Below are 110,130 nucleotides of genomic sequence, written 5' to 3' on the forward strand. Positions count from 1 at the left end.
AGACTGGGAAAACCATCCACCCCAAAAAAATATATATTTTTTTTCTAAACTTGACCGTCTAAACACACCTATAGGCTCTGGTTCCCACATAGGCATGCAGCATTGGGCCATTTGAATGAGAATAGGCCTGATGAGAGCACTGGGCAGTAACGCTTGAGTACTTAATGGAATCCAGTCATCACAGTGACATGTTGCATTATCCTTTGGATCTCCCATTGTGAAGACCCAGCAAGGTAGCTAGTGGCCGGCTGGGGACAAAACGACACTCTACAGGTTGAAGAAAAGCCATTCATTCCAACAGAGACCACTTGTCTTCAGGCCCTGGCTGCCACAGCCAGCACCCACACAGTTCAAATTAATCCTTTCCAACGTTCTCATCACTTATAGTTCCATGAGAATAAAATATAAATGACATTTCTCAACGGGTATTAGAAGTTCTGACGATTACAGAACAATTAAAACTACGGATGCTGTAATAAATCTCCTTATTCTCACTTTTCTCCCTCTTTCTAACTATTTCCAAATATCACAATAATTGTAGCAGTTATGCAGCAGTAACTTTTGGATGAGGGGCTGTTTGGGGTGTAATTGAGTCATCAAAATGTTTTCACTCTGCCCAACATGGGTACCATAGCAATATGTTAGTGTTGCAAGCCGAATGGAAGAGTTTAACCCAGGCCTTTATGGCAGAACAGGATGGAGTCAGTTGAACATGCCTGGACATGTCAGAGTGTAACCTGACCTGGAGCTGTATTCGATTGGTCATCTAATCCACTGTAATAGTACTGTAATCAATTAGATTAGCTGGAAATAAAGCACAAGCCGCCCACAACAACTGCAACTGGCAACCACACATGGCACCCACTGCCAACGCATGCAGAAAATGACTTCCAAAAATCTAGAAATATTCTGGCATGTCCAAAGAATTTAATGTATAAGTCAAACTTGTTTTAAAACAAAAATAATTCACATCTGCCTAATAGCCTGCATGCAAGTTTAAGTGTTGAACATTGGGAAAGTGGTAGATACACAATATATACAAAAGTTCAAATGAGTGGATTTGGCTATTTCAGCCACACCCGTTGCTGACAGGTGTATCAAATCGAGCAGACAGCCATGCAATCTCCATAGACAGACATTGGCAGTAGAATAGCCTTACTGAAGAGCTCAGAGACTTTCGACGTGGCACCGTCATAGGATGCCACCTTTCAAACAAGTCAGTTTGTCCAATTTCTGCCCTGCTAGAGCTGCCCCGGTCAAATGTAAGTGCTGTTATTGTGAAGTGGAAACATTTGGTCTGTCCTCAGTTGCAACACTCACTATCGAGTTCTAAACTGCCTCTGGAAGCAACATCAGCACAAGAGCTGTTCATCAGGAGCTACATAAAATGGGTTTCCATGGCCGAGCAGCCTAAGATACCAATGAGCAATACCAAGCGTTGGCTGGGGTGGTGTAAAACTCGCCACCATTGGATTCTGGATCAGTGGAAACGCGTTCTCTGGAGTGATGAATCATGCTTCACCATCTGGCTTTGGCAGATCCTAGGAGAACTTTGATTTGATTTGAACTGTAATGGTCTGGGGCTGTTTTTCATGGTTCGAGCTAGGCCCCTTAGTTCCAGTGAAGGGAAATCTTAACTCTACAGCATACAATGACATTCTAGATGATTCTGTGCTTCCAACTTTGTGGCAACAGTTTGGGGAAGGCCCTTTCATGTTTCAGCATGACAATGCCTCCGTCCACAAATCGAGGTCCATATAGAAATGGTTTGTCGAGATCGGTGTAGAAGAACTTGACTGGCCTGCACAGAGTCCTGATCTCAACCCCATCGAACACCTTTGGGAGGAATTGGAACGCCGACTGCGAGCCAGGCCTAATCACTCAACATCAGTGCCAGACCTCACTAATGCTCTTGTAGCTGAATGGAAGCAAGTCCTCGCAGCAATGTTCCAACATCTAGTGTGAAGTCTTCCCAGAAGAGTGGAAGCTGTTATAGCAGCAAAGGGGGGACCAACTCCATATTAATGTCCATGATTTTGGAATGAGATGATCAACGAGCAAGTGTCCGCATACTTTTGGTCATATAGTGTATCTTAGACTTATAACTGCAAAAAAGTTTATTTTTATTTTTTTCTATTGTGTTATTGACTGTATGCTTGTTTATTCCATGTGTTGTTTATTCCATTGAGTTAACATGTCCCAGCATCCCTGTGGAATGCTTTTGACACCTTGTAGTGTCCATGCCCCAACAAATTGAAGCTGTTCTGAGGGCAAAATGGGGAGCAATGCAATACTAGGAAAGTGTTCCTAATGTTTAGTACACTCAGTGTAGTATGCCTATAAAATATGTGACAGTGAATGTTTGTTTCTCTCTCTCAGAGAAGGCATGTGGGCCTGGGCCAGAGAACCAGTAAATGAGAAACGGGCAGCAGGAGAAGCCCCTGCCTCTGCTTATTCTCCCAGCATGGACACACTAGCACTGATAGGATTACAGGTCACACCAGAAGTGAGAGCCAGGGGACTGGTCGGCCCCTCAGAAGTGGGTTTCAATTTCCTTGGCCCCATGCAACATTAGAGGATGCTCTCCGCAGGATCATAAGAGGCAGAATGGCTCACTGCTTGACAGACAAATAAATAGAGCCTGTTTTTCTATATCGGTCCACAATACACAGATAGAGTTTCCATCAAGTTGAATAGAACCGCTCCAAAGAGACATACATGGGTAGATTTCTCTGTAAAGTAGGCCATAAGTCAGGTCTGGGTCTGGGACACTCCCTCTGTGGGATAGTAGTGTTTTCCTGATCACCCAGCAGAGAACAGAAAGACACTCTATCAGCAGGGTGTATGAGCAGGTCTATGTCAAGAAACAATGAATCAAAGGCAGGAAAATATGGCTTTTATCACTGCGGCTACTTGCAAAATATGTCGACTAATCCATTTTTCAAAGAGACCGAAAGAGAGAAGAAGACAAGAAGACAGAGGAGTGGTTTGAGAAGGTCTTCCTTTCAGACTCAGAGCTGTGGTCATTTCTGCTTATTGGTACCATATTCAGGAACAACAGCATGACCGTGACTCAAGGCTTACAGGAGGCTTAACATTTTCCAGACCTCACAGAGAATCCAGAGGTACAGAGAGCTCATAAAATACTTAAAATAAATACAGCACACAATTCATTCAATAAAAGGCAGGGATGCATTCAATTGTGGTCAACTAGAACACTGGTATAGTTATATTCACACAATTATACTTTCCAAGACATATTCAGTTTTCAGTTCTTTTTGAAGTGTGCAATTCCTTTGACAATAAGTCGAAGTCTATGGCCAAGTCTAAGCATGTGATTGATTGATGATCTCCTCAGAGACCTTGACTTTTTCCACATTTTGTTACGTCACAGCCTTATTCCAAAATGGATTAAATAAATAAGAATCCTCAGCAATCTACACACAATATCCCATAAAGACAAAGCAAAAACAGGTTGTTAGGATTTTTAGCAAATTTAAAAACAGAAATACCTTATTTACAGAAGTATTCTAACCCTTAGCTATGAGACTCGAAATTGAGCACAGGTGCATCCTGTTTCCATTGATCATCCTTGAGATGTTTCTACAACTTGATTGGATTCTATCTGTGGTAAATTCAATTGATTGGACATGATTTGGAAAGACACACCTGTCTATATAACATCCCACAGTTGACAGTGCATGTCAGAGTAAAAAACAAACAATAAGGTGGAAAGAATTGTCCATAGAGTTCTGAGAAAGGATTGTTTCGAGGCACAGATCTGGAGAAGGGTCCCTAAAAATGTATGCAGCATTGAAGGTCCCCAAGAACATAGTGGCCTCCATCATTATTAAATGGAAGAAGTTTGGAACCACCAAGACTCTTCCTAGATCTGTCCGCCCAGTCAAACTGAGCAATCGGGGGAGAAGGGCCTTGGTCAGGGAGGTGACCAAGAACCCAATGGTCACTTTGACAGAGCTCTAGAGGTCCTCTGTGGAGATGGGAGAACCTTCCAGAAGGACAACCATCTCTGCAGCACTCCACCAATCAGGCCTTTATGGTAGAGTGGTCAGACGGAAGCCACTCCTCAGTAAAAGGCACATGACAGCCTGCTTGGAATTTGCCAAAAGGCACCTAAAGACTCTCAGACCATGAGAAACAAGATTATCTGGTCTGATGAAACCAAGATTTAACTCTTTGGCCTGAATGCTAAGCGTCACGTCTGGAAGAAACCTGGCACCATCCCTACAGTGAAGCATGGTGGTTGTAGCATCATGCTGTGGGGATGTTTTTCAGCAGCAGGGACTGGGAGACTAGTCACGATCGAGGGAAATATGAACAGAGCAAAGTACAGAGAGATCCTTGATAAAAATCTGCTCCAGAGTGCTCAGACTGGGGTGAAGGTTTACCTTCCAACAGGACAATGACCCTAAGCACACAGCTGAGACAATGCCGGTGTGGCTTCGGGACAAGTCTCTGAATGTCCGTGAGTGGCCCAGCCAGAACCCAGACTTGAACCCAAATTAACATCTCTGGAGAGACCTGAAAATAGCTGTGCAGCAATGCTCCCCTTCCAACCTGACAGAGCTTGAGAGGATCTGCAGAGAAGAATGGGAGAAACTCCCCAAATACAGGTGTGCCAAGCTTGTAGCGTCATACCCAAGAAGACTCGATGCTGTAATCGCTGCCAAAGTTGCTTCAAGATAGTACTGAGTAAAGGGTCTGAATACTTACATAAATGTAATATTTCAGTTTTTTATTTTTATAAATTTGCAAAAATGTCTAAAACCCAGTTTTCGCTTTGTCGTTATGGGGTATTGTGTCTAGTTTGATGAGGAATTTAAAAAAAAATCTATTTTAGAATAAGGCTGTAATGTAACAAAGTGTGGGAAAAGTAAAGGGGTCTGAATACTTTTCGAAGGCACTGTACGTTTCTGTTTATAGTCAAGAGCATCACATTTTGTCAAATGCTGGAGGGGATGAGAAGCGAAGATGTAAATGAAATAAATAGAAAATATATGTGTACAGGATTTTCCCAGAGCGATATGCAACCTCTTTACCATGTACAGATGCTTCCTGTGGACGTACAGAGCAAGGTGAAACTGTATGTAGTCAGTCTCAACAGTGAGTGTGCAATCTTTCAGCCCTGAGTCGATGTGTTTTGTAAGTTTCAGTGATGAGAACAAGGCCTTAACAATAAGTGGTCTGACAGAGACATTTTTGTGGCTAGACACAAACAATAAAAAACAACAGTAATATTTCTCAAACTGACCTCAGAACTGACAGGAATGCTTTATCTCCCCTTTGTGCATAGATCCTACAGTGAATGAGGAATATAAATAGCACCCTTCTAATCATAACCACCCCACTCAGGCCCCCCAGGCCCTCTCTATTCAGATCCCCAGAGATGTTCAGAGAGAGAGATCAAGCGCTATTGTGTTTATTGGTGGGTCTGTGGGCACTCTTTGGTGGAAGTGGGATACTCTTTACAAAGGGGATTTCAATTCATTGAAATTCAGCGGTAACATCGTTAGAAGGGCTCAGGGTGGGATGGAATGGGGTACTGTATGGAGTGGTGGAGCCGTTTAAGGGGAAAAGAAGGTTTTATGTTTTTCTTGTTGCTGTCAGTGGAGGGAAGACAGGAGCAAAAAGGGGGGGTGGCTGGCATGAAGCTGGTATAGAAGCAGGACGTTCACTGAGTACATTTCACCCGCCATTTTAACAACTGTCATTGTCCCAGGAGTCTAAGGAGCTGTCTGACCAAAAGCCTTTTTAGAGGTGGGACGAATCTCTTGCAGAACCAGGAGAAAGAGCCTGTTGATCCAAGAAGAATGAGGGCCAGGGAGACAACCCCCCCTCCCTGGTTTCTTATACTTGTTTTTTAACTGCCTTTTTGTGAGAAGTTTTAAAAGATGCACAAAAGGACTTGTCGGCAGGAACAATTTGAAGTGAAAGGATTACTTCTCAGTAACATTTTGTGATTTTTGTTTGATTAAAAGCCCACATTTCAGTTTGTTTTAAAGGGACATTTAAGGAGAAAGGCTTACTGGTTTTTCTCCTCCATCTCACAGTGTGTTCTTTTAATGGTTCTTCTCCTCCATCTCACAATGTGTTCTCTTACTGGTTCTTCTCCTCCATCTCATACTGTGTTCTCTTACTGGTTCTTCTCCTCCATCTCACAGTGTGTTCTCTTACTGGTTCTTCTCCTCCATTTCACAGTGTTTTCTCTAACTGGTTATTCTCCTCCATCTCACAGTTGTGTTCTCTTACTGGTTCTTCTCCTCCATCTCACAGTGTGTTCTCTTACTGGTTCTTCTCCTCCATCTCACAGTTGTGTTCTCTTACTGGTTCTTCTCCTCCATCTCACAGTGTGTTCTCTTACTGGTTCTTCTCCTCCATTTCACAGTGTTTTCTCTAACTGGTTCTTCTCCTCCATCTCACAGTGTGTTCTCTTACTGGTTCTTCTCCTCCATCTCACAGTTGTGTTCTCTTACTGGTTCTTCTCCTCCATCTCACAGTGTGTTCTCTTACTGGTTCTTCTCCTCCATTTCACAGTGTTTTCTCTAACTGGTTCTTCTCCTCCATCTCACAGTGTGTTCTCTTACTGGTTCTTCTCTTCTATCTCACAGTGTGTTCCCTTACTGGTTCTTCTCCTCCATCTCACAGTGTGTCCTCTTACTGGTTCTTCTCCCCCATCTCACAGTGTGTTCTCTTACTGGTTCTTCTCCTCCATCTCACAATGTGTCCTCTTACTGGTTCTTCTCCTCCATCTCACAATGTGTCCTCTTTTAGCTCAACAAGTCCTTGGGATGTTGGTTAAAAAAGAGGACTAGAAGTATAAAGGTTGTATCCATACCAATTTACTCTTGTTTACTTAGCTCAACAATAGAAGGTGGTGGGGTAGGACTTTAGCTAGATGATGGCAAATAAGGATAGTCAGTGTTAGAATATTCTTAATATGACTTCAAAGCTATAACCCCTCTAACCAAAAGATGATTTCGCACGATTCACATGCTTTTTCACATCAAACAGTTTTTTAAATTGAGTAACATGAGATTATAATTTTCATCCAATAGTTTGCTTGATCCATTGGCCATTATCTGGTCTGAGACTGAGACTGGTGGGAGTGAGTGTGGGTATTCAGACCTGTCACTGCCAGCTGCATGGCAGTCGGTCTGCTGGAACTCATGTCAAGTCTAGGGGTCAGCCACCCCACTGGTTGAGAGACAGAATTTAAATAACAAGGGCTGAGGAATTGCCAACTGTTTAAAGCCCTTACAAGGTCAATGCAGAATAATTGCATTTGCTTGGCTGGCGAACAAGCTGTCCACACTTGGCAGAATTTGAACGAGTTCACAAAGAATTTCAATGAGGAGTCCAACTTTTTATATCTGAGAGACATTTGTAAGACGTTGAACGTAGCCAAATGTTACAGAATCCACCGATTCTAAATGGAAGTTTCCAATTGTAGGCCTAATCAATCATTGTAAACTCCTAATCCTGCTCTGTAACCAAACTAAAGAAATGTTTCATTCACAAGGATGTTTGTATAAGTGGCCTAAATATAGTCCAGATGTATTCAGTTAGGCACCATCTCTTGTAGATTGTGAGGCTCAGATGTTCTTCCCACAAATGGGCCAACTAAAGCCAGATAGGTTTGTTAATTATTCAAGCCTAGTTCAAAAATGCTTACTCTTCACCATCACCAGCTGCAGACAAGGTGCTAACTGAAAACATGAACAATGTCCACCTGCTGCTTTCTTAGAGTAAATATTTCCCTCTTATCTGTAACTGTCATTGGACTTCCCTGATAAGGAAAACCTTAGGATCTGATGCCATTTTTATTTTTTATTTGACCTTTATTTAACGAGGCAAGTCAGTTAAGAACCAATTCTTATTTTCAATGGCGGCCTAGGAACAGTGGGTTAACTGCCTGTTCAGGGTTCACTGTTTTTATTTATTTACTTTTCTGCTCTTTTGCACACCAATATCTCTACCTGTACATGACCATCTGATCATTTATCACTCCAGTGTTCATCTGCAAAATTGTAATTATTCGCCTACCTCCTCATGCCTTTTGCACACAATGTATATAGACTCCCCTTTTTTTTCTACTGTGTTATTGACTTGTTAATTGTATACTCCATGTGTAACTCCGTGTTGTCTGTTCACACTGCTATGCTTTATCTTGGCCAGGTCGCAGTTGCAAATGAGAACTTGTTCTCAACTAGCCTACCTGGTTAAATAAAGGTGTTCTCAACTAGCCTACCTGGTTAAATAAAGGTGAAATAAAAATAAATAATAAAAAGGGGCAGAAGGACAGATTTATAACTTGTCAGCTCGGGGATTTGAACTTGCAACCTTTTTATCCTCCAGATAATAATACTTCTTTATTCAAATGTATATGTCACATGCTCACACAGCATCATATTTGATGTTCTATTTACCAAATTACTATAAAGGCCAACTTATAGTAGATTCAAGAACAAGCAAAGTGCCTATAGAAAATAGCTGTAGGCTAAGCAGAATGTGAAAACGGGCAAAAATTCAAAAGTAACAAGGGGCTTAAAATAATTTATTTTTCTCACACACACACACACACACACACACACACACACACACACACACACACACACACACACACACACACACACACACACACACACACACACGCCTCATATCGTGGGCGTGTCTACGATTTAGATCTGCCTGGGGGAGAGTCTTTTCTCAGCGTCCCAACAATATAGTGCAATGGCACATTACAGACCGCCCATGAGGCGTGGCTAGCTTGAAGGGTAGGTTATAAAGTTGGGCTAGGACAAAATTGCTTTGTATTACAATAATGCAGTCGCACGGGACGGCCGTTTGATTTCTTTGTTCTATCTGGAGAGAATTACTATATGGACTTTCAATTTAGGTTATTCTCAGTATACAACTACATATTGTAGTTTTGAAATATATCAACATGTCGAAAAGTTATGGTAAGAAAACGATTGTTTCTATAACCAGTGGACTATTCACCTGTCTTATGGTGCTCTTGGTAGTCGCGCAGCATCAAAGAGTTCAGGTAGATGAGGTTCCAAACCAGAGAGAGATGGGGACGCGCTCACTCCAGAGCATGGACACCTTGGCTACGGACGGAGTGAAGGCTGTTCAGCAACAGGTCAACTCGGAGGCGCAGACGAAAAAAGGATTCTCTGCGTATTTTTCCAAGTTGACCCGGGGACGGAGAGAGGCGGACAAGCCTGCAGGGTCCGCTCAGTCAGCGACAAATGCGTCCCCCGCAGAGGACATCAGTGCAGATGACATCTTCATCGCTGTCAAGACCACAAAGAAGTTCCATCAGTCTCGACTGAATCTCCTTCTGGATACCTGGATCTCTAGAAACATGCAGCAGGTAAGCCAACAATACTACATTATTATCAGAAGAATATGGTTAATTTGAAATCTTCCATGGACATAACCTAGAATAAAACAATCACATATTTCCACTAGGTTTCTTTTAGTAGGCTTAGGCTAGGCAATTTACCACAATGCTTTTACAAAAAACCTAATATTCTCCCATAAAATATGCTTTACAACAAGCCACCAATGAGAGTTAAGTGTTACGGCTGACCCACTCAAACATATTTTCCACTCATGTCAGGTGAAATGGGTGATAACTGTTTGATCCTGAACTGTCCATGTTACCCTCTTAGTTGTGCAGAGTTCCTTAGGCTCTGTCACTTTTTATTCTGCCTTGAGTGATGCCCCTGAGAACATAGGGAGCAGTTTCAAGCCTTTGCACCCCCCTCATTTCCCTTCTCTTTCACCCCCTCTTTTGGGAGTCCCTGTGAATGCCCTGGTGCAATGTATGTCTCACAGCAGCAGCTCCAGTGCTGTCCCCTTTCCAGGGCTAACAAAGCGTCTTTCTGAAGGGGGGAAGAAAAGCTTTCCCAGCCCCCTTGTCTCAGCCGACCCCATGGAAACGTGGGAGCTGAGTCTGGGTCCAGCAGCCAAGGGATGGGAAAACTGGGGGGGCTTCGTTAGGGGATGTTTGGGACAATGGGGTTCATCTATAGGGAAGTTTGTGCTGGGAGTAGCACGCTGAGTATGAAAATGCAGCCCTGAGAACCAAGCTGTTTTCGACTGGTGCACAAAGGCACTCACAGCCATAGTCGAGAGGAAACAGAGGCTAGTCATAGTGATTTTATCCACTACCCAGAGTTGTCACGCAATCACACATTCTTTATCCACCTTCTTTTGAGAACTCTTCTCTCCATCCCAAGCCAAACCCCACTCTGTTTTGGGTGTTTTGAAGGTTAGTCATGGCAACACTGTCTCTCTTTGTATGCAGAGGAAGTGGGGTGAGAAAATGGAACTTTGAACACATAAGATGCATCACATGATCAAATACAGTAGCCCATTCAAAAAACTCCCTCCAAAAACTCCCTCCATTCCATAATGGTCTGTGGTGAGTTTACTACACCCGATATAGGGGAACGATACAGGGGAAGTCTGACATCTGTCCTAGCCCCCCCCCCCCCTACTTCAGGAGAGGTTTATGCTCAGTAAGATGGGCTGTCAATAGAGTTTGGGGAGTAGCAGTTTACATGGACATTGAGTGTTGTGCTTACTGTAGTGGATGATGTAAGTCAACTCTCTCTCTCTCTCTCTCTCTCTGAGATGGGTTAACTGCAGGGTTTAATTAGGCAGCTGGTGGGATCCAGAGCAGGCATAAAGGACAGCCTGGGCCCACAATACAAATGGGAGTTCCTGGAGGAAGCCTGACAGGTGGCCAGAAGTTAGAGAACAAAGGATGGTTCTAATGCCAGTCATAGGAATCAGGTCATTCCCAGCACATATGGACATCTGCACCCAGGCTATATGATAATGCTCAATTGATGAACACCTGTGGAGCTCAGCTGACTGAATCCAGTTGATCATGTCTGTAGCTGGTGTCTGTAGCTGGTAGAGATATCATGGCATTCTGCCAGCAGGTGAGGCCTGACTAGAACTGTAAACTGGGCAGATCAGAGCCCTGATTTGTATTTCCAGCACAGGAGATACACTTTTTCTGTTTGCTTAATTCCTTAAGCAAACAGACGTGCTTTCAGATAATGTTTACATGTAAATAGAGGGTAGATCCAATCTGTGATTACCATGATAGAATTGTGCCTGTGGCTTACTGTGTCTGGCAGAATAATATATCCAATTTAGTATTATGGTCAGAAGTTTGTTTTTTATTACATCAAATCAAATAAATTATTGGGGGGGGGGATGATTTGGTTCAAAGAATAGTTGGTGTAGTGAAAGGCCCATTTTTTTGTGAGTCATAAGTTAGTGAGTAAGCAAAAGTACTGTGACATAATATGATAAATACCTTTTTATTTTTTTATTTTTTATTTGTTATTATGCATGGGGTTGTTCAAATAGTAAGCCGTTGTTTCCGGTGTTTCAGCAGATTTCCCCCCTGGAACAATGCAGTTTCCCTCGTGAGTGAGCCTCACAACAATGAGAGAACAAACTGTGCAGCAACAGCGTTTTCTGGCTTGTAGTACTTTGGGCTCTGCAGTACATAACTAGCTACAAAACACAGGTCGAAATCTAGCTCTAAACTACACATTCATGGGCATTATAAGGGTATTGACTTTGGTTGTGTCTGGACAGAACAGCTGGTAGCCTGGCACTGGCAGTGACATCAAAGTGGTTTGATATGCATTCCATTTTTAATTGAAATTATACTAATTCGCCAGCACTCCCAAAACGAGCGTCTGTACGTCTGGCAGTTCTGAAGAAGACTTGGCTCCATTGTTGAGTTAATCAAATAGCCTTTCACAGTATGAAGGAATGAGTCTGAATATCCAGCTGGTCAGAGAGTGGGGAAGTGTCATTGTGTGTCTGTAGGTGGCCTGTTCTCTGTCCTGTACTGTAGTCCACACTCCAGTGACTTTAGTGCTGTGCTAAAGGCTAAAGGGAAGGGAGAACGCGACATGGTTGAGTGAGGGGGGTGGAGTACGTGGTTGTTGATGGAGGGAGATGTGTGGAGGGGAGTGCAGTCCGTGGCCCTTCCTTCCCGGGGATCTTGAGACAGCCAGCCAGGCACCATGCTCTGCTCAGACTGGGCTGTGCCAGGCCTTTCTTTGGTGGGGAGGAATGCAGTCGTCGTCGTCGCCCCCCCATCATAAAAAAAACAACGGGTTATTCTCCTCACAGGGCAGGACTTGTTATTTATGAAATTATGGGGGTGAATGAATTAGTATTCCAGTGACTTCTTTAATGTTTCAGTTAAGACAAAAGCCATTTAGCCCTTTGGAGACTTCTCTTTAGTTAACTGCTGCAGCTGTATGCAAATACCAGCAAACATAGTTAGAATTTACCCAGTGGAGGACTTTACCCAGCATGAAAACACCCGGCATTGTTCTATTGAAGAGGTACAGTGTATGGGGTGGTGAGAGAGGGGGTGAACGGGGGATGGGTAGAAGCTTGAAGTAGGGGTGAATGACCACACACAGATTTGGATTTACTAATCAGCAGTGAGACCCCCCCCCCCTCCATCATCCCCACTCGACCCCTGTCTGTCAGTACCCAGGTCGCGCTGGCAGCTGCCTCAGTGATTAGGCTGTCCATTCAGCGGGACTTAAAGCAAACAGCGCCAGCCTCTGATCCCTTTATCAGTGAAACCACCACCCTTCCTTAAACAAACACAGGCCCAGGGCCTTGCAGCATCCATCGCACAACATCTGCTCCCTGTTTGTTGTGCAAACCAATCAGATAAATCTTTGGCACCGATGGCAGATAGTACTGAACTGTAGAAATGGGAGGGGAGTTATTAGAAAAGTGAATGTCTTTGCCTTATTGCCCTCTGGCATGAACTTAGCCAGCCCCACTGTTAAGATACAGATCTCAGATGGCTGTTGCTGCTCAACAGTCAGTGGCAGAAAGCAATTAGTGGAAATGTGGGGTTGGTTCAGTTGTCATAAACTGTTGGGAGGTCGCGAGCAGCGAGAAAGGGAAGGAGGGAGTGGGGCTGAGTGGGCGCTGCTACCTGGCGTGTTGGGGCACGCTGCGGAGATAAGGCAGGTGCTGTCTCACAAGAGGGGAAGAGTAAACGGGCAACACACACACACACACACACACACACACACACACACACACACACACACACACACACACACACACACACACACACACACACACACACACACAGGCAACGGCAGACACAAACAGGCCATGGGGGCCCTTTCATCAGCCCTGTCTGACTGACTGAGGGCTGCCTGGCACCTGCTAAACCCTACCCACCATAAAACAACTCCTAATCCCTACCTGCTCTTTTAAGTGTGCCACTAAGGCTGCCTTTTGTTGTTAACTAAACACCAGCCTGCAGTATTCTAACCTTGACAGCATTATTCTTTGGCTGCTAAGACCTTACTGTGTGTCACACAGGTGGTGCAGAAATGATCATATCTGAATGATGGCCATCGATTTCTATTTCTAGTCAACATGTTGGAGCTAGGGAGTGGGTACAGATCCAGAATGGAATTGGGTCTTAATGGTGTTGGGGGTCAGTGGTGTCGAGATGGTTGCCTCCCTCTTTGTTCTATGTCTGGGATACTTTTGGGGGGGCTGCACAGTTGCCATGGAGAGAGGGAAACCTTGCATAAGAGGCCTTTATTAGAGTGGGGCTTGTTTAACTCCATGTGTTCTCCACATGCATAAACGACTGCTGATAGATGGTCATCACACTGAATTCGATGTATGGTGAACAAGGACAACTGTAGTTTGGACTCCAGTTGATTCTTGTGCCACCACATGTTCTGTAAGGGGCTTTGATTTCATGGATTTCCACTCCCACAACGTGATCTGATGTATTTTCCCTCCTTTTCAGACATACATCTTCACAGACGGAGACGATGAGGAGCTGAAGAAGAAAGTTGGTGAGTTTGGATTTTTTAGAAACATTTTAGTTCTCATTTTATATTTATCTTAACCTGAACAGTAGCTGGAATTAATTTATCATTAAACGTCCAGATTTGATAGTGAGAAACCAAGCCCCTATTTTAATCCCCATGGAATGTGTTGCTTTGAGCTCCTGGGGCATGTAGTCTTAGTGGCAGATGGCGTTAAGGCTCTAACAGTGCTATAGTTACAATTACTTGCATTAACTAGCTAGTAAGGTACTAGTTTGTAACTCACCATCTCCTCCCTCATTGTTCCTACAGGGAGTCACGTCATCAACACCAACTGTTCAGCAGCACACAGCCGCCAAGCTCTATCCTGCAAGATGGCTGTGGAGTACGACAAGTTCATTGAGTCTGGGAAAAAGTAAGTGATGAATTTACCCAGGCTGTATATCATTCTAGATTTGATAGTGATTATTGTTCTAATTGAAATATTGTAACGCTTTAACAATGTTTTCCCTTCTTAGGTGGTTTTGTCATGTGGATGATGATAACTACGTTAACATGAGGACTCTGGTGAAGCTGCTGTCCCACTACCCCCACACCCAGGACATGTACATTGGCAAGCCCAGCCTGGACCGGCCCATCGAGGCCACAGAGAGGCTAGGAGACAACAAGATGGTAGGTGCACTTAGCACTCCTGGCCTATGACAACTTTTCAATTGGTTATTAAAAGTTTGAGATGCTTCAGAAAGGTTGCATAACAACAACTTAACATGCTCGCTGTCTCTCTTATTTTCTTCTTCCAGAGACCAGTAAACTTCTGGTTTGCTACTGGGGGAGCCGGCTTCTGTGTGAGTCGAGGCCTGGCTTTGAAGATGAGCCCATGGGCCAGTGGCGGCCATTTTATGAACACGGCAGAGAAGATTCGTCTGCCTGACGACTGCACCATCGGCTACATCATTGAGTCGGTGCTGGGGGTGCCTCTGACCCGCAGTAACTTCTTCCACTCCCATCTGGAGAACCTGCAACAGGTGTCCAGATCTGAACTTCACAAACAGGTGAGGTGTGAACGTGTGTCCATCTGTCGTTTCACTGTGAGAATAGAGTTTCAGCATTTATCAGAACTTATTGGGCAGGGTTGCTTATTTCTTTCCCGTATTTGCTTATTCCAGATCACATTGAGTTATGGAATGTTTGAGAACAAGAGGAACATCATCAATATGAAAGGGGCTTTCCCTGTGGAGGAAGACCCATCAAGGTGAGACATTACATTCTGCATGACTACTAATACACAAATGGCGATCCTACTCTACTTGAACTATCTTGACTGTAAAGAGGGTATATCTTTTTTTTCTCTGTTAATCTAACCTCCATGTCTCTTTCTCTCTCTCCTTGTGTTCCAGGTTTAAGTCTGTGCACTGTTTGCTGTACCCAGACACCCCTTGGTGTCCGCTTCAGGTTGCCTACTAGGTGACCGGCTCCTTTGGTATCCTCGTCCCCGCCGTGCCTCGGTATCTGAAAGGCTGGTGGGGACCCGTGTTTGGTATCGGACTGTGATGTCACTGTATTTTTGTTTCAGTGGCACACAGACTGATAGTTTTACTGGGCTGCTGTGCGGCCCGCCTTGGGACATTTCCTTCCTGTGTGGTGTCTTGGTTCCTCCCCTGGCATAGGGGCAGAGGAGCCAGGCAGGCACTTAGTGGGAAGGAGCTTAAAGCATTATGGCTTTGCAGGCAATCAGTGCGTTGTGTTTTAAATGTTGCTTGTAATTGTATTTGCAATTCTTATAGAATGTACTACTTATATATCCAAGCCTTTTGCCAGCTTTACGTGATTAATTTGTTGAATTTCTGTTGAATTGTTTGCTTTATTGTTCAATTTCTTTTAGTTTCTTCTGGGTTTTGGAAGCCATTCAAGGTGATCCTTTTAGGTTCTATAGAAATAATCAGACGGTCAGAATGTCTGAGATTGTGGACGAAATGGTTTTCATTTTAGGATTTTTGGTTGTGGTTTATTTTTTTTGTTCATTTCAGAAGACTCCGGACAAAAACAATAATCTGAAGATATTTTGGTGCTTTTTGTTAATGATTTGTCAGTGTTATTACTAATATGATTTGAGCTGGCAGAAGGCAGTTTTCCAAATGTGCCGTCAGGTTATAAAATCTGAGGTATATCAGGAATAAGCACTTTTCCCCTTATTGATAGTTTTAAATGAATGAGTTGACAGAATTGACGTCCTTATGTTTCACAGCTGTGTCAAAACCAACGGATGTAATGACATAACCCCAAAAAGATCAATATCTCTAGATTTGATTGTATTTAATAACATTCCTTGCATGTGATAGAATCAGGGAAAATAATATATAGCAAAGATATTTTTTTCTTCTCTGTTACAATCAACTGTTGATTCGTTTGGAAGATGGTCTTGTTTAAAAATTGCACAGCTGGGTTTGAAATTAACTTTTGCTTGCTCTTGTGAAGTAGCTAAATGACCAACTCTTCCACTGAGAGTTTATATTGACCTTCTTTAGATGACCATCAACACATGTAATACTCTCTGATACGTTTTGCACAAAATGGATTGATGGAGAGCCATGTACACTACTGTAACTTATTCCTCAGTGAGTATGCGGGTTGGTTTTGTATTGAGCTTTGCAAGAGCAACACCAGTGTTTCCACACACAGAGGTGTTCTTCCTCTGTAAACAACCCATATTGGGTAGGATTGTACATGTTCATTATAAAGCAGTATTTGTGTACTGTGCCCTTTTTAGTTGAAATGCTAAATGTGTATATTGAGGATTAGAATGTAAATGATTTTGACGACCTGGACATGTTTTTTACTGCTTGTTGTAACTGCGCTAAAGGGCTGTTATTTATCCTCCAGTGTCTGGATGGTTCTGTTTGCTTCTCAGGGATTTTGATCAAATCCTGATGTTATTACCATAGGAACCCGTGTGGTGCCTGAACATGACGCTTTGAAATAAAGTTGGATAACCGCTGAGAAACAATCTTTGTTTTGTGGTTTTTTTTCTATTACATTCCATTCATAGCATGAGATTACAGATCTCCTTCTACATAAAGGCTAGAATGGAATAAACCATCCTTGTATTTTACAGATGGTGTTTGTGTGTGAGCGAAATATCAGCTTATTCAATCACGTCATTATTTAGAAGAGGGTGTCATAACTTGCCATGATTTGATATGTAACCATCAGAGGGCACACCCAGGCATGATGATTAAAAACTATCAATGTGAACTCTGTCATCTCTCACAACCATGCCAAAGAAAAGGGCGAACTGGTAATGCCCAAATGCTTATGTACTCTGTCTAAAGCTCTGTGCTTGTCTCACTAAAGCATTTAGGCAGACAACCTCTCCCAGTGAGTCTGAATGTTGGCCGAGGCCCAGGGTGTAAATTATAATGCTAATTGGAAGCACTTAAAAGCCACAACTCCGACTTTATTTATTAGTCTACAACACTGGGTATGGGAAAGGACATTGTTGCAATCGAAAGGATTGCGAGAAAATAAACAAACCGCAGTTCTATGTGTCACAATCCTAATTCCACTGAAGTTGTGATCAGATGTGACATTTCTGTGTGTCTGACAGACTGAGCCACTGCTTTTCTTCAGACATTAGAATTCTATGCCAAGATGGAGGAAATCATTCATCCTACAGTGACAGAGAGCCTTGGGAAAACAGTTTGGCAATGATGAATTGTGGGTAAAGCATTGTGTATCCCATATTGTACCCCTCTTACTGTAAATAAACAGTAGCCCTGCCTGATCTGAAGGATACTAGACCCAACAACGTCCATCACTCAACCAATACAGTCTCACCTGTAGCAAAGTGCAGAAAAGCTCAGAAGTTTTCATCCCTCTAGGTTTTGAAACGACTGACCAAGGTAACGTTTCTGTAACCCTGTGAGTCAGACCAGACTTTAGAGCCAAAGCTGTAGGAGATGACATTACACTTCAATTCAGGATTTGTTATTCATATAAAAAACCTTTGATCTTTCACTTCGAAAAACAAACGGCTCTCGGTGCCGAAGAAGACATGTTATTATGAGGACACATCCGCGACTTACCCCTTAATTGTACAAGAGTTTATGTACTTTAGCCATTGTTATGCTGTTCACATGGGTCCAGTGCCAGTCAAGAACCCCTTCCTTCCTCTGGGTTAGTCAGGATACAGTTTTACCCAACCAATAGCCACTGGTTAAATGGATATGGTTACTTGAGTGATGGCTTTAACACGCCTGTGTCATATAATACATTTCACCCTCAGTTCAAACCTCCATAAATATTGGAGGGTCAGTTATCATTTCATGTGTCACTGGAGAGGAGAGAACAGAGCGAGAGAGCTTGATGACAGATGTCTGCTTGAAACTGAGCTTCAGGCACATTAAGGGCCTGTAACTTTTCCCACTACATATCACCAAGCCAAGCTATGATTATGGCTTTGTGGTCTGGATGTTTTCTCTGGTAATTTGTCTCACATGCTCAGCTTCACTGACAGGTCCTTCATCCCTTCACATGAAATGTTTTCAAAATTGACAAATGACTGTAAATGTAAAGTGGGTGAGTCAAAAGATTAAAATATGCTTTGAGAGATAAGCTACAGTCCCACTGAATGGAAGTCCTGAGTGTATGAGACAGACAACCTTAGACGTGTAGTTACAGACACAACAGCAGGTGACAGATGACAAACAGAAAGACATGTAACTGGTGAGAGGGTTATCAGAGAGCAACAACAGGATGCTACAGCCCTGTAACATCTCTTCTGGTGACTAGACACAATGTTGAAACAGAACCGGGGGGGGTGATGTGCCTCATCCTGTTATCACTGATAAAGATTTTAGGAACCAAACCAGTCCACTATCCAAATTCCGTTTTTTAAATGATGAATTGTCTGCATAGTGTATGTTGTTTCTCCACACACTGATGCCAGTCGACACTCGATCTCCAGTCTTCCTTGTGTTAGCTTCTCCAGAATCATGTCAGTCAAACTGTCTGCCCTCAACCTCGCCGTACTTGTGGCTTTAACCCTGGGCGTCAGTCATCAGGAATAGCTGATGTATCTAGACTCTATCTGTCTGCTCTGCCACCCTTTTAATGACAGTTCTGAGAACTCCCATGTGGCAGTTGACATGAATTCAGAAGTACTTTAAACACACACGGACTTAAAGGTTTCTATTTGTTTTGACTGGTTCCCCTCCACTTCAGACGCTACAGACTGTCTGAGTTCCGCCTTTTCCCAGACGGTCCATTTAATGGGTGCTTCCTGTCTAAAAAAGCTCCCAACCTACTTGAGAACGTGTAGGCCAATAATAGAGCGAGTAGGATTCCAAACATTACAACTATAACTATATTTAAATCATGAAATGACCCCCAAAAAATGTGCAATGTAAACACCAGAACAACTGGTGCCTTGATAATGAAACATGAAAGCAAACCTGTTAAACACTCCTGAGGTAAGATAGTTGCATTGTGACTCACTCTGACTCATTTGGTGGACACATTCAACAGTTAATCCAACTATCATTTTATCTACAGAGAAGTGTCAGAGATGGCTATAGACGGTGATGATCTGGAACAGTCTGTATCCTGCTGATAAGACGCTTTAACACCTCGGAGAATCTATAGCCTCATAGGTGTTACATCTCGCACCTCACTGCTTGCTGTTAGTTCAGATGTGTCAAAGTACACACGAAAAGTCTGTTTTATTAGGGAGGTCTGCCTTGTTTTCATTCAGACCCACTGGGCACACACTGGTTGAGTCAATGCTGTTTCCACATTTCAATTCAATTGTTAAAATATTTGTTTTATTAAACCTTTATTTAACTAGGCAAGTCTGTTAAGAACAAATTCTTATTTACAATGACTGCCTACACTGTCCAAACCCGGACGACGCTGGGACAATGGTGCGCCGCCCTATGGGACTCCCAATCACGGCTGGTTGTGTTACAGCCTCGAAATTACATTGAACCAATGTGGAATAGACGATGAATTGACGTCTGTACCCAGTGGGTATTATCTACATTTATGTGTCAATTAATAAATGACTGTCTGACAATGGAATGGCATTGGGGCAGTGGTGGTGTGGATCAGGAAACTCCTGCAGTGATGTTCATGGTGAATCCTGGCATAAGGCTCAAATCTGGCGAGGTATGGAAGGCGTCGTTGGAACATCTGCCAGGAGACAAACATTCCACAGCGCGCCGGGGATTGCGGAGACGCTGGTGACTCGCACGCTGTCACCGTGGCTTTCCCCTGCAGATCACCCACCCAGACAGTCTCCAATTAACAGCCCACGGTGTCTGTAGGATTAGGAGTGGCTGGAGTGGCAGGACGGTTCTGTATAGCCCCACTGGGAGGGAGCACCCACAGCAACTGGCTGGGGGCTTAATCCGCTTTCTCAACATTTACTCAAAAGCTGGGAAGGCTGTCTTTACCATAATGCAGGTGTCACATATCTCTAGAAGTGAAGGCTCGCTTGAACTACAGAGTGGCTATTACTTGTGAAGACAGTGTCCTTGAACAGACTATAGTGAAGATCCAGCCTTAAGAGGAGTGCTGCAGACTCCACCCAGACCGATCCATCTATATACCGTAGCCTATTGAAAGGTAAGGGACCTTCTACAGTGTCCCACAGCAGGTAAAACAGTTCCTGTGTGTTCAGCCAATAGCTTGATCTCCCCCATCCATCCCACACCGACTCAGAAAGGCTGTGCCTGTAACTCATGATTATTGAATTATTTGATCTGAGTGCTGGGAAATTAATTCCTGCTGGCACAAGCTGTAATTGAATTATCCATCAACAGACTTATAGTGACAATGATAATGTACTCAAACACTTTCCATGACATTGAATCATTTGAATTATCTGAAAACATCCACTTATTTCAAGACATGAAAGGCTGTTCCGCCTATTCCTCACTCATATACCATTGCTGCCCTAGGCCCAAAGTACTTTCCTACACTTAAAGAAACATACACTGAGTATATAAAACATTAGGAACGTTTCCTCTTTCCATGACATAGACTGACCAGGTGAATCCAGATGAAAGCTACAATCCCTTATTGATGTCATTTGTTAAATCCACTTCAATCAGTGTAGATGAAGGGGAGGAGACAGGTTAAAGAAGGATTGTGCCATTCAGAGAGTGAAATTTCAAGACAAAAGATTTAAGTGCCTTAGAATGGGGAATGGTAGTAGGTGCCAGGCGCATCAGCTTGTGTCAAGAACTGCAACGCTGCTGGGTTTTTACCACACTCAACATGTGTATTTCCCGTGTGTGTCATGAATGGTCCCCCAACCAAAGGACATCCAGCAAAGTTGACACAACTGTGGGAAGCATTGGAGTCAACATGGGCCAGCATCCGAGGGAGAAACGAGGGAGAAACGCTAACTCCATTATACTTGGGGAACAAGGATTAGCTCATGAAGTCAGTACTTTATGCCCTGGGGTTTAACTCTTCCCACTCCAGTGTTCTACAGTGATAACATTGGCACCTGCAAGGCTGTTGAGTGACGCTTGGGCTCACACCCTCTGCATTAACATCATAACAGTAATAGCAGAGATCATCAGTATTTCAAACCATGCTACTCTCAGATATGCAAATATCACCGTCAGCTCTTACACCCCAGGTTGTGTCCCGTAAAAGACATGCTGGATGTTGGGGAGATGAAGACTGACCATCTTTACCAACTGAACACTAGGTTGACACGCATAGAATCATTTGACCCCCATTACAACACATTCTGAAATGTACACAAGGAAGGAGGCCTGTTCTTACTGTATAACACCAAAGAGATCTTCAGCAGAGATACGCAAGAAAGGTTGAGTTGATAGTGGAGGCAACAAAATGGAACATTTCCTTTCCACGTGTAGGGAAACAGTCCTAACTTAGGGACTCGAGCACACATTGAACTGAAGAAGTCTGGTTTCTTGTGTAAGTGTCTTAGGGGTGTGCGAGACACAAGCTTTTGCATGGAATGCAAATCTGGATGCAAATGAATTCTCTGGACAGACAGCACCTTCCCCAGGCTTCTCCCCTGGCAGACACTCAAGAGAGATATAGGACTCCAAGCTACGAGTGTTGACTGAAGCTTGATTACTGCCATGTATGCCTCATGAGATTTTCAGTTTAAATACAGTATATTACAGCTATTGCATAATGCTGTTTATTCATAACCTCAAATCAAATCAAATTTTATTTGTCACATACACATGGTTAGCAGATGTTAATGCGAGTGTAGCGAAATGCTTGTGCTTCTAGTTCCGACAATGCAGTAATAACGAACAAGTAATCTAACTAACAATTCCAAAAAAACTACTGTCTTATACACAGTGTAAGGGGATAAAGAATATGTACATAAGGATATATGAATGAATGAGTGATGGTACAGAGCAGCATAGGCAAGATACAGTAGATGATATCGAGTACAGTATATACATATGAGATAAGTATGTAAACCAAGTGGCATAGTTAAAGTGGCTAGTGATACATGTATTACATAAGGATGCAGTCGATGATATAGAGTACAGTATCAACGTATGCATATGAGATTAACAATGTAGGGTAAGTAACATTATATAAGGTAGCATTGTTTAAAGTGGCTAGTGATATATTTACATCATTTCCCATCAATTCCCATGATTAAAGTGGCTGGAGTGGAGTCAGTGTCATTGACAGTGTGTTGGCAGTAGCCACTCAATGTTAGTGGTGGCTGTTTAACAGTCTGATGGCCTTGAGATAGAAGCTGTTTTTCAGTCTCTCGGTCCCAGCTTTGATGCACCTGTACTGACCTCGCCTTCTGGATGATAGCAGGGTGAACAGGCAGTGGCTCGGGTGGTTGATGTCCTTGATGATCTTTATGGCCTTCCTGTAGCATCGGGTGGTGTAGGTGTCCTGGAGGGCAGGTAGTTTGCCCCCGGTGATGCGTTGTGCAGACCTCACTACCCTCTGGAGAGCCTTACGGTTGAGGGCGGTGCAGTTGCCATACCAGGCGGGGATACAGCCCGCCAGGATGCTCTCGATTGTGCATCTGTAGAAGTTTGTGAGTGCTTTTGGTGACAAGCCGAATTTCTTCAGCCTCCTGAGGTTGAAGAGGCGCTGCTGCGCCTTCCTCACGATGCTGTCTGTGTGAGTGGACCAATTCAGTTTGTCTGTGATGTGTATGCCGAGGAACTTAAAACTTGCTACCCTCTCCACTACTGTTCCATCGATGTGGATGGGGGTGTTCCCTCTGCTGTTTCCTGAAGTCCACAATCATCTCCTTAGTTTTGTTGACGTTGAGTGTGAGGTTATTTTCCTGACACCACACTCCGAGGGCCCTCACCTCCTCCCTGTAGGCCATCTCGTCGTTGTTGGTAATCAAGCCTACCACTGTTGTGTCGTCCGCAAACTTGATGATTGAGTTGGAGGCGTGCATGGCCACGCAGTCGTGGGTGAACAGGGAGTACAGGAGAGGGCTCAGAACGCACCCTTGTGGGGCCCCAGTGTTGAGGATCAGCGGGGAGGAGATGTTGTTGCCTACCCTCACCACCTGGGGGCGGCCCGTCAGGAAGTCCAGTACCCAGTTGCACAGGGCGGGGTCGAGACCCAGGGTCTCGAGCTTGATGACGAGCTTGGAGGGTACTATGGTGTTGAATGCCGAGCTGTAGTCGATGAACAGCATTCTCACATAGGTATTCCTCTTGTCCAGATGGGTTAGGGCAGTGTGCAGTGTGGTTGAGATTGCATCGTCTGTGGACCTATTTGGGCGGTAAGCAAATTGGAGTGGGTCAAGGGTGTCAGGTAGGGTGGAGGTGATATGGTCCTTGACTAGTCTCTCAAAGCACTTCATGATGACGGATGTGAGTGCTACGGGCGGTAGTCGTTTAGCTCAGTTACCTTAGCTTTCTTGGGAACAGGAACAATGGTGGCCCTCTTGAAGCATGTGGGAACAGCAGACTGGTATAGGGATTGATTGAATATGTCCGTAAACACACCGGCCAGCTGGTCTGCGCATGCTCTGAGGGCGCGGCTGGGGATGCCGTCTGGGCCTGCAGCCTTGCGAGGGTTAACACGTTTAAATGTCTTACTCACTTCGGCTGCAGTGAAGGAGAGACGGGCGGGGGCGTATGCCTTATGGCCAACGTGACATGGTGTGATGAAAGAAACATACAGGAACTCAAATCCTTCTGTTCACCTGATTTAGAATTCCTCACAATCAAATGTAGACCGCATTATCTACCAAGAGAATTCTCTTCGATTATAATCACAGCCGTATATATCCCCCCCCAAGCAGACACATCGATGGCTCTGAACGAACTTTATTTAACTCTCTGCAAACTGGAAACGATTTATCCGGAGGCTGCATTCATTGTAGCTGGGGATTTTAACAAGGCTAATCTGAAAACAAGACTCCCTAAATTTTATCAGCATATCGATTGCGCAACCAGGGGTGGAAAGACCCTGGATCATTGTTACTCTAACTTCCCGCGACGCATATAAGGCCCTGCCCCGCCCCCCTTTCGGAAAAGCTGACCACGACTCCATTTTGTTGATCCCTGCCTACAGACAGAAACTAAAACAAGAAGCTCCCAAGCTGAGGTCTGTCCAACGCTGGTCTGACCAAGCTGACTCCACACTCCAAGACTGCTTCCATCACGTGGACTGGGAGATGTTTCGTATTGCGTCAGACAACAACATTGACGAATACGCTGATACGGTGTGCGAGTTCATTAGAACGTGCGTTGAAGATGTCGTTCCCATAGCAACGATTAAAACATTCCCTAACCAGAAACCATGGATTGATGGCAGCATTCGTGTGAAACTGAAGGCACGAACCACTGCTTTTAATCAGGGCAAGGTGTCTGGTAACATGACTGAATACAAACAGTGCAGCTATTCCCTCCGCAAGGCTATCAAACAAGCTAAGCGCCAGTACAGAGACAAAGTAGAATCTCAATTCAACGGCTCAGACACAAGAGGCATGTGGCAGGGTCTACAGTCAATCACGGACTACAGGAAGAAACCCAGCCCAGTCACGGACCAGGATGTCTTGCTCCCAGGCAGACTAAATAACTTTTTTGCCCGCTTTGAGGACAATACAGTGCCACTGACACGGCCTGCAACGGAAACATGCGGTCTCTACCAAATCCCACTAATACATCTGTGATCTAGGATTACTGTTATAGGTGTGCCACACTTCAAATGGGGTTCAGTTCAATCATTCCATATATTAGGCCTAAGAGCCAACCAGCAACCAACCAGCAACAAGAGAATCGTCACCACAGAAGAAGACCTGTTCTTTGTAGCGATATAGAAGTCTCCCTGCTTTCTAACACAATAGCTCGTTCTGTAAATGCCATTTCCAGCTATTGTTACTTCTACAGGTGGAATGTGGCCACATTCACGGCAAGTGTGGCAAACTAATGTGAAAATGTACCTTGTTAAACCAGAGGTGGTGGAAAAACATTGGTTCAAGGCATTAGTTTTGCCCAGGAGGCAAGACGCCCCTCAAAGCCTAGGAATGAAAAGGGATACGGTTTAGATCAATGTTAAAAGTAGAAGAGGAGAGGGAGGGGATTTGCTCAAGAAGTTAACTACCCTGCACCAATACCAATGATTGCTTTTGAAATGACTGGGTTTCCACACAGCCATGGAATAAAAGGTTAGGGAGTGGGTAACAGAGTAGCTCCAGCGATCCCTCATTCCCCCCTCCTGGTGTGTGTGGGATGTGAGTAACACAGACACCCCCCCCCAGGATACAGCTGCCCCTCTCTTTTGAGTCCAGCCACAAAGGAGGGACAAGCAACACGCCCTGTCTCCTTGACTCCCAGGCCCTCCCATGACTCCAACTACAATGTGCCTGGTAGGACGTCCCTCCAGTCAAAGATGCCCAGAGACCTGCATTCACTGCTCTCTGCCTGGCTCATTCCCACAGGACACTACTGTACTTTGTGTTAAAAAAGGGTGGCTCAGAATACACTGAGACATCCTCTAGAATTAGACTTTTCTAATTCTAGCTAAAAGGGATGACAACTTAGAGAGGCATCTACACTAATAGTCTTCTTCCGTCTGGTCTGTCACGCAGCTGCTCGGAGTCCTAGAGAGATAGCTGGGGTTAGAATCCTCCAGAGAGAGAGCTGTGCTAGTGTAGGAGCATCTGGCTGTGCGCCCAGGCCCGACTCAGGAAGTGTCTGTTGGGGGTCAGAGGGCCCTGGCACCATCTCGCCCCGCTCCACTATTCAGCCCTCCACCTCAATGTATTAGCAATGCATTCCTCCAATCCAACAATGGGGAGTAATTCAATTTCCTCAAGAGTAAGACTGTGTGAAATTTCATTAGCGCGCCCCTTCTCGCTGAATACATTTCCGGTGCATTTGTGAAAAACTTGGCTGCCTCTTCAGGAGAAACGAGACTATTTAAACACCGTTCTGCTTAGTTTCTTTACTTCTCAGTCAAACTGAAACTTTGAGAAGCAGGGAAGGAAGGATCGTAGATGTGATTGCTATATATTCAGACAAGAATATTGAATTAGAAAAGTTTTTTTGTTTAATTCAGCGAATATCGTAAGCATCATAAACCATTTACATGTAAGATCAAATAATATCATCTGATAGGCTTTGTTGTCTCCATGCATACTTAATGTATATCCTAAAGGGTTACCAAAAAGTTCACGTCTGGTGTGAGATACTAAATGGACCTTCCAAACTGATGACAGTGCAGTGAGTGGCCAGAAGGAACGGACAGCTGCTGAGTTTCTCCTTCTCCAGCTGTTCACTTATCATCATCCTACGATCCAGGAAGAAGTGTTGACCAGTTCTCTTTGTTCACACTATGTTGGAAGAACACATGACAAAACCGATTTGAATTAAAAGGATTTGTTGGACATTTGTCATGTTTGTGAAATTCATGTATCGTAAAGGCTGAGTTCCTAACATTACATTTGGTTGTAAAATGGGATGAACAAAATACTAGGATTAAAGTACTTTGGCTTATGATCTTTCAGGATCGAGGGACCATTCACTCATCCATCCATGTTCCCATCCCTCCAACCCCCCTTAGACTAGACAGGACGCCAGTCTTGGAGAGACAGCAGCTGCCTGACGTTCTGCCCTACAGGAAGGAGACAATGCTGGACGTCTGTCCTGTTTGTGACACTGGCCTCTCGCCTGCCGTCGGCCCAGTGAGGTTACACAGACAACACAGCCTTTCTCCTCCAGTCCTATAGCCTTTCAATCTGCACACTATAGAGAACAATAGCACATCCCAGAAATACATTTGAGCTATATTACTGCCTGAAACAAAGCCTGATGTGTTGAATATCAAAATACTTGTACAACCATCACCTCAGGGTACTATAGCACAGATATATTTACTGAGACACTGTGTAGTTCTGCTGCTACCTAGTGCTACTAGTCACAATGTCAGCCAAGTGGAGCAAACAATCTGTTATCTTTGTTCACCATTGATAGCCTATAATATTTTACAGTGGACGCCTATGTGCAGCTAAGTTAAAATCAAACTCTCGTATAAATCATGCATTTCTGTCCATTTGAAAACAGTTATGATCAACATGGTCTAGTCCTTACTACATGTAAAGACAAGTCAGGGTTCAACAGTTAAGGTTGGTTTAATTTCAAAACACTGAGTTCAAGCTCAATAAAACCACAGGTTTAACGTGTACAATATTTTAGTAATTGCTTTAAAATAATATAAAAACAAATGAGTAAATCTACAGGGAAATGTTATCAAAACAAAGCAATGAAAGAAATTATATCGTATTCACATAAAAGAAACAAACATTTTCTGCTTGCTACACATCGTAATATATGCAATGAACACTAAAAAGAATCAATGGTAAATTACTTTTTTTTGTATGAAGCAAAAAGAGATTTCATCACAATGACAAAGGAAATGTCAACTTCACCAGCTCATTTAGCAAACATGTTTTAAAGGGATATTGTCAATTAAGGCCCGTTATCTACTTCTCCAGAGTCAGGTGAACTTGTGGATACCATTTTTATGTCTCTGCGTGCCGTTTGAAGGAAGTTGCTAACTAGCGTCAGCGCATTTGCTAGTATATACCACACACTTCCACTCATTCAGCTATCGCTAGTTAGCATTGGCTCGCAGATCTACCTCATACTGGATGCAGAGACGGTGGTCTATTAGACCATCAGACGCTGGGGAAGTAGATAAAGAGCTTAATAGCAAAAATCCTGAAGTATCCCTTTAAAGTCTGTACATTGGTCTAGCATTACAATATTAACAAAGAGAATATGACCACTCTAAAACGGTAAAAATGCATCGTTACTATAATAAATGGTCTTTCACACAGAGAATAAAAGAACAAGACATTTTCAGTTCAAAATGCAAAATGTAGGGCTCATTTTCCTAATTTGGTTGCTCAGGCAACCACAGTGCTGTGAACTGTACAAACAGGCCTACGTGAGACATTTAAAAAGATCCTAGTAAAGGTAAGGTGTTGTGTTTGGTTATTGGCACAGACTGAAGAAAGAACCACACCTCTCATATTGATTACAATGCAGAACGAAGAGGCGCCAAGAGAAGCGTCGGTAGCAACAACGTACAACAATATTTCACTCTACGTTTGAAGGGGCACCATGCTTTAGGAGTCCACAGAGAAGTAGGATGCTCTTGCTGAAAAGGTAAATGGTACAAATGAACCCGTGTCACTACAGCATTTCTTCAATTTACCCATTGTGAAACAACTCCTGCAGTTTCATTTTTTCTCTCCAAAATAGTTCTTCACGCCAAAACACATCTGTGTGACAATGAAATGCTGGCGCATTAGGACGTCCAGTTCTCTTGGCTATTGTAACATGCATAATTGTACACTAGAATACATGTATTCTACCCCTCTTTAGAAGAAATACATACTAATACATGTACACAGCCTCCAGACACTGGATGTAAGGTGATGTTACAGTCTGTGACTATATCCATAGGGTTCAGCAGAGGAGAACTGTGCGAGGCGGTCAGAGATCTGTTGGGAGGACAGGAGACTGGCAAGCAAACACACCGACCACTGTACGCAGACAAACACCAACACCAGCACAAGATACCTGGCTAACAGAAGAGCACTGCAAATGATCTATTAAATGAGTCTTATAATGGTGGAGGAAAACTCCTCTTTTGTTTGGTCTCTCAGCAACGTGGAACCAGTCCTCATATCTGTCTGTTGAAAAAAAAAGAAGCTTGTGCTTCTGTTAGTTTCGCACGGTCTCCTTTCCTCGTCTGAATAGTCTTCCGTTTGAGAACAAAACCTTACCATAGAAGTGTGAACATTTTGTTAAGCATATCCTCAATTGACCAAACTCTTCAATGTAATGAGAATTACAGTTCTGACAACAGCGGTCTGTGGTATTGATGAGAAGACAGCGGGTCCCACCGTTCACAGCTCCTCGTCTTCAGTGAGCTTCATCCGTCTTTTCAGTTCACATCATCCAAGAGCAGACGCTGGAATCGAAAATAGTCGTTTTTCACAGCAAAACTCTCCAGTTCAAAATCCATGTAGCTTCAGTCATTTTCCAGGAATAGTGGCATACTGTATCACTCCCCCTGGGGGAGGGGGACAACAGCCACAAACATGCAGGTCAGGACTAATGTAAGAGTTAAGAGATCCCAGTCTTTTCCAGTCATAGACCTACTACTATAAGACATGGTGAAATAAGATAACTGGTCCCACTCACAGTCTGTTTGTACAGACAAATGCAATAACAAGCTGATGGCTACGTAGATGAGTAATCAGTAGTCTCTCAGCTTGTTAGACAGTAGTAATGATATGTCAATGTGATCTCGTCAGACACATGGATTGAGAGACCGGATAATACAACTGATGTTAATGCCCTTTCTACTGGTCGTGTTGCAAGTCCTCCAGATAACAGGATTACATGAGGAACTGAGATGTTTCACTATTATGAAGAACACTCACACGGAATGCTTGAGAAACACTGGTGTTTGTCTTTCAGACATATCATGGCCATAGTATTGTTGAGGTACATCCAACCTTTGGAGGAACCGTGCATGGATCCCAACTTGCCATGACAGAGGCCTAGTTCTGTAAAAGGGTGTGAGGGAACAGCAGTTTCTAGGCCTTTCCACAGCTCTCTGTGTAAGGCATTGCTCAACATCTCCTCCAGCAATGAGAGAGAGAGTACAGTACATAGCAACATATTGAACAAAATCACTATCAATAGTTATCAGTGCTAGATATTCCCATAACTGTCTCAGTCCTCACCAAAGCAATGGCAGTTTAGTTTCATTATCTCGTCATGTGTTCTCTCCTTCACAGCACCATAACTAGTGGTTTTTGCAGTGGTTAACACAGAGACCATTTGATGGTGGATGTCTCCTTCATACAATATCAAATACAGGGAGACCCCAAAAGTGGCAGACAAATAAGACCAAAAGATGTTGTTTGAGCAACATATCCTCACATAAGACATTATCACTCCGTTCAAGATGATATTTGGTGGACTGAGCAGAGGAGGAGGAAAAGGAGCAGAGATCGTTTATGAAGAGCTGGAGGCCAGTTGACTCATTAGTCTGTAATGTCCCTGGGTCACGAGGATGGCCCAGCACTGAGGCGAGGCGGTGGTAGCAGGGGAACAAGGGCCACCAACTCAGTCAGTCCACTAGCAGCCCATGAAGCAGATGACAGCGATCCCACGATGCTGGAAATAACCTCCCACTGGCCCTCACCCTGCACTGGCTATCTGCTCTGCTGTGGCCCAGCTCAGACTGGCCATCTGGAAACATCATGAAAGGGCCTACGGAAAACATTGTAATGACGACAGAACTATTTACACGATGCGTCTGCCTTGCGCGTTCCTTTCTTTGCTCTGCCATCAAGCACACTTCAAAAGACATATTTGGCTCAGATGTTTGAAGTTGTTGCTGGGGAAGAGGGCTAGTAAGAGTGAAGAGGAAAGGACATCGAGACTGTAGCCTGGATGAGGATGGCGATGACGTCACAGAGATGTTGAGGGGCATTGGAGAAGAAGTTCCAGAGGCTAGGTGGTTCCACACTGGTGTGTCTGTTGGTGGGTCACGCCCCTGGTGTTGTCTAGAGCTGCGCCGCTGGGTGATGTGGTGGGCGGTGTGGAGTGTGCTGTCGTGAGTGGTGTGCAGAGTCGTGTTCTTGGTGCTGTGGAGGAACGGGGGTGGAGGTACTGGGACCCGGTCCGCTGTTGGCCAGGTACTTGGCCCTCATGCTTGAGGTGTACTGTTGAGAGAAAGAGAAAAGTAAGGCGTAACAAAACAGCATGGGATGACCCATGTATTCACAGATAAAACATTTTCATCCAATAAAGAACTGTAAAAAATGGAAAAGTCATGAAAGGGCCTCTGGAAAACAGTGTAATTAAGACTGTAGTCTTTACATGTTGCCTCTGCCTCAGGGGTGTATATTTGATATTTTCTATGTTTGAAAGTGCAGGTCTTTGCCCTGACATTGAAAAAGCATGACTAATGTAATAAGCTGAGAACAACAGGTCACCTTAACAAATCAATAGAGGGTTTGGTTTTGAGGGCTGGAGAATGAACAAGCTCCACACATCACAACACCAACAGAGAAAACATTCAGGGTCCCCCATTCTGACACTGCAAAACAAATGCATGTGGGATACAGCACTGGGGGAATGTCACCCTGGGAGTCATTTGGACAGCCTATTGTGAACACCTAGGATCAGCAGTATGTTCACAATATCTCAGATTCCCCTACCCTCAGATATGGCTCTGAACAGTCTGTGTGAGATCAGAAATGTAACTGCCTGGTGCATAAAATCAAGCTTCAGTCTGCATTTTGGTTGGAAATGGAAAGAATGAACTGCATGCTCAGTCTGTGATGTAAACCTGAAATATACATCATTTTGTCCCTTAACTGTTTTACCTGTATACCATTTGGAATTCTACCACAGAGTTAGAGATGTATGTAGTGAAGCCTATCTGCAGTATCTACCAATAGTATCTACCTGCAGTATCTACCTACAGTATCTCTCTACAGTAACTACAGTCCCTACAGTATCTACCTACAGTAACTACAGTCCCTACAGTATCTACCTACAGTCCCTGCGGTATCTACTTGCAGTATCTGCCCGCGGTATCTACTTGCAGTATCTGCCCGCGGTATCTACTTGCAGTATCTGCCCGCGGTATCTACTTGCAGTATCTGCCCGCGGTATCTACTTGCAGTATCTGCCCGCGGTATCTACTTGCAGTATCTGCCCGCGGTATCTACTTGCAGTATCTGCCCGCGGTATCTATCTATAGTACCTATTTATAGTTCTATCTGCAGTATCAACAGTATTTAGCTATAGTTTGTTTTAATGACTCCAACCTAAGTGTATGTAAAATTCCGACTTCAACTGTAGATACGATCGATACAGTATATATTTATCTATCGTATCTATTGTATCCATCTATCTATTGTATCCATCTATCTACTGTATCCATCTATCGTATCTACCGACCGTATCCATTGCATCTACCATATCAACAATATATATCCATCCATCCAGTGTATATATAGTATGTATCTACATGGGAAAGTAAGGGCTTATCATACTGTACTTAGAGATAATAAACCACACTAGAATTGGGTTGTCACATCGGTGTATATTACAATGTATTTATTGCAAAGGAAGGAGCAGACACAAAACCAGGTGCACTTGCAGTACATACTCTGTGAAAGGATGTGACAGGACTTATTCCACTTGCCTATAGCTCCTATATAATATACATGCCATTTAGTTTTTATCCAAAGTGACTTGCAGTCATGCGTGCACCCAGGATCATCAGCGTTGCCAGCGCCATGCTCGGCCAACTGGATAGAACCAGACGTTATATCCTGCACACGGTTGTACTGAAAAGTGGCCTTGCCAGATCAACGTGACTTTCAATGGGAGTCTCTTAGACTTAGAGGTAAAGTGAAGTGGAGATCATCCCACTTCACACTCAGGAGCTCACAGAAGAAGTCAAGACTTCCAAAATGAACCAGTACAAGTCCTGGCCAAGGGGAATCTCCTGGCAACAAACTGGATAAAGTTGGTCTCTTCTACAGTAATTAACTTGTTCATTTTTCAAAACCGTCAAACCTTAAAAAAGTCCACTCAGATGTCATTCACAGTGTCCACTCCTTTCCAGACCCTCCCTGGTTCCAGTGGAAAGTGGAATGCAACAGTCTGAAGGGCTCGGCAGACTGCAACGCAGTTACGTGAATGTCCTTTTCTGTCGGACGTAGGCTTAAATGTTCATGAAAGGCCATTATGAGCCTGAAGACAGGACAAGAACGTGACGTGTACCACCTAAAACAGCTGCAGTGCTGGTGGATAGGAAGGCATGCTGCCCAAGGCCACAGTCAGGGGACACGCGTTAGGTGAGGGGTCACACTAGCAAGACACAGGAGGGCAGTGGGGTGGCAGGTAACTCTGGTTACGGCGTGGGTGGTTGGGGTGGGAGACTTGGTTTGGGGGGGAACACAGGCCAGTCAGTGAAGGTGGGGGGGGCATTGTCTGTACCTGTTAGCATAGCGGAGGAGGTTACCAAAACGATCTCTCACTCGCCGAGGGCTTTAACTGCCAGCTGTTGCGGCGGTAACTGTCCATGTCGGCAGTCAAATACAACTGTGTGGGTTTGCAGGAAAGAAAACAACAGCGACAAGACAGTATAGAGAAGATACACAGCGCAGAGTCTAGGCCCAAGCAGACACACGGACACCAAGGAGGGGCTCAGCCTCCAGGAGAGGAGGGCGACCGGCCAGGGAGGACCAGGGACCACTGACGGAGGGATTCAGGTTGACTTACAACACACAACCTGTGAAGACTGGTAGCTAGGATCGTCATGTTGACTCTAGCCCTTACTGTGAGCTAAACTCACTTGAATATGTCAAAATAAGAGGCAAAAACAATGCACTTACTACACTGAGACATCATTTCCAAAGCCAGGCCCCGTTGGCAGACTGTTTACTTTAAAACAAGATCTCATCGGAAGATCTTTCATTATCATCATCATCATTATCGTGTCCTACACAACGGCTGCCAAATGACCCAGTCAGTGGAGGTGTTCTGCCAATCAGTGTATAACGTAGACATTGGGACACTTACCGAGGGAGGAGGGGACTCTCTCTCTATCAGTGGGGTGTTCTCACACCGCGGGTTCTGGAAGGCATTGGCATTCTGGGTCCTGTGTAACAGAACAAACACACACTCCAAGGTTAAACACAGGCGGAGATGGAACTACAGCTGCAGAACCTGCGTGCACACACACGCACAGAAACAGGTGCAAATAACGTACATGACTTACTGACCCTCAAAATATACTTTCCATGCCACAGAAGCACGTACACCCACATATACAAATAGTTCATGATACCATTTAAACCCCTACAGGCACCACAGACACAGAACCCCACAGTACATCCCAGGCAGTACTGTGCTGTACAATCCACCAAAACCAGAAGTATCAACAAATCCCCTCCCCCAGCCCCCATCCTAAGAGGTCCATTCATTAGGCTGTTGGCCTTGGGTTTCAAAGGGCCACAGCTGGAGAGCAACAGCTGCATCGCTCGTGGCCGCCAGAATGTGACCCTCTATGGGAGAGCAGAGCACCGCTCCTCTCGTTCTCTGTGCTAGCACAGCCCTGGGTCACATGGTATCTCACATTCCTCAACCCTCACCACCACAGCCTGCTTTGAACCTTTCAACACTGAGAAAGTGGAGGGGAAGTGCACCCACTGTTCCCCAGTGATTCTCTTTGAGACGAGTGTTCCACGGGACTGGTGTTACTGTACTCACATGTACTCTGTGACGGGGGCGTTGCTGACGGTGTGGGCTGCAGCAGGGATGCTGGTCTCGCTGCCGTAGCTGCTGCCACAGCTGTACAGGCTGGGCATGTGGACGCGGTACAGGTTGTCATGGTTCTGCAGTCTGCCTCCGTGGGCCATGGACTCCTCCTCGCTGTCCGCCTCGTTCCTATAGAGACAGAGAAAGAGAGAGAGAGACACTGCTGAGTCACAGGTCCACCAGGACACATACGACCAGGGTTGGAGTCAATTCCGTTTCAATTCAGGAAGAAAACAGAAATTACAATTCGACTTCCACACTTTCTCATAGAAAATCATTGAGGAAAAGGCAACAGAAAACATACCCTAAGAAGGATGCAGCGCCCCCTGCTTGGACCAAATTAGATATTACATGTGACTGACACATATCAGTTAATTACTATAGCTCCTGCCTTGGGCAAATCAATGTCATTTTGTAAATGTCGGATCTCTATGGAAAGACGCACCATTCACCCAAGTTTAGTCAAAATCGGGCCAGCGTTGTCTGAGGTATTGTGTGTGACAAACGTACAAGGACACATCCACAGTCCCATTCTCAATTTTATCATGGGGGACAAAAATTGGAATGACAGTTATTTCCAAACTGAAATGGAATTGACTACAACCCTGCAGAGTGACAAACGGCCACAAGAGGGAGCCCCTCTCCCACTGATGGGGAGAGCAGCAGCGGCACAAAAACAGGCACATTCACAGTCACGTTTTGCATTCATCCATGGCCACGTTTCTATTCAATTTCTTCACTGCCCAAGGGGAGACGAAAGAAGTCTTCTCTTTGAAAAAGGGAAAGCAGCAAATCCCCACTGAGCTTAAGGAATAAAACCACACTCCACTAAGATAAAAATGTATTCAGTTTCCACACGAATATTACAGATTGATCTGCTATAATACAGATTGGTTCACTTCGCCATTTCTGTTCAAACATGAGCTGTGATCGTGACTACCGCAAGGGCTCCACTGAAAGCCCACATTGTCACATTTTCAAAAAAATGAAAGACATTTCCCCCTGTAGCACAACGGTCAAGATATAAAACATGGACAACAAAAGAAGACAAAAACAGCCCTTGTGGCGCTGCAGTGAATAGCGCTGATGATGATGACATTGTCATGGTGACTTGTCTCCCTCTAGTGTTCAACACACCACCCACAGCGTTCTCCTCCACACAGCTAATTAATGACATCATCCCATTCAGGGCAGCACGCATTCACCCATATAGAACATTACGAAGACAGAGTATGTACTGAACTAATTTCCAACATTGCCATGTTCATATATAAAACATATCAATGCGATGGCTTGTGGCACTAAAAGCAGTAAAGCTTAATGTTGGGTTATTAAGAACTACATGCATCATTACAACAATGAGCTATTAAACAACTATGTCATTTAGAAGATGCATTCCTATAAAAATAAAAAACCTTTGCTGTGTAACAGGAACAGCAAGCTGAGCTAAAACTGCAGAACATAACATATCCACCAGTATCCTCAGAACTCTGCTAATTACATAGTGGAGTTAAACTGGAGGCGTGGCTTGGGACAGCTAACTCTCATCTCTCTTACAAGGCATTATGATTCATCCTATCCATCTGCTGCTGATAGGGGCACCCAGCGGAGGGAAATCAGATGGATTTCATAAAGTACAACGTCAACCTCCACAATTATACCACTCCATGCAATGGTTGCAATAGATTTAGGCAAAGCTTTGCACGATTAGGGAGAGGGGGATAACAGGAAGTGATATTTGGGGAAGCAGCTGGGCCCTCCTGGCCAGGTCCCATGGAACACGCTGCCAGTGTTCTACACACTAGCAACGGAAGACTAAAATCAGCTAACACATTTCGTCAGGGGTTTAGTCAGGGGTTTAGAAACTCTTCAGGAAAAAAAATGATTAAATTCTATAATAGTATTGTCTCTGTCTGTCCTACAGGCAAATCATTATCATTTGAGTCATTTCCGTGTAATGTAAAATGGGCCTCCGAGGCTACAGTCCATGATTCAGGCAAAAGCTCTATTAACTAATGTATTAGTTCTATTGGAAGCAATTCTAAATGGTTTCTCAAACCCTGAAATACCTAAAACATTGTTAATTTTCTGAACCATTTTGCTCATAGACATGGAGCACTAACATAGAAACAGAAATAGCATTGAGGTCCAATTGGACGGACTGTATGTGGTACTGGAGGATAGTAGTGTGTATGGGAGAAGGGTTCTGACCTCTTGTTGTTCCAGGTGTGAGGTAGGCTGCAGACGATGGAGCTGAACATGAGAGCCGTGACGAAGGAGAAGAACACCAGGTAGATCAGGCCCTCCAGTCCATCATAACACAACCCTGTTATACCCTGGACATAGTCCTGGAACACAACACAGTTAATAACACAACCCTGTTATACCCTGGACATAGTCCTGGAACACAACACAGTTAATAACACAACCCTGTTATACCCTGGACATAGTCCTGGAACACAACACAGTTAATAACACAACCCTGTTATACCCTGGACATAGTCCTGGAACACAACACAGTTAATAACACAACCCTGTTATACCCTGGACATAGTCCTGGAACACAACACAGTTAATAACACAACCCTGTTATACCCTGGACATAGTCCTGGAACACAACACAGTTAATAACACAACCCTGTTATACCCTGGACATAGTCCTGCAACACAACACAGTTAATAACACAACCCTGTTATACCCTGGACATAGTCCTGGAACACAACATAGTTAATGACATTAGATCATTAGTAGATGTCATCCATCCATCCATCCATCCACAGTAGGCCTGTACGACAGGACATTGATGCAATTGTGCAAGAGCAAATGTGAAGTTTTGCAATGCCTGGACACAATACCACTAACATGGTCACAGATCTGTCTGCACATAGTATACTCCACTGTCTAGTAGGGCGATACTTAGGTGCCAATACGATATGTATTGGGAACCTCACAATTGTAATCTGTACTGCGATTCGATACTGTGACTTTATTGCGAGGCGATCATTCAAAAACATTGCTGCTGCAGAGGGACAAGACAGAGCCATGAGAAAACAAGTTATCAGTCATGGAAATAGAAGTGCTGAAAACAAATGGGCTTCCTATTTAAAGCTATGAAGGACAAATAGTGGAGTTTTGGTGCAGGTACAGACAACTAGCACACAGATAATACTGCGATACTGTCAAAACTATGCGCTATCTTTTCAAAAATAATACCCCGATATGTAACTGCATGGATCTTTCCTCCCATCACTACTGTCTGGTTCGTTGCCATGTCATATACATGTATCTATGACAACTAGTGCACAGGATAGAGGTTCACATCACGTCATAGAAATACAACTAACCTACCAAACAGATGCTACATTTTGCCTGCCTGCTACACAGGGTTACTGTACACAGCGCCCTATCTGACACACATACTGGGGGGAGGGAGGTTAGACATGACTATTTAATGATACATGGCGTGGAGGAGTGAGAAAGCAGGCCAACACGGTGCTTTTCCAGCGCCTTGCTTCAGAGCCAAGCAAATTACAGTCATTATCGAGAGGAAGTAGCTCGACGACATGCGCAATACCCGGGAGTGCTATTCAACATGACCAAAGCAGAGTAAGTTGGGAATAATATTGTCCAGCTTTTAAAGAAAACATTTCATGACGACCGCTTCTGCTTCCTGCATTTGCACTGAGAGACGTCTTGGTTGTTCCCTCTAGGTACAGCATGTTTACATGTGATGTAGTGGCAGGCGCATTACCCCATCCTCCTGGGTCACGCTCAGCACAATGTTTAGAAAAAAATATACGATGCAGAACAAACATCCCTCTCTGTAGAAGAACAAACCACGTCAGCTCTATTCACGTCATGACATTCGATCTGCTACTGAAAGTGTCCTTGGTTTCATCTGAATGTGAGCTCCTGGGCTACTGCTTGATTGGCTCAGGTTCTCCTGCCCTCCGCTGTGAGGGCTGTGAGTGGTGGGGATGAGAGTGGGAGTGACAGTAGGAACAGTGAGACCCAGGCAGGGTTCTGACAGTGTGACAGTGGGCACCGGCCACATAGGGGTTAACAGAGGAGGACGTGAAGAGCAGTCAGGTAGGGCTGCTACTACAGATCAGAGAGATATGCAGCCAAGCGCAGGGCGGCGGATACACTGCAGGCAGAGAGGAGCAGGTCTGAATACAGGGTTGAACCAAGAGCAGTGGAGCAGAGTTAAGCTCAGCTAAGAGGAGCACAGACGCACGTGCACAGGAGTGTGAACTGTGAACGTGGTCCTCTCCATCACACAGGCAGAGGGAAAGCCAACTGCGGGTCACACAACGACTCACTGGACCGTTTAGACACAGCTTGCAAACACATCTGCCAACATCATCGGACTGGACATGCACCGTACATGCTAACAACCACATCCCAGAGAGGGATACGTACACATGTAGACCGTGACCACGCAACAGAGACCATACGACATCCCCTGTGGAGTAAGGATGTTAGCCATGGTCCCCCTGGTGTCCCAGGCAGGAACAGCTCACCATGTGCAGGCTTCGGCAGTCCACCAGGGCAGTGAGCTGATGCAGGCCGATCTCTGTGGTGTTCAGCACCCCCTGGATCTGTTCTAGATTCCCCTGCAAGACACAAACACACAAACACTTTAAAAACAGGGCCAGGTCTACATTTAACACAGCAAATTAGGCCAGACCACGGTCTCAGTGAGCGTGTGTGTGTGTGTGTGTGTGTGTGTATGAGAGAGATACTGGCAGTACTTAATTTTTCGTGTCCTACTTAAACTAGTAAAGAAGGTTGGTATGACGTCAACAAAAGTAGAGAGTCGGCGAAACTTTGAGAAAACTCCCAAACCAGAAGAGAGTCAGCAACCCTGACGCCTCGTGCAGACAGACTCCAGGATTTTAATGGTGCGCATCACATCCCATTGAAATGAAGGCACTTCCTCCCAAACCTCAAATTTAGGCTATACTGCCGTCTGTCTGCACGAGGTGTAATAACAAACCACGTCCGGATTCTCCTATGGGCTGTAACAGCCGGCAGAGAACAGCGTCTGTCCAGAGGTCTATTTTAAATGACTAATTGGGACATGAGGGCTGATGAGTGTTGATGGAGTTCTACGTCTCTGGTAGCCCAACAGAACGTGAAATGTTCCTGTGAACTCAGCATTTTCTCGCTCTTTTTTGTTGTTGTTGTTGAATTTTTACCCCCTTTTTCTCCCCAATTTCGTGGTGTCCAATTGTTGTAGTAGCTACTATCTTGTCTCATCGCTACAACTCCCGTACGGGCTCGGGAGAGACGAAGGCTGAAAGTCATGCGTCCTCCGATACACAACTCAACCAAGCGGCACTGCTTCTTAACACAGCGCACATCCAACCCGGAAGCCAGCCGCACCAATGTGTTGGAGGAAACACTGTGCACCTGGCAACCTTGGCTAGCGCGCACTGCGCCCGGCCCGCCACAGGAGTCGCTGGTGCGCGATGAGGCAAGGACATCCCTACCGACCAAGCCCTCCCTAACCCGGACAACGCTAGGCCAATTGTGCGTCGCCCCATGGACCTCCCGGTCGCGGCCGGTTACGACAGAGCCTGGGCGCGAACCCAGAGTTTCTGATGGCACAGCTGGCACTGCAGTACAGCGCCCTTAACCACCCGGGAGGCCCCAGCATTTTCTCTCTTCACTGTCCCACTGAAGTATGCTCTGTGCACACAGTGGAAAGAGTAGCGCTGGACAATACAACACAGGGCTGTACAGAGGAGGCCAGTGAAAGTAACAGGAGCATAACGCAAAGGTGACGTGGCAGCAGACTTTTGTGGCCAGGTGCACTCGTCTCCTCTCCCTCTGCCTCTTGGTCCTTTGGCTCCATTCAGTGGACTGTGCAACCCGTAGAATTGCTACAATAGTACAGCCGGTGTGTCCAGACCAGGGGGAAGGCAGGGTGTGTTTAGCATCAGTACTCTGGCAGGTGGCGTTCACAGCAGGAAGTAAAGTGACAGATGTCAGGAGTCAGGACGCTCACCTTAGTTTGGGGGTACTCTCTGGTGGCCGAGCGGAGCAGCTCAGACACGTCGTCCTGCATCTCCACTAAGGCTTTGTGGCTCCCGGACAACTTCTACAACACAAGAGGGGAAACACGACCGACTGTATCAGACATGGCACTGAGTACTGCACTACTTGTTCAATGTCTTCGTGACAAACCTCCTGACCCTAACACAGAATATATATATATATTTTAAACCATGCTAGCGAACTCTAGTCCTTTCTGATGGTCAAATATGTCCCTTTACACTCAACCCAATGTCGGCACATTGACACCTGGTACCTGTGAGATATATTACATATATATCAACCCTTTTTATTAACAGATGTTGCTGTGATAGCTAGCCTGGGCTTGCGCTGCACTGTGAAGAGGGGGGGAAATACTACAGTCCATTAAAAGCAAGTCACGGATAGGGTGTTATGGTAGGGTCTTCAAATCACATTAATACACTGGCAATGGCCTTAGTGGCCGTTTCGCAGTTCTACATTTACACCTCCGGGAAAAAGCTGACATTTGGCCTAAAAGATGAAAGGCACAGGGAGTGTGCACTCTGTTCTGTCTTACCCAGCAAGACCACTCCTCTCTAGGTGGACTGGTACAGAGTGTACGTCACAATGTGCTTTTTGTGACCCAAAAACAGTCTTGCAGCCTTGACCCGTATTCTTTGAACAAAAAGCTTTTCTGGGAGATATGTTTTGTCAGTAAACATCTACTGTACATCAATGTTTTGCGACACCTTAATTAGTCAATTAAAAGCTACAAAGTCTAAGTGAAAAGACGATATTGTCCCTCTGAAGTAGCTGTGGTTGACTAGTCTTACTCCTCTTAATAAGACTCAGGTTCTCTTGCCAGCAGGCAGAACGTGTTCTAACGACGTCATTTCCACCAACTTCACCCGCTGGGTTAAAGCTGCTGCTTTTAAGGCCGAGGCGTTGGTGTGAAATGCTCATCTGAGACGGCAGTCCACAGATGAATCTATAAAGGCCGCATATGATCATCATCGCCCTTCCTTTCGTCCAATGGGATCGTCTCATTCACACGCAGAGGTCATTCGGAGGTCATAGATGAGAGAAGATATGTGCATACTTTATACAGTATGCAAGGTAGCGAGACGCATTAGCTAGATGAGAGGCATCTCACTGTTCAGCCTCAACAGATCAGATAAATTATAACCCGCATCAAAGTTACACGTTAGCCTGATTCACGCATGTACACTGAAAAAGATATGAATACTAAACATGTTAGAACACATCCCTACTGCCTGTGAGGCCTGTATCAAAGCGCTTTGCTAAAATATGATGGCCAGTAAAAGTCTGTTTGAAGTAGCCTACCTGTTGGAATGGGTTGGTTTGGCCCACACTGCATGTCATGTAGTACTGCAAAATGTCTGTGGAAACACACACACAACAGGCCTGGATCAGATGATGTGAGCAGTACCGCAGACAACCTCAGTCTAGTTAGTTCTAGCAGTGTCACTGTACTACTAGAAGGTGAATTGCATTACCACATTCTCACAGAGGACATCATGTTTTCTCCAACCATTTCCACTGTGAAAGGAGGTCCTCTCATTCACCACCATGGTGACTTACTGGATGGTATTTCTATTCCCTGACCTTGATATCCCATAGCCTTTATATGCCACTGCCTGAAGCAGTGCCCAGCCTACTGAATGTCAGCTGGGAACTCCATAACCTACAGTGATGTGGTATCATCTCAGGTCAGCTTCCCCAGAGACAGAGAGTGACAGACTAAGGATATTTTTGGGGTTGCTTTTCTGAAGAGGGTGAATAATGATCTTTGGGAGGGCCTGCAGAGTAATCAATGGCTGCCGATTAGCTGGGGGCTTGTGAGGAGGGGAGACTGGGGTTGCGTCTCTAATTGGCACCCTACCTTACACCCTGGTCAATAGTAGTGCGTTATATAGGGAATAGGGTGCCATTTGGGACAGAACCTGGGTCGATGGGGACATTTCAGAGCTCCGTAAACAATGCTAATGGGTTAGCTAGCAGCACGGTCAGGCACACTGTACCAGTAGGATTAACAGTATCCTGCTTTAGGGAACTCAATCTGGGACGGTGTGAGAAGGAGACATGTATTCTCACCCACACTGTGTGGGCCACACACTCATGCAATTTAATAAATAATGATATTTGGGAGTTTGTGACTCAAACATAGCGCAGGTTTGAATCAGAGTGGCTCTACTTCTGGTCCCCAGTATTAATCATAGAGAATATCACCAGCACCACCAACATAACACATGGCATCCTATTTCTGATGTGACACTGGTCTGTGACGTTCACTGATTACCACACAGTCAAATGGGTTCCGGATATACCACACCGCACCCACGCACAGACACACACACACACACAGAGTGGTAGAGAGAAGAGCAAGTCTGCTCTGTTATGGATGGGCCAGTTCACATCTGCTGTAGCTCCTCTAAACTGAGCTCCCTCCCTGTGAGTCTCATAAACAGTGGAATTATGGCACTGACAAGGGAAATTAACTGCTCATTCAATGATATCCTTGGATGGCCAGATACAACAGGCTGAATAGAAGACCTATCATTTACTGCTTGTAATAGTGTTTAAAGCAGCCAGTCAGAGACAACAGACTCATAACTTATCTTTGTGGAAGATTCAATAATTCGGTTCAGGATTTTACTACCACAATGGCAGAGTGATGTAAAAGAGAAACAATGGCCGAAACATTAAGCAGAAAGCGGGAGAATAGAACGTTTTTTCTGTTGGGGCTCGGACAGGGCAGTAAAGATAGACATATTACAGCCAGCGAGGAACAACAGATAAGATGAAGAATGGAACCAGAGCTGTTGAAATGATTCCCAGAGACCTCAGTGCTGCAGAGTGAGGTAGGGGGGGGGAGAACAAGTATTTGATACACTGCCGATTTTGCAGGTTTTTCTACTTACAAAGCATGTAGAGGTCTGTAATTTTTATCATAGGTACACTTCAACTGTGAGAGACGGAATCTAAAACAAAAATCCAGAAAATCACATTGTATGATTTTTAAGTAATTAATTTGCATTTTATTGCATGACATAAGTATTTGATCACCTACCAACAAGTAAGAATTCCATCTCACAGACCAGTTAGTTTTTCTTTAAGAAGCCCTCCTGTTCTCCACTCATTACCTGTATTAACTGCACCTGTTTGAACTCGTTACCTGTATAAAAGCCACCTGTCCACACACTCAATCAAACAGACTCCAACCTCTCCACAATGGCCAAGACCAGAGAGCTGTGTAAGGACATCAGGGATAAAATTGTAGACCTGCACAAGGCTGGGATGGGCTACAGGACAATAGGCAAGCAGCTTGGTGAGAAGGCAACAACTGTTGGTGCAATTATTAGAAAATGGAACAAGTTCAAAATGACGGTCACCCTCGGTCTGGGGCTCCATGCAAGATCTCACCTCGTGGGGCATCAAAGATCATAAGGAAGGTGAGGGATCAGCCCAGAACTACACGGCAGGACCTGGTCAATAACCTGAGAGCTTGGGATCACAGTCTCAAAGAAAACCATTAGTAACACACTACACCGTCATGGATTAAAATCCTGCAGCGCACGCAAGTTCCCCTGCTCAAGCCAGCGCATGTCCAGGCCCGTCTGAAGTTTGCCAATGACCATCTGGATGATCCAGAGGAGGAATGGGAGGTCATGTGGTCTGATGAGACAAAAATAGAGCTTTTTGGTCTAAACTCCACTCGCCGTGTTTGGAGGAAGAAGAAGGATGAGTACAACCCCAAGAACACCACCCCAACCATGGAGGTGGAAACATCATTCTTTGGGAATGCTTTTCTGCAAAGGGGACAGGACGACTGCACCGTATTGAGGGAAGGATGGATGGGGCCATGTATCGCGAGATCTTGGCCAACAACCTCCTTCCCTCAGTAAGAGCATTGAAGATAGGTTGTGGCTGGGTCTTCCAGCATGACAACGACCCGAAACACACAGCCAGAGCAACTAAGGAGTGGCTCCGTAAGAAGCATCTCAATGTCCTGGAGTGGCCTAGCCAGTCTCCAGACCTGAACCCAATAGAACATTTTTGGAGGGAGCTGAAAGTCCGTATTGCCCAGCGACAGCCCCCGAAACCTGAAGGATCTGGAGAAGGTCTGTATGGAGGAGTGGGCCAAAATCCCTGCTGCAGTGTGTGCAAACCTGGTGAAGAACTACAGGAAACATATGATCTCTGTAATGGAAAAAAAAGTTAATATTAAGTTCTGCTTTTCTGATGTATCAAATACTTATGTCATGCAATAAAATGCAAATTAGAAATCATACAATGTGATTTTATGAATTTTTGTTTTAGATTCCGTCTCTCACAGTTGAAGTGTACATATGATAAAAAATTACAGACCTCTACATGCTTTGTAAGTAGGAAAACCTGCAAAATCGGCAGTGTATCAAATACTTGTTCTCCCCACTGTATAGCCTGTAGCGTTCGTTTACCAGGGCAAAATAAACAGGAAATCGTGTGCAGCAATAAAACCAACGGCTTATCCAGGGCGGCCATTTCTCCTGATGCCGAGTGACAGGTATGAAATAAGGATAGAACGGAATAAAGGTAATGAAAAGGGTGACCTTTTCAAAGGCTGCCTTTTGCAGATTGAGAACAACAACCTTGGGGGTGGAAGGCAAGGTCATTCTTAGGAGTCACAAACATGTACTGGACACCATGTTGAAGAGAAAGAGACTCTCGCAGTCTACCAATTTAAAATCAAGTCTTGCAATGCCACAATTGTTCAGCTCGCTTTGAAGTCTAAAACCACCTTACATTCGTTTGCAATAATTTCCAGTTCTGCTTTTAAACACACAGGCATGTTAACACGCAGGAAAAACAGAACACAGTAACACCCCTGAATGCCCGAGTCCAGCCTCAAGGCAGTGGGTGAAGATACTGTACTGAACAGAGATGAGGTGATGCACATACAGTTGAAGTCAGAAGTTTACATACACCTTAGCCAAATACATTTAAACTCAGTTTATGACAATTCCTGACATTTAATCCTCGTAAAAATTCCCCGTCTTAGGTCAGTTAGGATCACCACTTTATTTTAAGAATGTGAAATGTCAGAATAATAGTAGAGAGAATGATTTATTTCAGCTTTTATTTCTTTCATCACATTCCCAGTGGGTCAGAAGTTTACATACACTCAATTAGTGTTTGGTAGCACTGTCTTTAAATTGTTTAACTTGGGACAAACTTTTCAGGTAGCCTTCCACAAGCTTCCCACAATAAGTTGGGTGAATTTTGGCCCATTCCTCCTGACGGAGCTGGTGTAACTGAGTCAGGTTTTGTCGGGCTTTGTGACGGCCACTCTATTAGCTTGACTTTGTTGTCCTTAAGCCATTTTGAAAGTATGCTTGGGGTCATTGTCCATTTGGAAGACCCATTTGCAACCAAGCTTTAACATCCTGACTGATGTCTTGAGATATGATGGCTTCAATATATCCACATAAATTTTCCTCCCTCATGATGCCATCTATTTTGTGAAGTGCACCAGACCCTCCTGTAGGAAAGCACCCCTACAACATGATGCTGCCACCCCTTGTGCTTCACGGTTGGGATGGTGTTCTTCGGCTTGCAAGCCTCCCCCTTCTTCCTTCAAACATAACGAGGGTCATTATGGCCAAACAGTTCTATTTTTGTTTCATCAGACCAGAGGACATTTCCCCAAAAAGTACGATCTCTGTCCCCATGTGCAGTTGCAAACCGTAGTCTGGCTTTTTCATGGCGGTTTTGGAGCAGTGGCTTCTTCCTTGCTGAGAGGCCTTTTAAGGTTATGTCGATATAGGACTCGTATATAGGATACTTTTTTACCTGTTTCCTCCAGCATCTTCACAAGGTCCTTTGCTGTTGTTCTGGGATTGATTTGCACTTTTCGCTCCAAAGTACATTCATGTCTAGGAGACAGAACGCGTCTCCTTCCTGAGCATTATGACGGCTGTGTGGTCCCATGGTGTTTAGACTTGCATAATATTGTTTGTACAGATGAACGTGGTACCTTCAGGCGTTTGGAAATTACTCACAAGGAAGAACCAGACTTGTGGAAGTCTACAATTTTTTTTCTGAAGTCTTGGCTGATTTCTCTGGATTTCCCAGGATGTCAAGCAAAGAGGCACTGAGTTTGAAGGTAGGCCTTGAAATACATCCACAGGTACACCTCCAATTGACTCAAATGATGTCAATTAGCCTATCAGAAGCTTCTAAAGCCATGACATCCTTTTCTGCAATTTTCCAAGCTGTTTAAAGGCACAGTCAACTTACTGTATGCAAACATCTGACCCACCGGAATTGTGATACAGTGAATTATAAGTGAAATAATCTACAAAGTAGATGTCCTAACCGACTTGCCAAAACTATATTTTGTTAACAAGAAATTTGTGGAGTGGTTGAAAATCGAGTTTTAATGACTCCCGACCTAAGTGTTTGTAAACTTCCGACTTCAATTGTAGGTCTTAACAACAGTTCCACTAGCCAGGATCTACAGTTAATGTAGGCTTTCCTTACTGGAGCGCCTCCTCTAGTATTCCTAAGGAGAGTAGACAGAGAGGCATTCACAATGACAGGGTAGAGAGCTCTATTCTCTCCAGCAATGACTTGACAATGGAGAGGGAAAGCTGGAGTGGCGATTTAGAAAAAGGATGACACTAACTGGGCACTATTGATGGGGGAAAAATATTGTTAAATCGATACAGTTACATATTGTGTTATTTTTGACGATATATCGTATCGTTTTGACAATATTGCAATAATAGTATTTTTTACTTCATAGCTTATTTTGTGAAATATGGAGCCAATTTGTTTTCAGCACTTTTATTTCCATGACTGATCAAAACTTGTTTTCTCGTGGCTCCTTTGTGAGAATCGGAAGGCACCTAAGTATCGTGATTATATCGTCCCCGGCAATTCCCAGCCCTACTGGTGACTGTGTCAAATGATGCAGTACTTTCAACTTTAGTAGGAACAAACACACACCCACCCACCCACTCTGCCTGCTTCACCATAACATCTCTCCTCACCCCCCTCCTCCACTGGTCTTATCTGACACACACACACACACACACACACACACACACACACACTACTTCACACACCCCTGGCTCCATCTCTCTCCTCATCATGGGACCAGTTTGGCCAATTACGCCACAGGTCGCATTAGACACTTAAAATTCAGCGCAGCCCGTCACCCCTGGCTTGTCTGCCCGGCCACAGATGCTCTGGGGGTAATTTATTGAATCCTATTACAGGTTTGAGGAGGTAGCTCATGCACCCCAGCCCAGGTCCATAAATCTGAAAGCAAAACATTTCACCACTGGCCAGAGAAAAGAAAAAGGTTTATCTCTCTCCCCAGGGTGGGATGGGGAATTGATTGAGCATCAAAGTGATTGGCCTTGTCTGGCAAATATTAAAGCGCTTTTGGCATTTGTGTCATTGCTCTGTCATTATTTCTGCATCATATCCCAGCGTGCATGCTACTGAAGAGAATGAATCCAATCATTTGTCAGAGCTATCAAAAACATCCTCCAGATGAGTACCCGACGACAAAAGAAACACTTATTTTATCAAATAAACAGACTGTGTTAAAGCCACACTTTTCATTGGTGTTATGCATTTCCCCCTACAACGATTTTCGACAACTGTTGTAGTGTTCTGTCAAGTTGAAGAGAGAACGCAATTCATAGTCAGCAGACGGTTCTCCTCCAAAACAAACAGGATATGAAAGCTTACGTGACTAAGAAATCGAACAAAAACCTGCCTTTCGGCGTTCTTGCACAAAACAACTTAAAAGTAGAGTTAGATGTGAATCTCACAGAGAGTAGTGTCTGGATTTCACTTTTTGATCGATCTCTCAATAAACGTAACAAATCTAAGACCCTGACGATTCCTCTTAATGAATCTTCACCTTTATTGAGCACTCCATACTGTTCGGTCATTTGGGTGACGAACATGTCTGGAGCAACGCAGAAGTCACTGGAGGTCTGCAGAGAGGGAGTAAAACACAGTCACACGCTGGGAAAAAACAAACAGTCAGAAAGCATAACAGGACATTTCCCAACAACACAGTAGTTAGAATAATGAGAATGTTTAGTCTGCAGGATAATCAGTCTCACTAGAGCATTCCATCAGGAGATAATAAAGATCACATGCATCATCGTGTCACGGAAGGAAGACGAGGCAGGGGGGGGTCATCTCTGAATCATACGCAGGGGAGGGAATTATCCATTTGAAATGGTGTGGGAGGGGGATTTGCATAAAGACAGATCCCACTGGGTCCTAAATATTTGATAAAGGCATGCTGCGCACAATGAACGGCACACTGTACCAGCTATAAATTGTAGTAGCTAGTCTGCCTTGCAATTGTCCCTAGATAAACTTGGGAAGTGTTAACAACCCTAACTTCATGAATCATACTGATAATAGTACCTCATGCCAAACATTCTATTTTGTTCAGTGTCAGCTGGCCCACTGCAGTGATTCAGGTACAAGGTTGTACAGGTTCTAACTCCCACACTACTTGGACTGAGCTCTGGGTTCCAAGCCTCAACATAGAGATATAGAGCCATGTTCCCATGGAGACACTCACGGCAGACACAGCCAACTCCAGACCCAGGGAGGCCCAGCTAATAACCAGAGCCAGGATGCCCAGCAGACACACTCTGCGGAAGGAGAGAGAGAGAGAGAGCGAGAGAGAGAGAGAGAGAGCGAGGACAGAGGTTAGAACAGGACTGCCATCCAGAAGAAATATCAGCCCGCACAGAGACGCACGAGATTGAACTTCACTCAAGTTTACTATAGATTCACCCCATTAGTTTACAGTAGCAACGTTTCCCTCTACTGTGGGAATTGTGATCGAATCAACATAATTTGTCCCTTTCAAAGCAACATACCGGGGGAAAAGAAACGTCTGAGATTTTGTTATAGGCAGAGCGCATCGGAGGAGGATTCTATTGCATTGACAGGCACGAGTGACGGCGAGTAGATGCACTTGTTTTGAGATCAAAGTGAAGAACCGCATGTATCTGCGTGCACATTTTAGGGCTGACCCCATTTAGTAGACTGGTTGATTGTTTGGTCGACTGAGATTTCTTTAGATTTTTATTTATCATCATTGTTTACAAGACATCTGTCTGATTGGCACCTGTCTGAGTGGACTAATCCATTGTGGAGGCCGTGTGGATGGCACAGTCCATCACTAAGAAGTGCTACTGAAATTGTATATGGTTATATTACCTAAGAACAATGGTGCAACACTAATAAAAATAATATTACTTTATAACAAATGATCTTTCTCCTGAGTTGGATAGAGGTCGCTGTCCGTGGTTCTGAAATATCAGTACGCTATTGAATTGGTGCTTTTCCTAAACCATGTTGCTATGTGCATAATAGCAAAGTAAAGCAACATATGTGGGAGGCAGCAGCAGAGTTTGGAGACGAGAAAACAGCCCTTGCCTTAATTGTCTAAGAAAAGTGAGGAGAGAGGAAACGCCATCTTAATTAGGTCTGTAATCAATAGCCCTAAATGTTATACGGGATAGGCTTTATAAATCATCCATACATCTACAGAAATAAGACAGATCCTGCTTCTGTTGCCTGTTTGAGTGTTTGCTTAATAGCCTACTGATTCCGTGAGCACCAAGCCTCACGCAACCACAACAAGTCGGATAAACAATTTCACAAATTGGGCTGTTTTTAATCTACGCTACGCTGTAATTAAGTCTTTACATATTGTTTTTGTTAGAACAGCCTCTGGTATTATTATTATCATTTATTTAGTGTTTACACGGTTCCAAGTTGTCCGAAAAATTATATTTACAATAATAATAATGAAAAAAATAATAATAACCTTCCCTTTTCTTGATCTCATTGTTATTATTACTAGTATGATCATCATAATAATAATAATAATAATAAGTAATGTCATTATCATTAGTAGGCTTAGTATGGCACTATTGTATAACCACCTACGAGCTGTTGGCCTAAGAGCGCCTCCCGTTTGGTCTTAATACCGTAACTCACTGAGGACTAGATTTCAATAGTTATATAGGCTACAGCAGTGTATCAATCATTCAGCTGTTCATGTCATCATATAGCATACGAGTCATTAATGATTTTTTAGTTCAATAAAATAAGGCACTCAGTGCTTGCTCCTTACCTTCTTTTTCTTGATCTCCAGTATTTTCCACAACGACTGAAATTTATTCCACACGCTTGACTTCCCCTTTACCTCCTGAGCAACCAGTCAACATTCCGGTTTCAAGTTTATTTGTCACTCTGCATCCTCTGCATCCCTTTTGCTGCTATGTGTTACGGTGTTCAGAGTTTGTTATAACTAATTGATTGATGTAATTATGATATGCTATAGGTCAGGCCTTATTGGTCATGTGCATGCGATGCATACATGCGTCACGTTAAGAGCAAGGGTCAAGGGAATAGGGAATGTTTTTCCTAAACAAATGAGGGATTTAGGTAACAGAACTTTTTATTTTGTAAAGTGGCTTCAACACAATACAACAACAGTGCCAGTCACCTCCTTGTCTGAAGGACAAGTGGCTAAACAGGTTAATGTCAAGCCCTGCATGTTTTCAAAAGTCTCATGGGATGTAGGCCTGTATCATAGAACAGTTATTTCAATAGTTATTTCCATGCTAAAATGTTATGGGATGCATTTTCTCCATAGTTTTTTTTTTACGGTAGGCCACTCAGGTAGAACGACATTATGATCAAAATGGCCACAGCAGCCCACTTGGCCACTGTTAAAACTAACAAAAAAAACTGGGTACAGCCTCAGATCACACACTAAACACACACTGGAATTTTCATAACGTTCAAGTTTGCTCTGAGCAGACAAATGTTCTCAATGCCGCAAAAAAATGTAGGGAACATTGCCTTGGACTGGGAGTTGCTTAGCCTTAACACCAAACGATGGCTATTACACATTATGACTGATCTAAATAACATGCTGGAGGGTTTAATGTTGAGCTATGAAAAGGGAGACCTTGATTTCAACCCTAAACACCCACAGGGATAATGTTTCCCTCATCTCCCAAGGAGAGTTAGGGTTAATTATGTTAGAGGAAGTACCCCTTCATTGGTCTCTGGGCAGGGCTTGAGGATGACCTGGGTCTGATTCACTGAGGATGCGTGAGATGAAAGGACATAGGAGGGATAGGAGAGCGGGACCTGGGGGAACCATAAAGCCCAACACTCTGGAACTGACCAACATGATAATGAGCCTCCCAAACTGACCCTGCTGTATCCACAGTCACAGATCATTAAATTAAATAGAAGGGGAGGGACTGAAGAGGAGGACAGGCAGTGATGAGCCTGTGTCCTTGAAGCCTTTAAAAAAAGGATCTAACATACTTTCCTGCAGAGTTATCAAGAGTTGAGACAGAGGAATTTTCTGAGAGATTAGTTTTAATGCACGTGCCAAATGGACTGTGACTGGCTGACACTTTAGGAAGCGTGAATTCGTCTCACATAATCGCAATGACAAGGCTGTTCAGCGTACAGTCAAAAGTAATTTGCAATGGGCGAACAAAGTGATACTTGAGATAAAACTTCTGACACGTTGGAGGCTTTCATTTTGTTTAAATAATTCAATAGCATGACAATTGCTATAAATATATGGCCCAGCAGAATATGGTCCCCCTCCCCACAGTTCTTTTTGGTTCACTCCCTCACATGGTAGGACTTACCCAATAAGTGTTCCCTTGGAGTTGCGAATGAGGCCAAACAGCACCAGCAGGCAGATGAGGATGTTGAAAAGCAGCAGGCCTAAGTAGCCCAGCCACCTGAAGTGGAAAACAACAATAACAGTCACGAACAACCACAAACACAACAGAACTATAGACGAACTGACTGAAGAAACCCCAACACCTGCTGACAAACGCAGCACAGTACAGCAAGAAGGAGAAGTTATCTATGACCACTGTACAAATCACATTGGTACTGCTAAAGAAATCAAAAGGATACAAACATGGGGATGGCTTCAAACATACATAAAACAAGAAGGAGACGTGATTTGAAGTCCACTTCCCCTGCGAGATGCTGAGGGAGGAAGTGTTTGAGATGTCGAGAGGAAGTAGCAGGGAGGGTCGGCTGCTGAATCAGACTGATTCAACTGTAAAGGCCTTTCCACTGTTGACTGCAGTCATCTCTGTTAACGACTTTCACATTCATACAGAGCCAACTGAATATCACTGACTGGCTGGCTGGACGGTCTCACCAGGAGACCAACTATCCAACTGTGAAATGTACTGAGGATATATAAACTATCTTACACTGCAGGGTTGTTAACACGAGTTACAGGAGGGAGGACTGTGTTGTGTGTTTCATCCAGTGTCTCCTCCCACTAAAATGGGTCATTTGAAGGGTTTCCCCAGAAAAATCTGAGGTCTCTTGTGGTTCATATTAGCCTTTTCTGAGTATCAACTGAGATGACTCTCTCTAAAGGGCCTAGCAGTGGAATTCTGCAGCACGACACCAGCATAAACATCAATCTACGAGGAATGACGTACTGTTCATGTAAACTGCTAATCCTCTAGTGCAGGATTCCTCTCAGAGTGGAAGCTGTGTAGTTCTGTTCACACTCCATTAAACCCATGTTGCTGTGAGCTCCTGTATGTAAATGAGGCAGCAGCAAAAGTAGCTAATAATAAAAACTCCCTAATACCTAACTTGAAATACAAGCAATGTATCATACAACATGACAGGAAAACAAACTCCAACTACATTCACCTACAATAGCCAAACAATGTACTAAAACAAACAGGCCTCGGTTCTGGTAATGGTTTTGGTGAACAATAGAAATTGTATGTCATGAGATGTCATATATTGAGACTCCCAGTCTGCCCATCTCTCACCTGTACCAGTCGTAGAGCTCGATGTTGACGGCCAGCTGCTCCAGGGAGATGTCTCTGTTTCCCCAGAAGGGGATCTCCACCATCTGCCTCACCAGCTCGTCCAGCTGGCCCTGCAGCTTCTGGATGATAGACAGATAGTCTGTGTGCTTGGCGTACTGGCCCTCCAGCTGCCCCAGACTGCCATCCACCGTCTGCTTCAGGGAGCCCGTGCCATCTGATACCTAGGTAGTAGGCACAGGGAGGGACACCCAAAGTCACAAACAACCCACTCCTTATGGGGATAGACAAAATCAATAGTGTTAATTATATCGTATCTATTTGGGGTTAGCAGGGGAATCACTGCTCCTTATAGTGATCAACAGTATGATGACTGTGAACGGTGGGCCCAGCCCATGTTATGGCTGTGACAGTAGAGATTTTGCTGGGGTGTCATTGTTTCAATGGGAGTTCTGAGTATTACCAGTTTCTGCACTCCTGCCACCGTGCGGTTGGCGTGGCGCAGGGAGTACGTCAGCCTGTTCACGCCGTCACAGGTCTCGCCGTTCCCATAGAAACCAACAGCAATGCCGGCGCTGAAGGGAGACAAGGGGGAGGAGAGGAAGCTGTTAGGAGGAGGAAGAGGGGTCGGCACAGCACGGCAGACAGACAGACGTACGGGGTAGGCGTGTGAACCCTGCATCAACCCTGCCAGGGATAGATGCTACTAAACAGGCAGCATTGAGCTACAGCAGAAAGCCTCCCTATACAGAGTCCATAGCAACCAAGAGAAATGGGTCAGCAATGCCCAGAGCCCCACGCCAGAGCTAACAAAGACTGCACTGACACAGGAGATCAACCCTTGCCCATTCATGGAGGCCGGAGATTATAGGGGGAGCCGCCCTGGCAATCACAAAGACCTACTTCCTCCCAGCTAGTGATAGACCAGTAGCCCTGAGGGTACTTGGCCTATCCACAGGGGGTACTTGAGAAGACTCATGAGACCATAGGCCTACTGGTAAAATGCACATGAGGGGGTACTTCAGGGGTACTCCAGGCAGAGAAAAATTCAGATGGTTGTACAGTAACCAAAAAAGGTTGGGAACCACTGCGCTAGAGTAGTTCACAAGTGGAATCAAATGCATTCGAGGTGGCAACATACAACACCGAATTTCTGATGCATATATCATCTAATTATTTACATAAACATTCTGAATATTAGCTACCTATTAAAAACTGATACCAGTAGGCCTTTAGAAGTCTGAGTTGTCCTTTAGATTAGAATGCGATTGAATTTTGCTCAACAGTGAAACCCAAGAAACTCAGTAGGAACTGAAGACCTGGTGAGAGTGGGACTTTTGCTCAATACATGTGGGGGGTAACCAATTGAATCAACAATGAGAATGATATCAGGGGGTAGCCTTGTCTAAGGAGGAGTTGTCACTACTTTTAACCTATTTCCCCTTTGGGAAACAAATACCTCACCACCAGGGGTCACTACAGCATCTCTCTCTCTCTGTATTCAATTTGCTTATCGGCATGACGTAAAAATGTACATATTGCCAAAGCTTACTTTGGAGATTTACAATATTAACATAATTAAAATAATAAATATTCTCTCTCTAACTCCCTCCCATTGTGAGCAGTTCAATAGGCGCCACAATCACTGCCTCCCTGCTGACTGAGAGACTGCAGAGCCAGACAGCCAGCCCAAACAATAGCCTGGTGACCATATGGTCACTCTCAGTTGAACACATGCAAACTGGAGGAGCATTCCATGTGTACAGCAGCTTGTTGAAGGACAGTCCATTTACAGTTCACACACACACACACACGACATCAGATGGAGGACAGGCTCCATGCAGAGTCCTTCAGAGCTATAAACTAAAGTAAATAGGCCGATTACATGATGACATCATTATAAGGCAGTTGGAGGAACTGTACAAGCAAGATGGAAGGAGGCCCGAGGGCAGCGTATCAAAGGAGACGTTCTGGTCAAACAGACTGGCTTTTAACATTGTATTGCAGGATTTCAAAGCTTCACTGCCATTATCCTACAGTATGTTTAAAGCAGGTACGTTCAGTTGTGGTTCTCAGACAGACGCCATCTAAGGCTATGGTTACATGGTTTCCTGCAGCCGTAGCAGAGTTCCCATCATTCCTGCAAGTCAGTACATCTGCCAGGATGATCTGTATAGGGTGTGGGTCTGGGGTAAGGCCAAACAAAGGGTTCCTCTGACATTGATAAACATCTAGCTTGTTCAACACTAATGGAGCCAAGACCAGGCCATTCCAGTAGTAACCAAAAATTTGAACATTTCAAAAGAGAAGTTTGAGTGTCATGCATGTAAGGCTGCAGCAATAACTAGGCTACATCAACAGAAACTAGGCTTACTCAACATAATGTCTCAGTTGAAGTAGAGAATCTTCAAGGACAGATGAGGAGAATATCTCTGAACAAAGAGTCAAACTGAATTATACGATGCAGCCACAGCAAGTGATATCACATTTTGATGCACCATCAATGACTTATGAAATTGCCATGGCAACCACTTTTGAGCAAAGTTAAAGCAGTACAATACGACAATTACCTCAGGGAGGGGAGAAAGAAGCAGAGTCAATCATTATAGACATAAGACAAGTTAAACTACTTCAGAACAAACCTGGAGAAAGACATTCAATCATCTCCTGCGTAAAATCTATAGACAAAGTGTTCCACAGGGATGCTGGCCCATGTTGATTCCAATGCTTCCCACAGTTGTGTCAAGTTGGCTGGACACAAACCGTTCTTGACACAAACCGGTGCACCTGGCACCAAGTACCATACCCCGTTCAAAGGCACTTAAATCTTTTGTCTTGCCCATTCACCTTCAATGGCACACATACACAATCCACGTCTCAATTGTCTCCACGTTTAAAAATCGTCCTTTAACCTGTTGCCTCCCCTTCGTCTACACTGATTGAAGTGGATTTTATAAGTGACATCAATAAGGGATCATAGCTTTCACCTGGTCAGCCTGTCATGGAAAGTGCAGGTGTTCTTAATGTTTTGTACCCTCAGTGTATATTGTGAAGACTAAGCTGATCTAGCCCTCCTACGCAGTCTAGAACGAACCACCCTACCAGTAAGATACATAATATGAAATGTTCACCCCCCCATAAAACCAAGCAGTGAATTTGAAGCTCAGATCTTTCCTTTTTTTCTTTCTTTTTAAAGCAGGTCTGTTTAGGCTTAACTCTTCATGCCTGTGACATAACATCCCCAGTCCTTTACACAAGAGCGTCAGAGGGGATTAAATCAAATGTCATGTTGACAAGGGAAACACCTCCTGTTAAAATGGGAGCCAGTCCACTCCTCTTCACCCTGCAGCCAATGAGTGGATGGGATTGGCCATTTCCTGAACTGCTGCTAGCTAGGGCAATCTCTTCCTCTCATACTCTATGGGATGGAAAGGTGAGCTGGAACTATGGGTTTGTGTTCAGGGCAAACAAAGCACATCTCCCTCTGGGGACGGGTAAACTGTGGTGGAAACTTAGAACAGGAAACACAGCCAGAGATTAAATACACAACAACCCCACTAGTTTGTTGGTTTAGTGTTCTCTTCGACCACCTTGATAGTTTAGGAGTTTGTAATGTTTTCTAGACACATCCGGTTTGTGTCGTTCATATTACACCCCCGTGCCGTTTCACAGAAATGTACAGAGCGTTGTTGTTTCTCTCACTGTAAGGTCAGTGATTCAGGACTGACAAAGCAGCAAGACAACGTCTTAAGTGCTTTATATGTTTAGGTGTTCACAAAGAAAACGCCAGAAATGACATATCCGAGTTCCATCTCCCTGTCATCGACCAGCACAGTGAGTTTACAGCAGGCTGAAGACAAACCAGAAAGATGTTATCGCACACTCAATGTCAAGCCTAAAAACGGATTTACATGAAAGGCAGTTCTGCTTCCTAGGCTCTTGCCTGGGATTTCCATCATCTTTAATTATGCAAGCAGCAACAACTCCTTTGATCTCGACAACCTCAAGTTTCACAGCCAAAACGTAACAAAGTGACAGAAGATGGGTATGTGACTGCGAGGACTCCCTCAAATCATGAGCTTTGTGCAAGACTTCAGTAAAACAAAATTGCAGAGATTCTCTCAAGTTTCATGACAGTTAGACCATAAACTTACACTGCCTGTCATTCACGTGGCATTAAACTGAATTTAATATTCCACATGCGGCATTTTTACTCATTGCTCTAATCCCACTTTCCCCACGCTCTCACCACACAGACACACAGGGAGAGAGTAATTGTCATGCAGCCCACATGCTCATCAAGTCTCCATGCTTTTGTGAGCCGCTCTGCAGTGATTTCAGCTGAATCCAACAAGATGGCTCTGAGCTGATCCAACTCATGGGGAGTGAAAACAGGATTCAGCGAAGCCCAGTGTTAAAATGGATGTGACAAAAACAGGAAGATTCCACAATTGAGTCAGCAAAAAGCTCATGCTTGGATTTCACAAGCTCTCCCAAATAAATGAACTCTTTATTTGGGATATGGAAGCGTTTAATGTCTCTCTCTTGGGTGTCATCCATTCGTAAGACATTACTCAGTTTTCAGTACGTGTGGGAGTTCTTTGCTCTGCTCTCAGGTTGTTCTTCCCTTTCTCATGACTCCTCTGAGACTGTATGCTAATACAAGTATCTGGCCTAACAGTCAAATCCCAGAGGATTACTTACATAGTATTATTATACATTTTTTATTTAACCTTTATTTAACTAGGCAAATCAGTTAAGAACAAATTCTTATTTACTGTGATGGCCTCTCATCTATACATGAAAGAATAGGCTTTGTTTCCAGACAGATACAGAGTGGAATCTTTTTTTAGGCTGTGTTCTCACACCTCCACAATGCTGAACATAAACTGCACAAAGCAGATGGTTGGATTCTTAAAAAAGGTGTCCATTTATTTGGGTGGATCCATGAAGAGCCGAGGCCACTTTTTCCATGTGGTCTACAGGTGAACAGGAAAACATTGAAAAAGATGAGCAGAAGATATCGGCCCTTTTTAATGTCTATCTGTCTGTCCTTCCTTCTCCTGTCACTTGCCATGAGGCCATTTTGCTCTGCGTTTGTGGCTGCTTTCCCATTTCCGCTTTGATCATCTATGTACGAGCTACAGACAGTGACTGTCCACAGTTTGCTGTCTGTGTGTCCATCTGTCTGTCCCTAGATGAGCAGAACGACTTCCATTTCAGCGCCTTGAGACTCCTGGCTGGGCCTCTGTCTGTGTCGACAATGATGCCATGACCTGAGAAGTACTAAACAAAGAGAGGAAACAGACTAAACTGTTTACTTGTTTGGGTGGCCTGGGGGCTGAACCCACAACACAAAGGTCATGTTTTCTAAATTACAGCTGAAGGAGCCATTTCCTCATCCTCCCAAATCTTTATTGGCAGATTATTAAACACACAACACAAAGTGCATGACAGTTAAGATTCTCTGTTACAAAACCATCCACTACTTGGTTACTGTTTATCATTAAATGGCAGACCGGATTTATTTTCTCCCCCTCCAAAAAGGCTTCCATGCACACAGACTAGGGATGGGCATTTGAAATATTTTCACTATTCGAATAAATTAAAAAAAAAAACATTAAAAAAAAGAAGAAATATCCGGATAGTCGAAATACATGTGTTTTTTGTAAAACTAGGTTTGCTGCTGTAGCAGGGGGGGGGGTGTGTGTGTGTGAGCAGGGGTCAGTGTGTGAGAGACCATGTTCCCCTTCCTTGTCTACAAGGGAAATTATGTAAAATATATCACTAGCCACTTTAAACAATGCTACCTAATATAATGTTTACATACCCTACATTATTCATCTCATATGTATACGTATATACTGTACTCTATCATCTACTGCATCCTTATGTAATTACATGTATCACTAGCCACTTTAACTATGCCACTTTGTTTACATACTCATCTCATATGTATATACTGTACTCGATACCATCTACTGTATCTTGCCTATGCTGCTCTGTACCATCACTCATTCATATATCTCTATGTACATATTCTTATCCCCTTACACTGTGCATAAGACAGTAGTTTTGGAATTGTTAGATTACTTGTTGGTTATTACTGCATTGTCGGAACTAGAAGCACAAGCATTTCGCTACACTCGCATTAACATCTGCTAACCATGTATATGTGACAAATAAAATTTGATTTGATTTTGATTTGATTTGAAGTACAACAACTCCTAGCCCAGAGTGGAACTCAGGACTAAGCTTATAATGCATGATATAACCTTGAGAGTTATGTCCCACCCCGCTGTGGGGTGGTGGAAGGGGTGGTGGTGGCATCAAACTATTTGATTGAACACTTTCTTGGGCACTGCTGGGCCATGCACAAGGCAACCTTTCCATCAGAACCATCTACTGATTACAGATACAGTCCAACGCGGGACACGTGCTGCTATAACAGGCAGTCATTGGCAGAGTACTAATCTCTCACGCTTCTCCTATGTAATGCCCTACAATGGAACATTAACGGCGAGCTTCAGATTAAAAAACAGTCTAACTTCCGTCGTTTTCTATTCCTTTATGCATTGATTAGAAATGTCCCCACTCACCTGCTAGGCTACATATCTAGCCTCTGACTGTAGTGCCGCTTTGATTGGCTCACAATAAACCAAATCCAACTTTATTTGTCACACGCGCTGAATACAACAAGTGTAGACTTTACCGTGAAATGCTTACTTACAAGCCCTTAACCAACAGTGCAGTTCAAGACGAAGAAAATATTTACCAAGTAGACTAAAATAAAAAGTAACAATAAGAATAACAAGGCTGTATACACCAGTACCGAGTCAGTGTGCAGGGGTACAGGCTAGTTGAGGTAATCTGTACATGTAGGTGGGGGCGAAGTGACTATGCATAGATAACAAACAAACAGCGAGTAGCAGTGTACAAAAGGGGGGTCAATGTAAATAGTCCTGTGGCAATTTTATGAATTGATCAGCAGTCTTATGGCTTGGGGGTAGAAGCTGTTAAGGAGCCTTTTGGTCCTAGACTTGGCGCTTACCGCTTGCCGTGCGGTAGCACAGAAAACAGTCCATGACTTGTGCAAACTTAATGATGGTGTTGGAGTTGTGTTTGTACACGCAGTCGTGGGTGAACAGGGAATACAGGAGGGGACTAAGTACACACTCCTGAGGGGCCCCAGTGTTAAGGATCAGCGTGGCAGACGTTTTGTGGCCTACTCTTACCACCTGGGTGCAGCCCGTTAGAAAGTCGAGGATCCAGTTGCAGAGGGAGGTGTTTAGTCCCAGAGTCCTTAGCTTAGTGCTGAGCTTCGTGGGCACTATGGTGTTGAATGCTGAGCTGTAGTCAATGAACAGCATTTTCACATAGGTGTTCCTTTTGTCCAGGTGAGAAAGGGCAGTGTGGAGTGCGATTGAGATTGTCATCTGTGGATCTGTTGGGGTGGTAGGCAAATTGGAGTGGGTCTAGGGTGTCCGGGAGGATGTTGTTGATGTGAGCCATGACCAGCCTTTCAAAGCACTTCATGGCTACAGACGTGAGTGCCATGGGGCGGTAGTCATTTAGGCAGGTTACCTTCGCTTCCTTGCGCACAGGGACAATGGTTGTTTGCTTGAAACATGTAGGTATTACAGACTCAAGTCAGGGAGAGGTTGAAAATGTCAGTGACACTTGACAGTTGACCTGCCCATTACCATGTCCTGGTAATCCGTCTGGCCCAGCGGCTTTGTGAATGTTGACCTGTTTAAAGGTTTTGTTCACATCGCCTACCGATTTACACGTGTGAAGGCTACCAGTGTGTCTTTTTTAATATTAATGTGTCTTTTTTATATTAGAAAGTTTGTTGTTTTATTAAATGAAGAATGTCAAATGTCACGGTATTTACTTGTATGTAGTAATGTCACTTCATGGATCATTTTAGTTAATTCAGACAAAGCCTTTTCAATGTTAAAATAGGCCTAAACATGTACACTCGCAATAATCATGTACACTCGCGATAATCAAATACTAATACTAACGTCCGTTCGATAAACCGGGCCAATCCCTAGCACAGACCACATGAATTACACAATAGCATTAAGCACAGAGAGTAGTCTTGTTCAATTCATGATATCGTCGCTGCTTATTATGGGTTGTGCTCCTTCCCAATGGGGAGAGACCCTCTCATAGCCTGTGAAAGGAGGGTAGGGCGAAGAGAGTTTGATGAATCTCTTCTCTCTACAAGCATAGATGGGAGTCGATAAGACTCCCACAGCCGGGAAGAAATATTTTCAGCTGCCTGGGCTTGCAGAGACTTGCATCATGTGGATGGATTTGTTCTCACAGGAGGGGCAGGGCAGGAGAGGCGGGCAGAGAGACTCCAGAAGCTCACTGTTAAGACAGCGACAGGTGCAGATGGTCAATACTCACTGGGGTTCAGGGAGGACAGATATCCATCATTCAGATTCAACCAGAGATGCAATTACAGTTCAGGGAGAGGTACCACCTGGGTCACAGCGCCTTGAAAACAGAAGGCTGGGAAGTGCCTATCCCACAGACGGATGGAGGGAGACTGAGGTGAGAAGACGAAAAACCTTTCATCAGTCATAAATACTGGGCTGTGGCCCAGACACTACAGAGTGGCCATTCTGGCCAATAGCTTTGTCTTAAGAGATCACTCACAAAGGGGCTGCATAATTGAAAAGGAAGGTTTTTCTAGGAATTCTAGGTAGATTATTTTGACAGACAGCACTGTTCATTCACTTATCCGTCACTGCCACTCAGAACATGACCCTTTGTGAGACCCAGGGATTCAAAAGCTAGTCTGTGTAACTGTGGTGGACTAGCCTGTTGATATTCCAGACAGCTGTGTAAATTATTGGTTGGGAGGGACTCCAGAAGGAAGGACTCAGAAACAGACATATATACAGGACACCCCTTCATCCACTATATATACAGCAGTATGAGGATGAGGACACCCCTTCATCCACTATATATACAGCAGTATGGACACCCCTTCATCCACTATATATACAGCAGTATGAGGACACCCCTTCATCCACTATATATAGAGCAGTACCAACAGTTTGGTCTGGTTTCCCACTGTACTAGACACAGAGCTACTCTTTGATAGTGAAAGGGTATATCGTCCTTAGCATTTACCCCAATGTGATACTTTGCCATCCCATTGAAGTATACTGTACAAAAATATAAAACGCAACATGCAACATTTCAAAGATTTTACTGAGTTACAGTTCATAGAAGGAAAATGGTCAATTGAAATAAATAATCTATAGATTTCACATGACTGGGCAGGGGCGCAGTCATGGGAGCCATGCTCAGCCAATCAGAATGAGTTTTCCCCCTCAAAAGGGCTTTATTACATACAAATACAGCATGGCACTGACAAATTCTATAAAACGTTGTTGGAGGCGGCTTATGGTATAGAAATTAACATTCAATTCTCTGGCAACAGCTCTGTTGGACATTCCTGCAGTCAGCATGCCAATTGCACACTCCCTCAAAACTTGAAACATCTGTGGCATTGTGTTGTGTGACGAAACTGCACATTTTAGAGTGGCCTTATATTGTCTCCAGCACAAGGTGCACCTGTGTAATGACCATGTTATTTAAATCATCTTCTTGATATGATATGGCAAAGGAGAAATGCTCACTAACAGGGATGTATACAAATTTGTGCACAATATTTAAGATAAATAATCTTTGTGTGTATGGAAAATATCTGGGATCTTGTATTTCTGTACACTTTACATGTTGCGTTTACATTTTGTCCAGTATAGTATGCCATCTAGTGTGATTAGTTCCGCAAGATTGACACTTTGCAGAATTCTTGGGGTAGCCTAATTCCTGAAAATACACCACAATATTATTGTCATTCAAAGGGTTCTAAAGCTAAACCACCAGAGTCCTTGAGTATCCCTCTGCCTGCTCTGAGCCAGAGCCCTGCCTGCGCTGAGCCAGCCCCTCTGGGTCTTCTTCTGTGTCCTGAGTTGGCTTCTGAGAGGATGTTGCCATGGAAACTACAGTGTGAGCTCATTTGTCACATGATTTCAGTTTGAATGTGAGAAATCCTTTGTTTTCCTAACTTTTTCGTTACTTTCCAATACCTTGCTGGAGGACTTCCTGCAGAGACGAGGCCTCACGGTTATCACGTCTATCCCAGAGAATAGGGGCGTTGGCATGGTGTTTGGTAAGGAACCAACGTTTCAGACAGAGACGCTGAAAACTGGCATGATTCTACGGCAATGCTGACTGCAGTGCAGCGCAGGAACTTGCATATACCAATGATAAAATTAAAGCCTAAATATGGCTGGCCATTAAACCAGTTGTGGTTCAGCCTAGAGCTGTTCAACAGCTGACTTACCAGGTTAACTATTTCGATATAGGGGGCGCTCTTTTAATTTTTGGATAAAAAAACGTTCCCGTTTTAAACTAGATATTTTGTCACGAAAAGATGCTCGACTATGCATATAATTGACAGCTTTGGAAAGAAAACACTCTGACGTTTCCAAAACTGCAACGATATTATCTGTGAGTGCCACAGAACTGATGCTACAGGCGAAACCAAGATGAAATTTCAAACAGGAAGTGCCCCAGATTTTGAAGTCGCTGTGTTCCAATGTCTCCTTATATGGCTGTGAATGCGCCAGGAATGAGCTTACACTTTGTCGTTTCCCCAAGGTGTCTGCAGCATTGTGACGTATTTGTAGGCATATCATTGGAAGATTGACCATTTTACACTACATCTACCAGGTGCTCGCCTGGTGTCCTCCGTCGCAATTATTGCGTAATCTCCAGCTGCGTGTATTTTTCCATTTGCTTCCGAGGAGAAACCCAACTGCCACGAATGATTTATCATCGAATAGATATGTGCAAAACACCTTGAGGCTTGATTCTAAACAACGTTTGCCATGTTTCTGTCGATATTATGGAGTTCATTTGGAAAAAGGTTTGGCGTTGTAATGACTGAATTTTCGGGGTTTTTCCTTAGCCAAACGTGATGAACAAAACGGAGCGATTTCTCCTACACAAATTATCTTTTTGGAAAAAAATGAACATTTGCTATCTAACTGAGATTCTCCTCATTTGAAAACATCTGAAGTTCTTTAAAGGTAAATGATTTTATTTGAATGCTTTTCTTGTTTTTGTGAAAATGTTGCCTGCTGAATGCTAGGCTTAATGCTATGCTAGCTATCAATACTCTTACACAAATGCTTGTGTAGCTATGGTTGAAAAGCATATTTTGAAAATCTGAGATGACATTGTTGTTAACAAAAGGCTAAGCTTGTGAGTGAATATATTTCTTTCATTTCATTTGCGATTTTCATGAATAGTTAACGTTGCGTTATGGTAATGAGCTTGAGGCTATGATTACGCTCCCGGATACGGGATTGCTCAAAAAATGTCCCCGTTCCAGCTGCTGTGAAGGACTACAACAAGGGCATGCGAGGTAGGATATGATACTACAATGTTCTCCACAAGACCATGAAATGGTACAAGACATTTTTCTATAATTTCATTGACATTGCTGTGGTGAATTCCTTCATCCTGCAGAAGGAAATGGTCAAGAGCTGTGGACAGCCCCCCATCTTACAGCTAAGCCTTCAGGGAGCTTCTCATCCAGGAGCTTGCTAGCTACAGCAAGTCTACTGTAGCACCTTCTCTCCCCTCTACCTCTGTCCCTTCTGCTCCAACCAGTGGTGTTCACCTGACCAGATTCATCTCTGCAGGCATGAATGTGCCTCAGGGCAAAAAGGGCACAGTAGGGAGATGCCGTTGTGCCCTTTGAAACAGGAAATGCCCCATCACCTGCACCACCTGTTCAGTAAGCCTCTGCTTTACACCAAAAAGAGACTGCTATGGGCCATGGCACCAGCAGCACAATATTGTGTAGAGGACTGAGGGTCTTCACAATATTGTAAATAGAACATGTGTAAATAGTTACTTGTTATTTTTATTTATTTATTTATTTTTATTTATTATATTATATTATATTTATATTTTTATATATTATATATATATATATATATATTTTATTTTTTTTTTTTGGGGTGTGTGTTAGAATAGCATTTATGTATTTTGTATATCGTTCTTTCCTTCAAAATGAATCACTGTACCAATTCGGCCACTTGGGTACATTTGTGTGGGACACCTGGGTGACTTCATGCTCAATGTCATGTAGCTCGCTTATTTTAAGTTTTTTTCTTCTACCAGATCTATTGGTGTTATATTCCCCTACATTCAATTAACATTTCCACAAACTTCAGAATGTTTCCATTCAAATGATACCAAGAATATGCATATCCTTGCCTCTGGGGCTGAGCTACGGGCAGTTAGATTAGGGTATGTCTTCAGGAGGAAATTGAGAACAAGGAATGCAGCCATAACAGGTTAACTTGGGTCAAACGTTTCAGGTAGCCTTCCACAAGCTTCTCACTATAAGTTGGGTGAATTTTGGCCCATTTCTCCTGACAGAGCTGGTGTAACTGAGTCAGGTTTGTAGGTCTCCTTGCACCACAAGCTTTTTCAGTTCTGCCCAAAAATGTTCTATTGGATTGGGGTCAGGGCTGTGTGATGGCCACTCCAATACCTTGACTTTGTTGTCCTTAAGCCATTTTGCCACAACTTTGGAAGTATGCTTGGGGTCATTGTCCATTTGGAAGACCCATTTGCGACCAAGCTTTAACTTCCTGACTGATGTCTTGAGATGTTGCTTCAATATATACACATCATTTTCCTGAAGTGCACCAGTCCCTCCTGCAGAAAAGCATCCCCACAACATGATGCTGCCACCCCCTGCTTCATTGTCGGGATGGTGTTCTTCGGCTTGCAAGCATCCCCCTTTTTCCTCCAAACATAACGATGGTCATTATGGCCAAACAGTTGTATTTTTGTTTCATCAGACCAGAAGACATTTCTCCAAAAAGTACGATCTTTGTCTCCCATGTGCAGTTGCAAACCGTAGTCTGGCTCTTTTTTAAATTTTATTTTTTAAATGGGGGCTTTGGAGCAGTTGCATCTTCCTTGCTGAGCGGCCTTTCAGGTTATGTCGATATAGGACTCGTTTTACTGTGGATATATACTTTTGTACCCGTTTCCTCCAGCATCTTCACAAGGTCCTTTGCTTCTGGGATTGATTTTCACTTTTCGCACCAAAGTACGTTCATCTCTAGGAGACAGAACGCGTCTCCTTCCTGAGCGGTGTGACGGCTGCGTGGTCCCATGGTGTTTATACTGGCATACTATTGTTTGTACAGATTAACGTGGTACCTTCAGGTGTTTGGAAATTGCTCCCAAGGATGAACCAGACTCGTCTACAATTTGAGGTCTTGGCTGATTTCTTTGGATTTTCCCATGATGTCAAGCAAAGAGGCACTGAGTTTGAAGGTAGGCCTTGAAATACATCCACAGGTACACCTCCAATTGACTCAAATGATGTCAATTAGCATATCAGAAGCTTCTAAAGCCATTAAATACTTTTCTGGAATTTTCTAAGCTATTTAAAAGGCAGTCAACTTCGTGTATGTAAACTTCTGACCCACTGGAATTGTGATACAGTGAATTATAAGTGAAATAATCTGTCTGTAAACAATTGTTGGAAAAATGACTTGTGTCATGCACAAAGTAGATGTCATAACCGACTTGCGAAATCTATAGTTTGTTAACAAGAAATTTGTGGAGTGGTTGAAAAATAAGTTAATGACCTAAGTGTGTGTGTAAACTTCCAACTTCAACTGTAAGTAGTTAGATGACTAAGAAAGGAAAGCTAACAGCCTAGATACAAAAAAGTAGCCGTGATTGAGGATTATTTAATTTGAGGCAGACTGCAGAAAGTATCTAGTAGAGGGATTTGTGGTGTCAAGCCTTTTAACCCTGTGCACCTCTCATTCTCTGCTTGAGTAGATGCTAGATTGTTTAAAAAATGTGAACACCAGATGGGAAGGGGTTAACACCAAGCAGCAAGCGCCCAAGTAGCCTACCCTCCAATTGAGAGCTTCAATGAAGTAAGCAGAAGATTAGTTCTAAAAATACCACCATCTCACCACAGTAGTTAGACACTAAACCAGCAGCTTTCAGATGCTACAAGATACCAAACTACATCCCTTCCACTGCAGATAAATTGTTTGCCTACACAAAAACAGAATAATCTCTCAAAAGGATTAAATTTCCGGGTCAAAGTTTAGAAGAATTGTGGGGGTCCTGTCTGTCATCCCCAGACTACAGCATGTGCAACCCATGGTTTGTGAAGTCCAATGTCAAATGAAGATGTGCTCTTGTATCCTCAGTTCAGAAGGGGAGAGGTATAAACAACAATAAAAGTGGCATCTGACAGTGTGTGTGTCAAATACCTCCTGTGTCCATTATGAGTTTGGAGACAGGTCACAGTTCTGCTCTCCTTAGAGCACAGCCTCCAGCAGAGTAAACTATCCATCAATTCTAGGGGTGTAACGGTTCACCAAACCCACGGTTCGGTACGTGTTGCGGTTTTGGAGTCACGTTTCAGTTTGGTTTCGGTACAGTGGGAAAATTAAATGCTGTTCACCTGTTCAGCATTCATGTTCCTGGCATTGTCTGTTGTGACAGAACTGTTATGTTGGGCCTCTCAAGCTTCCACTCTGATGCTGCGTTTCGAACTATGTGAGAGGTGGGAATGTACCTGTTGGAGGGCCATTCAAGTGGATTTTTCCCAGTCCTATATAACACTGCTCAAAAAATTAAGGGAACACTTAAACAACACAATGTAACTCCAAGTCAATCACATTTCTGTGAAATCAAACTGTCCACTTAGGAGGCAACACTGATTGACAATAAATTTCACATGCTGTTGTGCAAATGGAATAGACAACAGGTGGAAATTATAGGCAATTAGCAAGACACCCCCAATAAAGGAGTGGTTCTGCAGGTGGTGACCACAGACCACTTCTCAGTTCCTATGCTTCCTGGCTGATGTTTTGGTCACTTTTGAATGCTGGCGGTGCTTTCACTCTAGTGGTAGCATGAGATAGAGTCTACAACCCACACAAGTGGCTCAGGTAGTGCATCTCATCCAGGATGGGACATCAATGCGAGCTGTGGCAGGAGACGTGGAGGAGGCCATAGGAGGGCAACAACCCAGCAGCAGGACCGCTACCTCCGCCTTTGTGCAAGGAGGAGCAGGAGGAGCACTGCCAGAGCCCTGCAAAATGACCTCCAGCAGGCTACAAATGTGCATGTGTCTGCTCAAACGGTCAGAAAGACTCCATGAGGGTGGTATGAGGGCCCGACGTCCACAGGTGGGGGTTGTGCTTACAGCCCAATACCGTGCAGGACGTTTGGCATTTGCCAGAGAACACCAAGATTGGCAAATTCGCCAATGGCGCCCTGTGCTCTTCACAGATGAAAGCAGGTTCACACTGAGCACGTGACAGTCTGGAGACGCCGTGGAGAACGTTCTGCTGCCTGCAACATCCTCCAGCATGACCAGTTTGGTGGTGGGTCAGTCATGGTGTGGGGTGGCATTTCTTTTGGGAGCCGCACAGCCCTCCATGTGCTCGCCAGAGGTAGCCTGACTGCCATTAGGTACCGAGATAGGATCCTTAGACCCCTTGTGAGACCATATGCTGGTGCGGTTGGCCCTGGGTTCCTCCTAATGCAAGACAATGCTAGACCTCATGTGGCTGGAGTGTGTCAGCAGTTCCTGCAAGAGGAAGGCATTGATGCTATGGACTGACCCGCCCGTTCCCCAGACATGAATCCAATTGAGCACATCTGGGACATCATGTCTCGCTCCATCCACCAACGCCACGTTGCACCAGACTGTCCAGGATTTGGCAGATGCTTTAGTCCAGGTCTGGGAGGAGATCCCTCAGGAGACCATCCGCCACCTCATCAGGGCATGCCCAGGCATTGTAGGGAGGTCATACAGGCACGTGGAGGCCACACACACTACTGAGCCTCATTTTGACTTGTTTTAAGGTCATTACATCAAAGTTGGATCAGCATGTAGTGTGGTTTTCCACTTTAATTTTGAGTGCGACTCCAAATCCAGACCTCCATGGGTTGATAAATTTGATTTCCGTTGATAATTTTTGTGTGATTTTGTTGTCAGCACATTCAACTATGTAAAGAAAAATTATTTAATAAGAATATTTCATTCACTCAGATCTAGGATGTGTTATATTAGTGTTCCCTTTATTTTTTTGAGCAGTGTATATAAAATGTACCCTTCCCTCTTGGTTATGAACGCACCATGATAGTAGCTCGAGCACTTTTATGAGTGGCTGAAACCCCCCATTCTCAACCACCATCAATGGTCGCATGTCCGCAGCTATAAACCGAAGACTGGTAGACTGTTTATTTTTTACAATCGCTCTTGTAATTTCTTTGGCCAGGTCAGAATCAGCTGCCAAAGAATGCTTGAATGCAGAGGGGAGACGATGTTGTTGTTATCATTTCTTAGCGTTTCTGTCTTGTTCCGGTATACTGGGGTGTAAACATGAGGTGTTGGCAGCTGCATAGGCTAATCTCCTTGAGCGGAACGACATACTGTTAAGCATTTATCCACAACTCTCTGTCCATCGGCGCTGTAATCTACTGGGAAGCCAAAATGTTCCCAGACTGGAGATTTAAACGATGAATGAAGACCCTCCAATTCTGGTTAATCAATCCCACCACTCACCATCATACAAAAATAATTTACTTCTGCACCTCACAAAAGTACAGTTTGATAAGCAGCAATTAAAATTAAAATGTTGCTAAAAAAATTATGCAAAGGAACTAGCTGTTTTAACAGAATAGCCTGAAATGTACTCAAGAGACATAGGTCGTGTTTTTATTTTGGACTGTAAATATCTTTTATGTAATTCATTCGGGTCCACATTATGGACCGAGCCTGTACCGAATGGTTCAGTACGAATACATGTACCGTTAAACCCCTAATAAATTCCCTCCGGCAGACTTGGCATGAGGTCTTAAAGCCAGTCACGTAAAACACCGTGGGTGGTGTTCACTCATCTCAGAGGAAGACTGCTGGCAATGTGTTAGATAACAAAGGTATCAAGGAGGAGATTAAAAAGGCACAAACTGCTCCATCATGCATGGAACGCACTTATGTCTGTGCACTACAAGGCCAATCGAGGATGTTAAGGGATGATGGCGAACATTGCTAATCCTTGCATTGTCATCTGCAGTCTCAGGCTTTACATGTTGAAATTAGAGATGGCCCAGCTCATTACAGCTAGGCCTGTATTTTGGGTAGTGAACCAAGGGTCTGTTGAGTGATCACAGGCATACGACTTTCCATGTGGGACTCACCTGCAGACGAGCGTGGCGATGATGACACACCAGGCGGTGCAGCAGCAGTCGGCGTTGGGCTGCTCCTCGCTCTTCTTCCGCCGGCAGCACAGCCAGAATGAGTAGAACAACAGGAAGAGGAGGTCCAGGGCCAAGCAGGCTAGAGCCACGCCTCCCAGCAGCAGGATGGACTGAGTGGGAACAAGAGGACGATGAGACGTCATCTCACACACATAATGAATAATAGCAACGGAAAGTTTTGCAGTTATTACACACACACACACCTGCTGGGGAAAGCTTTCAGAGAGACTTTGTAGGATGTAGAGATACAGGAGCCAAGCATCAATGATCCAATTTGTGGTCCTAGAAGAATAGTCTAATTTAGACCTTTAAAAAAAAATGTTTTACTGCATAGCTGTTGCCCGTTGGAGTGATATTGGGGGAAAGGGGATACCTAGTCAGTTGCACAACAATGCATTCAACCTAAATGTGTCTTCCGCATTTATGGCAACCCCTCTGAATCAGAGAGGTGTGGCGGGGGCTGCCTTGCTCAAGGGCAGAACGGCAGATTTTCCCACAATGCCGGCTTGGGGCTTCAAATCAGTAACCTTTTGGTTACTGGCCCAAAGCTCTAACCGCTAGGCTATCTTGCACATCCAGTCTGCAAGGAATGAGAAGCTATTAAAGCAGATATACACTCTTGACCACCCAGAGGAGTCACATGGCAATGAGATGGTCTCTCTGATTATTAGCTATGCCCTTTGGCTCGTCATAGCTCATTTACACCAGATCACAGTTAATTAAGGGTTATCGTCATAACTTTGAGAATAACGTAGAAGGCAGAGGAGAAAAACCTCAAGCCTCATTAAAACCCCCCATCATGAACAAGCACAAACACACCACCATAAGACGCATACTCTGAGAAAGCCTCCTGAAACACATAGAAACCATATAATCTTAGTCTCTAACATCCTCACACATGAATAATCTGTGTTTCCCTGGCCTCATTTTTGAAGTTTCACTTAAAGCCCGTTCTCATAATACAGGGGGAGGCCACAATTATTTCAAATCAAGCCCAAATTTCAAACAGGATATATCCATTACGATGAATCATAAAAACAGAAGATACTGTAAAGCATATAATGCTCCCAATCTGTCTGCTGTACAGTACCTTCAGTCTTATGATTCATCGTAATGGATATATCCTGTATGAAAGTTGGGCGTGGCTTAATATCAAATAACTTGAATTTTGTGGGCCCAGTGAACCCCTGTTTCCATGTGAGCACTTCAAAATGACTGGAATCTTTGGACGCTCACAAGCTGCCATCTTTCCCTTTCCAGAACACGGTGCTGGAGAGAGCATTGTGTTGGCTCAGGCCAGACCAGAGCTTGTGACATTATAGGAAGTGGGGTAAAGAGAGTCAGGGTTCGTGTGAGGCGACTTACTTCTCCAGCAGAGGGAAAAGAGAAGAATGACTGTCATTCCACTCCAGACAAAGTCTTAAGTGACCAGAGCCCTGGGGTGACTGAGGGGAAGGCCACTGTCGTTTGGGCTCAGCACCGCTCACCCGCTCTTTACTGCTGTCAGATGTACATTTGAAGTGATTTGCCCAGTGCAATACTGTATATTATTAAAATGCCCAGGTAGCAGTGGTAATTATTTGGCTTCACTACCTCATGGATATTAGGTTGAGAACAAACGTGCATAGGAAATGGTCTTTTGGATTATTGTTCTTCTCCACCTTCTCCTGTTGTTGTAACGCCTTAAATGAGAATGAATCCAGTATTACCGCACCCTTCCACAACAACAGCTGCTCTGAGCTCCTTTGAGATAGGAAATGATTTACAAAATGCAGGACAGCCCAGCTCCTTTGGGCAAATGCTAAATAAGGATCTAATTTTAGGCGCCACCTGGGCTCCAGTCTTCTGTTCATGCGTGCGGACTAGAGGTCGGCCGATTATGATTTTTCAACGCCGATACAGATTATTGGATGACCAGAAAGGCCGATACCGATTAATCGGTCAATTTTTATTTTATTTGTAATAATGACAATTACAACAATACTGAATGAACACTTATTTTAACTTAATATAATACATCAATAAAATCAATTTAGCCTCAAGTAAATAATGAAACATGTTCAATTTGGTTTAAATAATGCAAAAACAAAGTGTTGGAGAAGAAAGTAAAAGTGCAATGTGTGCTATGTAAGAAAGCTAAAGTTTCAGTTCCTTGCTCAGAACATGAGAACATATGAGAGCTGGTGGTTCCTTTTAACACGAGTCTTCAATATTCCCAGGTAAGAAGTTTTAGGTTGTAGTTATTGTAGGAATTATAGGACTATTTCCCTCTATACCATTTGTATTTCATTAACCTTTGACTATTGGATGTTATTATAGGCACTTTAGTATTGCCAGTGTAACAGTATAGCTTCCGTCCCTCTCCTCGCTCCTCCCTGGGCTCGAAGCAGCAACACAACAGCCACCATCGAAGCAGGGTTACCCATGCAGAGCAAGGGGAACAACTACTAGAAGGCTCAGAGCGAGTGACGTTTGAAACACTACTAGTGTGCGCTAACTAGCTAGCCATTTCACTTCGGTTACACCAGCCTCATCTCGGGAGTTGATAGGCTTGAAGTCAAACAGCGCAATGCTTGACGCTCAACGAAAAGCTGCTGGCAAAACGCACGAAAGTGCTGTTTGAATGAATGTTTACGCGCCTGCTTCTGCCTACCACCGCTCAGTCAGATACTTAGATATTTGTAGGCTCAGTCAGATTATATGCAACGCAGGACACGCTAGATAATATCTAGAATATCATCAACTAGTGATTATGATTGATTGTTTTTTTATAAGATAAGTTTAATGCTAGCTAGCAACTTATCTTGGCTTACTGCATTCGCGTAACAGACAGTCTCCTTGTGGAGTGCAACGAGAGAGAGGCAGGTCGTTATTGCGTTGGACTAGTTAACTGTAAGGTTGCAAGATTGGATCCCCCGAGCTGACAAGGTGAAAATCTGTCATTCTGCCCCTGAACGAGGCAGTTAACCCACCGTTCATAGGCCGTCATTGAAAATAAGAATGTGTTATTAACTGACATGCCTAGTTAAATATATATATAAAAAAATTGGCGCTCAAAAATACCGATTTCCGATTGTTATGAAAACTTGATCGGTCAATCGAGTGCGGACAGTGAAAAGCGAACAAAAAAACAAAGCATTCTCCCTAAAATGGAACAGTAGATAAAAGGAAATGAAGGCTCTCGAAGTAAATCCATTAAGACGTCTTGACTTTAATGATATTCAGATGCATTTACTTATTGAGCCCATCTCAGACAAAAGGTCATTAATTCTTGCACAGGAAAAACAAAATAGACTTTATACTGCCAACTGTATGCCAAGTAAAGATTGCTTAGAAAACAAATCATTCACATTCCTTAAATGAAAGAGGATATATGCAGAAGTTGGTAACTATCTGTTTTTATAAACTGGGTGGTTTGAGCCCTGAATGCTGATTGGCTGACAACTGATTGGCAGGTACTCTGCGTTGTGTCGTGCTTAAAGAACAGCCATTAGCCATGGTATATTGGTCATATACCACACCCCCCTGTGCCTTGTTGCTTAAATGAACAAATTATTTTGGTTGGTGTTAAATGAGTGTCTGGTAACTGTTAATTATCTATCCAGCTGCCTTGTCACTTTACCCATACGTAGATGTACATATCTACCTCAATTACATCGTACCCCTACACATTCATCCCGTGTATAGGGCCAAGTTTTTCTATAACGTTTATTTTTTCTTTCTCTGCATTGTTGACAAGGACCTGTATGTAAGCATTTCACCTTTGTTAACGAAGCATGTGACAAATAAAGTTAGATTTGATCATTGTAACCAAGGTAGAGCCCGTTATGAGCTTTATAAAGCATGATTCAATCATTAAGACATTATTTGGAGTGTGCTATAGTGGCAAATGAATCTCTCACATAGCCTCATTTCAGAACAGGGAAAAGAGAACAAGGGTCTATGTGGAAACTGCCAACTGGCTTAAAAGTAAGGCAAAAGTGAACAGGAAACAGAATGCTGCAACTGAGCAGGAATGCAGCTAAAACAAGCCAATCTGGGAGCACGGCCCGTATCAATGAGGATATGCCTGCTCCCCTGATTTAGCCTAATTTCCAAAGAATAGCAAGAGCTTGTCTTCTCTATTGGCAGTGTAGCCTTCTCAACTTGGAGTGTAAAATCATATCAGCAAGACAATTTATGTAGTAGTAGGATACTTTATTCACCTACGGGTAAAGGGGATCAAAATGATAAGAAAGTGGGTTCAATACTGACATAAAGTCCTGGCTAGGCTGCAAGGTAGATGTCATATGGTCTGGGATCAGATCTTACGATATAGAGCTTTGATGTGAAAGGGCACCCATCTGCTGAACCTTGGAAGTCTTAGGGTGAATGTGAGTGAGTACTTTTACCATTTGTACATCGTTACAACACATAGTATGACATTTGTAATGTCTTTATTCTTTTGGAACTTCGGTGAGTGTAATGTTTACTGTTCATTTTAATAGTTTGTTTCACTTTTGTATATTATCTACTTCACTTGCTATGGCAATGTTAACATATGTTTCCCGTGCCAATGAAGCCCCTTGAATTGAATTGAGAGAGAAAGAAAAAGAAAGAAAGAGAGAAAGAGGTGAAGAGAGCTCGAGCAAACAAAAATGCGAGTTTAGGCTAAATACACTGCTCAAAAAAATAAAGGGAACACTAATATAACACATCCTAGATCTGAATGAATGAAATATTCTTATTAAATACTTTTTTCTTTACATAGTTGAATGTGCTGACAAAATCACACAAAAATTATGAATGGAAATCAAATTTATCAACCCATGGAGGTCTGGATTTGGAGTCGCACTCAAAATTAAAGTGGAAACCACACTACAGGCTGATCCAACTTTGATGTAATGTCCGTAAAACAAGTCAAAATGAGGCTCAGTAGTGTGTGTGTGGCCTCCACGTGCCTGTATGACCTCCCTACAATGCCTGGGCATGCTCCTGATGAGGTGGCGGATGGTCTCCTGAGGGATCTCCTCCCAGACCTGGACTAAAGCATCCGCCAACTCATGGACAGTCTGTGGTACAACGTGGCGTTGGTGGATGGAGTGAGACATGATGTCCCAGATGTGCTCAATTGGATTCAGGTCTGGGGAACGGGCAGGCCAGTCCATAGCATCAATGCCTTCCTCTTGCAGGAACTGCTGACACACTCCAGCCACATGAGGTCTAGCATTGTCTTGCATTAGGAGGAACCCAGGGCCAACCGCACCAGCATATGGTCACACAAGGGGTCTGAGGATCTCATCTCGGTACCTAATGGCAGTCAGGCTACCTCTGGCGAGCACATGGAGGGCTGTGCGGCCCCCCAAAGAAATGCCACCCCACACCATGACTGACCCACCACCAAACCGGTCATACTGGAGGATGTTGCAGGCAGCAGAACGTTCTCCACGGCGTCTCCAGACTCTGTCACGTCTGTCACATGTGCTCAGTGTGAACCTGCTTTCATCTGTGAAGAGCACAGGGCGCCAGTGGCGAATTTGCCAATCTTGGTGTTCTCTGGCAAATGCCAAACGTCCTGCACGGTGTTGGACTGTAAGCACAACCCCCACCTGTGGACGCCGGGCCCTCATACCACCCTCATGGAGTCTGTTTCTGGCCGTTTGAGCAGACACATGCACATGTGTGGCCTGCTGGAGGTAATTTTGCAGGGCTCTGGCAGTGCTCCTCCTGCTCCTCCTTGCACAAAGGTGGAGGTAGCGGTCTTGCTGCTGGGTTGTTGCCCTCCTACAGCCTCCTCCACGTCTCCTGGTGTACTGGCCTGTCTCCTGGTAGCGCCTCCATGCTCTGGACACTACGCTGACAGACACAGCAAACCTTCTTGCCACAGCTCGCATTGATGTCCCATCCTGGATGAGATGCACTACCTGAGCCACTTGTGTGGGTTGTAGACTCCGTCTCATGCTACCACTAGAGTGAAAGCACCGGCAGCATTCAAAAGTGACCAAAACATCAGCCAGGAAGCATAGGAACTGAGAAGTGGTCTGTGGTCACCACCTGCAGAACCACTCCTTTATTGGGGGTGTCTTGCTAATTGCCTATAATTTCCACCTGTTGTCTATTCCATTTGCACAACAGCATGTGAAATTTATTGTCAATCAGCGTTGCTTTCTAAGTGGACAGTTTGATTTCACAGAAGTGTGATTGACTTGGAGTTACAGTGTGTTGTTTAAGTGTTCCCTTTATTTCTTTGAGCAGTGTATGATCAAACAGAAACAGCATAACACCTATTATCAAATGCATCTCACGGCCTGACGACATGTTAAGTATTGTGCTAGAGAAACGGGTCTATTGCTGAGTACTGTAGGTCCAGCACCAGTCCCATACTTCAGCCTGCAGCACATAGAGAGGGCAGGCACTTCATATGTAGTTCACACAGGCCTCTCGCTCATGTTTGTATTCCTGTGGGGGAATACAGGTTGGGAGTTCATTGTAATTACACAGATTTCGATCCAGACAGTTTCTCCTCCCTAGTAGTCGGATATATTAAACAGGAAAATACCGGCACCCTGGTTCTCTAAACAGATGCATTTTTCAGTAAGATCAGCCTAACGGGCTGCCCCTGGGCTCTTGGTGAATAGAGGCCTCTCCATTGAAGCGCTTTATTGAGATGGTTTCCCCACCCTGGAGAAACAAAATCTGAACTCAAATGACAGTATCTCACTGAGCTCCATCTCCTGGGCAGCCATCTGTGTTACCTAGTGATATTATACCAGTACTTCATGGATACACAGCGCAAACATTTTCAAATACTACATATGTTGAAATGCAAGTTGAGAAAATTCATACCTTGAGTGGTTAAATAAATGGAAAATAGTCATTGTCACTGTCTGACTAAGTGAAGTTCAAAGGGGCTGGAGAGGAGCCGTACCATCCTGTGAACAGGATGCTGGCATTGTTCCAACCCCTTCTCATCTTCCCAGCTTCTGATCCAAGATGATGGGAATTCAATGCTGACTAATAATGACCTTCAATTTAAAAGTCATTCTCTACCTTTTAGTCATGATTTCTTTCATTTTCACTCCCCATTGTCAAGAAAGGAAATGGTCCTTGTTTTATGTTGCGATTCAAGTTTCAGGGATGGGAGTTCTGTTTTTCACATACCAAAAAAGCAAATCGTGGTCCATATGTGTTCAATTAAAGGGCACTTAAGTATGGCTTTGAATTAGACACATTGCCATGAAAGAATAGCAGACCCAAATCACAAGACAAGGGAAGAGAGAAAATAACACGTGCTGACTCAACTGTCCACTTTGTCCATTACAATCAGGTTTCACTTCCAGGTCAAATTCCCCACATCTAAAATGAACTGCTTGATGAACATATGCAGACGGATGCAGTGACAAACAGCCTGTTTCCTGTAACAGCTAGGAGTCTTGTGTCACACCAGGTGAACAAGCTAACATAACAGATTATCTATCACCCTGTTGCCCTTCTCCACTTCCTGTGCATGAAGGCACATCATTAGATGACACTACGTAAAGACAAAGTAAATGGATAAATACAATTTCATTTTTGGCTAACACTCCACCACACCAGATACATAAAAATTGGTTCTCTCATACATCAATCTCACTGTGCTATTGGCAGTGTGGATGTCAACATACTTGCCCTAACCATAGTAGCCTACTTTAAAAAAAGGCATTTCTGGCCAAGTATGGCCTAAATCTAAAGAATATATATTTTCCCATTCCTCAGGCTAGCCTGGGCACTCTCCTGGTTCTCTAACCCAGGAAGGAGGCTGAAACCATGCTGGCCCTGTCTACTTTCCTCACCCCAGTCTGCCCACACCCAAACAAACCGAGCTCTAGTCCCACTCCCGTCCATCACAATGGCAATAGACTGAGACTGCCTCTCTTCTTCCACCTCGGAAAACCTTGGCTCTGGTCCACAATTCACAAAAGATGCCTCTTGACAACCCCCCTCCATGTTGTCCTTCTGACGCAAAGGATTTTGTCAGACATCTTCACTTGTTTCTCACTATTGCCAAAACGTTTCTAACTATAAACCACCAATGAAGAAAGTGGATGACTGTCTGTCATCATTAAGACATCATTAAATATCAGAATGAAAGGTGTGATGACTGTATGTATGCCTCAGGACAAATGTTGCATATATGCCTGGTTAGGCCTATAGATCTCCTTTGTGGGCCAAATCAGAGGTTAAGGGGAGAATTGGCGTACTTGGCAACATAGGCCTACTCAAAATTTGTGGACACTTGAAGGGGGGGTAAAACAAATCCTGGCTTTGGTCGTACCCTGTCTACAGACTGGCAATTATCTCTCATTTTGAAATCCACTTCAACACTAAATTCTTAGTACTTGCCGTTAAAGAGAAAAATGGGAAAAAGGTCACTGATCAGCGCATCAAGGACAGAGTGGATTTTACTTCAGTGAGGGTTGAGTGAAACCCTCAAGTAAATGAGCTGAGAATATCCATTAATTCTGACCCTGTGAACAAGTGCCATGCTGCAGAGTGCAGGAGGATGGTTCTACCCTCCCCAATCTTCAGCTGTGCAGCTCGCTTGCACTGGGCTGCTGCACTCACTCATCTTCTACTACACACTCATTGGCGTAACCTCTAAATCTATGGTAGTGGAACTTGGTGGTGGGCAATAGCGAGGGCAGTTCATTCATGCAAATGACCTTAGGGTAAATCCATATAAATTAAATCACTTTTTGACAGCATCTCTTTTGATTCAAAACTAAACTTTCCATACATGTTTGCCCATGGAAGAAGTGGTCAGAAAGTGACTTTTTGGACCTGAAGGTCAACACATCCAGGAGATCGAGGTACTCAAAGTTTTGCATACCCCACCATATCATGAGATCATGTCTTCATGACTGGAAAATATAAATACTTCAGTTCGATATTGTTTAGAAGCTTACAAAACAAGGTTTGTCAAACATTTCTAAAATCTAGATTTGTTATTAAATATTTTTTTAACCACCAATGGACCCATCCCTTCACACCACTGCAACACCTTTGACATTTTAAGTGAATTGTAATTTTAACTTCAAATTAGTGCCACAAACTTGTTTTTCAACCACTTCACAAATTTCTTGTTAACAAACTATAGTTTTGGCAAGTCGGTTAGGACATCTACTTTGTGCATGACACAAGTCATTTTTCCAACAATTGTTTACAGACAGATTATTTCACTGTATCACAATTCCAGTAGGTCAGAAGTTTACGTACACTAAGTTGACTGTGCCTTTAAACAGCTTGGAAAATTCCAGAAAATTATGTTATGGCTTTAGAAGCTTCTGATAGGCTAATTGACATAATTCGAGTCATTTGGAGTGGTACCTGTGGATGTATTTCAAGGCCTACCTTCAAACTCAGTGCCTTGTTGCTTTACATCATGGGGAAAAAAATCAAAAGAAAATCAGCCAAGACCTCAGAGTTGTTTTTGTAGACCTCCACAAGTCTGGTTCATCCTTGGGAGCAATTTCCAATTTCAGGCATTTGGAAATACTTATTTTCCACCACAATTTGCAAATAAATTCATTTAAAAAATCCTACAATGTGATCTTCTGGATTTTTTCCCCCTCATTTTGTCTGTCATAGTTGAAGTGTACCTATGATGAAAATTATAGGCCTCTCATCTTTTTAAGTGGGAGAACATGCACAATTGGTGGCTGACTTAATACTTTTTTGCCCCACTGTATGTAGTTATCAGATCACTGCTTATCAAAACATTTAGCAATAATGCTTTCACTTATAGACTCAGCAAAAAAAGACATGTCCCTTTTTCAGGACCCGGTCTTTCAAAGATAATTTGTAAAAATCTAAATAACTTCACAGATCTTCATTGAAAGGGTTTAACTTCTTTGGGGTAGGTGGCAGTATTTTCACGTCCGGATGAAAAGCATGCACAGAGTAAATGGCCTCCTACAAAGCCATAAAAGCTAGAATATGCATATTATTAGTAGATTTGGATAGAAAACACAAGTTTCTAAAACTGTTTTAATGATGTCTGTGAGTATAACAGAAATCATATGACAGGCAAAAACCTGAGAAAAAAATCCAACCAGGAAGTGGGAAATCTGAGGTTGGTCTATTTTCAACTCAGTGGGATATTGGTATGTTGCACTTCTTAAGGCTTCCACTAGATGTCAACAGTCTTTAGAACCTTGTCTGATGCTTCTACTGTGAAGTGGGGCCGAAGGAGAAGGGAATGAGTAAGATGTGCCATGAGCGGACCATGCGCGTTCATTGCACTTCTGAAGACAATGGAATTCCCCGGTTGGAACATGATTTAAGATTTATGTTAAAAACATCCTAAAGATTGATTCAATACATCGTTTGACATATTTCTACTGACTGTTACGGAACTTTGACATTTCGTCTGCTTTTAGTGAACACGCTTCGTGACTTTGGATTTGTTTACCAAATGCACTAACAAAAGTAACTATTTGGACATAAATGATGGACATTACCAAACAAAACAAACATTTATTGTGGAAGTGGGAGTCCTGGGAGTGCATTCCGACGAAGATCAGCAAAGGTAAGTGAAGATTTATAATGCTATTTATGAATTTTGTTGACTGCATAATATGGTGGATATATTTGTGTCTTGATTGGGCTCTGAGCGCCGACTCTTTTATGCTTTTTCCGTAAAGCTTTTTTGAAATCTGACACTGTGGTTGCATTAAGGAGAAGTGCATCTAAAATTCCATGCATAACAGTTGTATCTTTTAGCAATGTTTAATATGAGTATTCCTGTAAATTGATGTGGCTCTCTGCAAAATCAAAGGATGGTTTGGAACTTCTGAACATAAGGGGCAAATGTACTCAGATTTTTGGATATAAATATGAACTTTACCGAACAAAACGTACATGTATTGTATAACATGAAGTCCTATGAGTGTCATCTGATGAAGATCAAAGGTTAGTGATTCATTTTTATCTATATTTCTGCTTTTTGTGAATCCTCTCTTTGGCTGGAAAAATGGCTGTGTTATTCTGTGAATAGGCACTCACCTAACAATCGTTTGGTTTGCTTTCGTCGTAAAGCCTTTTTGAAATCGGACACTGTGGCTGGATGTGTATCTTTAAAATGGTGTAAAATACATGTATGTTTGAGGAATTTTAATTATGGGATTTCTGTCGTTTTGAATTTGGCGCCCTGCAGTTTCACTGGCTGTTGAAGAGGTGGGACGCTACCGTCTCACCTACCCTAGAGAGGTTAAACACTATTTTCCATGCTTGTTCAATGATCTATAAACAATTAATCAACATGCACCTGTGGAATGGTCGTTAAGACACTAACAGCTTACAGACGGTAGGCAATTAAGGTCACAGTTATGAAAACTTAGGAAACTAAAAAGAGGCCTTTCTATTGACTCTGAAAAACAACAAAAGAAAGATGCCCAGGGTTCCTGCTCATCAGTGTGAACGTGCCTTAGGCAGGTAGGAGGAGGTATGAGGACTGCAGAAGTGGCCAGGGCAATAAATTGCAATGCCCGTACTGTGAGACGCCGCTACAGGGAGACAGGACGGACAGCTGATCATCCTCGCAGTGGCAGACCATGTGTAACAACACCTGCACAGGATCGGTACATCCGAACATCACACCTGCTGAACAGGTACAGGATGGCAACAACTGACAGAGTTACACAGGGAACGCACAATCCCTCCATCAGTGCTCACACTGTCCGCAATAGGCTGAGAGAGGCTGGACTGAGGGCTTGTGAGGACCTGCCTTACAACAGGCCTACCGGATATCACCGGCAACAACGTCGCCTATGGGCACAAACCACCGTCGCTGGACCAGACAGGACTGGCAAAAATTGCTCTTCACTGACGAGTCGTGGTTTTGTCTCACCAGGGGTGATGGTTGGATTCGCGTTTATCGTCAAAGGAATGAGCGTTACACCGAGACCTGTACTCTGGAGCGATATCGAGTTGGAGGTGGAGGGTCCGTCATGGTCTGGGGCGGTGTTGTCACAGCATCATTGGACTGAGCTTGTTGTCATTGCAGGCAATCTCAACGCTGTCCGTTACAGGGAAGCCATCCACCTCCCTCATGTTGTACCCTTCCTGCAGGCTCATCCTGACATGACCCTCCAGCATGACAATGCCACCAGCCATACTGCTCTTTCTGTGCGTGATTTCCTGCAAGACAGGAATGTCAGTGTTCTGCCATGGCCAGCGAAGAGCCTGGATCTCAATCCCATTGAGCACGCCTGTGACCTGTTGGATCGGAGAGTGAGGGCTAGGGACACCCCCCCCCCCCAGAAATGTCCGGGAACTTGCAGGTGCCTTGGTGGAAGAGTGGGGTAACATTCTCACAGCAACCCCCTTTGTTCAGGGATGCATTAATCCATTTCTGTTAGTCACAGGTCTGTGGAACCTGTTCAGTTTGTCTCAGTTGTTGAATCTCGTTATGTTCATACAAATATTTACATATGTTAAAACCTCTTAGAACTACTCATCCCAGATCCGGTATATTTGTCATCAGCAACCGCTGAATAGCATAGCGCAACAGTCAAAAAATATTACTAGAAAATATTCATATTCATGAAATCACAAGTGAAATATAGCGAAACACAGCTTAGCCTTTTGTTAATCACCCTGTCGTCTCAGATTTTGAAATTATGCTTTACAGCGAAAGCAATACAAGTGTTTGTGTAAGTTTATCGATAGCCTAGCATTATGTACACTTAGCATCAGGAAGCTTGGTCACGAAAATCAGAAAAGCAATCAAATTAACCATTTACCTTTGATGATCTTCGGATGTTTTCACTCACGAGACTCCCAGTTAGACAGCAAATGTTCCTTTTGTTCCATAAAGATATTTTTATATCCAAATACCTCCGTTAGTTTGGTGCGTTATGCCCAGGAATCCACCGGAAATAGCAGTCACGACAACGCAGACAAAAATTACAAATTATATCCATAATGTCGACAGAAACATAGCAAACGTTTTTTTATAATCAATCCTCAAGGTGTTTTTCAAATATCTATTGGATAATATATCAACCGGGACAGTTGGCTTTTCACTAGGACCGTGAGGAACAATGGCCGCCTCTCTCTTTTGCACAAAAATCACTCTGAGAGCCCCCACCTGACCACTTACGTAATGTGGTCGTTCATGCTCATTCTTCAAAATAAAGGCCTGAAACTATGTCTAAAGGCTATAGATACCTTAGGGAAGCCATAGAAAAAGGAATCTGGTTGATATCCCTTTCAATGGTCAATAGGGATGCATAGGAACACAGAGGTTTCAAAATAAGAGTCACTTCCTGATTGGATTTTTCTCAGGCTTTCGCCTGCAATATCAGTTCTGTTATACTCACAGACAATATTTTTTTACAGTTTTGGAAACTTTAGAGTGTTTTCTATCCTAACCTGTCAATTATATGCACATTCTAGCATCTGGTCCAGAGAAATAGGCTGTTTACTTTGGGAACGTTATTTTTCCAAACATAAAAATAATGAAGCTAGGGGGCACTAAGTTTGCTGAAAATAAACACAGTTGACAGTGAGAAGATGTCTTTTTTTGCTGAGCTTATGTATAAAAAGACTGATTTGGCATTGTTGTCTTGTTGCTTATGGGGGTTTTTATGTCACAGGAAACCTAAAGTTAATTGACCACTGCTCCATGTCAGCCAGAACCAACCCATTAAGCTGCACCACAATTGAGTGCATTACAATGTACTCTCACAAGCTTTTCGGATTTTAACATGTGTTCGAATTTGCACCGTACACCTTAGATCAGTGTTTCCCCAACTCTGGTTCACGAGTAACCCCCACATCACACATTTTTGTTGTAGCCCCTGACAACAACACCTGACAGGCAACCACTGATGCAGGTAAAATGTGATGGTTTTGCAATGGACAGGTCATGGATTATATAACGGAGAGGTCATGGATTCTATGGAGACATTGTCTAGGGTTAGGGAGAAGCTAATCACATTGTCATTGTTTTCATGTCTTTGTAGACTTGATGAAAGTAACACCATGTCACTCTTTCCTGTAATACTTGTTACGGTCATTGTGCATACTTTGTAATCTTATTTTCAGGGAAGGTAGACAACAGGTAGACTTAGTGTGTAAATCTTATGCGGAAGTGAGAAAATTGCTGATTGGGGTTTCATTTCTTCTCAGGCACACCCAGGTACATTATGGTTCTCCCCCCAAAAACAAAGCCTGGGTTGCTCCAAAAATTTACGACCCAACAAAACAGACTTTCCGGATGGACCTGGTAAGGCTGTGCTGAAAAGACGGGAGGACAAGACAGCGGTGTACAAGGACCCGCTCTCCAATGTTCAACTTCCAACACGACCACCCAAGAACATATCTAGTGTTCCAAGACCAGACAAGGCCCAGATTGTAGCTGATTCGGACTCCTGCTCTTACTTATAAATATTACTCAACAAATTAAGAAATACCAGGTTGGAGAGGACCTGTCACATTTATGTATTGACACAACAATAACAAGTCAAAATAATGATATATGCCTACCTCGTCCGTGTCTGTTGGCTTTTCTGCATATAACATTTTCTAATACAGATCCTATTTCGACGCACAAATCCATTCAAGCGAAGTCCGATGTGTTCTCAAACCTTTCCCGAAATAGTCACATAATGCCACAAACCCTGCTGCTGCGGTCATTCAATGGCAGTGGCATATGTTCTTCAAAGAGAGAACGCTGTAATGAGAGAAATAATGTAGCCTAAGCTACCGAAAACAAACCGTTTACAAGATTAAATCAAGACAGGAGCGTTTGACTCTTAAGGAGATGGAGTCCAAACAGGCTTCTTTAGGAAACTTTCTGAATGGACATATAGGCCTAGAGAGAATCAGCGTACTCACAACCCCGTAAAAGCACCTGTCAATCAAAGCCACTAGCGTATGTCAGATACAAGAGCAAGTATTTCTCCTTTCCTTAAAACGTATTAAAAAACCTAGGCCTACCTTTACTTTCTGGAAAGCAGAGTATAAGATAATGAATTGACAATTAGCGTATGAACGGGGACATCTATGCTATAGTATGAAGATTAAAATTGACCATCATTAAAATAGAAACGAATACATGCAACATGTCCATAGCCTATTTATCAGCGATGCTGATTATCGAGGGGGAGAGTGTTGGAAAGAGTTTTTAAATACTGTGAGGAACTACTATACATTTGAATGGATGTAAAAAATGTATTTTTTTTTTAAAACAGACTTCGTTGACATACTGTGTGAGGTGAAGAAAAACTGAGAAGCCCAGCTGGCCACTTTCCTACATTTTACATTTGCGAGAAGCAAGCCAGGTACTTCTATGCGTGCTCCGTCAACATTAACAGGACAGAGAAACCAGACACATGCTCATATGGAGCATGTAAAATATGTTAGGAAATAAACCAAAAGTTGTTTCTCACAAGCGAAGGAGGTTTTGAAATCTGCAAACAACTTTTCCACTCCGAGAATGAGAGCAGTAAATTAATGATTAAATGAATTAACATAAATGAATGGTAAATTGCCTGTTTTACAAACTGTCTGTGGGTTACACAGACATTCATAAAATAGTGAATTGCAGGCCGACACCGTATAGCCTAGGCTACTATTCTACTTTGTGATAATAGGAGAGCGGCATTTTTTTTAATGTTCCGCCTAGGGCGGCATATCGGCCAGGACCGGTGCTGACCACCGTTGATTAGTCTATAAATTAAGAAAATATTCCATATCAAACTATACAATGCTAAATTGGAGAGGATTGGTGCATTCATTGTCCATTTGACACAACATTAGGCACATGTTGTGGGGACCAGATGTTGGAGCAGCCTTAAGGGCAGTCAGTTGCAGGCAGCAAGATCAAGTGCAAAATAGTGTCCAGCTAAGTAACAGTGAAAGGTCATTCCCAGTGAATGACAAAATCCAATGAAAATGTACATAACCTAGTAAAAATATACACAGATGAAACAGGTACCTTTATACCTATGGCCCCTCCCTATGAACCATACCATTAACCCAAATATGGCATATTAAATCATGTAACAGACATCCTCATTATACCTGCATTAACATATTCTGTCTAAATAATATGCGGGAATACTTTCCATTAATGAATACACAATTCATAACAATAGTTCTGCAGGCCAACAGGAGGCAAAACATATTACTTATGGAGCTGCGCTCCCATTACGCACAGAGAAAACCGACAAGACATGGAGTTCCGAGACACGCATAACCTCAAAACACAGGACGCATTACAATATGGAAATAAGCAAACATTGCATCCACTGGGAGGATTGCAAAATGGTAAATTACTGCAGTTAAATATGAAACTGAAATGAGACAATGCAACTCGACCAAACATTTCCGCGACACATAATTAGCCTTGCGCACAGTAAATACCATGACACTGACAAAAGAGGAAGCAACAGTATATACATTTAGAAGAAATGAATTACTAGATATACTTGGAAACATGAGCCCCCTAAACAATTTAGAAGGGGAAATAAATGATGCTCGTTCGTGACGAGATCAACTAAATCAGCTTCCTCAGAGCCAGAACATCCTTGTTGACTGCTGTCAAATAAGGAGTGAATAGTCAGACACATCCAAACGTTTTTTTAAAAGATTGATTTATATAATTACTAGCAAGCAATGACAACATGTTTTGTTTAAAAGAAAGTCCACACATCAAACATGATTTTTACTAGTGCCATAGCCTATAGCGCTCTACACCCCCACACATCTAACAATCTGCTGCAGCACATAAGAACATTTAGGCAGAGGAGATGTATACTGAACAAATATAAATGCAACATGTAACAATTTCAAAGATTTTACTGAATTACAGTAATCATGCTGTAATCAGCTTCTTGATATGCCACACCTGTCAGGTCGATGGATGATCTTGGCAAAGGAGAAATGCTCACTAACAGGGATGTAAAACAAATTTGTGGACAGAATGAGAGAAATAAGCTTTGTGTGCATACGAAGAATTGAACAGGTGCCCCTTGTGCTTGGGAAAATAAAGGGCCACTAAAATGTGCAGTTTTGTCACATAACACAATGCCACACGTCTCAAGTTGAGGGAGGGTGCAATTGGCATGCTGACTACAGGAATGTCCACCAGAGCTGTTGACAGAGAATTTAATGTTTATTTCTCTACCATAAGCTACCTCCAACATTGTTTTAGAGAATTTGGCCATATGTCCAACCGGCTTCACAACCACACATCCAACCGGCCTCACAACCGCAGACTACATGTAACCACGACAGCCCAGGACCTCCACATCCAGCTTCTTCACCTGCGGGATCATCTGAGACCAGCCACCCAAACAGCTGATGAGGAGGAGGAGTGTTTCTGTCTTTAATAAAGTCCCTTTGTGGGGAAAAACTCATTCTGATTGATTGGCCACCCATGGCTACGCTGCTGCCTAGTCATGTGAAATCCATAGATTAAGACCAAATGTATTTATTTCAACTGACTGATTTTCTTATATGAACTGTAACTCAGTAAAAATGTTGGCATTTACATTTAGATTGTTGTTCAGTATAGATTTTCCAAAGCTGGTATAAGCAGGTCCAACTCCGTGCAGCAAAGACACTTGCCTTCAGCGGTATACCACCAGTTCCCAGAGGTCCTCAGTCCCATCTCAGCTGCTGGTTGAATATCTGCCTGAGCCCCTGCCTGCTCCGTCTCACCCTCCCCTTTCTCTCTCATCCTCAATCTGTTGAGGATCTTCGTCTGTGTATGCAACTTCAAATAAATAAGGCTCGCCTGCAAATTCAAACATTTCCTCATATTTTCTAGTCAGACATGTTGGTAGCATAATAAAAAACAACAAATAATTAGCTTGCTCGGTAGATTAGCGACCAGCAGCTAGCTAGCAGCTCTACGTTTACAGTGGATACGTTGTTGTGGACTGGCTAGTGTGTTTATGAAACACGCCCCTTAACTTATAGGTGTGCAGTAGTCACTGAGGTATAGGCAGAAGCGAGAGGAACAAGGAAGTAAACGCATGCACGCCAATATGTGCACGCTAGAAATGATCGCTCGTGTTAAAAAAATATATTATAAAGTTGTGGATAAAGTTCAGTATGACAAAATGTCATGTGTACAACATCTAAAGACCTGCATCAGGATACTGAGAGCTTTGGCATTTGTAAAAGGACTTATTTGGAGCATCAGTTCATGTTTTCTGGATGCCTTGTAACTCCAGAATAAGGCTCAGAAAGTTGCTGGTGGGATAAGTTTCTCAAAATCAAGTGAAATTGCAAATAGAACTGTCTGGAACCTTCATTAACATGCCATTTACATAACAAAATACAGATTATGGTTCTAAATAGTGAAATTCTTCTTAAAGATGAACTTTAAGTCACTCTGGATAAGAGCGTTTGCTAAGTGACTAAAACGTAAAAATCGGGCAGCCAGATGACCTTGGGGATCACAACCTCAGGTCAAAGGTCATACATCAAGCTCTTAATGACCAATTGATGCCGGGCTCTGTCTCCTGAGGAATAGAGTTACAGTGTGACAAGAATGCAGAAAAGAATGCAAATAATGCCTAACAGACTAATCATCAGCGAACACATGGCACATTACAGACATGACTGAGTCTCATTCACACTGACATGGTCCACAGCTTGCTTTGGTTAGGACAGAGTCATCTCAAGAAATTTGAGAAATAACTTCTGTAGGTCAGGGATAGTAAATTCAATTCCATCAGCATGACTTAATCTGGGGTTATCTTGAGACGTGTAGGCTGGATGAAGTCTTTGGTCAGCAGGCCCACGGCCCAGTATTAAGTCTGATAACTGATAGGTTATCTTGGTCCTAGAAGCTGTGAATGAGCAGCTCTGGCAATCTCCCTTTCCCTTCTCCCTGAGCACTCAACAGACAGTCACACACAGTGCCAGGAGACACAGCCCTTTTTTTGAGCCTGTTTTGACAACTGTCGTTGTGATACCCACAGCAGCTGACAGGGAAGGGGAAGCCATCTGTTAATCTCATCCTCCTCCATACACTTTGGAAGCAGACAAGCTCATTTTGGAAATCCCCATTTTAGCTAACTTAAAATGTCCATAGTTTGTTTGCTGTTGCACAAGCCAAAGCCATAACGGCCACACAGTAAATGGGCATTATGCTCCCCCTCACACACACTTAAAAACATCTCCAATCCAAAGTTAAATCTAGAATTGGCTTCCTATTTCGCAACAAAGCATCCTTCACTCATGCTGCCAAACATACCCTTGTAAAACTGACCATCCTACCAGTCCTCGACTTTGGCGATGTCATTTACAAAATAGCCTCCAATACCCTACTCAACAAATTGGATGCAGTCTATCACAGTGCAATCCGTTTTATCACCAAAGCCCCATATACTACCCACCATTGCGACCTGTACGCTCTCGTTGGCTGGCCCTCGCTTCATACTCGTCGCCAAACCCACTGGCTCCATGTCATCTACAAGACCCTGCTAGGTAAAGTCCCCCTTATCTCAGCTCGCTGGTCACCATAGCATCTCCCACCTGTAGCACACGCTCCAGCAGGTATATCTCTCTAGTCACCCCCAAAACCAATTCTTTCTTTGGCCGCCTCTCCTTCCAGTTCTCTGCTGCCAATGACTGGAACGAACTACAAAAATCTCTGAAACTGGAAACACTTATCTCCCTCACTAGCTTTAAGCACCAACTGTCAGAGCAGCTCACAGATTACTGCACCTGTACATAGCCCACCTATAATTTAGCCCAAACAACTACCTCTTTCCCAACTGTATTTAATTTTAATTAATTTATTTATTTTGCTCCTTTGCACCCCATTATTTTTATTTCTACTTTGCACATTCTTCCATTGCAAAACTACCATTCCAGTGTTTTACTTGCTATATTGTATTTACTTTGCCACCATGGCCTTTTTTGCCTTTACCTCCCTTCTCACCTCATTTGCTCACATTGTATATAGACTTGTTTATACTGTATTATTGACTGTATGTTTGTTTTACTCCATGTGTAACTCTGTGTCGTTGTATCTGTCGAACTGCTTTGCTTTATCTTGGCCAGGTCGCAATTGTAAATGAGAACTTGTTCTCAACTTGCCTACCTGGTTAAATAAAGGTAAAATAAAAATAAATAAATAAATAAAATTAGGAGAACCAGACCTAGATGAATAGCTATGATTATGCTGCAATTTATGAAATATAGGATCCCTGTTATAACTCGGTTTAAAGACCACTGTCTTTAATCCACCTCCACCCATCCCTCGAATCCATACATGTCATGTCTTGTCAGAAGGTAACAGTGGCTGTTTCTGCAATGGGAAATCAACCTGACAACAGTTTGAGAAATATAGCCTGCAAAAGTAGTTGTCAGTCACCCCTCCAGTCTCAGTAGGTCTATGCACTGTACCACGCCTAGGGAACCACAGTTAATAAGGAGTCTTGAGTACTCTTGCAAAGGCTCTGCACCAAACAAGTTTAATAGGCATCGTCAATGCACCGGGGTATAACATTGCATTGGTCTGTGCTGATGCCTGCCCCATTTGTTCAACTCCCAAAAATCCTCAATCAATTGCATCATCCCAGAATGGTATCATACATCAAACAGCAGCAACCCACTGGCAACTCCTTTGTTTACAAACATATGTTTGACAGACATGTATATTGCTTCTGATTCACAAGACACACATACACAGTTCAAGTAAGTGTATGTCATAAAGTTACCTGTTGATATGACGAGTCCTCCGGGCGAAAATCGCTGCTCGTCTGTTCGAATTGAAGGTTGAAATGAGGGAGTCGGTGTAGCAGGTTGACCCACCACGGCGGTGAGTAGTTGACAACCGCTGCCATGGTATGAGGGCTGTGGACGCTTTAGGGAAACTGATCTGTGTAGTCAGTCAAAAATGAAATAATGGACTGAGCCCGCGTCATAAAGTTATTGTTAGCAAGCGCTCCAGCAAAACCAAAGAGATTCCTATGTCCGAAAGCAGAACGTCAGACCTAACGCATTGTGGTCCAACGTTAAACTGTACCTGAGATATCGGTTGTCACTTCCCTACGGTACTAACAAACGGGTAGCTAACTATATCCATTGTCATATAACACTACCATGTTCACTTCTGTCATGTGTAATACTAAACTGTGTCAAAAAATCTGAAGGAGGAATAGGCTACCCAGTCAACTAACGTTAACTTCATGAACACCCCCACGCAGATGACAGTCCATCCACCTTATTGTAGTTGCCTGTCCGTCTGGTTAACTACTGTACAGATGACGTAACGTTATTTGGCTAACGGGATAGCTTCCCAACTCAACATGCAAGTAACCTTAGCTAGCTAGCCGGCTAACTATTGTTGTTGAGCAATTCTACAGAACGCATCCAATCCATTCAAATACTTTCGTAAGAATAAATGCGTAGCTAAAACATTTGATTTGATTCTCAATAATTCATTCTAGATTATAATTTGACTGTCCTTTCCTCATTATCAGTCATAGCCAGTTGATTGTTACTCGTGTTCCAATGTATCAAGTTAGCAGCAGGCTAGTTGGCTTGCTAACTAGCTTAGCGAATATATCCGTGCTTCGTCCGTGGTTGCTCCAGTTCCATTTGCGCCCTTTGTCTTTTCTTCAATTTTCCTAAATGCTTTGATTGCGACCAAGTCTTTTACTGTATTGCAAAGTAGTTTAAAGTGGACAATTCCCGTTCATTCACTAAAGATAAACAACAATTCGGTGAACTGTTCAGGGGACTACGACGCTGTAACCTCGACACCATCCGATGCAGATTGCAGTCCCGCTCGCACCCACAACAACTCCACTCCTCACGCAGCGCCGCTGTCTCGTTGCAAATGATTTGTGTGTAGTGGCCTCTGGTGGCGAGATGGTGAAGCTACACACACCCAGGCATATTTTGAGTAAGAGCGAGTTATCAAATCGACCTGCTGAGTAAAGGGATAAATGAACAAACTATTGGGCTCTATCCAGGAAATCATTATAACACATACTGTACAATAACAACATTTTTGTAATTATCAATTTAGGGTCCTGCTAATTACTTGACTGTTTTTTTCACTCCTTCGGGATCTATTGGAGGAGACAAATCACCCTTCAAACTGTTAGACCATCTGAACCCAAAATAGACTTGTAGACCATCTGAACCCAATGTAATCATATACAAATTTGTATATCAATATCCAATAAATAGATTTGGTGCACTGGTTCTCAAAGAGATGTTCTTTGATTTATTTGGCTAGAGTGTTTTTCAAATCAAGTTATGGTTAGGCAGAGGTGGAAAAAGTACTCGATTGTCATACTTGAGTAAAGCTACCTTAATATAACATGACTCAAGTAAAAGCGAAAGTAACCCATTAAAATACTACTTGACTAAAAGTACAAAATAAAAGTAAATGCTATGGATCAAATTACTTATATTTAGCAAACCAGATTTCCTTTTTATTATTATTTTTGACAGCCAGGGGCACACTCCAACACTGAGACATAATTTACAAAGGAAGCATTTATGTTTAGTGAGTCCACCAGATCAGAGGCAGTAGGGATGACCAGGGACTTTCTCTTGATAAGTGTGTGAATTTGACCTTTCTCCTGTACTGCTAAGCATTCAAATTGTAACTAGTCCTTTTGGATGCCAGGGAAAATGTATGGAGTAAAAAGTACAACATTTTCTTTAGGAATGTAGTGAAGTAAAAAGTCAATAATATAAATAGTACAGTAAAGTACATATATCCCAAAAAGCTACTTAAGTAGTACTCTAAAGTATTTTTTAATTAAGTACTTTACACCACTGCGGTTAGGCTATGTCATAATTGCTCGGTTTCCAAAATTGGACTGAGAATGGGAATGCAATTATATTCTAGGGCAGAGGCATATTTGAGGTGTTTCAAGCCTTTGTGGGGGAGGGCCCATATACAATAACACTTGTTCACCTATGCTCCTATGTTCTGGATTCCTAATATCCAGTTTGCAGTCATCCATATCTTGTCTAGTGCCTACAATAATGTTTGGACATATACAGTACTGCTGCATAAGGTCTGAAATCTGGCAAAAGTCCAAAGTTCACTACAACTTTAAGAAATAGGAAATTATTCGAGGTTTTTTCTTCAGGAAATCACATGGAGGTGCTGTCGTGCTCACATGACAATCTGAACTGTGGCAGGCGAGCTCAATGAAGGTAATTTGCTAAATACATGTTATGTTCCACATCTTTATGTTGGATTTAAGAATATGTTTTCGACTTTTTGTAAACGTTCTACGTGGCGACAGGCGAAATAGTGTTCTTTTTTCGGGGGGGGGTATGTTTGTCCATTGAATTAAGACTAAGAGAACGCGGTGTGAAGTGTTTAGAGCTAAATAGTGCAGCCTACGATTCATGATGTAACTATAAAACCTGTCAATTTAAGATAAACAGTAATATAGTAGGTTTACCTCGAATTGTAAAATGCTGGCTACTCATCTGAGCATTAGATTACAAGTTTAGCAAGGGTGTTTAGTTTATTAGGATCCCCATTAGCTACTGCACATGCAGCAACTACTCTTCCTGAGGTCCACGTAAAATGTACAAATACATAACAGTACAGAACAGTAAGACAAGAACATATAGGTGTAATTAAGGGTGATTTGACAGATGAACTCGTTTTTTTTATATACAGTAGGGTAGGCTGCTGTACGGTTGCATTGGTCTGCTCATTGTCATGTTCTCACCTGGTTTGGATGTTACTGTCCCATAGGATTACAATCTAGATTATATTTCTATGACCTGTCCAACTCACGTATTCAACGTTCCATAGCATAGGACTAGCCTGGTTGTCTTCTATTTAGCTATTATATTCCACTACATGCCTCTCCTGTCATTTCCCTAAGAGACTTTAGGTACTCTTCATGTGAACATTCTATCATTAAAATTTGATCCTGATTCGATAACCCTCACAGCTATCATCCAATCACAATATTTATGCAAATTAGACTAATAGAAAAACATTAATTTAATTCATACATTTAATTAGAAACATTCTAACATTAGGTATTCTGACTTAATACATATCATTGTAAACATAACATTGGGTGTGGGGAGAGCAGAGGATTCCCGTCTTGCTTCTTCTATTTTTACCAGCCTCTTGGCAAATGACAGGAGTGGAAAGTTAGTTGGTACCCAGACTACCATAGGAAAGTTGTCGATAGTTATTTTTTTTCATTATGAAAATTACATATAATGGAAATGAGGGATACAAAGTATATTGAAAGCAGGTGGTTCCTGAGTTAATTAAGCAATTAACATCCTATCATGCTTAGGGTCATGCATAAAAATGCGGGGCAGGCCGTTATTTTGGCTACCCATCCCACAGAGCATGATTGGCCACTGTATGGTTTGATGGGCATGAAAACGATGTAAACCATATGCCATGGTTGTCTCAGTCACCAGATCTCAACCCAATTGAACACTTATGGGAGATTCTGGAGTGGTGCCTTAGACATTGTTTTGTATTCAGGACATAAAGTTTGTTTCTTTGCCAGATTCTTTGCAGTTATACTTTAGTGCCTTATTGCAAATAGGATGCAAGTTTTTGAATATTTTTTTTCAGTACAGGCTTCCTTCTTTTAACTCTCATTTAGGTTAGTATTGTCGAGTAACTACATTGTTGTTGATCCATCCTCAGTTTTGTCCTATCACAGACATTAAACTCTGTAACTGTTTTAAAATCACCATTGGCCTCATTGTGAAATCCCTGAGCAGTTTCCTTCCTCCCTGGCAACTGAGTTAGGAAGGACACCTGTATCTTTGTAGTGACTGGGTGTATTGACACACCATCGAAAGTGTAATTAATAACTTCACCATGCTCAAAGGGATATTAAATGTCTGCTTTTTTTTACCCATCTACCAATAGGTGCCCTTCTTTGAGGAACATTGGGAAACCTCCCTGGTCTTTGTGGTGGAATCTGTGTTTGAAATTAAGTGCTCGACTGAGGGACCTTACAGAGTGTGTGGGGTACAGAGATGAGGTAGTCATTCAAAACTCATGTTAAACACTATCATTGCACACAGAGTAAATCCATGCAACTTATTATGTAACTTGTTAAGCAAATCTTTACTCCTGAACCTATTTAGGCTTGCAGTAACAGGGGTTGAATGCTTATTCACTCAAGACATTTCAGCTTTTCATTTTTAACCAGTAAACATTTCTAAAAACAAAATTACAATTTGACGTTATGGGGTACTGTGTGTGTGTGGACCAGTGACACAAAATCTCAATTTAATACATTTTAAATTAAGGCTGTAACACAACAAAATGCACTGTAGATCCAAGTTGGCTAGACTTTAAATATAAATATTATCTGGCTACTCACTAGCAGGTGGGCTGGTGCTTGAGATTGTTTATGAGATCTGTGTTAAAGATGCACTATGCAGAAATCACTCAGCCATTTCCTGGTTACTAAAATTTGAATAGTTGGCCTAATTTCAGTTTGTGACAAAACAAGCAAATATAGTGGAGAGCATCATTGTACCATCTAAACCACTGTGAAATATATTTTCCAAAAGAAAAATATTGTGTTTTCAGCTGTTTGAAGCTGATGTACAAAACGTAAAGTAAAAAAAACGCAAAAACGAAACTTAAGTACAGGAAGCATAGAAATAGCGCAAATAAAATAGATCTACCGCTTCTTAGACTTGCTTTCCACGAATGACAGATCTATAACACACATTTCTATGTGAACATGCTGGTTTGCCCAAAAAGTTACATTTTACACCTTTATTTTTCTATAATGCCGTTACGAGAAGTTGGTCATTTTTTAGTGGATGTGCATGATTCTGGTAAAAATTATAACAAGAATTGCATTTTCGTAGACTGATTTGAAAGCCAGATCAGTGATTTTGCAAAAATGCAGGTTAATCTATTTTGATAAAATAATTATATTATTAGTGGCCCCTTATGTTGAAGGCTTATTTTTTAGCCTAGGTATAATTTTATAAGCCCAGAATTCAGCCCTACCTGCACCTTCGAGACTGCTGCCCTGTGTACATAGTCATTGAACACTGGCCACTTTAATTATGTTTACATACTGTTTTACCCACTTCATATGTATATACTGTATTCTAGTCAAGGCTCATCTTATATAACTACTGCTGTACACACCTTTTCTATTCGTATACTGTCCATAGTTTCACACCATTATATAAATATACACTGAGTATACCAAACATTAGGAACACCTTGTTCCATGTTGATGCTGACCCATGTTGACTCCAATGCTTCCCACAGTTGTGTCAAGTTGACTGGATGTCCTTTGGGTGGTGGACCATTCTTGATACACACGGAAACTGTTGAGCGTGAAAAACCCAGCAGCGTTGCAATTCTTGACGCAAACTGGTGTGCCTGACACCTACTACCATACCCTGTTCAAAGGCACTTAAATATTTTTTCTTGCTCATTCACCCTCTGAATGGTACACATACACAATCCATGTCTCAAGGCTTAAAAATCCTTCTTTAACCTGTCTCCTCTCCTTCATCTACACTGATTTTAAGTGGATTTAACAAGTGACATCAATAAGGGATCATAGCTTTCACCTGGATTCACCTAGAGCAGGTGTTCTTAATGTTTTGTACAATGTGTAAAATATCTATATATATATATATATATATATTTTTATTGTCGGACTCTGACATTGCTCATTCTGATATTTCTTTTGGAGTGTGTGTATTTCTGTATTGTTAGGTTTTACTGCACTGTTGGAGCTATAAACAAGCATTTCGTTGCACCTGCGATAACATTTGCAAAATATGTGTACGCGACCAATACATTTGATTTTGTGTAGGTTAAATGAAATCGATCTTGCCATGATGTTTAACCACAAGTCATGCAATTAATAAAAATGTCTTCATCCACATAAATCCATGCCTAATGGTTTGTGCACCTCCTCTGTCAGGATCAGTGCCTCCATACTACAGGGAGGTGTATGAGGCCATCCGGAGTAAGATAGAGGAACGAGTGCAGGTGGAGGTCTTCCAGAGGTTGCTCAGCAGAACAGATCTCCCCAGTGCTGTGCAGGGCCAGGTGAACACAACGTTTTCTTTACTTGTTGTCACATCTATGATTTAGAATGGCCGCCAAATGTGGAAAGGGAGTTCTGGCTGTTTGTGGTTGTTTTTTTTTAGGCTCAAGTTTTTGTTGTTATGAAACAGAAGCACAGGCTGGTTTGTTATGTATTAGACCTATTGGTTTTCTATCCTCTTCCCTTCTTGGAACTCCAAGAAAAGTGAACAAGACATTCTGCAGAACAGGAAGTAGACCCTAAACAGAAAAGTCTTGAAAAACATCTAGCGCTCTTTGATACAAACCATTCAACTCTATTCAAAGCCTATATTTGTTTTACCACTAAGTACTAAGGGGGTAATTACAATACTAGTTCCAACACCAGTTATTAGAAAGGGCGGTTTCTGCTAACTATCTCCTTGCTGCCATTTAAATAGTGGTATTTGCTTCAGTAAAGCTTACTGAAAAGTGATGGTATTTGAGGGGATGGCATTTAAAAGTTGAGTTATTCAAGAGCACATGGGACATGAATAATACAACGTGTTACACGTTATCCATGGAAACACTTCATTGATGTATTTCAGCTGAGACCTCATGGTTCAGTTTGATGTTTCTTACTGTATTATATCATTACTAAAGTGTGTTCTGCATTTTCTTGTCAACCACTGCTGAATTTATACCTTGGATCGAGCAATGACCTGTTAAGAGAGTCCTGTAATGTCCTTGTCTTTTTCAGATTGCTGAGCATGTTGACTACACTGATGGATTCTTAAGCAAGTTGTCCCTATATAAAGCACTGGTGTTGATCGCGCTTGCTCAGCAAGGAAAGCAACCAAGCCCGAAACTCTTAGAGAACTGCATACAAGGTAAGCCTTTTAACGAGTTGTTTTCAAGGGAGGACATAGCAGTAAATGTGTAGCTTAATGAGTAGCTTGGCTGTTTAGTATCTAAGGTCAAAAACCTTTGTGACCCCTATGAACAGCTTGTGTGAGAAAGTTCAGTTCACTATATATTTCTTGTGTGAAGTTGAATATGCATGTGACAAGCTAAAGTACACATTGAATTTGCACACAAAAGAAGCAAGTGTGCTGTGCTTAAAAGCTGGTCCTAGTTTTATCATAGTGTGTTGTATTTGTTGGCCGGTTTCCTCTAACCTCTGGGCATTGCGTCCGGGAATACACCAGCTCCCTTCCCATGTCTCTGTAAAAGACCTTTCCCTGCCATTTTTTATTCCTCTGGAACAGCTCTGTGAAAATCATTATGAAAGTTACAGGAAGAACTCTTCCCTCTCTCTTAAGTACACTTGTATTTCTTGATTGTATTCTGCGGCTAGGATTTTGAGTGTTACAGTGTACTTAAGTTGGAGAGGAGTCGTCGTCTTTTGTTTTTCAGAGGTAGCCATTACTCCGAACACAGCCCTGAGTTAGAGCTCTGTTCCAAAGCTCATATGATTATTTAGGGCCCTCTGTGTTATTTCAAGTGCTGCCAATATGGCAGCTGACTGCTTTCTGTGAAATTGATGTCACGTTTTCTCTGCTGAGCTATGGTAGAGCTGGTTTCTTGGTTGTTGTAGGAGGACTATTAACTCTGCTCATATCTCTGTGGAATGTCAAGGAGGGCTACATTCAGGATCACATGAATCACACCATCATAATTGTTTGAAAGACTTAAGAGACATTTGAGTTTAGGGAGAGTCATGTGTGCTTTCTAATGTCAAGTCTAGTTTCCTCAATATTACGAAAGGTGTACCGCAGGCATTGGTATTGGGACCTGTGCTCTTTACTATGTATATATAGTGCTGTGAAAAAGTATTTTTTACCCCTTTCTAATTTTCTTTACTTTTGCATATTTTTGATACTGAATATTATCAGATCTTCAACCAAATCCTAATATTAGATAAAGGGAACCTGAGTGAACAAATAACACAACAATTACATAACCTTATTTATGAAATAAATGTAAAAAGTATGCCACACCCAATGCCCCTGTGTGAAAAAGTAGTTGCCCCCTTACACTCAATAACTGGTTGTGCCACCTTTTAACTGCAATGACTCCAACCAAATACTTTGTGTAGTTGTTTACCAGTCTCACGTCACTGTGGGGGAATTTTGGACCACTCTTTCATGAAGAACTGTTGTAACTCAGCAACATTTGTGGGTTTTCAAGCATGAACTGCTTGTTTCAAGTCCTGCCACAACATCTCAATTAGGATGAGGTCTGGACTTTGACTAGGCCATTCCAAAACGTAAAATGTATTGCTTTTTAGCCATGTAGACTTAATTGTGTGTTTTGGATCATTGTCTTGATGCATTACCCAGCTGTGCTTCAGCTTCAGCATGCAGACGGATGGCCTAACATTCTCCTGTAGAATAATCTGATACAGAGCAGAATTCATGGTTCCTTCTATTAAGGGATGTCGTACAGGTCCTGAGGCAGCAAAGCATCCTCAAACCATCACACCACCACCACCACCACCATAATGTGGAATGCAGTTTTTGGTTTTCGTCAGGCATACTCAGGCATGTTGTCCAAAAAGTAAAACTTTTGAATCAATCATCGAACAATCTTCCAAGAGTCTTGATGATTATCCAGGTGTCTCTGGGGGCTTTTTGGCAAACTTGGATAACATATGCTGACGAAAACCAAACACTGCATTCCACAGTAAGAACCTCATGACAACGGTTAAGCATGGTGGTGGTAGTGTGATGGTTTGGGGATGCTTTTCTGCCTCAGGCGATGTGAGATACTGATCAACAACAACAGGAAGTATTTGGTTGCAGTCATTGCAGCTAAAGGTGTCACAACTAGTTATTGAGTGTAAGGGGCAATTCATTTTTTCACGCAGGGGAATTGGGTGTTGCATAATTGTGTGAATTAAATTAATAAAATAAGCATAACTTTTTTTGTTATTTGTAAACTCAGGTTCCCTTTATCTAATATTAGGTTTTGGTTGAAGTTCTGATAACATTCAGTATCAAAAATATGCCACAAATTGAGAATCTGAAAGGGGGCAAATACTTTTACCAGACTGCAGCAAGCCACTACTCTTAAACCGTTGGATGCTATCTACCGTAGCGCGTTTCACTGACAGGTTTAATACTCATCACTGCATCATGTATCAGAAGGTTGGCTGGACCTCATGAAAATCCTGTAGATTACTTTATTACTCCTTGTTTACAAAGCTCTGCGCCACAAGATTCCAACATACCTCACTTCCCTGTTGAAATATTTCAATATGAGATACCAATCCCGTTCCGAGGTTTTCTTAACTCTTGAGGTCCCGGTTGTCTCCACAAAGTTTGGTACATTCGCCTTTAGTTTTAACGCACCACAGTTCTGGAATACCTTACAAACAATTTCCACCTTGATTCCCTGGTGCCGATAGGGCAGTTTAAAACTCTGTTGGTAAATGAGTTCACGCAAGTGTGTCCTCAGGCACCATTGCAAATGAGACACTGTTCTCAATTGGGCTCCCTTGATTAAATAGATGTAGCCAAAAAAATGTGAGTGGGAGATTTCAAGTGTCTGAGGGATCAGAGGGCAACTAAGGTGAAATGTCAAATGTACTCTGGAACATGCTTGCTTTTCCCACACAACTTGGATGTGTGTATGAGCATTTTTTAAATATTCAAACCTGCACTACAGGAAATCATAAATGATGTCTATTAGTTCAATAGAGCTGGATGTTTACACTTTGTCTGTGAGCATAGCTGTGCTGATTGCCTTCTAGAGAAATGAGTAGATGAGAGCATTGGTTACTCATGTTTGATTTGACAGAGTTCCCTAAGCCCCAACTTGGCGAGTTCAAGGTCCTCCAGACTCTGAGGATGCAGCCAACTCAGGAGAGCCCCCTCACGGTGCCCCAGACCCTGGGCAAGCTGCTTGCCAGGGAGACAGTCCAGGTGGAGCTAATTCCTGAAAAGAAGGGTCTGTTCCTCAAACACGTGGAGTACCAGATCACTAGCCAGGTGAAGGCTGCATTTAATTACATATGAGAGTAACATAAATGGCCTTTGTTACAAGAACAGTCAAGGAAATGATTCATAGAAAAGGTCAAGCACATACTTTACCATGTATTTACCTTGTTACTTCAAATAGGTCACAATTGTGCATTACAAGCAACATATTTTTGTATAGGAATTTTGATCATAACTCCAAAAAGCCTGTAATTCCCTCTGGCTATGTTCCTGGCTCCTCAATTATTTCTGCATTTTTGGCTTGGTGAAACGAATGGCTTTAATGCTTGTTGGTAAGGGTCCATCTAAGAATGAATGTATACATACAGTACATTGCATCGTTTACACTGGATGCCTAAGCTGAACAGAGCTGGTGTTGTTTCGGTGCAGTGAGCATTCCCAAACAGTATGAACTAAAGCCAACCCATGTCAAACACATCCATTGTCAATATATTTGTTGAATTCACAACCCAAAGCATTATGTTATTTTGCACATCTCTGTTATTCACAGATAATATTTGTTTGAACTTTTTCAGCATTTTAAGATCTCTGTTTACCGGCGGTACACTGATTTCGATGTCTTCCACGAGCTATTGCTGCAGAGGTTTGCCTACAGAATGGTGCCTGCACTGCCGCCTAAGAGAATGCTGAAAGGAGGTAAATAGAGGATGTCAGTCAGAACGTTTGATTATTAGGAGGAGAGTGAGGCTTTGATCTGTAAATAATAGTGTTCCACTCTGCATCAGAGCTGGGGGTCCCGCTGCTCCAAAGAAACTCCAATTCTATTAATCCAACTTCACCTGTGTTCCCACAGCAGACATGAACTCTGTCTTCATATTACCATTATTAGATACCATTGTTATTACTTTATTCAGGGTTGGGCGGATAACTTGAAAAATGTAATCCGTTACTGATTACAGTTACATGATAAATAATCATTTGAATTACTCCAAATAAGTAACCTAATCCAATTACATTTTTGATTACTTTTGCCTTACTTTCACTTCTAGCATCCAGACATATTTGCAAACGCTTAAAACTGTTGATTTAATGTAGTATTCTTTAATTTAGTAACATGATTATTTCCAAATGGGGTGAGAGTAAAGCTTAAAGATCCTATAATTCATGTTATATTCTATGTGTAAGAGCATAGTCACAGGGCTCCATACTAACATTTTCACTTGTTGGCACCAGCCCATGATTTGGTTGCACCACAATTGCTGTCGGGTCACGCAATAGAAAACAATGGTCGCCTTATCGTCTTATAAAGCAATTCAGCGTTTTTTATTCAGAGGTGTACTAGAATACTAACATGGTATGATTCAAGAAATACATGGTTTATTCTAACATCATGTTCAAGTACAACTGCATGATTCCAGCTATTTTAATTTGCAACCTAAACTGGTGATTGTCAAGGATTTGGGGTATGGCAACTAGGCAATTGTTATTATTTTACTATGAAAATAGGGTTACAGAATTGTTATATATTTTTTTGTTCAATAGATATTCATTTGTCTACATCTTTTTGGGCACTAATTTACATTTTGAGGCTAGTTTATATGGGACTAATTCACCAGCTGAGGAATTGGTTAGCCAGATCACTAACTCAAAATATAGCATATTATTGATGTAAATGTATATCTAACAGTACATTTAATCTATATGCCTATACACCAACCTTGAATGCCCGACGTGAGTGCCCTTTGTTGAATATTAAATACAATTCAGACCAGAAAGCTTAGACCCTTTTTCTTTTAAACAGTATCAACATTGGTGGCATTCAATAGTGTTTTTCCCATGATTAGGGCTACATTTTGAAATATTGTGCAATCAGAAAGCATTTCATAAAGGAAAGAGAGTTTGAAACTGCACTGCTTCAAAGCAGCAAGCAGGAACTCTGTAGTCCAGATGATTGACCAGTGAGCCAAGTGTAAATGTTTTGGAAGCCTTACCCATTCATTCAACCACATAAGAAGCCATCCACCCTTGATGGGCGATCAGCAGAACAATATAATCTCTGAGAGCATGTGAGAAGTGCTGATGGTACGCTAAATGACAGCAATGATGACAAAGTTTTATCAAGGTGAAGTATATCAAATCAAATCAATAGATAGATGAAAAGATAGATGAAGTAATCCCGTCAAGCAATTAGCTGTTTTTCCAGAATGTAAGTAATCCGATTACACTTTTTAAAAAGTAATCCAGGTTGATTAGTTACTTCAAGAGCCAGCCCTGACTGTATTACATAAAACGGTATGATATCTTCTGTTTTACGGAAGCAGAACAACTGAATATGCTGGCTCTTTAACTGAGCTCTGACCTCTGTCTGTCTACAGTCCTGACCTCCATGTCTGAGAGGGACTTTATAGAGGGAAGGCGGCGTGCTCTGGGCCGGTTCATCAACTTAGTGGCACGACACCCCTTCTTCTCTGAGGACGAACTGGTCAAGACCTTTCTCACCTTCAACGGCTCGGTACGTCTCTGCTACTGAAAAGACCACCTTGGTTCATCTCTGCTAGTTGTCTATGCCAAGTTCACATTGGGCTTGCCATGGATAATGACTGTACTGCTCACACAACTTTACTCTCTCTCTCTCTTACTCTCAGGATGTTCAAGTGAAAATGCGTGATGCTTGCAAGAAAATGGGAGATGAATTCATGACTAATACAATGGCAACTCTGGCAAAGGTTTGTATTGTTTCTATTATGAAATAGTGCATCAAATGACTATTTGATATCCTACTGAGACACAGCAGTGTGAGTCTTGGTACATCTGTGCTGTAGGATTATCTCCCAGCTGATATCCAGGCCCAGTTTTCATCAAGCAGAGAACTGATCAGGAATATCCACAACAGCTTTCACAAGCTGCGGGACCGGGCAGAAAAGATGGCAGAGCGCTCCAAGGAAAACGCCACTGATTTGCTAATGTTTGGAAGGGAGCTCAGGTACAGAACTCAGCATTTAAGGGCATAAAGCTCTCTTTCTCTATCGCCCCTCTCTACGCAAGTGTTTTGGCCCAAGGAAATGTATTATGCTAGCTACCCCACCCATACAACAGTTTTGGGGAAGAAAATGTTGGCAATTGTAAAGGATTTGTTTTCTTTTCCTTTTCCGGGTTTCACTTCAAATCGTTTTTGTCAGCCAAGACACCGTACTGGTCCAGCTTCTCTAGTTATGCTTTCTGTTGCAGTACACTGGGCTCAGATGGTTCACCCATTCCCTCTCTGGCTTCATCCAAAAGCACCTGGGGCATTCTCCGTCAGTCTCTGAAAGGCCTTTCCGTGGAGTTTGCTCTGCTAGCCGACAAAGGTGCTCAGCAGGTACAATCCAGCTCACTGTATACGTACCGCCTGCTCTACAGTGCTATTGCCAAACTACCTGCGTGCAAAACATAATTCATTCATTGATATCTTAAGGGGAGGAGAGAAGAGGACGATGTTGTGGAAAAACTGAATCTATTCTTGGATTTGCTGCAATCATACAGAGTGAGTTTGAGAAATGTAAAATATGCAGTTACTGAAGAACTATGAATCATGTTAATGCAATGTTACCAGTATTATTACAAATGTACTACACAGGTATAACAGCAACTTAATTTAGAGTGTTAGCAAAACATCTTTGACCCATGTGGCTCAGTTGGTAGAGCATGGTGCTTGCAACGCCAGGGTCGTGGGTTCGATTCCCATGGGGGACCAGCACGAAAAAGTATGTACTCACTACTTACTGTAAGCCGCGCTGGAGAAGAGTGTCTGTTAAATGACTATAATGTTTTAAAAAATAGGGTAGTTATTTAGTCATTTCTTACCCAGTGTGTGTGTGTTGTTGTATCCCATAGGATCTGTGTGAGCGGCATGAGAAAGGAGTATTGCACGAGCACCAGAGAGCGCTGCAGAAGTACGGTATGATGAAGAGGCAGATGATGAGTGCCACAGTGCAGCCCAAAGAGCAGGTGTCAGTGGAGCAACTGGAGTCTCGCATTGTGCAGGTTCTCTTTCTCATTCATTCTACCTCCTTCTCGATCTCTCACTCACTCACTCACTCACTCAGTGTGCTTGAAAACACTCTTCCTTCCTCATTTACTCAGGGTTGTCACATGTCAAATCAACACTGTTGACATTATTTAATCTTCATTATCCTGACATCACAGGCCAACCCACCCTCCCTCCTTCGGAGAGACTGTCCTCTCTGACATTGAGAGGAAGGAGGGAACAGCATTTTCCTATATGCCATCATTGGGGAGTTGATTGATACCCTGGTATAAGGATTGATGTCCTTGTATATCCTACCACATTTCTCATACTAAACCATTTTAGGACGATATTGCATTTGACATTTGGGCATTTCAGCCCTTAGAATGGATCTCATATGTCATGTTTTTCAACACTGACTTCTACAGACAAGGCCGTGACAGCATAGTCTTATGATCAATGAGGCTGTTCCTCTTGATAACCATCATATGGTTGTGGTTTGTGAAGTAATGGTTTGTATCCTCCCCCAACAGCAGGAGAACGCCATTCAGACCATGGAACTGCGGAACTACTTCTCCCTGTTCTGCCTTCACCAAGAGACTCAGCTCATCTTCACATACCTGCCCATCACCTCTCACATCCTGGGAGCCTTCGTCAACTCACAGGTCCAAGGTCACCAAGAGGTGAGACTCACCTGGAAATATAGTGTCAGGCATGGATTTCTAAGGATTGAGTTGAAGTAGTGGAGCACACAGTTCATAGGTTGGTGTGTGTGTGTGTGTGTGTGTTGATTCTAATCTTTAATAGATACACAATTATAAGATGATCGTCTTGTAATTTTGGCCAGAGGATGCTTTCACTGTAACAGACTACTTTGTTTGTTCGATAACTAGATGGGTGCCGTGTGGAATGATCTCCAGCAGAAGCTTGGGTGTCTCTTCGGTGTCGATGAAATGCAATCCCCTCCTCTTACACCCAAGTAGACACCCATGTCCCCTTCTCTCTCAACGAGCGACGAATATGCTGCTTTGCAAGCCAAGAGACAGTCAAAGTCTCAGAAGGGACTGATGGTGAACTGTTTTCATAAAACCTTGAAAGACACTACAAACTGTGCCTTAAGTATCAATCAGTGGTGAGTAAATGTAGTTTACTCACTTATTTCTTTGTGGGACAGTTTATCCATCTTTTGCGGAAAAATGCATTGAAGTTTAGGGAGCGCTACTTTTTTCTCTGCTACCCGGCTATCAGTTTACCCACTTTTTTTTTTTTTTACCACTATATCACTGATTTCAATGAATGGATGTGGTCTGCACCTCGAGATATATTATACTGTGTGTGCATCCTCAATAGGGATGTCAGAGGTTGATCAGTCAAAGGAGCTCATTGGGAAGTGGAAGAGTGCTTTGAAGAATGTGAACTGCTGCATTGCTGTATGAGGAGAGGAAAATATTGATTTCATAATTGATATATAGGGAACATTTTGTTGAAAAGCTGGACCTTTCTGTGTTATTTTGTAGCTCACTGCCTTTACCATATGAGGGACTTCTTACCTACACTTCTTGGAGGATCATTGGCCTATGTTGACGTATAATGTAGTGTCTTATTGCAGGCAGACAAATTTAAGAATGTAAGAATCCACAAATTAAGCTGATTGAAGATGTTGCCACACAGAGACGATAGGTTTCCTTGCCGCAGCCAGGTGGTGGCAATATAACCTTTTGTGTTTAAAATGACTAACGTAAATGTTTAGAAAGGCTTTGCCCTGATTAGAATCTAATTTCTGATAAAGACAGGCAAACCAATATATATTAAAGTAAATGTAGTAGCAGCATGCTATTCAGTGATTTGTTGGGAAGTACAACATAAGTATTAATCATCCTACTGACCACACTTGTGCAACTGGGCTTGCTAGCTTGTTGTGTTCATGCAAAGGACTTCAGATTCCTCGCTTCAATCGAATCTTAGTTGCAGTACTGTGAAAAGCTACTTCAGTTTCTACGCATGAGCCGAGCAAGCTATCAAGAGGAAGTTTGTCAATGTAAATAATGATTTATGGCTGATATAACACTCCACCTGACCAATGGTGAACATACCAATGTCACAGTCATTAGTGCAATTATGAAGTAATTATCCTGTAATATTTTATTTCAGGTAGAAATTAAATGTGCTCTGTGTTAACGCTTCTGACATGTTTGCAATGTTTCAGTTTGAATTGAGCTGCAATGGTGGTTCAGTGTTAACTTAATGTAGATTTGAAGAAAACTATATTTAATCTTTTTCAATAATATACCCAATGATTTGTCCTCTTATTCAACAGTATACATTGATTCCATGTCTAAAGCATAAGATTATGTTGGTAAAGTTTCTCATTATTTGATCTGATGAAGAATTCAGTTTTCCACTCACAATTTTGAAGGTTTTACGTAACCTGTTCTTGCAGGATGTGCAAATTGCATGTGTTTTACATGTAATTAAAGTACATGAATGAGGCTGTGTAACAAAATGTTGTCTCCCAATTAGAACTGAGTTATATTAAAGAGCTCTGGGCCAATACGTTTTGTTATTCAATGCATTATTTTTTGTCCTCTGTGGAACTGTTAATTTGTTCCTCACAGGTTATTATTGTGTCAACATAAGATATTCTCATAACCTTATTTTTTTGGCAAGTCTTAAATAAGAGGAACAAATGCTTAATCTGTTCTTTGAGAAAGAACATTGGAACTAGGTGAAGGATGTGGATACAGGACCATTAACTATTGTAGTTATGTTGAATCTCACTTAAATAAAAAGTATCAGATACCCACCCGTCTCATTATTATTTGGCTCCCGAGTGGTGCAGCGATCTAAGGCACTGCATCTCAGTGCAAGAGGTGTCACTATAGTACCTGATTCAAATCCAGGCTGTATCACATCCGGCCATGATTGGGAGTCCCATAGGGCGTTGCACAGTTGGCCCAGCATTGTCAATAAGAATTTATTCTTAACTGACTTGCAATAAAGGTTCAATTTAAAACAATTCCCTGATACTAAATTTAATTAAACAGGATGTTGAACAATCAAAATCATTGTCATTCCACGCAGTATGAAGTGAGGACCAGCTAACGAGAGCGTACAGGTCGCAATGGTGGGTAGTATATGGGGCTTTGGTGACAAAACGGATTGCACTGTGATAGACTGCATCCAATTTGTTGAGTAGGGTATTGAGGCTATTTTGTAAATGACATCGCCAAAGTCGAGGATTGGTAGGATGGTCAGTTTTACAAGGGTATGTTTGGCAGCATGAGTAAAGGATGCTTTGTTGCGAACAGGGAAGCCGATTCTAGATTTAACTTGGATTGAGATGTTTGATGGGTCTGAAGGAGAGTTTACAGTCTAACCAGACACCTAGGCATTTGTAGCTGTCCACGTATTCTAAGTCAGAGCTGTCCAGAGTAGTGAATTGACAGGCGGGCAGGTGCAGGCAGCGATCGGTTGAAGAGCATGCATTTAGTTTTACTTGTATTTAAGAGCAATTGGAGGCCACGGAAGGAGAGTTGTATGGCATTGAAGCTTGCCTGGAGGGTTGTTAACACAGTGTACAAAGAAGGGCCAGAAGTATACAGAATGGTGTCGTGGCCTGCGCAGAGGTGGTCAGAGACTCACCAGCAGCAAGAGTGACATCATTGATGTATACAGAGAAGAGAGTCGGTCCAAGAATTGAACCCTGTGGCACCCCCATAGAGACTGCCAGAGGTCCGGAGCAGACCCTCCGATTTGACACACTGAACTCTATCAGAGAAGTAGTTGGGTGAACCAGGCGAGGCAATCATTTGAGAAACCAAGGCTGTCGAGTCTGCCGATGAGGATGTGGTGATTGACGGAGTAGAAAACCTTGGCCAGATCAATGAATACAGCTGCACAGCAATGTTTTATCGATGGCAGTTAAGATATCGTTTAGACCTTGAGCGTGGCTGAGGTGCACCCATGACCAGCTCTGAAACCAGATTGCATAGCAGAGAAGATATGGTGAGATTCAAATGGTCGGTAATCTGTTTGTTGACTTGGCTTTCAAGACCTTAGAAAGGCAGGATAGGATAGATATGTCTGTAGCAGTTTGGGTCAAGAGTGTCCCCCCTTGAACAGGGGGATGACCTCAGCTGCTTTCCAATCT

General features: G+C 43.0%; 3 protein-coding genes across 4 annotated transcripts; 2 read left to right on the forward strand and 1 right to left on the reverse strand.

Annotated features, from left to right (window-relative positions):
* Positions 1–8,837: 8,837 nt before the first annotated feature.
* On the forward strand, positions 8,838–16,893 carry LOC112245978 (beta-1,3-N-acetylglucosaminyltransferase lunatic fringe-like). The gene is made up of 7 exons (XM_042307343.1): positions 8,838–9,397; positions 13,868–13,916; positions 14,202–14,304; positions 14,408–14,561; positions 14,690–14,941; positions 15,056–15,141; positions 15,287–16,893. The coding sequence occupies exons 1-7, from the start codon at positions 8,966–8,968 to the stop codon at positions 15,351–15,353; spliced, it is 1,143 nt and encodes a 380-aa protein (XP_042163277.1). The 5' UTR covers positions 8,838–8,965; the 3' UTR covers positions 15,354–16,893.
* A 10,601-nt stretch (positions 16,894–27,494) lies between these two features.
* Positions 27,495–92,823, reverse strand: LOC112245976 (protein tweety homolog 3). 2 transcript variants are annotated; one of them, XM_024414228.2, is made up of 15 exons: positions 91,735–92,823; positions 70,970–71,139; positions 54,132–54,243; positions 53,672–53,892; positions 52,505–52,600; positions 49,390–49,462; positions 48,709–48,784; positions 42,114–42,169; positions 40,762–40,854; positions 39,272–39,364; positions 36,959–37,095; positions 34,700–34,876; positions 34,010–34,088; positions 33,425–33,529; positions 31,006–31,131 (listed from the first exon to the last, which is right to left on the reverse strand). In XM_024414228.2, exons 1-14 carry the CDS (start codon positions 91,858–91,860, stop codon positions 33,446–33,448), a joined length of 1,593 nt encoding a protein of 530 aa, XP_024269996.2. In that variant the 5' UTR covers positions 91,861–92,823; the 3' UTR covers positions 31,006–31,131; positions 33,425–33,445. The 2 variants fall into 2 exon arrangements, with proteins under 2 accessions (XP_024269995.1, XP_024269996.2); XM_024414227.2 differs by lacking the exon at positions 33,425–33,529 and having other exon boundaries at positions 27,495–31,131; positions 91,735–92,822.
* Positions 92,824–94,173: 1,350 nt separating this feature from the next.
* LOC112246003 (sorting nexin-8) lies at positions 94,174–108,364 on the forward strand (the record flags this gene model as incomplete). Its single annotated transcript, XM_024414264.2, has 13 exons — positions 94,174–94,198; positions 97,951–98,078; positions 98,794–98,923; positions 101,835–102,025; positions 102,550–102,670; positions 104,350–104,486; positions 104,620–104,700; positions 104,797–104,957; positions 105,203–105,332; positions 105,429–105,497; positions 105,848–105,997; positions 106,514–106,663; positions 106,874–108,364. Coding segments are annotated over 13 exons (1,563 nt in total), but the record flags the coding sequence as incomplete, so codon positions are not given.
* Between the last annotated feature and the right edge of the window lie 1,766 nt (positions 108,365–110,130).

Source organism: Oncorhynchus tshawytscha, linkage group LG27 (genome assembly GCF_018296145.1).
Source record: "Oncorhynchus tshawytscha isolate Ot180627B linkage group LG27, Otsh_v2.0, whole genome shotgun sequence".
Lineage (NCBI taxonomy): Eukaryota > Metazoa > Chordata > Actinopteri > Salmoniformes > Salmonidae > Oncorhynchus > Oncorhynchus tshawytscha.

Excerpts from the sequence above, each read along its gene's own strand:
- LOC112245978 (XM_042307343.1), top strand. The coding sequence starts at position 8,966 with ATGTCGAAAAGTTATGGTAAGAAAACGATTGTTTCTATAACCAGTGGA. Across the intron at positions 9,398-13,867 it reads TCTCTAGAAACATGCAGCAG|ACATACATCTTCACAGACGG; the intron begins GTAAGCCAACAA and ends CCTCCTTTTCAG. Across the intron at positions 14,942-15,055 it reads GATCTGAACTTCACAAACAG|ATCACATTGAGTTATGGAAT; the intron begins GTGAGGTGTGAA and ends TGCTTATTCCAG.
- LOC112245976 (XM_024414227.2), bottom strand. The coding sequence starts at position 91,860 with ATGGCAGCGGTTGTCAACTACTCACCGCCGTGGTGGGTCAACCTGCTA. Across the intron at positions 52,601-53,671 it reads GAGCTCTACGACTGGTACAG|GTGGCTGGGCTACTTAGGCC; the intron begins GTGAGAGATGGG and ends TTTCCACTTCAG. Across the intron at positions 42,170-48,708 it reads GTATGGAGTGCTCAATAAAG|ACATTTTGCAGTACTACATG; the intron begins GTGAAGATTCAT and ends GTGTTTCCACAG.